Source organism: Argiope bruennichi, chromosome X1 (genome assembly GCF_947563725.1).
Source record: "Argiope bruennichi chromosome X1, qqArgBrue1.1, whole genome shotgun sequence".
NCBI lineage: Eukaryota > Metazoa > Arthropoda > Arachnida > Araneae > Araneidae > Argiope > Argiope bruennichi.
Window position 1 is genome coordinate 72977192 of NC_079162.1, and position 144179 is coordinate 73121370.

A 144179-nucleotide genomic window follows, 5' to 3' on the forward strand; every position below is an offset into this window, starting at 1 on the left:
CATTTTGTCAGTCTTCAAATGTAAAATGGAGATTAAATATATGTCCAAAACATCACAGTCTGGACAAAGAAAAAGCATAGCAAAAGTGGTGAGAAAAACATAAGCTTATTGCATTACTTTTATGATGACTTTATGTAGATATGAATTCATTTGTTGTTTTTCATATTCAAATTCCAAATCCAGCAAAACATTTTATATTTACTGTAGTTTTTCTAAACCCCTATTATTTAACAACTCTTAAACTCCATTTAATTTATGAAATGATTTGTCGTTATTTTGTCATCTTTTATTTAATTTTTAGAAATGAGAGGAAATGTATATAACGTTAGATGTCTTTCAAATATCACTTAGTATATTACTTGGCATATTTAAACACACACACACACACACATAGATAGATAGATGCGTGACCGAGAAGAGGGAACTTCTGAATTTTAACTTCAATTTATTTCACCACGGGAGTCATAAATTGTACAAGAGAGGAGAGATGACAAATTGGCGTCTGTTTGCATCGCGATATAAGAGCAAAGTGTCCGAATTTTTTCCCCTTCACTGATTTTACTGCAAGATTCTGATAGGGCAAGGGAATCTTGGGTATATTTTTAAAAAAAGATGTGCCCCCGTTAAGTATTTTTAACCCTTCTTTCCTGGCGTGGGAACGACGGATACAGCTATTTTGTTAAACGCGTGTTAAAAACATTTATATAAAAAAGGGGGAATTGGATCAGGAAATAAGAGAACATTTTAGAATGATGTTAATATCTCTAAATAAAAATTAAAATTTGGAAATTAAGTAGAATTTAAAATAAATTAAAAGTTATCATTACATACACACACATATGCATATGTAATGATATTTTTAATCTAATTTAAATCTTAATTTTTCCCTAATTTTTATCTTAAATCAGCACATACTAATTTCATTCTAAAATGTTCTCTTATTTGCTGACCTAATTCCACCTTTTTTATAATTATTTTTAACACGAGCTCTAGAAAACTGATATCTATTCATTTTTTCACTCTGCGTGCGAAGAAATAAAAAATCTGTAACATTTGCACATGTCTTTCAAAGATACGTGATTTCCTTGCCCAAATCGACACGTGGCAAAGAAATCCCTATCAAAATCTCATAGTGACATTACTGAAAAGAAAAATATTTGTCACTCACTCTCTTTGTTCTTGTATCAGGATATAAACATACATCAGTTTATCGCTTATACAAAACTTCTAGATTCTCTTCCTTATACAAAAATTATTTCTCCCGAGGTGAAGTAAACACGTAAACGTTATATATATATATATATATATATATATATATATATATATATATATATATATATATATATATATATATATATATATATATATATATGTTCCTGTTAAATGATGTTAGAATGTTACAGAAAATGTAATCTCTTCATTAAGAAAAAATTTCTCATTCATTAAGAAAAAAAAAAAATGCTTGCTGATTCTATTTAATTTACGTTAGATATATTCGCATTGAGCAAAAAAGTTTGGCGTCATTTCTGATGCTGCTGAAGAGAGAGTAATCAAATGAATAAAGCAATTTGCTTAATTGCAATATATTACAATTTTCGAATAAGTGAAGTTTATTTGACTACCTTCGCTTATTTAAATGTAATTTTATTATTGGATAATAGCTAGAAACACAGTTACAGAAATGCAAAACGAATAGAAAATATACTGATAAAATAACCGTAAAAAACAACTGAAAAATATGCAGCGCATATATTTTTAAAAGAAGTTGCTGTACGTAATTGTGTTTAATTTCGCATATCAGTTTTCGAATAAGGAATGTTGCATTTTTTAAAAATATATTTAAATTTCATTTGATGTAAATGATAGTATATTTTTGAAATCGTATTCTCAGTTTTCACTATAATTTTCTGTTTTATTCTATTTAATTTCTGGAAAAAAAATTTCTGAGAAGTTCAGAAAATCTTGTATTTGCAATCAACCGCTTGGATCAAAACTCTTGTCTACATTCACACAAGTTAAACGCACTTAGAGAAAAAAAAAAAAAAAAAAAAAGTCCTTGGCTTCACTCGAGCAAAAATATAACAACAACAGAAAAGGGGGGGGGGGAGAAGAAAACGACCAAGACAATATCATTTCTTTTTTCTTTTCTCCATCTCCCTTCCGTTCTGAACAGATAAACAACTTACTCATAAAAAAGAAAAAATAAACTCCAAATGCTTTAAAAGTTCTGCCACCAGGACGCTTTAGTACGCACGTTTTAACTTTGCAATAATTTACTGTCTACATTAGCTCGAATCTATATCGATGCTCTAATCTATAATAATTCAGTGTAATTTTTTACATTTGAGATGCATTCATATGTTTTCATTTCGTACGGATGTCAGTAACCTTGGTTATTAAGGGTAAGCATGAGCCAATAAATTTCAATAATTCGACCACAAGTGCAACGTACGAGAGGTTAGAGAGGTGACAGATGTCAAGGCACGAGGCAAAATAAAAAAATGAAAAAAAAAAAAAAAAACAGTAATCATCTTACAGCTTTTGGTAATTATTTGCATATATGGCAAAAATCGTTTGGCGTCGAATTTTTCAAGTAAAAAAAATAAAAGTGATAAAATTGCTTAGTCTGTTAAAATTCGGACATGCACATGCATTGACTTCTCTATCAGATGATAAAACCAACCCCTTCAAAAACATTTAACTCAATCATCAACTTTTTTTTCCCACTGGGTGTTCACTTTTTAAAAGTTTTTATTTATTTTAATCTCTCAATACACTTTTTCTTCATAAAATTAATAAAATCGCAATTAGAAGAAGTTCATATATTAAGTGTCCAAATAATATGACGAATATGTCGTGTAACCGAGGGTACTATCCTGAACTGTTTGAAGGACCTTGAGCTTTGCTTGTTTACGCAATTCTCCAAAGGCGCAGAGAGTAGCGGGGAGTGACGTCACAATTATCAGTCATTGGTTGAAAAGTTGTCTTCTAACCGGGCTGATGTATTTTCTTCCAGCTGTTCGATTAGCAGCAGCGTTCAGGTTTGCTCTCCTGCGATACGAAATGGGTCATCTGGGCTTCTGAAGTGTAAGTTGTAAAATTTTTTTTATTTAACATTTTAAAATGCACTTGAAATAGCGATTGCATTTTAAAATCAGAACTACTCTTTTGAGTTAAGTATATATCCTGAAAAGTTTGCACTTAAAAATTTACTGGAGATGTTCCCCGCTTTTATTGTTGTTTATGGTGAAGTTCAATATCTTCGCTATGGGGATTCCCATTTCAAGGTTAGGAACTCCTATTTCCTTAATTGCGCTCGGATCGGTCTTAGAGTTCGGGCATGTTGGGAACTGTCAAATTGTTCCGGTTGTTGCGTTCACTTGGTGTTTTTTGACATCACTTGAATAACGGGATTAATGGTTCGCTTGTCACATCCGATTAGGAGAGCACGTTTCTGATGCTCATTTTGTGCTTCATTAGTCATTGCATGTTGGCATGCACTCATTATGATGCAGAGTAGCCTATTTTGCATGGTTTGTTTAGGAGTAAATGTAGCATGCATGCTCTTACCACAACTGATTACTATCAGCTGGTTACCGGCTTACTTATTTTTTGTTCTTCTAGTAGTTTGGTTTTGTAAATTGTAATATTATATTAAGATGATTAATTGTTTTGTGGAGTAGAGCGTGCATTTTGAAGATGTAGTTTACTAACCGTTACATGCAAAACTAATTAAGCAATTAATGGGAATTTATTTTTGTGATTTACAAAATAAGCGCTATTTATTTTTACTGTAAAAAAGAAAATTTTTCACTTGAAAACGTTTTTTTGTGCTTTCTCTAAATTAAGTAGTGATATTACTATCAAATAAGATTTTTAAAGTGCAAATCGGTTATTTAGCTGCTGAATGCAACTCTAAATCATTTTTTTCTGGTTGATATCAAGGAAGTATAAATTTCGGTTTCTGAAAAAAAAAATATAATCATTATATGTCTAAAACGAAAAACAAATGTTACGTACTGTATACTGTTTTTTACTTTTACGAATAAAAATTTATTATTTTCGCGATTTTTCATTTGCCGAAAAAAGAGTGTAAATTGCGTACATATTTCTGTATAAATTACATGAACTTAAGATTTATATGCTTGCATAATCACATATTTACTCTTTATTAAACACACCCTATGAAATAGATCTGTTGAAAAAATTGCAACTATAAAATATAATAGATATAATAGATTATATAATAGATTAGAAATATAAATGATTCTTAATAATGAAATACAGAGAGGATTTATAAATTTTTAGAACGATTTGTATCAAGAACTGAAATAAAAATTTCCGGCAGCAACATATTATTTGAAATGATAAATATCAACTGGTACTTTTAAGTTTATTCTTCTTTCAAAATGTTGCATGTAAGCAAAATGTGTTTAGAAGAATATGTTTTTCTATTTTCCGAAGAAAAATATTCCTTATTTTATTACTCAAAAATGTTGTAAAGTGCATAGTATTAAAATTTCTAAGTGTAAAAGAAACATTATTAATCGGAAAGGGGAAAATAGTCAGTCATTACTTTGACATGGAAAGAAGACTTCAAACGAATATCCGAAAAAGCTAAGTAGTGTTTCAAATATTTTTAAACTGAAACCGCTGGTAAAAAAAGAAAATCTGCCGGTACAGAAATCAGGTGCAAAGTCTTTAAATGCATCTTTAGCGACAAAAAAATATAATAATAAATCAGTAATTACAACTTTAAAACAACAACAAAAAAAAACAACATAATGTTTACGTCAGCGTTTTTTGAGACATGTTGTCAACGCAGAACAACTTGTAAAAACCCTGTATGAAGAGTATTCTGCAGAAGATAAATTGAAATATATTGTGTCTCTTGATGAAGCATGAGTTTACATAAATGTCTACAACAGAAATAGGTCTGTTTATTACCGAAAACATACAAATATAAGTATACAAACCTCGTCTGCAAAGAAAGTTTTAATAAGGGGTTTATGATTGTCGAAGGGTTTGCATACAATGGGAAATTAAAAATAAGAAGAATGGAGGAAAGTTAACTTCAGTTCAAAATGCTATCAAGAGAAAGTTTTAAGTCTGATGTTTATTGAAGAAATTCCATTTCTTCATCCTAAAGACTTTCAAAGAGTGAAAAGTCATCAAGACAAGGCTCACACATCAGATCTGAAAAGTGCCACTGAATTCTTTGAAAAAATGAGGACTGATGCAAGTTTTGCTTGTATACATATTCAAGATATTCCTGTAAAGTCCCCTGACGTTTCAGCCATTAACTGTTCTGCTTTTGGTCTGTTGAAAAGAACTCTTTCTGAGCTCAAACATACTACGACTGCTGGACTCTGGAAAATACTAGAAGAGGAATGGAAGAGAATAAATACCCTTGGAAATTTTACGAAGATCTCTTCTATCACAGAAATTACGATGCAGATTTAGTCCAGAAAAAGGGCTACACGATTGAACATTTAAAAAAATAGTCTGTATAATAGTCATATTAACAATAGTCAAAAATACTGTACAATAGTCATATTAACAATAGTCAAAAATACTATACAATAGTCATATTAACAATAGTAAAAAAAAAAAAAACTGTACAGTAATCATATTAACAATAGTAAAAAAAAAAAAAAAAACTGTACAGTAATCATATTAACAGTAGTCAAAAAATACTATAAAACTGTCATATTAATTAAATGGCCTCGAAATCATTCTAAAACTGTGTAAAACCCTCTTTTTATAAATATAAATGATCTTAAGTAAGATTTATTCTTGAGTTCGTCTCTCTTTTGTTGTTTTAAACCGATCTTTAACAAATTAATACTGTCGTGGGAGAATTATAATACAAAATTTCTCATTGAAATTATCACACTTTATATATTGAACAAGAATCTTTACAACTTGACAAGTGTCTATCTGCTTGTATTTACTATAGATTAAAACAGATTCTGAAATGTTCAGTGGATACTTTTAGGTATTATCTCTACTTAGATTGGAAAACACTATCTTAATATGTTAGCATTTATTCATGATGTAAAATGAGGGAGATTATATGGGGATATCCAAATATATATCTTAATCTGTTGGTTTAAAAAATTCTTAGATATTCATTAGTGCATGCATTTAGATATTAGACTGTTATAATTGTATTATAAACATACAAAAGCAGCTGCTTCCATGTAAGTTTTATTATAAGATAATTGTATTCTTTTTCTGGAAAATGCTTAACAGTTTCAAAGCTGATTTTTTCATTTTTTGCTTGTTTTCTGAAATATTCCACCTTTCAAGATACAAATTATATTTTCATCAAAGCATTTTTTTATTTCCTGAGGACAAATAAATGAGTTTGCAGTCTATATTATGCTAGGATGCAATTTAGCTTAAAAGGCAGAAAAATTCATAGTCATGTGAAAACGAAGAAACTAGTATGGTAATTTTCATGCAGTGTATGATGAGACGAACTATGTGAACTATAAGTAGTAGTATAGTAATTTTCATGCAGTATATGATGAGATGAGATACGTGAACTAGTAGCATTTATATAGTAATTTTCATACAGTATAATATGAGGCGAGATACGTGTACTAGAAGTACTAGTATAGTAATTTTCATGCGGTATATGATGAGATACGTGCCGTAATGGAATTTTGTTCGTAATTTGGTCAACTTCTTTTAGAAGTCCACAAACAAATTTAACACTGGACTAAAGTGACCAGATTCGATTTTAAATAGTCTGTCCTGGATTTCCCAGTTGTTGCCTTGTACAAAGAAGTTTTTAAAATATGATGCGCTAATTACGAATCAACTTTCAAAGAATTCTGTTTCAGAACTTTTCCAGTAGGTGTAACAATATGGTAATCCCATTTTGTGAAAGTAGAAGTTCAATATCGTAATGTATATGAATATTAATGCTTTTCATTTTCATGTATGTTCAAGAGAAAGTAGCTTTGAACGCTGTAATGTCTCTGTTTTTGATTCTCTGCCCCACCCCCATCTCACCAGAAAATTCCTGAGGTGAAATTCAATAAATCTCAACTTTGTACAGAAAGAAAGCACGTTAGCGCTCTTCGGCAAGTGCAATGAACGAAAGGTCATTACACTGTTTACTTTGCAATTCAATCAAGTACCGCTCAAAATTGTACTTTTGTATTTTGGCATTGATTCATACTATCAAATGTTTGAACACAGACAAATAAATTACGTAGCTAATAACCATGTAAAGACTTGACCTGAAAATAATTGCGACCAAGACTGGATCTCAAATACCGCAAATCCGAAGAAATTGCCTTTTGATCCATCGAACAATTTTTATTTTTGTTTTAAAACAATTTGCTTTTGTCAAAAAATAGTTCATTTAATTTCCGTTCTACTCGATCATCCGATCTGAAATAAAATTCCGAAGAATGCAGTAATGATTTCTTTCAAAGGCAGATGAGCAAGAAATAATAAAAATTTGAAAACAAATGAAGAGATAAAAGGATTATAGAGTTCAGTGTGAAAATTTAAACGTGTTTTCGAGTAAAATGCAATGTTGGTGTCACATAATCTTTCTTTATTAAGAAAGAACTTCACTATTTTTTTTCAAATATTCATTGAGATTGATTCCATTAAATTTATAAAATTAATGTGCACTAACAAGTTTTTTTTAAAAAAACTTCTTCGCCAGAGTGTTGCGTTGAAAATGAAAAGTATATGTTCTTATTTCCTGACCACTGTTGTTGAGAATTTCTTTAGTTATTTTCAGTTTTTATCATTTTGCGATGTAAAAAGTTTTTGAACGTTGTTTATGTGAAAAACAATGAATTCCTACATTACACCATTAAAAAAAAAGGGGCAGGGGAGAGAAAGAAAGAAAAAAAAAATCTTGGTGATATATTCCATTATTTCACAACAAAGTCCCCCCTCCCCTCAAAAAAGTTTCTTCTTTTTATGTATCATGCATTCTTGTCAATGTCAAATATTATTTTATTGTTAATCGAATTGTATATTAATGATTAATTATAAATTAATTACTCTTATAAAATTAAAACTTTATGCGAATGTAGGCAGTGACTAAGTGATTATTTTAATTTATTTTTGATAAATTTAGCTAGTTAGTTGGGAAAACTTCCTTAATGGGAACTGTTAAATAAAATCTCGATTTCATTTGATATTTAATTTTTTTTTAATATTTTAATTTGGGAGCAATTTTGAGTTGAAAAAATTATTATCTCATTTAGAGTAAACATAGAATGTCGATATTGAATGCTGTTCTTATTTGATTGTCGAGTTAATTAGGGAAATGTTTGTTTAAGAAATATCTATGAATTATTTTTAGGTCAATCTGTTTATTTTAACATTATTATTGCTATAAATGTGTTTGAAGAAAAGAAAAATATCAAATTATTTTTTAGTTCATTATCGGTTTTTGTGTGTATGAAAGAAGCATTATTTGTAGATCATTATACACTTATTTATATTTTCATCCTTTATTTTTAAAATCCATTTAACTTTATGAAATTCTTCGAATTCATTAACAAACGGACAGTTTTCAACATTCAAAATTAAAAAGTACTTCTGTTGTTTCGAAATATGTTGAATATGTATATATGAGTATGTAAACATATTCAACAGATTATAGTCGTAGTTCTGACTTCAATGTTTATTGTGTTACGATTTTAAACTGTAACATTTTAAAACATTAACACAATGTGCTTGTGTTTCTATAAATAGATATTTTTATTGTAAACTGAGGTGTAGTTTTACTGTTTGAATAACTCTCAAAAGATTTGTTCACATTTCCATTCCTCTAAGGAATTTATGATTTTCTAATTTGTGAAGGGTTTACATCACACATCTTTCTTTATTAAGAAAGAACTTCACTATTTTTTTTCAAATATTCATTGAGATTGATTCCATTAAATTTATAAAATTAATGTGCACTAACAAGTTTTTTTTAAAAAAACTTCTTCGCCAGAGTGTTGCGTTGAAAATGAAAAGTATATGTTCTTATTTCCTGACCACTGTTGTTGAGAATTTCTTTAGTTATTTTCAGTTTTTATCATTTTGCGATGTAAAAAGTTTTTGAACGTTGTTTATGTGAAAAACAATGAATTCCTACATTACACCATTAAAAAAAAAGGGGCAGGGGAGAGAAAGAAAGAAAAAAAAAATCTTGGTGATATATTCCATTATTTCACAACAAAGTCCCCCCTCCCCTCAAAAAAGTTTCTTCTTTTTATGTATCATGCATTCTTGTCAATGTCAAATATTATTTTATTGTTAATCGAATTGTATATTAATGATTAATTATAAATTAATTACTCTTATAAAATTAAAACTTTATGCGAATGTAGGCAGTGACTAAGTGATTATTTTAATTTATTTTTGATAAATTTAGCTAGTTAGTTGGGAAAACTTCCTTAATGGGAACTGTTAAATAAAATCTCGATTTCATTTGATATTTAATTTTTTTTTAATATTTTAATTTGGGAGCAATTTTGAGTTGAAAAAATTATTATCTCATTTAGAGTAAACATAGAATGTCGATATTGAATGCTGTTCTTATTTGATTGTCGAGTTAATTAGGGAAATGTTTGTTTAAGAAATATCTATGAATTATTTTTAGGTCAATCTGTTTATTTTAACATTATTATTGCTATAAATGTGTTTGAAGAAAAGAAAAATATCAAATTATTTTTTAGTTCATTATCGGTTTTTGTGTGTATGAAAGAAGCATTATTTGTAGATCATTATACACTTATTTATATTTTCATCCTTTATTTTTAAAATCCATTTAACTTTATGAAATTCTTCGAATTCATTAACAAACGGACAGTTTTCAACATTCAAAATTAAAAAGTACTTCTGTTGTTTCGAAATATGTTGAATATGTATATATGAGTATGTAAACATATTCAACAGATTATAGTCGTAGTTCTGACTTCAATGTTTATTGTGTTACGATTTTAAACTGTAACATTTTAAAACATTAACACAATGTGCTTGTGTTTCTATAAATAGATATTTTTATTGTAAACTGAGGTGTAGTTTTACTGTTTGAATAACTCTCAAAAGATTTGTTCACATTTCCATTCCTCTAAGGAATTTATGATTTTCTAATTTGTGAAGGGTTTACATCACACATCTTTCTTTATTAAGAAAGAACTTCACTATTTTTTTTCAAATATTCATTGAGATTGATTCCATTAAATTTATAAAATTAATGTGCACTAACAAGTTTTTTTTAAAAAAACTTCTTCGCCAGAGTGTTGCGTTGAAAATGAAAAGTATATGTTCTTATTTCCTGACCACTGTTGTTGAGAATTTCTTTAGTTATTTTCAGTTTTTATCATTTTGCGATGTAAAAAGTTTTTGAACGTTGTTTATGTGAAAAACAATGAATTCCTACATTACACCATTAAAAAAAAAGGGGCAGGGGAGAGAAAGAAAGAAAAAAAAAATCTTGGTGATATATTCCATTATTTCACAACAAAGTCCCCCCTCCCCTCAAAAAAGTTTCTTCTTTTTATGTATCATGCATTCTTGTCAATGTCAAATATTATTTTATTGTTAATCGAATTGTATATTAATGATTAATTATAAATTAATTACTCTTATAAAATTAAAACTTTATGCGAATGTAGGCAGTGACTAAGTGATTATTTTAATTTATTTTTGATAAATTTAGCTAGTTAGTTGGGAAAACTTCCTTAATGGGAACTGTTAAATAAAATCTCGATTTCATTTGATATTTAATTTTTTTTTAATATTTTAATTTGGGAGCAATTTTGAGTTGAAAAAATTATTATCTCATTTAGAGTAAACATAGAATGTCGATATTGAATGCTGTTCTTATTTGATTGTCGAGTTAATTAGGGAAATGTTTGTTTAAGAAATATCTATGAATTATTTTTAGGTCAATCTGTTTATTTTAACATTATTATTGCTATAAATGTGTTTGAAGAAAAGAAAAATATCAAATTATTTTTTAGTTCATTATCGGTTTTTGTGTGTATGAAAGAAGCATTATTTGTAGATCATTATACACTTATTTATATTTTCATCCTTTATTTTTAAAATCCATTTAACTTTATGAAATTCTTCGAATTCATTAACAAACGGACAGTTTTCAACATTCAAAATTAAAAAGTACTTCTGTTGTTTCGAAATATGTTGAATATGTATATATGAGTATGTAAACATATTCAACAGATTATAGTCGTAGTTCTGACTTCAATGTTTATTGTGTTACGATTTTAAACTGTAACATTTTAAAACATTAACACAATGTGCTTGTGTTTCTATAAATAGATATTTTTATTGTAAACTGAGGTGTAGTTTTACTGTTTGAATAACTCTCAAAAGATTTGTTCACATTTCCATTCCTCTAAGGAATTTATGATTTTCTAATTTGTGAAGGGTTTACATCTGTTGCGAAATAAACATACCATGGAGAAAGGAATTTAAAAGCAAACTGAGTAGTAATTGTTTCTAAATAGAAGAATGACAGTCACATTCTTTAAACAGCAGATGTGTTACTTGGTGTTATTTCCAAGGACTAATTACAAACATTTCCCAATCTAACATCTTCTCGTGGCAGGTGCATTTTTGAATGTCTACTGAATTTTAGTTTTAAACGTGACATTATATGAAGCATAGAATTTTGTATCATAAAAGAAATAATTTTATAGCTATTCATTTTTGATATAATCTAATCATTTCTACGAAGTTGGTGCAGAATTCTATGAAGCTACAGCGAATTGCATTCAAATGAATGCTTCAGAACGAAGTTTTCACTAAGTAGTAGTAGATTTGCAACTTTTATCACTCCGGTCCTAATCGGTCATATCTTCTGGATCTGAAAGATCTTTTTTATCTAAAAGATACTAAAAGTCAGTAATATATATATATATATATATATATATATATATATAAACTTGCTGAAATGTTGGATTTTCGCTGAAAATGCTCGATATATTTTCATAGTTCCAAATAATCCAAATAATTTTATTATAATTTATTTAAAGTAAAAAATTACAACATTTGTCTTGACAGAATTAAAAGTTTGCAGCTAAATTCCTGGCAGCCAATTTTAAAAATAGTTTATGCAAGATTTTACTAATTAGTTATGTTAAATTCTAAGAAAAAATATTTACACAAAACATTTGAATTTTATTAAATGTACAAATACTGAATATGAACCTAAGTAATGTGTTAATACAGACATATTGTATTTTAATGTTAATTAAAAAAAGTGCCCAATTAAAGAAACATATTGACGTATATTTGACCAGTTCCTTGAACACTAAAACATAGCTTGGGATTTCAAGTACTAAACATTCGTGTAGAGCGTTAAGTTGTAAAAATTAACTTTGTTTCAGTGACTTACTTTATGACTAAGTGACTAATTCCGATCTCCAGTTGTTTAATATCATTTTTCAGAAATTCTCGGCCTTTAAATTGCAATTCCATCTGTCACTTATAATATAATTTTATTTGAAAGTTATATTAGTAAAATTTCGTTTTTTTAACAGTTTTTTTATGCAAAAAAACTTCCATTTTTACATTATATTTCATTCAATTTTACCTCTAAAATGATTCTTTTAATCTGGCGTTATTCATATCTTTGTTCCAAAACAAATTCATTTGTATAAGAGCAATATTTTCAATTAGGTAGACTAGGCAGCTACCTAGGTCCGATGGGTTGGCAGGGGGTCCGCAGAAGTCCGGCCGATTAAAAACATTCGATTTGCCTATTTGCTGAATATCTTTGTAAAAGTTATTAATTTCAATTATTATAAAATACTAAGATATTAAATTTTTTTCATGTACAGTTAATCAATTTTCTGTCCGTTTTATTATGTTTGTTATTGCAAATTTTATATACTTTGCTTAAATAATATTGCTTATAAGAGCAAATACCTCGCAACTCTGAGTCCTAATAAATAAAGAAATAATTACATATATTTTCCGCCAGTTAACTAAATTGAAATCATTAATCTAAAATAAATCATTAACATGTTGTTAAATTTAAAATGTGTTGGAAGTGTGAAATTAAATTGACTGAATTATTAAAAGAAGGACCTCATATTTCATACTATCTATGGCTACAAATTTCCAGATCCACCACTATATGGGCGAAGTATTTATATACTTAATTGTCATCAAAATAACAGAATCCTACTATAATTTCAAAAAAGTTTTGTTTCCAAACATAATAAAAAAATCCAGAGCAAATAGTTTTCTTAATTTTTTTTCATTACGGGCGCTTGTATATGAAATATGTGCTCTTGTTTCAAAATAACATTAGATCTGCCTTTTCCTGAGCGTTGAAATAATTCAACGGAATTTCCTCAACAGCAAAAATAGATTACGAAAGTCATTCTCTGCGCGCTTAATAGCCTTCGTCTTCTGCAGCCTGTCTTCTTTTCGTGCTAATGAAAACAGATTGGCGCGTAAATTGGCTCATTTCTGAAACGCTCATTCTTTGGATCGCTATAGCTTTTACGCATTTTCTTTACTTAAATCGATACGATATCATTGATTAAATTCAAGCAGATAATTTTTAATTACGTTTATTTAAACTAATTTTGATTTTTTAAAATAAATTATGTGCCAAATGTAAACATGCACATTGCACTTCACTGATATTTTTTATTTTTTTTATTTCGGATTCAGGAATGTTGCTTTATGAAACTTCTTCTTGAGAACGAAAAATAGCTTTGGCAACTGGAAATAGGTTCTTTCTTTTTCTGTATCACGAATAGATTGGTTGGTGACAAGTTTTGGATACAAATTAAAAGGCAAAGTGTAAAATTACTCACTAGTTCATCACTGAAATCGATAATTTTGTCTAAGTATTCAATTGATTGCTACAATTTTTGCTTGAAACACAAAATTCCTCAAATTAGAGCTGAAGCTTTGTAATAATCTAAAATGCAGCAACATTAAATTTCATGATTCATACGCTATTCTTCAAGAAGTTAAATTTCTTTTAATTGAAATACATTTTGTTAATAGAATAAGAATGTACATTATGTGATCTTTCATAAAGGAAATCAAAATGTTATAAAATGCGAGCCGGATTTTGGCCTTCCTGGAGTTAATTCACGCTATGCAGTCAAGACACTAATGAGTTAACTGTTGCTATAACCACCCACATTTATTTCTGAAACGCAGAACGAAAGAAATGAATTAGCGCGATGTAAAGTTAGCCACTAGTTCATCAGTGAAATCCATAATTTTGTCTAAATAATCAATTGATGTCAGTAATATTTGCTTGAAACGCAAAATTCCTCAAATCAGATCTGAAGCTTTGTAATAATCTAAAATTCAGCAGCACCAAATTTCATGATTCATATGATATTCTTCAAGAAATTAGATTCCTTTTAATTAAGTTACACTTTGTTAATAGAATAAGAATGTACATTTTGTGATCTTTCATAAAGGAAATCAAAATGTTATAAAATGCGAGCCAGATTTTGGCCTTCCTGGAGTTAATTCACGCTATGCAGTCAAAATAATAATGAGTTACTTGTTGCTATGGCCACCTACATTTATTTCTGAAACTCAGAATGGAAGACATGAATCATTCAGCGTGGTGTAAAGATAATTTTTGTTTGTTTCGTATTGTAAATATCGTAAAGATATGCATCTGCACGCTTTTTGTTTCATTAAGCGAATTCTTTTCCCGGATTCAACCATAGCTTGTGTCTTAATGTGGTCATTTCGTGGTATTTTTTTAAAAAATATTTCAGTTCTTTTAAAAATAAATTGTTAAGATTAATCATGAATGTGTTAATTAGGCAGCATTGTTATTCATTTTTAAAAAGATATCGCTGCAAAATCAAATTTAGAAAATATGATTTTGCCGGTTTGAAAAAACATTAAGGATAATTTTGAATTAATTTCTGTATGCATATATTGCACTATATTCGTTTTATTGCATATTTATGAAGCGTTTTCTTGAAATTTTTAACTGCATTCAATTGAACTAAAATAGTCGTTAACGAGTGATATTTTTAAAATGAATTGCTGACGTTTGTTATTTAGATTGCTTTGTATGATGAAAGTATTGAAAAGGCTCTTTGAAAATGAAAAACTTGTTTGGTCTGCAAGCGCGAATACATTTTCTATTTCTAAAGTATCCATTTCATCAAAACACTTAAATTTTTAATAAACAAACGACTGTTTAAGAAAAATAAATCATATGGTAATCAGGAACTTAGAAAAAAAAAATGTTGACTAGGAGTAAGAAAACAAATTTGCACTGAACTGCATCTATTCGTAGAGGATAATTCCAGAAACTTATTTTTATTAACAATGAGAAATTTGTTTTTCTTTTTAAATACCTACTAATCTTACATGTTTTTGTTTTTTTTTACTTCATACCTGGAATCCGATGTTCTCTTTTGTTTTTAACACCTAGAATAGAATATTCTGGTGAAAGGTGTGACTGAGGAATAATGCCAATTTGATTAGCTCATGTAATGTTTGTTTATTTTATGATGCACTCAAAGGAAACTCATTTGATTTTCTGTATCAGTACAGTAACTGGTAGGTGTGACAAAATTTCGTTTTTATACATACGGAAAATTACCTCATTCTACACGACAAAACTATGACTAATCCTTTATTTGAATAGTTTCTTGTAAAAGGTTGGAAGTTAAAATGCACCTCTACTGACTTTTACCTGTGGATTCTTTTTTTTATGAAAAATGTTAAGAAGAAAAATATTGTAATTCTCTTATTTCATCTTTCTGTGTTTTATCACTTTGTAGTTTTTCCTGCCTTTTCATGTTTTCTTCTTTATTTTAAATTTATTGAAATGATATTTCTTATTTACGATGTTTGATGCGTGGTTTTTTAATTAATTATCTTCGAAATGCTGTTATGGTTATCGGTACGAAAACAAGAATGGATGGAATAGAATAGTTGTTTACAGTTATGAATAACTAGGCTAAGGTATATATTCTTTAAATTCTTTGTTACATAAATGTGATTATTTTTAAGGATTGTTACTGGTTTTTAATTTTGAATTATTATTGAAATTTATTTCTTTTAAACTGCTATCATTTGTTTTTATTTTGATCATTATTTTGTGTTTATTCGATGAGAGTTTCTCTTATTTTTGTTTAACTGAAAATTAAATGTTGTCTTTCAAATATTTTGAATATATAATAATGGTTGGTAATAATAATATTATTTCATTTACTTGTTCAATAGTGATAATTAAAACCTCAAATTATTTTAAATCACCCAAAAGCCTAAAAGTGACATTATTTTTTTTAAAAAATTTAGAACATTTATCGTTCCGTAAGTTTTTATATCCCTGTTACAATATCGATGAAAAATCATCTTATTGTTAATTTCATTAGGTTTTAATATAAATAATTATGATTAAAACACGATTATTTAAAATTTGATTCTTGCAGTTTAAAGTGAGATTTTTTTTGTAGTGTTTTTATATACCTATATATGTTGCAGAATCGAAATCTTTACATAATAAATGCTTGCGTATCATGCATTATACATTATATATACTAAGCAAGATTCATATATATTAAACATGCATTTATATTAAAGATTCTGACCTTTTTATTCAAAATTAACTTCGGTATAGTCGATCATATTTACATATAATTCAACAATTTGAACTGTCTCAAAATCCTCAAGCTGTAAATGCCATTTCTCTAGTAAAACAGTTATCTATGTAAAATATTAATTAAAATATGATTAATAATTGCAGAATGTTTGTTATGTGATTGATTAATAAATTTAATGGGCATATCAACACAGAAATTAAGTTTGAGCAGTTACATTTCATTTTATATGTTTCAATATTTAAGAGAATTTTCACGCGTTTACAATTCGTTTGTTGACTTTACAATTTAGGGTTTATTTTTTACAGCTTTGATTTTTTTATTTCATAATTTAATTTACGAAATATGTTCAGTATATTTCCTTTAAACATGTTGTGCATGCGTTTTTCCGATGCAAATCGAACCTCCCCCCACCTGGGCTGAATAATATGTACATAAATAAAATGACTTTATGTTTGGCATTGTTCTTGCTTTTTAACTTTGTACATATTTCTTAATATCCATACTTTAACCATGGTTAGACTATAAATATATTGAGATTGTGAACATATATATATATGTTTTGTTAAAAGTGCTTATGGAAAAAAATTTAAAATCTTCAAAGAATATTATTCCCACAACGGTATACCTACCATCTAAATATTTAATGTAGATATAGATAGTATAGTAAAAAAAAAAACCATTCATAACTTTCTGATGCATTCTAATATTACTGCATACAAATCTCTGTTCAACTAAGTAAATAGCTGTTCTAAACTTAGACTATTTATTAGCTCTCAGACTGAATCACTTCCTCTTATACCTTTCTCTGAAAGTTAACTGACTTCGGAAAGCCATAATTCTTTCGTTTTCCCCTTTATTACCAGATCTCTGCTATGATAACTGTGTTTGTATACAGCTGTCTTCACATGCTCCCATAAACAAGTACGGGTTTGGCACAAAAGTGCTGTCGTTGCTGTGCGTTGTTATCTTTGCAATATAGTACGGTTTTATCTTTGCTCTTTGCAAAGTGTTATCTCCCAGGCTTTCCTTGTGTGGTGGATTTCTATATTTTAGAAAAGTTATTGAGGTTATCTGAAGGACGCAGATGCCAAAAACGAGACTTGATATCCTTATTAAATTACATAACCGTAAAAAGAAGTGTGTTAACTTCCCTGCTGTTATGCAGAAAGTGATGGTAAATAAACGATAGTATTTCACTTAGAATATTTCCAATAATTTAGAATAAGACAGCATAATTTATTGGTTGGGTGAACGCATTTATATCGGGCAACAGGAAAAGCGCATATTAATCACCCTTTATAATTCACGATGTGGTGAATTAAATCCAGATGTAAAAAATTGTTTAACGAAATAGTCTAAAATGTTCGTAGGCATTTGTTTACATTTAACTGTTGCCATTCGACAATAAGTATTAAGAATGATTTCTGTAACTTTAACATTTTATGTATACAGATGTTAGATTGGGTTAGATTTCCTCCTGAATTCCTTTAGAAAGTTGAATTAGCAAATTAAACTGGATATTGCTTTTCATCTAAACAGGTATCATCTTTTTCATGTTCTCGTCTTGCTGCTGGCACCTGTGTGTTTTTGTTGTTCTTTTGCTATCGCCTTTGTTGGGCCTTAAAGTTAAAAGTAATGAATGTAATAATAAAATTGTAATTTCTTAATTAATATGTAATGCAATGGAAATAAAACGAAATTCATATGGATTTCTGAATTATTCTTTTTCAACGGTAAAATCATCATCATTTAAGAATCAAGGCTTATTTTGTCTTTGAACGCAACGGAATGCCTTTACAGCATCATTTTTGCACGGATTTTCAGTTTCAAAAGTAACGTCTTCTCAAAATTTTATGTTTGGAGCAAGTGGCCTTGACTCACCCTATCGCTTGTAACAAAATTGGTGAAATTCTTGCAACTGTTTCTTACATATGTATTTCGCCCACGCTGTTTGTGATTGGCATTCTTGTAACTTTTTTCTTACAAAATAATAAATAAACCTATTGAACGCAACGGAATGCATTTACGGCATCATTTTTGAACTTATTTTCATAGTTTCAAAAAATAACGTCTTCTTTCAAAATTATATGTTTGGATTAAGTGACCTTGACTCATAGCTTGTAACAAAATCGCTGAAATCCTTACAGCCTTTTCTTACATATGTATTTCAACCCGCGCTGTTTGCGATTGGCATTCTTGTAACTTTTTTCTTACAAAATAATAAATAAATGAAAAGGAAAAGGCAGAAAGGAAAAAATAATGAAAGAGAAAACATTCATTTATTTATTTATTGTTTTTTAAACTATTTTTGGCTGCTTTAAAGTTTTATATAACACTTTTTTTTTTGCAGAATTTTTTTTTATAAATTAATAACATTCCTAAAATTTTGTGGTGGAATATTTATTGAAGAAAGGGGTAGGTTTGAAGGGGTGTCCCGGAACAAACTTGTGTGTTTCGCCCCCACTCGTCATCAGTGGCTTTTTAAGGGTAAATGGCGCCCAGGATATAATATTATTTTTTCGCTCCTTTAATATATTTGATAAAAAAAAAGTGGCAGAAAAAAGCAAATGTTTCAACTCCAATGTACCCCCTTAGAGCACTGCCCGACATGTTTATACGCCCTTGCCTCCTGCCGTTACACTTCTAGTTTACTGATTTAATCCAAAATTTGAAATGGTTTAGGTGTAATGATTAATTGATGTATTCAATTCATGTAGACCTTCCCATGTTTGAATTATGGAATATACACTTGCTTACAGACAATCTTCGGTTCAATGAAATTGGCCCAGAATTAAATGCAGATCTATGAATTTGATATTGTGATTACATACCAAATATGTCTATAGAGCTCTTTCTATTTTCGAAATACCGTGTTTTACATGCATGCGGACATATAGGTAGACATTTTTTTTATTTATTTTTTTTACTCAGAGAGGTATCAAATGTGATATGGATATTCTTTAAAATCTTGATGTACTTTTTCTTGGTGTATTTCATATACGCAAAAGAAAAAAAAAATGTTAAAAAGGCTCTGGTTTTGTAATTGTAGAAAGTTTAAAACGCTTTGCCTCAAATTTGCAATTTGTTTGCCCCCCCCCCCAAAAAAAAATATTCATTAGTTTACGGAAATGAAAAAAAGTTCGGTAGCGCTGAGTATTAATTTTTAAGATTGCAAGATCCTTTCATTTCCAGTTAAGAGAGTAGTAATTAATCATCCTTTCGGTGATATCGGTTGATAGATTCATTACTGCCAAGTTTTATTATTTAGCTGTTCCCAAAATTCTTTTTTTTTTTGTAATTTACTCTTTTTTACTGTTCTTTTGTTTATGTCGAAACTTTTATTAAATTATTGCGAAGTTCAAATTTTCAGATTTGTATTGCGTTATGTTAGGTTTTGTTCAGTCGCACTTATTTTAGTGAATCATAAGATATAAAAAAATTACGTCACTAGATTCTATTCAGCCATACTTATTTTAGTGAATTATAATGGCAAAAAAATTATTGTACTAGATTCTATTTGAACACTCTTATTTTAGTGAATCATAGCATTTAATAATTGTGCTACTAGTTTATAATACTAAATACGAGTATTCAGTTATACGAAAAGACGTTTAGTGAATTATATAGCACAAAAATTGCTTTACTAGACTCTATTTAATAACACTTATTTTAGTGAATCATAACATTCAATAATTGCTCTACTAGATTCTATTCAGTTATACGAAAAGACTTTAATAATTAATGTGTTAATTTTGTTCAGTCACGCTTATTTTTGTGAATAATATGATAAATACGAAAAATACTTAGCGATACAATTTAAACAAAATCTACTTGTACAGCTATAACCCTTCCTTGTTTCTTCATAGCATGTATTTTCCTTCCTTATCTCTTTCTGTGTTAATGCCCGGCTAAATTTCGCTAGGAAAAACTCGCTTCTTGCTAATCATTTGTGTTTTTTCTTTCTTATCTCTGCATTAATGCATGGCACTACTCAAGAAGCTCTGGGCTGTTTCTGAGTTGTTGTGTGTATTATAAATAGAGCACAATTTGCAGAAATACGAGTCCTTCCGAAGATAATGTTGCTATCAATATTAATGCATCATCTAATTCAACGCTTTGCTGAGATTGCGTGAGAAATCTGGCCTATTCAAGGACCTTGATGAAGTACAATAGCTGATTTGATACGAAAAATATTTGGAATTTTCCTCCCTTTTAAAACATTATTGTCAACGTTCATTATTTTTAAATGGATATCGTGTACAATTTAATTGTTAATTGTCATGCACGCAACAATAGACTCGATTCAACCGTTTTGAAAATGTTTCTTATAATGCTGTCAGATAAAAGAAATTTTTTAAAGATATCATTATTGATTGAATCTACAGAATATCATGTTTGAAATCCATATATGGAGTTATTTCTGGAGACGTATACGAACCGAATTTTTGAAACCTTGTTTGGTAGATTTGGTTTGACGTCAAATCTCGGATTTTGATTTTATGTTTTTTAAATGTGTTTCTTTGTTAAAACAGAAATTTTTTTTAAAAAAATAATAAAAATAACACTTTTTATAGATATTTTTTGAATAGGGAATGATACAAATTAGTCCAGAAAAAAGTAATTACAAGACATGACATGAGAGTACTCTTATTAAGACATGAGAGTACTCTTATTAAGACATGAGAGTACTCTTATTAAGACATGAGAGTACTCTTATTAAGACATGAGAGTACTCTTAAACTTGCTTTGACCAGTTTTTGATTTCTTTTTCATGAATGTTCGGTGATGCTGCCCTGCGATATTCCATTAATGCCTTATTGGTAAGTCAGCTGTTGCCATAAGTTTGTGAACACGTAAACCAAGTACTACTGCAAGTAAACCAATGCAGTATGAGGTACTTTTCTGGTATTCTCTCTCGAAATTTCGTTGCCCTTGCACAGCAGAATCATTTGTCATGACATCACAAACATTTCATTGCTTCAGCTTTTTTATACGTTTCTCCGTCGTTACGAGAACATACAAAGAAGGGCGAACAACCAAAATATATCTCACACATTATTGAATTCTTAACACCAAGGGCTATCTAACTTAGGATTTACTGCTACTTAATATTCGATGTGTTGCTCTGCACTATTTTGAAAATGCGTTATCGGTAAATCAGTTCTTGTGGCGTGCTTTGTTGGTATTTTTGTTCGAAATTTCGCTTACCTGACACAGCTGAATCATGAAACTTCTTACCCTTCAGAGAAATACGTTTAATTCATTAGTGAATTTTAAACGTTGAAAGTAATCTATTTGCAAATTTAGGGTACAATACTATTAAGTTCCAAATGAACTGATATTTTGTGACTAATATTTCGCGAATTATTCGGTTATAAAAGTGTCCATTTAATTTGTGGCCACACTATATAGAATCATTTTATTCGGTATTATTTCTGTAATAAAATACCTGTTTTTAAATTTCGACACGAACCAGTCCTAAATGATTTGAAGCTGCCATTCATGCTCTGCCGAAATACATATAACCGACTCTTGGTCATATAAGACTTTTGCGGTGTATATACATGGGTTCTCCATGTTTTTAAAATTGTCTTGAAGAAGTCAGATTATGCTTGTATTTTTCTTTTTGCTAAATTTGTCTCGATTTAGGTCTTTCTTTCGTATTCGTAATCGTACTTTTCGTGTTCCTAAAACTGACTTGAGGAAGGCCTCTTTTCGTATTTATATTTGCCTTTTTCATGTTGCTAAAAATGACTAGAGAAAAGTCATTTGTTATTTTTATATTGTACATTTCATATTGCAAGAATTGTCTTGAAGATGCTATAGAAGCGGCATCTGATTTTGCTGAAGCTTACCATGTGAATATAGGGAAATAAAATTGTAGAAATTTTAAAACTATTTTCACGATTAGAGATTGAATTGTATATTCTGAAATGTATTATGAAACATTTAAGCGAGTTCTTGACTATAGATTCTCCAGATACTGCATGATATGATCTCTTAACTTGATCAGTTTGTTCAGTTGGGGGATTACATGAAGCTGTGAATACAAGATTAATAAAAAATAAAGACTTTTAAACTAGATGTTTCATCACATCCAATATAATTTTTTTTTTACGTCTTTCACCGTTCAATTCAATCTTTTCCCTGATTTCTTTAAAAAAAATATCTTATATGAAAATACCTCTAAAATCTTTTGGTATTGGTACGCCTGATAATTTGTGATAAAGGGACTGAAGTGAGCACAAATATTTAAAAGCTTCAAATCAAATCAAATCACTGAACTAGCAAATATACATTATGCGCTTTAATGCTCGAATTTTCAAATTTCTTGCCTGTCCATCCCTTATTACGAATCTTTAGTTATGACTTGAACTAAGTACAGAATATCATCTGATGAAGCCATACTAGCTTGAACATGAAAATGTCTTGTGTCAGATTAATTTTTTGAAATTACTTCTAAAAGAAGTGAAGTAGTCTCTCAATAAATAGCCTGGCATGATTCCAGGATGATCAAATGACCAGCTTAACAAAAGAGGCAAAGGTTTATTAAAACCGCAAGAGATAGTCCTTTTTTCCTACTCCATTCCAGATGTCACTGCTCAGTTCTTGCGTTTCGTAATATAATGAAAAATGCAAGTATGAATTCCTGACGTTTTGGTTTCTACCGATTATCCCCAAATTTAATATAGTTCAACAGTTTTGGTCGCAAAATGGCAATTTCATTTATCTATGTCCTTGCATTTTTGAGTGCATCTCTTTCACATACAAATAAACTGGCAGATAGATGACCACTTTTTTGGCGAATTTGTTCCAAAATTAAATACACATTAAAATTTCTGATGATAAAATTACGTACCAAATTTTGTTTATGTAGCTGTTTGTGTTTTTGAGTTAATCGTATCCACTTGCACATAGACGAACATATTTCTCTTCAATGGATTTCCATCAGAATTCTAAAGAAATCTATAAATTTGGTGTTAAGATTCAATTGTTATCTATTTCATTGCATGTTTGAGGTATTCTGTTCACAGATAGACAGATAGAAATATGGACATAATTCCAAAGATGTGTTTTTCTGACACAGGGAGGTCTAAAAGGTGAAAGTTCATCAAAATCTTGATGCCGAATTTTTTGCCGATTGTAATACTTCCTCTTTGTGTATGTACTTCGTAACCGAGAAAGTAAAAGGGCACATGCACACACACACACACACACACACACACACACACACACACACACACACACACACACACACACACACACACACACACACACACACACACACACACACACACACAAAATGTTTTCGAATAAAAATGAAGCAAGTGAACAAAGCGAAAGAGGAAAAAATATTCCCCAAGAGTTAATTATGAAAAAAGATCTAACCTAGAGGTTATGCTGTTGTTCATATGACCTCAATGGATTTTTTTTTTCCAACTCAAAATGAGACATGATTCATTCGAGCCTTTCTCATACGTTAAAGGTTTAAAAATTTTTTATGAGTTGTTGAGTACTTAAACACACACACGTACATAAGATAGAAATGATTCATCCTAGATAAAAGAGGTGGTTTCATTTGTGGTTCGTATTTGTGAGAACTTCAAAGAATAAGGAGAGAATGGAATAAAGTATAAAAATTACAGCAAATATTTATTGGGTTATTTTTTGCTTTTTCATGATAATTGTATGATCTAATTCATCACTTATTTTGAACAAAGTTTGATTTACTGTCGCCAAAAAGTTTAAGTATTGCAATAATTTATTTAAGTTATTTATAGATTAAAAAATATAATAGGAGCTGCAAGATTTTCTCAACATTAATATATATTAGAGGTCTGCAGCTACTAGCAGTCAAATATACAAATTTTGTTACTCATCCTTTTTTACTTATTATTTGTTACTTATATATCGGGATTTATAGTTCGTTCAAAAAATTAAGCCTTTAAAAACCAATTTTTTTAAATCACAATTTAGATGCAACGTTTGAAAACAAGTTCAAATATTTATAAAACGAAATTAACTGTTATTTGCTAGTTACTATATAACAGCATAATTTATTAAATACTGCGATAGCAAAAGATAAAAACATTAAACTACGAAACTCGTGGGATGCAGCAGAAAATGGATTAACTTCTAACCCGTGGAAATCGCTTGATAATCTCATGGAGAATTCAGATGGAATGTCATTAATTTATGTGAAGTTTCTTTAAAAACTGCGTGCTTCGCATTAATAAACTAACGGTTTAATTGATATTCTATAGTAAACCCTGCAAACCTCCTAACATTTGTTTTCTGATTTAAAATAAAATGCGCATAACTCACTATACTGACACATTGCTCTCACTGCATAAATTTGCAAATGAACATCAAACCGGCATAGAAGCGGGTTCAGACATTTTGGCCTTAGGCAGTGTCCCTTATGATGCCAATTTCTTTTAATGAGTGACAAATTTGGATTCACATTCCAGTATATATTTAATTTCAACAATAATGTAATGATATATTGTAATTTAAATTTTTATTTTAGTAGCTTTCAAAGATATGTATGTTTTTATTTATTTATTTTAAATACATAACGAAAGAAATGACTAAATAAAAATCATGCAAATTTAATCCATAATTATCAGTTACTGATTTTTTTACTTACAGCTAAAACAATCATTGTTTTACAAAACTTGTGCCGGCCTCCTGGCATAGGGGTAGCGCGTCTTCCCCGTGATCTGGGCGTCCCGGGTTCGAGTCCCGGTTTGGGCATGGTTGTTCTTCTGTTGTTCTATCTGAGAGATGTGTGAATGTGCCCTCCTGTAAAAAGGGGTTGTGCAAACGAATGAGTGATGCGTGAGTAGCAAAGTCGTACTCTTGGCCCTAGTTGGCGCTGCTATAAAAAATAAGAGACGTTCCCCTCAGGCTTAAATCGCTGTCTTCGTAACAGCGGGCTTGTCAGTGGCAAGTGCCATAAGAAACAAACAAAACTTGTCAAAAGGAATATAACTTTATTTGGACTTTATTTATTCCAATACATTATAAATAAGTTATTAATTAAACTTTATTTAGTAGAGATTTTAAATAATTCAATTAACACACATTTAATTCTAATATTTTATAATGTACACAATAAGTATTTTTTTTTCAGATTTATTCATTTAATAAGTAGGTTAATAATATTTTTCAATTGGCATGCATACGGCCGAGCATAGTCAAAAATACGCCATTGCACAGGCTCCCCAGTCTCACTTGCTATTAGTAAGTGCCATTTATTATCCTTTTCTCCCTATTCCTCCGTTTATCATTTCACTTCATGCACGCATTTTTCTAACATGCGATCTTTTCATTTTAATTTTATTTCAGAAATCAATTTTAAACTGTTTAGAGAGATCAGAATTTTGTATTCGTGTGCTGTCTAATCTGAATGGAAGATAGTAAAAATATTTACTTTTTCCTCACTTTTATTTTCCTACTGTTTACTACTTTTACAAAAGAAATGTCACAGAAAGCAAAGTGAGCTGGCCTCTAGCTGAATACTCAAAGTGAAAACACAGATACGCAAATATCTTTTATCACGTAATCTGTTTTATCATTGTTAAATCACCGCAAACAATTTTTATTTTAAAGTCAAAATAAATGGCACGTTTCGGGAAACGTTTTTATCAAAATGCGAATTCAGCAGTCGATTCGTAGTTTGATTAAACGTTTCCAGAAGCACAGTTTCTCAAAAACCGAGTTTCATTTCAAAATTTCAACAAAATAAAAAAAATGAGATTTTCTTGAAATTTCTTCAAACAATGATAAAAAGAAGGACATCATGAAGAAAATTAGCATATCTTATATAAACAGAAAAAATTTATTAACTGGTTGTTGGGCTCTCTATTGTGAATTTTCGTTCCTGCTTATTTATTAGATATGTTGAAAATGTACTTAATAAATGCGTTTTTCTTTTAAACTTTTGACTGTTTTGTGAAGTTTTGCGATAGCATTTTGATAAATTGAAATAAATAGCATATGTGTTGTCAAGTTTTGCGATAGCATTTTCATAAATTGAAATAAATAGCATATGTGTTTTAAATAACTTTTTATTACTCGATGCACCCATACTAGCCGAATAAAATGAAGTTTAAAATTTTAAATTGGTATCTGATTGACTTTATAAAACGTGAATTTACGTTATTGCTATCAGTAATAAAAAATATTATTATTACAAGATAAAGAAGAACTTTCTCAAATTGTTAATCATCACTACTAGTGATAAAAACAGGCAAATTAAACAATGCCTCTTTTTTCTCTGAATGAAAAGTACAATATCCAGAATGATCAGAAGCAGATGCTTCTTTTTCTTTGCTAGGGGAAATGTAAAACGTTGCTACTTCCTCGTACGACTCTCTCAAATGTCTGCCATGTTCCGAATTTGTAACATGTAACGTGTGCCGTTGTTTGCATAGCTGACTCACAAGAAACTCGAAACTAGAATAGGACTCATTAGATTCAATTTCAACTGAAGAGAGCAGTTTAACAAATAAAGATAAACCTGATACTTCAAGATACTATTTTCTGTCTGCTTAGAGATATCGTTTGAGAAAATTACACAGATGCATTTGAAGTGTTTTTTTTTGTTTCCAACTATTTTTTTTTTAGTTTTGGTTCGCTATGTTTTATTTGTTTTTGAAATTTCTTGGTAAGTTTAAATAATTTATCAATTAAATTGAATCAAAGTTGTCAAAAAAAGAAAATTCATTGTTTTTTTTTCAAACTTTTTTTTGAAGATTTACAATCTTTCGATTTTGAAGCAGTATTATAGGAGGGATTTCAGTATGATTCCTATTGTTGGAGCACTTTTGCAGTTTCATAGCATAGTTTTAAATGAAAGTTGTATTGTTATAGGATGTCCTGCTGTCGGGATGTTATTGCAAATTTTTCATCGTTTTGTATTACAGGACATTTTAACAATACATTAGAATCCACTGTTGTTGGAATATGATTACAATTTTTTCCCCTTGTTTTATGTGAGAACCATGTTATTAAAATGTCCAATTGTTGGAGGTCGTTGCGATATTTTACGTCGTTTTATATAAAAGCCATGTTGTTTGGGTGTGCTGTTGTTAAAAGGCGATTGTCATATTTATTTCAAGTTAAATGGAAGCTGAATTGTGAAGAATGTTGTCCTGTTTAATTTATATTGAAAGTAAATCGAATTACAAGAAAGCTATGTTGTAAGAAATCTTTTGTTAAAAATTTAATAGATCTCCTTTATTAAGATGAAAAAAATAACAGGATCCTAAAAAATAATAGCTCATCGTTTTTGTCAAAAAATGGTTATACGTTTATTAAATTAGATTAATTATTTAGGGTGAAAAAATTTCCTTAAAATATTTTTATTAAAACTTTTAATCAAGCTTTAAAGATATTGTAATTTGGTATTGTATGAAATGTTGTCTCATTATTAAAAAAAAAAAAAAACTTGCAAATTTAATCACGCTCATATTCTTGAATATTCTTTTTTTTTATTATTATTTAAGTAAGTATGTATTCTGATAACTGCTTGATCTTTATGTGGAATTGCTTCAAAACAATAATTTAATTTACGTCAAATAATACACTTCATAATGTTATCAGTTTCAATGAATTTTAATTAAATGGTGACCAATTATTTTTTAATTAAGTAGTTTTATGATGAGTTAGCGCATTTAAAATTAATAATTTGCAAGATTTAATTATCTTAATTTGTTGGTTCTTCCTATTTCGTGCATTTCAGCAAGTATATTTCCTTTTAACTCTCAAATTCCTGTTATAGATACACTAGCAAATGATACATTGGATATTACTTTAAAAAAAATTGCGATTCGGCATTACTTCAGGAGAAATTGACTCATTCAGGATGAATATTCAGCACAAATCCTACAATTGACTGTTTCAGAGATTGCTGATTGGCGGGATAATGTTTAAAATAACCCGACGTGAAAATCGTATGATTAGCATATTTTACAATGCTGACCTAATGAATGTTGTATTATCGAACGTAAAAATAAACACTGGATGAATACGAAAGTAATTGAATAAATTATTGATATCTGAATACTGAGATTAATTTTTTTTCATTTCTTTTTAGGTCAAACAGAGCTTCGTCAGCCGTTTTGAAAATTCACATCTCGTGAGTGAAATTTTCTGGAAAATCTTTTGAGGTTACGGACTGTCGGAGCTGTAACATCCTTGAAAATATGGCTGGAAGACATCATCAGGTTTGTCTCTTTTGAAATGTATAGACGTGTTGTACATTGTTTTAACATTTTTGTTGAGCTCTTAGATCATTCTTGGAAGTGTAAAATTCATAAGAAAATTTTAAAATTGGAGGTTTAAGGGTTTCTTAATGCATTATAGTATCTTTGTATTACTTTCTGGGGTTTGATGTTATGACTGGCTGTTTGTGTCGTCTTGAAGATACGTTTACCTTATCTTTCTCAGCTTGTGAAAAGATTTTTAAAGATTCAAAGAAGTGAAAATTGTGTAAAAATAAAATTTTACGATTAGTCGAAAATGGGATGCTTTTAACTGTGTGTCAAAGATGTTTGATAGTACCTAGAAAACTACTTGTTTTGTCCTGAAAACAAATTTACTTTCTTCTTTTTTACATTCTTTTCTCCTCATTTTTCTTTTCATTCTTTTCTCGTTATTTTGCTTCATATTGATTCTAAATGATCTCGATTTTTAAAAACCATTTTTTAAAGATGTATTTCGGTATTTTCATTGAAATTTTAAATTGTTCCATCAACTTAAAAACAAAAGAAAAATTAGATTTTAAATATAATTTCGTGTCAAAATGTAATAAATATTTGCCATGCTGAATACTATTTTTTGATTATGTGACTGAAAGTCAGAAGGTTAGTCTGCTCTTCAGAAATAATAAAGGGAACAGAGGGTTTTTGTCGGTAAAAATGGCAACATGATGTAGGTTTGAAATACTTTAATCGTAAAATCATTAACAAATGGAATCTCAAAGAAGCGATATGGCATGGCTGTAGTGTTCATTTAAATTTCTCAATTTACATTCGATCAATTTATCAGTTATGTAGTTAGCTTTGAAATAAATCTTTTTGTAAAAATAAATAGAAAAAAGAAAGGGGATAGCCCCTCTGAATTTCTAAATTCGTCGTCTTAATTCATTTTAAATAATGAAAGATTTTTAAAATCCATTTTAATGGAGGCTTATAAAGAGTGTTTCAGTGTTTTTATTTAGTTTATAATATGCATCCTTGGAATAAAAATCAAGCCTATAGTTAATGAAAATCCTGTTCAATTCTTTTCCCTTTAGATCATCATAGAAACATAATCCCATTTTATTTATTTATTTTCTGAATATATGATGCATGTAATGTATTCATCCTTATTCACTGATGCATAGATCATCGGTGAAAAATTTCACCATAAGCACTGAATAATACACGTTTAGCTTTCCATCTTTTAATTGAAAAATGTGTTCTGTTTTTTTCGTTCTCGATGTTATCTAGAATTCTTATTGATATGTGATGTAAAATTATGATTCGCTGGATATTTTCCCAATGCTATGATATCTATGCACACATCAAGGATAGATTTTTTTTCACACGTGCGACTGAAGATAAGAAAGCTGTCAGAAGTACACACGATGTCTTACAATGTGAATACAGCTATACTGGAGATGTCATATCTAAGCCACGTGCATTAAAGCCGTTCAAGAAAATGTAGAGTTCGGAATTTGACGTTTAAATAGAAATTTCTGTTTCTTTTGCTTTTAATGGTCTCTACTATTTAGAAAGTGGCATTGATATATCTTGTCGTAATTTTGCTTTTTACTAATATACACCAGAAAAGAAGTGCATTATTTTAAATTGTAAGTATAAAATAGATTTTATCAGTTGCTTTTAATGAATTTTTTTATTACCTCTTTCTCTTAACTGTTTTTAAATATTTTTTCCAGAATATGAATTTGAGTTTGAATTTTTAACTCTGTATTAGATAAGCAATTCGCTAAATGCCTATGGCAAATTCTTTTGACGGTAAAAGAAATGGAGCTTTTAAAAAAAGGAACTATTTATTGAAACTTAGTTAATCATATAAATATAACTGGCTAATGAAATGTTAACTCAGTATTCGATAACTGCTCTGTTATGTCAAAATGTTGTATGTCAAAACATAAAATTTTTTATGTAACAGCTGGAAATACCTGCGACATATGTTAACATATGGTATTTTGTGATAATATACAACAATGGCATATTACATATATCAATTTGAAAACAAGTGGGGCTTACTTTTTCAAGTGTTCTGCGTCAATAAAATGCTTTGGATTTTATTATTATTATATTTTTGATATAACAGTTAACGGTATGTAAAATGAAAACTAATGTAATTTTTAAAACTAACTCCAGAATTTAATCATATGTTAAATAAATATATGGTTACTATTATATTAAAATGCTGTTTGTCTAAAACCAAACATAAGAAAATAAACGGAATTTCGATATAACAACTGCAACAACTAATGGTATATATCAATTTTTAAGACCAGACAGCTATTACATATCATATGCAACGGCTTGTGAGCAGGTGTAGCTAATAGGAGCAGGTGTAGGAGTATTTTGTATCAAAAGAATGTTTTGGCAAATATAACGTAAGATATTTTGATATGATAGTTACAATACATAAAACGGAAACTAGTAATTAGATATCTAAGATCCCCAATTTGTGTCCCATTGTTTTAAAAAATAATATCTATGCATACCCATACATCTTCAGGATGAAATCATACAAATTTATGCTTCTCCTTAATATTCTAATATTTTTATTGATAAGAACATCCAAAATCTGACATTTGAAATCCCCTCTAAAATATAAATTTTTTACCATATTCAAAGCGTGTGGTTTGTTTCCTTGATTTTGAAATAATATCTATGCATACCCATACATCTTCAGGATAAAATCATAGAAATTTATGCATCTCTTTAATATTCTAATTTTTTTTTTTTTTTTTTTGACAAGAACATCCAAAATCTGACATTTGAAATCCCCTCTAAAATATAAATTTTTTTACCATATTCAATACGTGTGGTTTGTTTCCTTGATTTTGAAGGATTCAATATTTAGAATGATCATGAAATTATTTCCTATTGGATTGCCATAATCTTTCGTAGAAACGTGTCTTGCCTTTAATGAAAAGAAATTGGGGAATGTATACGTCATATAGTCTGTAAGTGGAACACATTAGTCATGGACGCTTTAACAAATACGAAATGCACGCAAGCGATGCGCTCAGTGGGTTTTAGTTTTATCCTTAAAAGAAAATTTATGACCATAGAAATTGTCTGAATGAATAGCATTCTAGTTCTCAAAAACCCTTGTCTAGGAAAATGTTTACAAAAATTGCTGGAATTAATTTGATTTTAATTTATTAAGAAATAAAAATCTCTAAAAATATGCTTTTATTACAGCACTAAAATATATATATATAAATTTTTTTTTTCTCCGAAATGAACTTTGAAACAATGTCTCAAATGCGCTAGTTGTAGTATGACTACGATTGGTCAACCAGGCGTATGCCCGGGGCCCGCACCGTAAATGTGATTAGATACATAGGCTGTAGATTTTAATATTAACGAGATGTAAATTAAGTGTTACTATTTAGAAAATAAAATGTTGTAAATGAAAAATAATTTTTCATCCTATTCTTTTATTTATTTTAGGCCCTTACTTCAGATTTGTCCGCGGGGCCTCATAGTTTTGAGGGCATTGCGGAGAGTAAAGCAATGAAAGAAATACTCTACAGAAATTTGAATTTCGATCTCATTTATTGTTTACAGTAAACTGTCAGTCATCTAAAGCTATTAATCCCAAAATGTTAGTAAAAGTATTTAATCTCAATTCAAAAAAAGGTGTTTCAATACAAATGCAAAAGCTTTTTTTTTCTTTGCAGAAGTATTTACTGTAAATAAGAATTTTCAGTAGCATTTTAATGTTGGAAAATTTCTATAATTTTGTGGATTATCCGCCGGCAAAGTGTCTAAGTCATCTAATTTAGTTTTAAAATCACATATTTACTGTTTAGAAGACATATTTACAGTCATTTTTTCATAGAAATACGATGAAATTGTTCACATCAGTATCTGTGGATTACAATGGATCTATGTTTTTCTTCAATTCCTGATAAATTTTAGAAACCTTCGCATCTTGAAAATTTGTTCCAGTGCCAACTTTGATGCACTTTTATGAAAAATTCAGTGACTTCATAAAAAAATGAAAAAACACGATTCGATTTTGTGATGCTAACTCACTCAACAGAGATCTCTTAATATAAGCCTGGATAATCGAGGTTAATCTACTGTACATGCTTTGAGTTAAAACACTAAAATCATTATAATAAATCACGAACTTTTAAAAACTTTTTACTTGTTAGATGTTTTAAAAGTTGTTTGATTAAGACTTAAGAATTTTTTCCAAAGTGATGAATATGTTAGAATTATTTAAAAAATTCAAAAATCTAAAGGCACTATTTCTGATGTTACAAATCTTCATCATTTCAATATTCAAATTATATGTTGCGAATCTTGAGATTATTAAAAATATGACCGAATTAGAAAGTGACTTTGACTCCGTAAAAGAGCTTTCTAAACATGTTTGAAATATATCTTGAAGACTTCTTTAGAGTTCATTAGCATATTTGGTGCGCTGTGCAAACGATATACTAAAAAAGAGACGACGACATCTAAATCTTATCAGATGATTGCATAAATAAGCAATTTAATTCATTGCCTTTCAGTCTTGGAAGAAAAGTCTTTTGGACCTTCATCGGATAACATGACATTATCTGCTTCATAGCTGATACTACAAGCTTTCCAATCGAGCGGCGAGCGTATATGCTTGAAATGCCCTGTATTTAAAGAATTTTAATTCGATATGCTATATATGTATACTGTAAAGTTGTTTGGATTAAGAAGACAGCAGTGGTTTTTTTCGTATCATTTTTGAATTGTTCATTAAATAATAAGTTATTGAAGAATTGAAATCTTAAATATTAATTTCAAAATTTTGAAGTTTTAAATCTTAATATGGTTTACTTACTGGATTTAAACTAAAAATTATATATTTTAACTGAAAACAAAGAAGTTGAATTATGATGCCCATGAATTCGTCACTGCTCGTCAAGATTTTAAGCTGCAATAATGAAAAAATGTGGCAATATATTGACCATAGGAAGATAAGAATATATTTTATGTGGGAGCTTCCATAGATAAAGACTGATGGATTTTTAATTTTTATCTATTTGCTTAACTACAATACCATGAAAGTTCATCAACCCGATGACATGAAGTTGAAAATAGCATATCTGCATTAAGAACCTTTTTTTTTTTTCTTCTTTGCACTGAGCTATTTCAATAGGGCATCTACATATTTTCAAATCTTATCTGTGTTGTAGAAAGTAAAAAAAAGAGTTGATGCATCAAATTCTCTGTTGTGATATAGAGTTAATAAATTTGCACATTGTAACAAAATAATGTTCTCTTTAGAAGACGATTACCCATATCTCCCCGATTATTTTAAAAGTCTTGCGTTTAGGAACTGATCTGTTGTCATAAACTACATTAGGAATTGTAAAAAAAAAAATGAATTGGGAAGTCATAAATCACCTTATCAAATTTGGCGCTTGAATCACCATCCATTTGAAAACTGTGGATGTACGAAACAAACTTGCATATATGGCTACTCAGTGAGCAACACAATCAAATTGGGTTTTGAGCTGGAAACTCACACATAGATGTACCAAGTGTCAGTTTCCTTTATCTATGTCTGACGTTAAGTGTACTTCACGTGAGTGAAATAGAGCTGTTCTGTTGTCTAATCTTGGTATTGTTACACAATTGGACTGATTGTATCAAATAGCAATTTTCAGTTTATAATACATACACTTATTTTTTTATATTGTAATGATTTATTTGGATTAATTAGGCTGGCTTGATATAATAATACACAAAAATTAATGAGAAAGATAAAGTGTTACAAAATTATTTTCAATTTCTGCTGATCACTGAGGCTGATTTTTTTTTTTTAGTCTGTCGTCGGATTGGATTCTGAAAATTATTCCCGCGTCATTAATATCTCTGATTGCAAGTTCTTTTCCTGAACTGAAATACAGTATCCCATTTTTTTCGAAATAAATAAATCGAAGAAAGATTCGCCTTGGGCAATCTACTTCATTATCAACTTGATATTTTACTTAGTCACACTTCGATGGCTGGTTTCTGATGAATGGAAATAATGGCTATTGGCCAAAATTCTAGGATGTCACGAGGATCTCGTGTGTGGAGAAAGGGTCTTTTCGACAGTTTTTCAGCTTGTTTATGATGAAATTTCGGATTGCCACTTGACCTTATGAATATGTTACTTTCTTTTTTTTAACCAATTAAGGCAGCTTTTTTTATTTTGATGGAAGGGATCAAAACATAATTGAATATGCGTGGAAAACTGCGCTCCCAAATTTTTTTACTGTGTTTGTTACATAGTAATCAATTTCATTGCTTCTTCTTCTTTTTTTTCAATTTGAAATATATATCGCTGAAAAATCAGAGAAGTTTGGCGGATGGAGGAGGTAGGATTTGCACTGTTTGGAATCGGAAAGTTTTTTTTCTGCGCCTGATTAATTTTCGCAAATTTCAAACATCGAATTTTTGAGATAGCAAGTCCAGTAAATAATAACCCAGAATTCCATCGCTTTATAAAATTTTGCAAGTTTTGATGGAAGTGATCAAAACATAATTGAATATGCGTGGAAAACTGCACTCCCAAATTTTTTACTGTGTTTGTTACATAGTAATCAATTTCATTGCATCTTCTTCTTTTTTTTTAATGTGAAATATATATCGCTGAAAAATCAGAGAAGTTTGGCGGATGGAGGAGGTAGGATTTGCACTGTTTGGAATCGAAAAGTTTTTTTCTGCGTCTGATTATTTTTCGCAAGTTTCAAACATCGAATTTTTGAGATAGCAAGTCCAGTAAATAATAACCCAGAATTCCATCGCTTTATAAAATTTTGCAAACATAATCAATCCAGCAATTTTTCCTCTGAATTGATGTATTTTCATTTAAAATGCCCTTTCCATTCTCTTTCTATGAATATTCTCGGTACACGCGCATTGCGTCAAATCATATTTGTGTTATGTTACGCATATTCTGTGACGCTGCACTTCTTCTATGATAATACGTTTAACAAAAATACGTTTAAGATACGTTTAAAGAAAAGTATCGAAAAGATAGGTTTGTTTTTGTTTAGAATCAGATGTATCATTATTTTTTCTAAAAAAGTTACAGCTGAAAATTAAAATTGATTACTTAGTTTTAATTCTCTCTATCTCTTTATACAACTATGCAGGCGTTCATATTATTTTATTAAGTGTAGTGCTATTTCATTTTAGATCTTTATCTCGTATAAAAAGTGTGAAGGGTGAGCTACAATTATCATTTTTTTATTATTTAAATAAAACTGTAGAATAAGTGTGTTTTTTGGTAGACATCTAGTACTCTTATTTCTTCTATTGGAGGAGTTGACGATATTGATGTTAGGAAGCTCTATTTCAATTTTAAGTTCCTTTTTTTCCTGGGTGAAACAGTAAACTTATAAAGTGTGACGAAACTAGTTAAAGGTACGCGGAACATGTGCCACTGGTTCTTGACCTATGAGGGTATTAATCGAAGCAATTACTAACTGAGTTATGATTTGGAGCAGAGGTTCCCAAACTTTTTTTTCTCGTGGACCACTTTCAAAGTTTTACTATTTTCGGTAGACCCCCTGCTGCTACATTTCTACTGTATTCCCAAAACTCCTAAAAAATATCACCCTAAATTGGGGGTGTTAAGAAGAAAAAAAAGTAGCACATTTTCTTGTGTCCTATTTATTAAAATAATACTTGTGGTTATACAAAATTATAAATATTTATTATTACAAACAATCAACAATTGACAAAAAATCAACAATGAACTCTGAAATGTAAATCAACAATAAAAATAGTCATACTTTTAATGAGACGGATGTACTTGATGAATTGACAGCAAATTATCAATATTGGGCTTCAGTTTTGTAAGAAGTAATCTCAAATCTCCCCATTCTGTGATGTTCAATCTGCTCCTTTTTTTTGTTAACAGGTTGGTAACGGAACTAAAACTTCTTTCGACAAGATATGACGAGGGAAACGCTATGAAAAATTTTCTTGCAATTTCTTTGCAAGTCTCGACATGTGATGTACGCTTGTACTATTTTCTATTGTTCTATTCAATTCTGTGTTTGAACTGAGTCTCGAATATTTTTGAGTACCTACCTAGTGAATGATTCTACCTGTCTACGTTGATAGGTAAATCCAAGCCGAAATTTGTGTTCTTTATTATGAAAACCAGAAAATTTTTCGTGGACCCCCCACTTATAACTTGTGAACCCCTGTTTTCTTTTCACGTCTACGTGGACCCCCGTGTGGTCTCCTATGGACCCCTGGGGGTCCACCTAGACCACTCTGGGAACCTATAATTTGGAGTTACATCGGAGACAAATAAAATCCTTTCCTTTGACATTTTACAATCTTATTTTATTCCTGGCAAGAGATTTTCAAAATTTATTGCACTTCATGATCAAAATTTAATTTTCCGTGCACTTCATTCAGTAATGTGCCGTGGTAATAATCAAGTGTGATGATGCCGAATAACATTTTCAGTTCAATAAAATATTTCAAATCATCCTTATAAATCCAAAACTTAAATTGTCTCCCAGAACAATTGTTCGTTATCAATACTACCGTCATGGTTGATTGATAACCTTCAATCTAGCCTTAGTTGCAGCTCTGCGATAAAATACGTAAATTAATCTCTTTTCGTTATCTCGATTGATACTGATTATTATTAATAATTTTTTTATCTGTTCTCCATTCTTTTTAAGCTAATATCTTGCGAGGACTAGATTTTCCGAGTTTCGGTCCGTATGATTAAAACTTCTGAGCTTATAAAATAAATATTATTATTTTTCAATTTACCGACATCATCTACTTCATTGAAAACAACAGGTATAGTGTTTGATTACTGAGTTTGATTGGAATTTGATTGCTGAGTTTGTTAAAAATTACTGTTTGATTACAATTTGTTGAAAGTGGCTCATTATTAGCAAATAACTCATTTACATTTATACAATCAAACCATTTCGAAATTTTTTTGTATTTGGAATAGTATAAATATGCTTAACAATGGTGCCTTCTCTCTGTGTGTTCATTCTGTCTGCTACTATTCATCACTAAGAATCGACGTTTCTAGAAAATCAAAACTGTTCTAACTTATAAAAATTCATTTGGTTCAATTTTCATAAAATGAAAATCTTTCAACCAAATTTTGCTGCTTATCCAGAGTTGAAGTATTAAAAATTGCTAACTCGGGCCGTTCAGATCTCTAAACTGAGTCATTAATTTTTTTAAAAACTTACATAAAACGGTTATTTTCGTTGAGATTCAAACTTAGATTCTGCCACCAAGATACCGCAGCTGCCGGAAAGTGAAAGAATGCTTTTTAAACGCACTTAATTAATTTATCATGCTACACAATTGTTTTGCAAAATATTATCGTCCTAGAACATGCAGATTGGTAATTTGAATCATATTTGGATTTTCTACACATCAGGCTATCAGGTTTATTCTAAACAGCGAACTTTCGTTAGAACGGGATTCAAACCGCTAATTTGCCACCAATCTACCGCGAGTTAGCTAGAAACAAGAACTAAGCGTTAGTGTGAGTGGAATTTTCAAGTCAATGTTTTCATTGCAGATGTGTGTTTCTAAATATTGAGGTCTTTCTTTCTTTCTTCTTTTTTTATTTTTTAATTCTCTAAAAATGGCACTTGTTGACATTAGAATGTGTAAGAACTAGCGTTGGAATGTTTCCCGGTGAATGAACTTTAAAACTGTTACCATCTCTAAGCGAAAAGTCTGTACTTTGTTTTTTAAATATTTATATCGCCGAAAGTAATAACAAAATAGGTTAATATTTTATAAAAATGTTTGCCTGCAAAAATAAACGTCAGGATATTTTACAATATTTGGGAATAAATCGGTAAAGTACTCCAAATAGGAATAGCTTTAAAGGTTAAAAGCAACGTGAAACAAAAACCATATTGCTGAACTAAAGTATTGGAAATTTCTATTATTTCAGCCGCATAAGTTCGAAATTATGTTAATCAAAAGATAATTTTTAATTTGTTTGGGGAAAATCAGTATCGTGAGCTGTTTTTCTTCGAAACAGAACAAGCTTCTAAACGGAATGTTATTTAACGAACTCAGTTTAGGAAAGTGCACTTAAAACTCAATAAAATTATAGAAAAAGAAGCTAAATTCGGATAATCAAATTTACAGTTTGGTGATGTTGTAGTGTATTTGTAGTGAAATGAAGATCTTGTGATTTATTTTGTGTAAAACATATCATTAACAGATCTAATAATTATATTTTTGGAATTGAAACCACAAAATTTTGTTATGCTTTTGAATATATTGCTCATTTACTTGTTATTTATGTATATATTTGAACAGCATTGCCACCAATTTATTAAGAAAACATAAAATAAATTAGAATTTAAAGAATATGTAAAATAAGTTATCATTTAATTCTGGTCCGTTCTTTTATGATTTGTTCTCAGTTAAAAAAGCGAGGCAAGCTTTAGTTGAAAAATTTAAATATGTTTAGATTAGCTGCTGGAAGAATAAGCTCATATCTGAAGTGAACTATTTAAAATTTTATTTCCGGGTTTTCTTCTTCTTTTATTTATTTTTGAATATGTTGCTTAATTACTTGTTATTTATGTATATAATTGAACTGCAGTTCCACCAATTCATTAAAGATACATAAAATAAATTAGAATTTAAAGAATATGTAAAATAATTTATCATTTAATTCTGCGTCCGTTCTTTTGTGATTTTTTCTCAATTAAAAAAGAGAGACAAGCTTTTATTGAAAAATTTAAATATGTTTTGGTCAGCTTCTGGAAGAATAGGCTCATATCTGAAGTGAACTATTTTAAATTTTATTTCCGGGTTTTCTTCTTCTTTTATTTATTTTTGAAAATGTTGCTTAATTACTTGTTATTTATGTATATAACTGAACTGCAGTTCCACCAATTCGTTAAGGATTTATAAAATCAACTAGAATTTAAAGAATATGCAAAATAATTTATCATTTAATTCTGCGTCCGTTCTTTTGTGATTTGTTCTCAGTTAAAAAAGCGAGACAAGTTTTTATTGAAAAATTTAAATATTTTTACGTTCGTTGCTGGAAGCATAAGCTTATATTTGAAGTGAACTATTTGAAATTTGATATAATGGCCTTCTTCTTTTTATTATCATTTTTTTTAATTTTAATATGTCGACACCATTTCTGAAATTGTTTTTTCAAGGTTTATTTCAATTAAAGCTCAGTTAATTCATTATTGGCGAACCGCATGTAGCATGCCTAAATCTTATATAAAAGAATAAATACTTATTTGTTATATTTACTATCTAAGTGAAAATGGTTTTGGACTACGATATCCACTATCTTAAGCTTTGGTTTATCTCTAGTTTTCTTCAAAAATAGTCAAATCTTTGAGAAGATTTTTGTGTAATCTGTAAATTTAAGTCTCACTTCTTTATTTATTCTGATAAAAGCAAGAAATTTTGCAATAGGCATACATATTTAGCAACCATCTCAAATCGTTGTGAATAAAAACTCTTTATCATCTGAGATCGCTGTGGAGATTTTGTTGTTTGTTTGAATCAAGGTGGAAAATCGTTTGATCACGTTATGCCGACTATGCAGAAGATTGGTAAGTTTCGAGAATTTAATAGTTGATTGCACTGGATTCTCTGTTGCATTCTTGAAATAATTTTAAAAAATGCTAATGCTTCTCCAAATCTTTGCTGTTCTTTCAGCCCTTCTGGTAAAAATAAAAAGTTTAATGGAATAAAATATTTGCTTTAGTTTAGCATTGGTTAATAGTTTCACTATTACATCAAAATATTATAGATCAACTTTGCCAAAACATTTTATTGATACAAATTATCTGTATAGATTAGATACATCTGCTCTCAAATTATTGTAGAATACGTGTGTGATACATGAGTGTTGTATATTTCTGCAAAATGTCATATATCACTAGTAGTTCCAGCTGTTATATTAGTACTTCGTATTTTTGCTGTGTGTGGTTTTCAATTTATGACATTTTGTTTCTGTGGCTGCGATATTGATTTCTTCTGCTGATTCTCATCATATATCCATTTCAACTTTCCAGTATTCTGGATGGTTGATTTGTTGGTGTATTGTGGTTTAATGGGGCAAGAGCCAGATTTGGTTCAGTTGCTCCAAATGGATGTTTAAATTATAAAAACTGTTTCGCACTATTCCGTGGAAAGTAGTATTCCATAGTATGTGGAAAACTGGATAATCACTGATCAAAAGTGGCACTGAGATCAAAACTAGACTTGCGTTAATGGGTTTTATGATATTCTTTTGTCGTGATCCATTAATTCACATTAAAATTTTATTTAGTTTTTTCTGATGGTGAATTGTGCAAGCTTGTATAAATTATGGCATGCCGCTCTTTAACATTCTAAAAGTTTACAAAGGCGATGTAATTTATACCGCAGTCTCATTTTTAGGATAGATAAAAAATGCAATTCAGCAAAATGTGACAATTTTATTAGTCTTTTTCGAAACAAAGAGACAGTTATAAAGACAAAATAAAAAGATAGTTAATAATTTTTTTATTAATGTTTTATTCTTTATTACGTAAGCAATAAAGAATAAAGGCATTGATTTATTACGTGGGTGTTTTGAAATCGTAATATATATATATATATATATATATATATATATATATATATATATATATATATATATATATATATATATATATATATATATATATATATATATATAATTTCCAAAGCTTTATCTCAATTTAGTCTATAGTAATTTCATTCTCTTATTTCCTGATCCAATTCCACTTTCTCTACTTAATTAATTCAAGAGAAGTTTTATAAAATTGCTGAATCGGCAAAACGCCGACACTTTCATACGCTCCGCGTGAAGGGGTAGAAAAATGACCAGTAAGCACATTCTTTTTTAAAATATTCCTGTGTTTCCCTTACTTGTGATTGACATGCCTCCGAAACCCCTATCAGAATCAAAATAATATATTAGCACTGTGAAAATTATTTCCCCTGTCAATATCTCATGTTATATAAGACGAGGGATAGTTAATTTATTGCTCTCCCCCACTTCTTGTCTAATCTGTTGCTGTGAGAGGAAATGTTTGTCCGAGCCTTCTTGTAAATAATTATGCCTTCCCGGGATGGATTAAAGCGAATTTAAAAATGCAAAGTTTCTTCACTGCTTGTCGCACCTGCATTCTGTTTCACAAAAAATGATGCTATATATATATGTATGTATGTATGTGTAAGCATTATTTTATGAGAAGCAGGATGCAGTTTTGAAGACAGTGAAAAGACTTTCGATTTCGTGACGTGGTTTTATTTCATTTTGGAGAAGCAGGCATTATGTACAAGCGATGAGCACACAGAACGACACAGAAAGGAATGAGGAAAAAGCTCTTGAACATTTTATCCCTGGTCTTATATAGGCTGTGATTTTGATAGTGAAAATATTCCTTCATAGTACTAATATATAATGAGATTTCGATAGGGATTTTCGCTACACGCGTTGACGAGGTGAGGGAAACGGAGGGATCTTTTAAAAAAGAATGTACTTATTGGATATTTTTCCAGCCCTTCACGCGGAGTGTGGGAAAGTTAGGCTTTTAGCCGATTCAGCAATTTTACAAAGCTTCTCTTGAATTAATTAAGTAGAGAAAGTGGAATTGGATCACGAAATAAGAGATTATTTTAGAATGAAGTTACTATGGGCTAAATTAAGATAAAATCTTGGAAATTAATTAAATTGGAATTAGAGTTTAAAATATCATATATATATATATATATATATATATATATATATATATATATATATATATATATATATATATATATATATATATATATATATATATATATTGCAATTAAATATACGCTGGCAGCACTTCTTAATACTTCGGATTATCAAGAAAACATTTTGTTTAAAGTATTATTATAACTGGTTTTATATCATATGGAGATCGGCAGAATATTGCTTTTTTTCACTAGATGAATAAAATTTTTATAATTCGTTTACTTTTATTGCACTACATACTTCTCTGATTTATTATGCATTAATTTCCAAAAATAATAACTTATAAGGAAGAAACGCGTTACTGTCTGTTCAGTCTTTCGTTTGCTTTTATTGCATCTGTATTCGTTTGCGTGTGTTGCGTTACATATTAATTTCCCAACATTATTACTTATAAGGAGGAAACGCGTTACCTTCTGTATCAGGCATGATTATCTAAATTAAAGTGAAAATATTTTGAATTTTCTTATGCAGTTTTTTTAATACGTTATGAAATAACAAGCTTTTGAAGCATTTTAAAAGTTTTGAAACGACAAATGTCTGCTACAGATGTCGGACAAAAGTTAATAGATCTTTTCATTTCAAATGGTGTTAATTTCTTTTTCATAGATTCAATGTAAATTTTGGAATCCTCAGTGATAGTTGAATACGAAACGTAAAAAGTGGTGTTATTTTCTGCATATAGTATTTAGAGATTTTTCATTTACTTATATTTTAGGATTTTTTGATGTGTATCTGTGTTGTCCATCCTAATGCATCAGAAGATTCACTTAGTATCCTAAAAACTGGAATTGAGTAGATAAAAGGAATTTTACTGGTTAAGAAAGTTGTTTGTTACACGTTATCTGTTTTATCTGTAAGTCAAAACAAAATTATTACATTTGTACGATAGTACAGCATGCGTTTTTTTTTTTTTTTTTTTTTTTTTTTGTCGGAAGGCCATTGCATTATGTTGTTGACAAACAGTATATTTTATCACATTTTGGAGACAGTCATAGAAAAAAAATTTCATCGCATGATAGTATTATTTTTTTTTAGTTATCAAGTGTTAAAGCATGTTTTTTTCACTTCTCAAGAATGTCAACAAATAATAATAAAAAAAAATTTTAAATCATTTTTCATTATTCTAGTTGAAATTGCATTCTAGTCATTTGCATTCATCATTAAGAAGAAGTTTTCTGATAATGTAGATTCGTGTATCATCTTGAGGTATCTAATAAGCAAAGCAAAATTTGATTGATATCTTATTTTGATAAAATTTGAACTGAATAAGTATCTTTTCTCCTCTATTACAGTTTGTGGTTTTTATTGCAGATTTTGGATTTTTTATTTTTCGTTAGAAAATCAATCGTCTATGAAGCATGTTATGTAATAAACAGTTTATTTAAAAATTAGAAAATAATATTAAAAATGTATTTACTGTAAAGCTCTATTTGTAAATCTTAAAGGGAATAACATAAAAAAAAAACGATGTATAAATAAAAAGCTATATAATCGAAATTTTATTAATCAACTTCGATTATTATAAATTAATGCTCCCATAGCAAATTCATTTAAAGTAATAAGTTTTAAAATATTAATAATGTATTTCTACTCAGTATTGAAAAAAACAATTAAATTTTCAGCATTTATCGTAAAAGAAAGAAAAATCACATTTGTATTGCATATCTTGAGTAGAAATTGCATATTTCTTATTTTATACGATTTTTGTGCATGCGAGTAAGTTTTTAATTAAAAATATTTTTAATCTTTGTCTAACATGGCGATTGTCTCTGAGTATTAAATACATTATTATAAACTAAATTAAGTTTATTGAATGTTTTTCACTTGTATTTTAGTAAACAAAATAAGTAAGCTCCCAATTTTTGGACGAGTCCGTTATTTATTTAAAAGAAGGAAGAATAACTTTTTCACATTCTTCTTCATTATTGTTTAAACTAACATCAGACGATATTTCTTCTATTGATTCGCCGGCTGCAAATTATCCCTAGGAAAAGTCCCCCCCCATAGGAACGGAGAGTGTGTCAAAATATACATTTTTGTTGCTGCTTATTCAAACTAATCAGACATTTGTGCCCTTCAATTATTTTATTACAACAAAAGAAATATTTTACGAACATTCAAGATATAAAAATATAAAACACATTAAAATAGTAAATCTTGATCCATCTTAAGCCATTCACCAATTCCTTTTTCACTATTCCATGTTATTATCTATATTAATTGAGTTCCTCATCGGATAGGGAAGACGCACGCTAGATTTTCCCTTTCTAGGAATTATTGTGGCCCTAAGTCGCCACAGAGAGATAATAACAAATACAGAAAATTTGTTAATTTTGGAAAAAGAGAAAACGACGTATGTCTGAAGTTTAATATCTTTACATGAAGTATTTTATCATTACAGAGGTTAATAAAGGTTAATAAACGGGACTGTGATAAAATGACGCATAAATGAAAAGTATACAATTGGTTCTTATAAGTATTTAACTATCGGAAAATTTGGAATTTGAATTCTAGTCCAGAATATTCAAAATTCATTCTTATTTTGTTTACAAATTAGTTCTTAAAATTGAAAGACGAGATATGATATGCCTATACAATATTTGTTTCTTCAAGAACCTTCTCCTAAAACTAATTCCTGTTTTTTAATTTAAAAATTTATTTCAAATTTTTTACTCTTGCAACTAAAAATATGACAAGTCAAACTTTGAACTTCAGATTTTACGCATGAACGAAAAAAATCTTTACAGTGTCTTTTTTCGCCCTTTTCAATTTATGATTAAGAACAGTTTCAAAAATCACGTTAGCTTAGAATAATTTTATAAATATAAACTTTTATAGAAATATTCACTGAATATTATTGTTCTAAACTGAGGTTCTAATTTAGCCGCATGTTTTAAGCGACAGACTTCATTTTTTAATCGATCTTAATCAATAAAGTTCACTTCTGCATATCGAAATTGCGTATGTCGGAAGCCTAAAAATATCGAATATTTTTATTGATTCATGGACTTTTATTATTAAAAAAAAAACCATTTTTTATATATAGAATAAAATTTCTACGTATCAAACCAAAATTTTCTCAAGAATTTTGCAATTTAATTGCTAAATGATTTCGTTTATAAAAAGGACTGTAAATTAAATAAGAAAGTCACTGGCATTTATTTTAACGGAAATCTTCGATATATTAGGAGTCGATTGCGAAAAAGCTGTAAACACTTGCTGTTGATTCATTATTTTATTCTTAGCTTCTGTTCTAGGAATCCTTTTTCTAGCTTAGATCAAACGTTTTACGTTAAATTTAGTTGATATTTATATTTCTGATTATTAGCTGTTATTCTATAAATCTCTTTCGTAATTTGGAGCGAGTTTTTTTTTTTTTGTTAAATTCATTTAATATTTATATTTCTGATAATTAGCTGCTATTCTTTGAATCTCTTTCCTCATTTGGAGCCATCTTCTTACATTAAATTTAATTAATCTTTAAACTTCTTATAATGAGTAAGCTCCTTCATCGAATTACTTCAAGTGCTAAAAAATTGAAGTGTTCAACTTAATGACAGACGTAGAAAGCTAGATAAAAAAAATAATAAAGTCGCGACAAAAAAAATTAACAAAAACGGATTAACAGTAAAAAAATTATTTGTATATTTTTAGAATAAACTATTTTAGCTACTAAACGAATTTGATTTTCGAACCTTCTTTAGCTCAAAAAAATAAAATACGCATAGTTGCTTTTAGTTAAAAAAAAATGTTGAAAAATATGTAATATCATTTTCTGTTTTTTTTATAATTCCTATATATCGAATTTTTACTTCAGGATCTTCAAGTTCGATATACAGAAATATGTCTGTTTCTGTATATCGAACTTAATTTTTTTTTTTTAAATTTCGGTTTTGAATTTCTTTAACCACAACGTTGTCACAAACAAATTTATTGTGGAAAAAAAATAATCCGAGGGACCTTTATGATACTTAATCCTGAGTAGAATGCGTTTTAGGATGGTGGGTTATTATGAAGGCCGATATCTAACCCTTTAGTACTGTCAAAAATGTTACTGCAAATAATTTCGGATGACTGACTACTTCAACTGTTTTTCATAATCAAGGTTGATAATGAGCGTCGGTATCGTTCTCTAGGGCCTGAATTCATTTTGAAAGGAAGTCATGCCGATCTTTATTTGAAGCCCCACTGTGGCCTCCTGTCGATTTGGAGCATCCGGCCGGAGATACTTTATAAAGCCTCTCATTTCAAAACAACTTGCTGTTTTATGCCAGGAAAAACGTAACTCTTCGTTAATGATAATGTATATAACGAATGTAAGAAAGAAAATAAAAGCCCATTCTTGAACACCTGCTTTGTACACATGACTAAGGTAATATTTCGAGTCTCTTTATATCGTTGTCATTGATCCAAAGTTTATTGACGTTTATATCTGTGCTTTACCATTTGGGAATACGTGTACAGAAGGTGCATTGATCCGAGACATGATTTTCTGAAAGAACGGTTAGTTCGAACTATAAATTGAAATTGATGCCGGGAAATTAGCATCCATTGAGCAGCCAACGAAACCTTACATCATGCTAATGATTTTCTAACACAAAATTACTTTAAGAAAAACCTGCCTGAGCTACAATACTGTACTTGTTTCTTTCCTTTTTCAATTTTTTAATAAATGTTGCGTTCATTAACGAATGCCCGTATATAGAATCCTGCTATCTGTGTATTTAGTATCTTTGATGGGTCTGAAACCCGAACCAATCCTGAAAATTTGCGTCCATTTCAGAAGGCGTCATTTTTTACCCCTATAAAATAATTCTAAAAAATGTTACAAAATAATTACTCAAAATATGAGTGTAAGAAGAATATTTTCCAAAAACGCAAAGTTTGGAGGATTTTCCGTATTGCTTGATATTATTCTATTTAATAATGGAATGTCTTGATTCTTGTACTATCTAAATAAATGTGTGCTTTTCACCTAAAGGGGGCTTCACATAATGTAGGTTGCGCCAGTGATGTACATATGTTTCAGTGTCGTAAAAACATTTATAATGTGTTGTAAGTACAATACCATCTCGATTATCTGAACTATTTCGGATCTTAATCATCTTGGATAAACGAAGACTCGGATAATGGAGGAAATGAATTTAAAATATCGTGGCTTCTTTTACTTCCAATATGGTTTTCAAAAATTTTTTCCTTGAAATACTAAAGATGAGTTCGCCGAATACTATGACATGTTAAAATTTTAGCAAATTATTATATAAATTATTACTACGTCAGTCAAGTAATTTTGATAAAACTTTTCACGAATTTTACTGCATTCCGCTGTGGGTTAAGGGCCGTGGTGGCCTGGTGGTAAGGTCTTGCCATTGGAGCCGGAGGATTTCAGGTTTGAGACCCGATTCCACCGAAGAATCGTCGTGTAAGCGGGTCTAGTGTAAGTTAAATCAGTCGGGGCCAAACGTCCTTCCGTTGCTGGGGTGGTTTGTAGAGGCGAATGCCAGCTCAGGTGTCATCTGACCGCTGTTCGAAATTGCGAAGTCCGTCCCAAAATAACCCTATTGTTGCTTTAAAAAAACGAGACGTTAATATAACTAAAGTAACCAAAATCCGCTGTGCGTTGCAGTTCCTCTATGAATCTTTAAGGATGTCTGTTCTTATAAGAAAGATGTGAAAATTTGTGACTTGTTTATGATGCTGTGTTTTCTTGATAATGCATGGAATTTACTTGTATCACTATTGAAGTATTCAAGAAATGAATAATGTTCATTTTTTCTTTCTTTTAATGAATTTTGAGTTATAAAAGATCACCTTCCTGTAATAACATTTTACAAGCTTTCATTTATAATTTATTTTCATTTATAAGGAACTTAGCTTCATTTATTTTTTGATTTGAGATCGGGTCACAGTTATTTGGATGAAAGTAAAAACATTTTTTTTTTAATTCGAAAAGTTATTGCTTTTGAAAGAACTATAAAAAGCAATGGCATGTATTATATTACTGTATCTGTAGTTATTCTTTCTTATGTAAGGGAATTTTTTTCAGCCCTAAAAGAAGCCGCGAATAAAACAAAAAACCCCGGGCGGAAACAAATATTTTTACGCTTTTCCGAGTAAGTGTCATAGATAACATATTTTTTTCACTTTTTTTTTTTTTTTTTGCATATAAATAAAGTTTAGTTTTTTTTTTTTTTTTTTTTTAAACCTGAAAATAAGTCACGAATAAAATGAAGAAGCTCGGATGAAAACAAATATTTTTACTCCCTTCTAAAATAGTATCTTTCAGGAAATTTTTTTCATAAACAGACCCTAGCATATAAATAAAGACGCGGTTTTTTTTTTTTCTTTCTTTTTTTTTCGTTTCAGCTTTAAAATGATTGCGAATAGAATGAAAAAACCTTGACGGAAGCAAATATTTTTTACACTTTCCCAAAATAATGTCACTACTAAAGTACTGGCGTCCATTAGCATCTCCCTTTTGTATTTGTAATAGAAATTACCAAATGACCATGACCATATCTATATTATCTTCATTGTTTTTATAGAAGTTACTGAAAGTGTCCGAATTCTTAAGATAAGAATGCTGACGAATTCTGTAGATAGAAATGCTGGGCTTAATATCTGAGGATGTTATCTGTTTTGTAATCTCAAGCCTTAGTAATACGGATAAAAAGCCTTATATAAGTTACATATATTTTTGCTCTGTCAGTTTATTTGGCTTACAACATTGAACATAGCAGTGCCTTATTGAGGAAAATGGAAGTGGCCGTAGCCGTATCAGTTAGCCTTCTTGTAAGTGCCATTTTTTTTTTTTTTTTTTTTTTTTTTTTGAAATAGGTAATAATCAGTAACTACCATGACCAGAATCGGTTTCAAATTTTAATGTTAAACTTTACTAATATATTAATGTTGACTAGGACTGAACCAGGAATTTTCATTCTTTAAAAAATTTTTGAGTGACACAAAAAAGAATTTTGACAGCTTCCTATTTCTTTTACGTGTATCATAAACTAGAATGTCTTAGGTATATATTTTAAGGTGTTTTTATTTTGTCATCACTATAATTTGAGTTAATAATTTCATTTTTTAAACTAAAAATATAGCTTAACTTTTCATATTTCAAACTGTTCGAAGTTTTCGATGAAAATTACTAGATCACTTGTGAATCTGAACAGAGTAACAGCTATTTGCATGATTTAATAATTACATAATCAGCGAAAATGGTGTAATTATCAACATTTTTGATATTCATTTTTCATTTTGTATCCAGAAAAATAATGTGCATTTAAGAACATTTGTTAATTAATGATATAAGTACATTCACGGAAACAAAAAATGAGCCACTCAGCTTTATTCTAGCATTGTTCATCGGACAATCATTTAAAAAAATGTCATTAACGTACTCTTAAATATTTCTGAATTAAAAATTTCGTAAAAGGCCGTCTATATATTGAAATAAGAGCAAAGTTTAAAATTTCTAACAGCAACACCCATTTTTCTCATCAAATTTTAAAACTACATCAAAAGTTATTTCCAGTTTCTAAAAATATTGTTAAAGTTACCAAGTTTCATTAGTTTTGGTTTATTTGTTTCGAAATTATAAGCTAACAAAATGTTGGCTTTCTAATGTTAAAATTAAATTTTGAGATTTTTTATATATTAAAAACTTATAAATTTTTTGATTTAAACTCCTTTTCTTATGAAAATATAAGATATGTCATGATTTAAGTTGTTAAGTTACTTGTGAGCAATAAACAAATCATATTTAACAGTTTATTTGAGCATGCAGCATTACTCCAAATTTACTTTCCGTTTTTATCTCTATTATGACTTTTGGGGGGCGGAGGGGGGTGTTCAAGTGATCAGATGCTTGTCACTTAACTGCGAGAAAAAGGGTTTATTTTTACAGGGTCAGTGTTCAACCGTAATTTGAACATTTTTGATTGGTATCCACAGATTAAATGGTAATCGATGCAAATAATTTCCCTTGATTTATAGTCCTGTCTCCCTACAGAGATTACACCACTACCCTTCTGGTCCTTTCAAAAATGTAAAATGCTGCATCATTTAATGACTGAATTTTACTTAAGAACATATTTAACCTATTTAAGGTAACAGACTAGGTTATAACGATGATTTTTCCAGATATATATATGTAATGATATTTTAAACTCTTAATTTCAATTTAATTAATTTCCAAGCTTTTATCTTAATTTAGCCCATAGTAAGTTCATTCTCTTATTTCGTGATCCATTCCACTTTCTCTACTTAATTAATTCAAGAGAAGCTTTATAAAATTGCTGAATCGGCTAAACGCCGACACTTTCACACGCTCGGCGTGAAGGGTAAAAAATGTCCAGTAAGCACATTCTTTCTTAAAAGATCCCTGTGTTTCCCTTACATGTGATTGACATGCGTCAGAAATCCCTATCAGAATCTTATTAATATATTAGCACTATGAAGAAATATTTTCCCTATCAAAATCTCAGATTATACAAGACCAGGGATAAAATGTCCAAGAGCTTTTCCCTCATCCTTTTCTGCGTCGCTCTGTGTGCTCATCGCTTGTACATGTGCCTGCTTCTTCAAAATGAAATAAAACGACGTCACGAAATTAAAAGTATCTTCACTGTCTTCAAACTGCAGTCTGCTTCACATAAAATAATGCTTGCATATATATATATATTTATGATATGAAAATAAAATCCAAATTTCGTAGAATCTAAAACGGGCGTTGCTTTTATTATATGTGACATAGAACTATAGAAACAGTAGTTTCAATAATACACAGCAAATAAAAATCGAAAGCAGTGGTATTTTTAACCGAAAATGAGTGATTTTTTTTCCTTAAAATTCTCCAAAATAATAATTGATATGTTTATATTAAAGTCTCTACCTGCTCAGCCGTATTTTGTTTATTTTTAGCATTTCTGTTTAAAAAAAGCGTGATAACTACATTTATTTCCAGCGCATTTGGAGGAATTAATTTTCAAGTAAAATATCTAAACGCATTTCCTGAAGAATGAATATTTCATTGTTATTGATTCACAAAAAACATGATATCTCAAAATCAATTCAATAAGATTTGGTATGCATGTATCCAGTACCTTTGAGGGTGTGATAGACCGCGAATTTTAAGGTAGCTTCATTTAGGCATGTTTTACAGGCACTTTTAAGTTCAAAACATAGACACATTTTGACAAAAAAATCATTAACGGCAACTTCAAATGCTCATAAAATTTTTATTTATTAAAATAATTTTTATCTTACGGTTTGTTTACATTTTATGTAGTTTGAGCTATATATAGGTGAAATAAAAATTAAACATTTCCATTATTTTTTAAAACTTACTCTGTTTTTACTGACATTGAAAATTTTGCTAAATTTTCATTAAATAAGTAGTTTTTTCAAAAGCTAAAGGCAATGAATGTTTTTTTTTCTTCTAATAGTGATCCTTCAAATCTGTTTTAGCTATTTGGTACTATAAAAAATGCTTATATATCACTTTTAAAAATTCGTCTCCGAACCTAGTCGGATACTTAATAAAGTTTTTATTCTTATTTTATAAAACATACATGTTACGAATAAAACAGTATTAGGAAGTAGGGAGAAAAAAGTGCTGTCGTAGTACAAAGTAGCATTTTTATTTAGATAGTGTGTGAATGCCTAAGACAATTAACCACGGCGAGTCGCCACTGGTTTTTGTTGCACAGCTGTTTTATTCACGTGTTTTATAACTGTTCTCTTGCATGCAACTTCTAAATACTCTCGAAACAGGTCTGTTTTTATCGAAGCTTCTTCTCTCTTAACACGTATCTTCTCAACTCTTGAGATTGATTTACGGCGCTTTTTCTTTGTTCGCGCATTTAAAGTAATTCGGAAGATTCTTAAGTCTGCTGTTTAAAATGACCGATAATACGTTAAGTATGGCACGGGGAGTCGTGATAACGTTTGAAAGGGTTTCCGTTTTTTTCTTCACCCTTGTAGTTTCTCTTGTGTGGACGATTTCTGATAAACTTCTCAATTAGCATCTGGCGTCTCCAAGTTGGTTTGATCCGGATTAGATTTTGACGCTTAGCTGGCTCTGTTACTAAGTAAGGCATTTCCCTTCTCACATATCGCTGCGCTCAATGGATGCTTTATTCTGATAAGAAGTGTTAACGGACTGTGTTATTGACAATTCGCGTACGATGCAGGTATACTAATATAGAACCCATTTCATAGATGGGTCAACTGATTTAAAATGCTATGTAAAGTGTGAGACTCAAGCTTTCAACAGTTGAGTCATATGATCTCTTTTGTTGAGTCATATGCTCTCTCTAGTTGCCATGGTAATATCATATGATCTCTCTTAGTATTCTTGCCATGGTAATATTATATGATCTCTTTTAATATTGTTGCCATGGTAATATCATATGATCTCTTTTAATACTGTTGCCATGGTAATACCGGCTGAGTGACGAAAACAAAGGCATACATTAAAAAAATTTTAATACAGTGAAATTTCTTAAGTACGTTGTTCTTGTCAATTCGCTGTTTTGTCCTAGTACCGATTCAATGAAATGCATTAAAATGATTTTATAACTATAACAAGAAGTTTTTAAAAATAAAAATTCTTCCTTTTACTGTACGGTTAATGTAAAGCTATATTCAAAGGGCTTGGGGTGCGGTAGATATAGTCATAAATGTCCCATAGTTCCCATTGAGGGAACGCAGAGATCCGTTATTGTGTCCAAGGACCTGGAGGAGGAGGGTGTTGTCTTTCTCGCGAAATGACGGTATATCTGTCAAAGATGAACAGGTGGACGGATGATAATATACATGGCATGGGATGACGCCACTGTTTCAGTTCAGTTGTCCAAGATTTGATAGAGCGTCATTCTGGAGAGGTCCTTTGAATGCTTTACTAAAGACGTTTTATTGGAATTTATTAAATAAAGACATGCTGATGGTCACTTTCGCGGAGAAGGGTCACCTCGAGTGCGTCTATGAGAAATGGTCTGATTCTGTTCGCCGTTTTTCGCTTCTCCTTGATGTGTACAAAAGTGATAATGTGTTTATGTTAGCCCCATCTCTAATGAAGATCCATATCTCCCATGAGAGTGGTGTGTGCATGGCCTGGTCGTGCCATTTTGTTAAAGACCATAATACCCATATTCTACGACTACATTGTCATCTAGATGCTATGACAGGGCTCGGGTTTATCTGTACGATTCATATTTATGCTAACGGTGACGTGCTGAAGTTTTTTTGCTCCTAATATTTTTCAGTAAACTGAAATAGGTTGTGAACCTGATTGTTAGAGATATTTTCAGTAAGAATAATAAATTCTTGATATATAGCATTGCATTGACATAGGAGTAAAATAGGAGTATTATTGTAATATAACTCTTGATATTTAGTATTACGTATGAAAGAATTCACGTGAATGAAAATGAACAAAAACGGTAAAACTAGTCCCTTTTTTAGGAAGGAATATCATGAGTAGAAGTATTAACTTAATAAAAAGCAGGACACGAAGATTTACACCAATTTGATACATAAATCACATCACACACACACACACACACACACACACACACACACACACACACACACACACACACACACATATATATATATATATATATATGTAATGATATTTTAAACTTTAATTTCAATTTAATTAATTTCCAAGGTTTTATCTTAATTTAGCCCATAGTAACTTCATTCTAAAAATATTCTCTTATTTCGTGATCCAAATCCACTTTCTCTACTTAATTAATTCAAGAGAAGTTTTATAAAATTGCGGAATCCGCTAAAAGCCTAACTTTCCCACACTCCGCGTGAAGGAACAAAATACCGCTGACGAGACAAATTCTTTTTTAAAACCTCCCTGTTTTTTCCCTTACCTCGTCGACACGTGTAGCGAAAATCCCTATCGAAATCTCATTATATATTAGCACTATGAAGAAATATTTTCCGTATCAATTTTTCATGTTAAATAAGACCAGGAATAAAATGTCCAAGAGCTTTTTTCCTCATTCCTTTCTGTGTCGTTGTGTGTGTGCTCATCGCTTACACATATGCCTGCTTCTCCTATATGAAATAAAACGACGTCACGAAATCGAATACAGATGCAATAAAAGCAGACGAAAGCCTGAACAGACAGTAACGCGTTTCTTCCTTATAAGTTATTATTTTCGGAAATTAATGCATAATGCAATAAAAGCAAACGAATTATAAAAATTTTATTCATCTAGTGAAAAAAAGCAATATTCTGCCGATCTCCATATGATATAAAACCAGTTATAATAATACTTTAAACAAAATGTTTTCTTGATAATCCGAAGTATATATCCAATATATATATATATATATATATATATATATATGTGTGTGTGTGTGTGTGTGTGTGTGTGTGTGTGTGTGTGTGTGTGTGTGTGTGTGTGTGTGTGATATTTTAAACTCTAATTTCAATTTAATTAATTTCCAAGATTTTATCTTAATTTAGCCCATAGTAACTTCATTCTAAAATAATCTCTTATTTCGTGATCCAATTCCACTTTCTCTACTTAATTAATTCAAGAGAAGCTTTGTAAAATTGCTGAATCGGCTAAAAGCCTAACTTTCCCACACTCCGCGTGAAGGGCTAGAAAAATATCCAATAAGTACATTCTTATTTAAAAGATCCCTCCGTTTCCCTCACCTCGTCAACGCGTGTAGCAAAAATCCCTATCGAAATCTCATTATATATTAGTACTATGAAGAAATATTTTCACTATCAAAATCACAGCCTATATAAGACCAGGGATAAAATGTTCAAGAGCTTTTTCCTCATTCCTTTCTGTGTCGTTCTGTGTGCTCATCGCTTGTACATAATGCCTGCTTCTCCAAAATGAAATAAAACCACGTCACGAAATCGAAAGTCTTTTCACTGTCTTCAAAACTGCATCCTGCTTCAGATAAAATAATGCTTACATATATATATAAAGCGTTATCGGTATTTTGATAAAAGCTTAATTATAGACCCCTTTATTTCGTAAGGAACTAACTGATCATTGTGTAATAAAAGCTAATGTTTACATATCACCTAATCATCTAGTTATAACTCTCTTAAATGAAAGATAGATAAATTTCATAAAAAATTTTGTAGGGGTTTTTCCTTTAAAGAAATATCAAGATCGTATATTGATTGAGACCTTCATCCTGGGTTAGAGGATAACTATACTATTCTCAAAGCTTTGTTGGAGCAAAAATTTTTAAATTTTGGATTGGACTGAAAGAAAGGAAATTTTTTATGCAAATTAATTTCATTTTTACTAGAATTTTATTTAGAGAATTTTCTAGAAATTTTAGAATTAGACTAATTAATTTGAGTAGAAATTTTAGATTGATTTTTTAGAAACTTTTCTAGAAAGTGAAAACGAAAACGATTTTCGATGGTTTAATTGCATTCACAAAAAATATTTTAAAAATGTGTGTGCTTTCGGACTGGTATTTTTAAATTTCGATTCGTATTCTAATCATCGTTAATTAAGCTGAAAATATTCTGAATTCAGTTCTTATTAAAAAAAATAAAAATCATTTTGAATTTAGCTAGGTCTGTTTCTGCAGGAGTATTTAGTAATGAAAAAGCAATGTGCATGTTATCTATGTTCAAACTGTGATTCGGTAAAAATTTGTCTTATTTGAGTTTTCTCAATTTCTTAATGTATCAGAAACTTGTTTACGCTTTCTGCATCATCGTATCGGAGCAGCTGAAATAGGTGCAATGTCATAGAACTTTGGAGAAAAAAATAAAAATATAGATAATCTTTATTTATGAAAAGATATTAAACGCATGAACCATTACAAGATGTCCTGACTATTATTTTCAAAACCATTATTATTCTTGACAGTCTTTGAAAATATTTATCTTGATAATTTTTCATTGTTATGTATGCAGATACATATAAAGCTGCACTATATATATATATATATATATATATATATTTGTTGTGGGGAAATGGTGGGAATTTCGTCATGGGAGATGCGGTTTTGGTTTTTACGGTAACCTGAAGCAAGCAAATAATGACAAAAAAAATACTATTAGCAATTCATTAAATAATTGAATTTCTAGTAATAATAAAGGGTAAAATAATGAAAAACAGTTAGTTTATAAAAGTATCATGTGCATACTACAACGAGTTAGGCAATTTTTCAAGCGAACCTAAACGAAAAAAAAAAAAAAAATGCTGAATCATTAAATGACTCTTTGTGAATAATGAAAGTAAAATGGACAGCGATTAATATGGACAGGATTTAATATAAAGGGAGTGTAAAAAAAATTAATGCCAATTAGATATAAAACAAATTAATCATCATCGCTCAAGAAAATGATATAATAAAAACGCGATAAATTTCCTAATAATTATTCGTAGTAAAATTAATTCTTCCTATACTGAACAATTTAATCATTATTATCTTTCTGAATCTATTAATCTAATTTCTATTAATCTAAAAATTTATATCTGCTTGTTCAGCTTTAGGTATTACAGCATAATAGAATTTCATGATAACAATCTATGCAGGTCGAACGAGGATTAACATCCAAATATAATCCAGTTTACAACTAAATAATTTTACTTGGCATTCAACAGCCCTCGGACATTTTTTTAAAATTATTATTTCAGACTCGTCACGCTTATAGGAAAATTGTGCAGACATTATTTAAGGTTTTGGAATTTATCTTGGGAATTAATCGTGACAGTAAATAATTCATTAAAAACTGTCGGAGAAATTCTACAACTTTCTTTGAATATCTGCTTTAAAAAGTGAACGTTTCTTTTCCTTGAATCTATATTTAGATATTCTATCTCGGTGCAGTAAAGAATTGAATTGTATTTATTTTTTTTATCGTATAAAAATGAGAGATATGATCTTTCTTTTCTTTATGCATCTGCTGTCTTCTCTTCAGAAAGAGTTCTTTTAAATTTATTTATCTATTTGTGATGTGACGCTTTTTTTTTTCTTTGCATGTTTAAGCTCAAGCAATGGAATTAAAATGCTGTTCGTTTTTGGAAGCATCAAACCAAGGCCGTTCAAATAAACGACCTTGGCAACCAGCTGGTTTTTCTTTTGTTTTGGTGTAGGAGCGTAACTGTTTTGAAAAATCAGTTTCGCTATGATGATTTTATTAATTCTACAATCTAGGAAATTTTAGTTTTTCTCAATAATAATAACTTTTTCTGCCGTGCAAAACAGATAAAAAATGTTAAAATATAAATGTTAGGCCGATATTGAAAAAAGTATGTGAAAAAGTGCATTTTTGGCATTTATTTTACTGAAATAGTCGATAAATAAATCTATATTGATTGAGTGTCTATTATATTTTTTTATTTGTCTGTACCGAAGGAAAAAGAACGTTTTGTTGCATATTTTTTTTATCAAAAGATATGGCGTATATTATATGATTTCTGTTTTACTTCGATCGATGTTCGTCGTAATGATTACTTAATGGACTGCAACAGTTAATCAGAAATATCTAATGTTGTAATGTAATAGATTTTGTAAGATCCATAGATTATGAATCACTAATTATCAAATTATGTCACAATCGATAGTCACATTTTATAATAACAATGGTCTTTGGTGAGATGATACTTTGTGGACTTTTGGTTCTAATTGCAATACAAAAAAAAAAAAAAGAAACTGAAAATTTTTCTGTGACTGATCCAAGTTTCTTACATTTTCATGTATAATAATTGCGTCCAATTTTTAATATTTTTCAGTTGCGCAAATTTAAAGAAATAAATAAATTTTTCCGCATTTTTTTTTTAAACTCGGTTGTTGTGAAAGTTTATATAATCGATCTTATTTGAATTAATTCTCCCCCGGGGAAGGGGACCATGAATATGTAATCTGTGGTTGCCATAAAAGTAAGATGGTTGTAATTTCCCACGATGGATAAAGTAATATTATGATTTTGTGCAGCCAAGTTACCTTCACTCTAGTGACGAAATTTATCTCCTATGAGAACGTTTGTAATGAGGCTATGATGGCTATTAGGACTAAGTCTAAGTTTCTGAACTTCCTGTGTTGCAGCGATATCCATTCAGATCACCTCGGATCCTAAGACAGAGCGGGAATAACTCAGTGCTGATTATTTTAGTTAATCATGATTGTTTTGACAATCTTTCTTCAAATGAATATTGTGAACTTCCAGTATAAAGAAAATGACTGAATTCCATGATATTCCGAACTAATAATCGATGGCAACTAATTTCATCGTAACTGTAATCCAGGACATTATATTTTATTATATTTTTTATTTAAATCATTGAAAAATTTAAACTTAATATGCTGAGTCTACTATTTAATGAAACTATGCTTATAACATAGCTTCTGGTTTTCATAACTAGAAAAATATTTTATAAACGAAAAGAATCTGCAAGAGTGTGCGTCAGTATAGTTAAGAAGATGTACTCTATTCATTCAGTCTTATTTTAAAATTTCAAATATTTTAAACATCTTAAACTATGATATTAGCTTATTTTCCTTTTTATATCTCTGACGCTATTAAATTAAGTCTGAGATTGCTATTTTAATCCATAGATGGCAGCACCATAAAATGAAGTTTGATGAATACGAATAAAACAGATTGAAGCAGTATTAAAAATTTTTACGTACTATCAATATCTGGATTTAAAATTAATTTCTCTGTGTCCTTTTAAAAGAATGCAGAAAAAGGTGTAATTGTGGCGCTTTTAAATCTTTAAGTAAATAAGTCTCATGAGCGAGTTAATATATAATTTATTTAATATTATATCTGAAGGTAATTTTGTTTAATTATTGGTTTAAATATAGTGAATGTTTAATTTACTTAAGAGTCTTTAAAATCGCTTTATTTAATTCAGACTCCAAGTACTTGGCAGCATTTTAATGCTCAGATAATGCCGAGAATTCAGAAGATCTTGATCCGATCTAAAACTTTTTCATACTCGGTACGAGCTGGAACAGTCATTTCTAAGCAGGGTCATGAAACGTGCTTATATTAAAATTAATGCAAATAATTGATGTAACCTAAGCAGCGCAGTTATTGATAAAGCAAAAATAAATAAATAAATAAATTCACAAAATATGTTTATGAATTGAATATGTTTATGAATGTTTATATATATATATATATATGGTTATGAATATGTTTATGAATGCTTCATTGAACCACGTCTGTCAATTTTGAATGATTTTATTCCTATAGGAGTGATAAGCAGTGAGAAAGAAGAGCACTTCTTTATACCCTTACGGTATAGAAAAATAATTTATAATATTTTTTGAATGTTCCCGATTTACTGCAGATCCATAAATATAAAAATATTTCTATATAGTGCTAAATAAAGAGTAAATATTTCCTTTTCCAATTCGCAACTCACTCCTGTTTTGGTACAATCGAAGTCAGCTGGTGCATGCTCAACAGCACTGAGGGTTTCCGTTCCTAAAATGAAGAAATAAATGTTCCTTCACTGAATGCCATTAGATATTACTCATCTAAATAATTGTCGAATTCTTATATCCACTATTTTCACCAGTATACTTTGTTGTTAAATTATGATTCTTGTTTCATATGGTTAACTGTAAGAATAGTTATTTAAATTAATCGAAATCATTATCATTTTGGTGTAAAAAATCTGTTTGCTTCAATACTTGGGAGATGTAAAATTACTGACATGTTTCAGATAAGAAGAATTGATAAGCATTATCGAAGAATGAGTGTGAGACATGTTCTCCAAGTTCGAATTCTATCTTGCATTTTTTTTATTTAATTTGAAGTTTCTTGTAAATATCTTAAATGATAAGACAGAAAAAAATGGAATTCGTATCTGAACAGGTGTAAGCAACAATAGAAATAGAATACAGATAATGTTTATCTCAAAATAGAAAAAAAAAGTTTTAAAAATATTTGACCTTTACTTCTGGATAAATTGAAACTTCTGGAATTTTATTTCGAACAGCCATTGCGGATCTTAAAGATAATCAATGTAGTTTAAATTATTTAAACTTCAATATATAACGATAGTCCTCTTTCATATAATTTATATGAATCGCAATTAAATTCAATTTTAAACATTTATTTTTAAAAATATTTTTTGTGGCTTTGTATTAATCTTAAACAGGGACAAGTTTTTTTAAATGAAAAATGATTATTCTTTTTCTTTCTAAATGAGGATTTTTTTCTAAAAATGATGATTCTTTTTCTAAAAATGATGATTCTTTTTCTAAAAATGATGATTCTTTTTCTAAAAATGATGATTCTTTTTCTAAATGAAAAATCATGATCATATTCTTATAGTGGCAATAATTAAGCTAGGCCGAATCTCATCGTATGACCAGAGTTCAAAATTATGAAGTTCATTTTAAATTAACCCTTATATAGCTTCCAAATCTGTTACAATCTAACAAACTACTAATTACCTTTAGCAGCTACCTTAACTATATAGTTCTTGAAGATAGAACTGACGCTCATAGATGATTTAGAATATATCAATAGTTAACAAATTAATTAATCTCACCCAAGCTTTCAATTAATTTTATTATTGAAATATGTCAAATATTATATTAGTTATTTTTTGCTGAATCTTGACATTAATGCACCTTGAAAGACGTCTTATTTTCTACGTCACTTCTGGTGTCGCATTTTGACGCCTCTCAAATAAGTTTGAAAGTGTCGTTAATTTTAGTGCTGTACGGCGGTGTTATTAGTGCTTTAAAGTTTGCTTAACAAGTTCTTATAAACATTGACGAGAATGTAGTACTTGCGTCGCAGAGCGATGCGTCCAACATTCGAGAAAAATTTTAATTCGTGACGATAAGTTGTTATGCAGTTATAATAAATTTGGATTTGAAAATGAAAATGGAAAAGAGTTTGGATTAAATATGTTTATGGGAAGTAAATATTTTTGCAAGCTGCAAAAATAGACGGGCGATTTATTTTTACATTGAGTTGAATTGAATGCTACAACATTCATATCATTTTGGATCACAATGAAAATGAATACCGCGATATTCGCGCACATGAAATTGGTAATTGTCACCATTATTATTTTTATAATGTGTTTATGCACATATTTTTTTGTTATGTTAAAACTTTATATTGAATTCATGTAGAAATTACTGTTTCTGAAATAAGTGCCACTGTTAAAAGGAGCGAAATAAGTTTTTTTTATTTAATTTTTTTTTTATGAATTAGGCTTTATACTCTTTGATTGAGTTGTTAATTATGCTTTCTTTTTCAGATGGATGGTTTGAATCATGTCATAAAGCAGATAGGCTATCATCCTGATTACCTCAAGGAGTTCCTAGGCACTCAAAATTATCTCCTAAATGGGGATGGCCCTCTTCGATATGATTACAGACATTACATCGCGATTATGGTAAAATGTTTTACCATTTCCATTATTTAAAAAAAAGTGAATACATTATTGTGTGCAGATATGAAATTACATGCGAGTAAGATATCCTTTTCAAAAATCTTACTTCGGCCAGCTATCCAGTAAAAACAATATTGATCTCCCGTGGAATGTTTTTAAGGTAATTTCCTTATGACGTGGCATATTTCGAAACATATACCTTATTTCCAAATTTAGCCGCTGACTTTTAAAAAAATTGATATTTAGAATGTTAGATCTAAAATTTTAATTTTTTGCCATTATAAAAAAAAGTAATCATGTGACAAAACTGCTTAGTAATTTTATTATGAAATTTATTTAAATAATTTGATGCTATACATCTTGAATTATTTCAAGAAAAATTCGGTCATCAGAGCTATTGTCATTTGAAATATCCGAATATGGTAAAATCCGCATTAAAGTTCCTCTGTTAACATGATGTCCTGAGTTAGAACATATCCAGCCCATCTTTTTAACAACTTCCACTTTGAATACGAGGATTGGAAGTCAAGTTGTTCAGTGTCTATTTTTTCGATCAATTGGTGGTGTAAGCTGAAGAATCTGATCCAGTTGTTTAACTTCTGTATTTCTCTAGAGGAGTTTGAAACGTTAGATTCTTTTCCTTTATTATTTAATCTATTGCCATTTCAATCGTTCAGGGATGCGATTTAAATGACATAGCTTTATTAATGCTTTTGATGGACCTTTATGTAGAAGTTCACTGAATCATAAAATATTGTGCAATTGTTACCTAAATCTATGATAAAAATCTACGAAGATTCTTGTGAGTGAATGAGTGATTAATTTTATTAGTCCTTCGCTCATGTTTCAGCTTAGTTGAAAATGATTTGTAACTGTTAGCTAAAATTGCATTCATATTAATACCTCATTTTATTTCATCTCATGCTTGATGATTCTTTATGGAGAATGTCACTGAAACTTAAATATATTGTGCATTTTGTATCTAAATTTGTGACAAAAAATATACGAAGATATTTGCGAGAACTGGTAATGAATTTGAACTAGTAATTGATTTCATTAGTATCGAAAATTATTAGTAGCAACCAACTGAAATTGCCTTTAATTAATTCCTCATTTTATTTTATCCCTATTGATGCACTAAAGTAAACTATAGTTTATCTGCAATTATCTGCCTTTATTCACTTTGCAGTTCTATTTTGGAAATAATTTTATATGCGTACGTGCAAATTAGATTAATGGTCGTTTCAGAGTCTTAGACCTACGACTTTTGAATGATTTTACTCTTAGAAGGGTGATACGCTGTGAGAATGGAGAATGATTTTTGAGAGTTCTTTGTTAGGCACGTTTTTCCTTTTAGATATTATTTTCCGATCTTGATTTTTAGTTTTTAATAGTTTTATTTTATTTTAATTTGAAATTTGTGTAATGTTTCACTTTTTTGTTTGGAGGAAAAAAAATAATAATCTGCTCCTCCTTCTTTCAACGCAACCCTGTTTTGATGAAATTAAAACCTATTGGCGCATGCGCAATAGCTCGGACGGTTTCAGTATTTGAAACAACACTCCCAAATTAATTCGAAATTTATTAATGTAATTTTTATTTGAATAATAAAATAGTTAAACACGATTTTAGTATAAATGATATTTTTTTTCTGTATGTTAAAAACTGAACATTTCTATGCATGCATGCTGTATGCATTCATTGCTCATGGTCCTTGTTCACTAATTATCAACTCAGAAAGCTATGTCTAGGTACCATTGCAAGCATCAAGTCTCATATCTGCCATTTGTCAAATATATTATATAACTTCACTTTAGTTCCTTTATAGGCTGCTGCTAGGCATCAGTGCACTTGTCTGATCAACCATTATAAGCTGAAGTTTACTTCTGTTGGTGGAAATCCTCAGTGGCTGAAAGGCTTGCAATACATCCCAAAGAAACTCATGAACCTGAATGAAATAAACAAAATACTCGCTCATACACCTTGGCGTCTTACTAAATGCCATATTGAGGTAAGCACTCATAAAAATGATTGCTGACATAAAAATAAGGTATCATATATTACGTATGTTGATTATTGATCTTGGTTAAAAACAAGATATAATATATTGTGAATCTTGATTCTTGATATTAATTAAAAACAAGATACATATTATAATGGATTTTGATTGTTGGTTTTAGTTAAAAACAAGATACATACTTTAATGTACCTTGGTTTTAATTAAAAGTAATTATATTATGATTTAAAATTGGTCTATTTTACCTAAGGAGGATTAATCCTCAAAGGTCAGAGATTGAATATTGGAGATTTTTTAATATAATTGATATTTATTATTATTGTAAGGTTGCATTAACTAAATATTCAAGGAAAACAAAATTTAAAATTAAAATAGTAACGTTATTGGGGATTAACTACGCATTTAGAGCAAAACACCATTATATCCATAAGACAAAGAAAATATAATTGGATGAATAAATTATACAAATAATTATTAATTTTTCTGTGATATATTTTGAGACAAGGATTCATAAAGAAGCCTATAAATCTATGAATCACACTATACTAATGGCTGTACATACAATTACAGCCATTAGTACAGTATTACAATTGTTCTTACATACAATTGATCCTAATGTTCAATAATGCGGATTCTGTGCAAACACATCGGAAGCAAGATATGATAAAGCAAGAAGTTCCTAAGATAATGTGTCTTATATAATAATATTTCTGAACTACAGAATGTCTGGAGTTAAAAAAGCAATAATATGTATAGTGGTGTAGTGCCTTGGAGGCAAAGGGGAAAGAAGTAGAGTTGAGACAAAACATTAATGCGGTTATCTCATTTTTTAAAGCAAAATATCTTGAGGGGGCGAAAAAATAATACTATGCCTTAGGCGCTATTTATGCTTGTTAAACCACAAATGACAGAGTATGAGAAAAATCATGCTTTGACTCAGGCGCCACTTACTTTTGTTACGCCAATGAATATGTATTATATATTGTGAGAATATATCCCCAGATACATAGAAAGAGATACATATTTAGAATTGAGAAAAAAAAATAATATATGTAAAATGAGAACATATTACATATATTATTTTTTCGTGATATTTCAGGAGTTAAAAAAAGCTTCAGATCTTGTGATTATGAGCTGTAGAGCTTACAAAAACTTTGTTATATAAATATATATAACGAAGTAGTGTTGACGTTGTGATAGAAATCTGGTGTTTCATAAGTACAGATATCCGTAAAAACGGTATCTGATAGATCGGAACATTATTGGCATGGCTAATCTTAAAAAGGATAATATATATATATATATATATATATATATATATATATATATATATATATATATATATATATATATATATATATATATATATATATATATATATATATTAGTTTAATGTTGCTTGTTGTTCTGTTTGTATCTTCAAAAAGAATATTCCATAGCTTATTTATTCTGCCCATTTCGACTGAGATAAATATGATACTAAATTAATTTCTATTTTTGCCGAAAACATATTTCTTTCTTGACATAAACATTATAACATGTGATGATGCTTATTGATTCATAATTTGAGCACCTGAATTTTTCTTTCTTAAATTATTCGGTACATTATGCTCTTTAAATCTAAGATTTTCTAGCCTATCATCAAAAATTTAAAATAAATTGATTGCATTCTAAAAATACATTTGACTTACATAAAATTGGCAAAAATCTTACAATCTCTATCGAATTATTTCTATACTTTTTCTATAAATTTTTTATTATTAATATATTACATCTGTTTTTGCAGAAGCTAACAAAAGGCAGGGACAATTGGTCTGTTGGTGAACTTTGCCAGGCTGTAGTGCTTTTGGCTCATTTTCATTGCCTTTGCAGTTTTGTCTTTGCTTCCGAAATATTGGAACAACCAGAAGATTGTCAAGATACTGGAAACAACAATGTGGCTTCTGATGAAGATAGTTTTGAAGAGGTATAATTTAATATACTCTTTTGCGGAATTCTAATTAAAAATCAGTTTTAAGTTGTGTTTTCTCCCTGAGTGAGAAAGAACGAAACATCAGCAGATCTTTGTTTAGCATCTTTTTCATTGGATGTGAAGAAAATGTTATCAAAATTGATGCAGATTGTCTTTATGTTACGATTCGCTTAGAAAACCTACCACATATCTATTGTAAACCTAATAGTCCTGTTGGCGACTATTTTCACTTTCATGTTCATTCGTGTTTCACTGGATTCAAAATGATAAAAAAAAAAAAAAAAATATGAGATTCATAATAATTTGGAGGAACCAGATAAAAAATACCTTTCTGATTGCATAATAATAGCAATAACCTTTAACCTGCCATTTTCTTGTTGGGAATTTCATGGCAGATGCAAAATAAAGGGCAAAGTTATTACTTTTAAATAAAATAAATGGCGACCTTCCATACTTTTTTGCAGTAAATTTTACCATTCTTAAAGAATTTTATTTAACACAACTTGTCTCATGTTTGTAACGGCGGAATTCTATAATCGATTTATCACCCACTTCCTAATGCACTGTTTAAATATTTTAGGAACTTAATTCTCAGTTAATTATTAGTTTAAGAAATTTTTAATTGCAGATCCTTTTCACTATCTGGAAATGGATTTGAGAAACAATACATCTGAAAAATTTAAAACTAGAAAATTAGTAAGATAAAAAATTTCTGCTGTTTAGTGTAAAATATTAATCTAAGTATTTTTTTAACTTTTTAAATTCAATTTATTAATTAACTTTGTTTTATATTATTTTTGTCGTCAATTGCAATTTCGATGTTCAGATATGATTCAGATGTATGATCTCGAATGCTAAAGGCGTTAACGTGCACTCTTGCATTCATTTTAATTTAGGTTGAAATATAGGATCGTGAAACTATTTGAAAAATTTGTTTATATTATATTTATTTTACAAATATTATAAAAAAATATTTTCTGTGAAAAAGTAAAATAAGAACTAAAATGGTAAAATGTAATATAAACATGCTTTGCCACCAACTTCAACAGTAACTTCAGTTTATTTCACCACGGTGGAACAAGGTCTGTACATGGGAACGAAGTTGGGATGTGTTCCTTCGCACCAGAAAACAAGTGTAAGAGTGACAAAATCTTTTCACGTTAGTGATTTTACTAAGAGACTCTGATATGTATTTCTTTAACACGTGTCGATTTAGGAAAGGGAATCTTAGGTAACTTTGAAAAGAATGCGTAGGTGTTAGGGATTTTTATCCCTTCTCTCACAGCGTGAGCTTTCCCGATAATTTTTTAGAGCCCGTGTTAGCAATAATGAAATAAGAAAGTGGTATATATATATATATATATATATATATATATATATATATATATATATATATATATATATATATATATATATATATATATATATATATATATATATATATATATATATATATATATATAGTTTTAGAATCTCTCATAAAAGCGGAGCTTCACAAATAAGGAAATCCCTATTAGCTCGAAGATATTATGCAATATTTTAACTATGTTGTTCGATTTTCTGAATGCTCTTTAATATCCTGAAGATTTCACAGTAACATTGAAAGCATTTTGTGCAGTTAAGCATGTGACCTTTTAATGCAGAACTCTTGTAACTGTGTTATTTTTTCTTTCTTTTTAAAATATTTATAAACCAACTTTGAGACTTTTATCTCCACCGATTTCCAGAAAAGTAAATTAATCCCTCACTCCTTCCTCTTCCCTTCTTTCTGGTTTATAAAATTTCCTAGAATTCAAGAGTTAATGCTTACATAACTTTCTCTGACCAGGTTGCCCAAGATACTGTAGAAGAGCTGATGGAGAAAATGAGTTTGATACAGAAAATGGAGAAAGAATCTTCTTGTGAAGAACAGAAAAATGGAAATGCCGTTGATTTGCCATCTGCTCTCAACACACAATTTGAATGCGATACTGAAAAGTTTGTTGATGATGATCTTACATTTACCAGAAGAGCTTTCTCAACTGCGGATGGTCACATTTCAGACTTCATCATTCAGGTAAATAAAGTTTCAGAGAAATAAAATAAGTTCTAAAATATATTAGTGGAAATGCTATTCAAATACATTAAGTATTTTTTTCAAGTAAGTAATGTTTCTGTTATTAGTTTAGAATCAAATGGCTTAAGAAGAATGCTTTTTGAATTTGGTTTATTGATTATTTTTATTAAAAGCATTAACTTTGTACTTTCAAACATTGCCTTTCATTTTTCTTTAATTTCGAAGGGGAAAAGTAATGTCTGAAGAATCAGCCGTATTAACATTTCTCAGGTAGTATTTACAGATTGATCAAGTAAATTAAAAAGTTGTCATTAGTTACAATCTAATGACGAAGGGACCTATACTAAAGGAGATATAGATGTTGCAGGCACCAAACGGAGTATATTAGGATCTAATTAAATTCATCTAGACAAAGCATTAATGTATGAATATAATATTATTCGCTTTTCTCAATTTCAGTCTAGGATTCATTAAAGAAATGCAGAGACAGTGGTGGTTTAAATGTAGAATAAATAAATAAAGTTAAATTAAGACAATATAATAATTATTTGTAAAAATGCAAGAGGAAAGAAAAGAGTTGAGTTTGAAAAACCATAAATAAAATAGTTTTCTATTACATTTACTGTATTTCCTGCTGGCTAATTAGTCTGTATAGTCATACTAAGGAGACCCCAATATGTGTCTATTAAAAGTGGAAACGAGAACACTTTAGCAGCTAACTTTATAAAAAGTTGAATTTAGTTAGTTTTTTTTCTAGCTTGAAATAGTTAAAAGTAAGTATAAATCCTGATGCAAGATATTTAATTCAAATATAGGACACTTTTTCTAAGTAGGACTAAATAAGTAGTAGTAGGACTTTCTAAGTAGGAAAAAAATAAACAGTAAAATGTTGGGATTGTCCCAGGTAATTCAGGATGTCTGGTCACTTATATGCATAGCAAAATTAGGAAAGAAGAAATCATTTTACTTAGTAAAAATAAACTATATCAAATAACTTCTAAATAAATTTTTTATTAATTTTTTAAAGTATGAGCCATTTACTTATAAGTAAAAAAAAAAAGAAAGGAAGAAAGAAAGAAACATTTTATTCAAATTGTGACTAATTCGGGATGTTTGATCGCTTTAATTCCTTCTAAAACTAAATATGGTATGGTAACTGAAAATTGATAATTTGGCTTTGTTGCCATTTGGCTACGTGGTGTCTCTGCTCTAACCAAATATAAAAACAAAAAGTAGGCATGCATTCGCTCTTATTATAAGAAAACCATATTAATGTGTAATTTTTAGTGACGTCCTTTTATTATTTTTAGTTACAAGAACAAATTTATTGCTAAAATCCTACATCTAGATACTATTCCAGTTACACGTTTCAAAAAATGCTCATCTATGTTTACTTTTGTGTTAATAATTGATTTCTTATGAATTATTTGTTTTGAAAAATATAAAGCTGAAAGCTTCGTAAATCTAAAATTAAAATTCCTATAAAATCACTGGAGAATTATCTTGCAAATTATTCACAATTTGTTTTGATTCCATTACTGAATTTTTAAAAATGATATGTTTATATCTCAATGATAATGCTTTTAAAAATAAATATTTTTATTAAATTATATTTTGACTAATTTTCAAAAATAAATATTTGCTTTATATTTGATTTTTAGTGAAATATTATGTCCATATTTCAAAATTATAATAGCAATAATTAATCTAATTTTTTAATCACGCTCCCATATTTTTGAATATCAAAAATTTTCATCCATAATTTTTGAATAGATAGTGTGTAGTAGTCAAAGAAAGATACTTAACGTGGAACAAAATATTTGATTCTAGATTCATATGGAACTAATGTTTTTTTATCTTTTATTTTTTAAAAAGGATTGTACTTGGGATGATCACGCATATTCGCTGTTAAATCGATATTACAATGATGTTGGAACAATTCTGGATGAAAAGTTCAAGGTTGCTTATGATCTCACTTATTACACGTGAGTGCTTTTCTTTCTTTGTTTATTTCTTTTCTTTTGAATGATCGAAATCATGTAAATAGTGGAAATTACCTTTCCTTTTCTATATTACTTAACAATTCTCGGCATAAAAATCGCTTGCATTTAAAGGTTCATGTTGTTGTACATATTGTTAATGTGCAGACTTTTAAAATCATAGATTTCAGATGGTTGAAAAATTTTCTACTTCGACTACGTTGAAATCTACTTCTTTTTTATATGACCAATTCTTCTTTGGAATTTATTTCGACTATTAAAGAACCGTACAATCGTGACAGCTGGAATACAGTAAAGAGAAAAAAAAATCTGTCGATTTTTTTATGATAGACACTTTTATTTGAAAAACTAAAAAATTAAACTTCTAAACGATATTTATGTTTTCATTTTTCAAGCTAAGAAATTATGCTAACTACTTAGAAATAAAGTTTATTTCTAATTAAATAAAAAATAATACCTACGAATGAATTGATGTCTAATCAGATTAAATCACCATTTATACTTGATGACAACACTATGGAAACCAGCTTCGGGCCGAGATTATTATTAACCAGAAAGTACGACGAAAAGAGGCAGTATTCAGGAAAGTATTTTGGTAGTTGCAAATATAAAAATAAAGCATACTGAATAATTGGCTTATAATCATTCTACCTTAATTATAATGCATATGCTTCAGATTACACCCTGTAAGATGTTAAATAGCTTCAAGTATCATATTCTATTTTGACTTAAAAGGATTATACAGGAAACAATAATAACTTAATAGCACAAACAAATAGGCATTTATTGAAAAACTGCATACAATTACTTTAATTTTAAAATTTTATGTACTTACATATTCTCAATGTCATATGCTACATTTTGAAGTTTATAAAATTTAATTTAATTTAGTACTTATTAAATAGTAGTGGCAATACCCAATAGGGAATTTGAAAAAAATAGATTTCAAAATTCCACAATATTTATAATGGTTAATTATAAATAAAAGATTGAAAAATAAAATATATATATATATTTTAAAAATCTACTTTTTACATTGATAAAAGTATATTTTTTAAAATTATCTTTCTTACATTTATTTCTTTCCTTGGTAGTATGGGCCACAAAGAAAATGTAGATACAACTATATTTCGTCGAGCTGTGTGGAATTACATACACAGAATTTATGGAATAATCCATGATGATTATAACTACGCAGAAATGGAAAATCTGCTGGACTTTGGTTTTAGGTCTTATGTTGAAACTGTTTGTTTTAGTCCTGAAACAATTACAAAGGATGCCCATGATGAAATAATGCGAGCTTTTCGACATTCAGAAAAAGTAAGTATGATATTCCTTATTTCATAATTTCACAATGTTTGGAATAAATTGAGTTCCGTAGTGCATGTGCATGCATGCGTGCGTGCATGTGTGTGTGTAAGGTTAGGCCCAATTTATATTTTTCTTCATAGAAGCGATGCATGTATAAATCCTTAAATAAATTAGTGCTGCCATCTGTTTTCTTCATTAGGTACTAAAAAACTTTTCTATTATAATCTACCCGAAAAATTATGCTTTATTAGTATAAAACTCTTTAAAAGGTTAAAGTCCTCGAAAAAGTTAAATAACATGTTAAAACCAAGAGAAAAATTATGATAGCTCATTTTTATTGCCACCATTATATCATATGTTTTGTTTTTATTTGAAGTTTTCAAAATCTACTGCGTCAATTAATGTAAAACCGGTTTCAAAATGTATTAGATTCTTCATAAATATTTGAAATTAGACTCTTCTTTTTGAAAATGATTTGAATTTATAAACAATTATCTTTATAAATTTTCTTTCCATTTTGTAGGTCCACGTAAATCTTATGGTGTTTGAAGCAAGATTCCAAGCAGAGCTTTTGTACGCTCTTTCAGCTTTGATGCGATATATGACATGACACATCATTATAAAGATGGATGAAATGATGTGTGGTGCCACATAGCATAGGAAAATGACATTTAGATCATTTGTATTTTTTATATTGACTGGATGTCTGACTACATATGCAACTAGGATGTAAATATTTGTTTTCAATTGAATATCTTAATACGTACTAAATGAGTCATTTGTATTGGTTCCGATGTTAGTGTTTCAATTCATTCCTTATTTCCGTTTTTGTTTCCTTTCATCTGGTATGAAACCCAGATAAATGTTTTGAATTATTGCGTATCTACTTCGTTAGTGTAGTTTTCTAATAAAGTGTATTTGTCAAATTTTTTAATCAGTCTTGTGGTTTCTTTCACATTAATATGCAAATTCTTATTTTTAAAAAACTGAAAAGTTATTGTATATTAAACTGGGTATTACAAGATTTTAAAACAGATCTTATGCAGCAGTAATTAATTATCTAAGATTATAAAGATTGAAATCAATTTTTTTTAAAAAGTTTTTGCCATGTTAGATGATAACGAAAACTGGTGATTTTAATTATAATTACCGAGTTTTCTTGCTTTCACTTGTACATCATCAATTGGGTATGCTTTATATAAGTATTTGCCTATTTCACATGCTTAAAACTAGAGAAAAATTATAATATTAAAATTAAAATTAGGTTAGTGAATTAAAAGTAAGTCTTATTATCTCAGACATAAACTCAAACCTCCAATGAATCTTTTAAATGTGACAGATGAAAATGTTTTGCTTGTTTGGTATAAACGAAGGTAACAATATTCCATCACAAAAGTAGGATACAGAAAAAGTGAAAAAAGTTGTTTATTTCCCTTAATACTTATATGATCTAGAAACCTTGAAACTCATTCTATTATGAAAGAATGGGTTCAGGTAGAAGCTATTTATTTGGCGTTTTCCAGTGGTATAGCGGGAGTTTCAGGCGCCTGAGCCGTTAACCAAATTCTCCGTTCCCGTATTTAGATATTTACGGCATAAAAATTTAAATAAAGGCATGCAAATTTATAAAATTTCTTAAGAATATTTCGGCAAGAAAAGAATTTGTATTGTATATTGAACAGGGTACATACACAGAAATCATCCATGTACGTTTTTTAATACAGGATGAGTTTGACCTAATCTATCAAAACGAAAGAGAATTAGAACAACCCATGTGAATCATGAAACACTGGTAGCCCCGCCCAATCTCTGAGTCTTTGCAAATTATGGCGAATGAAATGAATATGCTACAATGCGGGAAAAATCCTAACTTAAAACAATTTTGACATACCTAGACGTATAATAAGCACATGTTTTGAAAGAACAGGAAAAATATAATAAACACGCCAGTATAATAAACAAATTTGTTGCAAAACTCTTACACATATATCACTTATTGATATATTCATAACATTTATGATATGCGTCGACAAGACTAAGTTATTATAAAATTAAGAACACGACACGAATAACTTTGAATTGAATATAAGACACAAAAAGTTTACAATTAGAATTAGAATGATACTTTAACAATATATATATTTTTATTGAAAAATTAATAGATAGAACTTCTGTGCTAAGCTAAAATTGTATTCGTTAACTTTTTATAAGAGCTAAGTTTTTTATTGCTTTATCAATGTCTATAGCATCAGATACTTCTTGCTGAATAGACAAGATAGCCAGATTAGTTAGCCTTACAACACTTACTGTCGATCTTTCATAATTTTTGACCAGTTTCAATTTTGAAAAACTTCTTTCGGAGCTGTCATTGCTTATGGTGCCTGTGAGGGATATTCAGAGATTTATTTTTGAGCAGAGTATCTTCCACCTCAGCTTTAACAATAAATTGTAATAATCCAAGTATGTCCACATTATTAGTTTATTTTCATTACCTGTAATAGCTATGAAATCCTGTAGCCAGACTCATTCGAGCTTGAAATCCTGCTCGTCAATTTCGGCTGATGTGTAGTCTAGATAACATTCAATATCGTCCGAATCCATTTGTATAGCCAGCTTAAATAAGCAAATTTTCCCGCCAAATTCCTTACCTGTTGAAAGATCACATACATTTCTATAATTTTTCTATTTAGATTACCAGAGTTCAGATTTCAAGATATTGTTATTTATTGTGAAATTTTTCTATCCCTAAAAAATGCCACCCTGGTTGGACCCGATACGTCGTTCAAATTTCCTTCAAGTAACTATCCTCTGTAACAAAACATTTTTGCTATTAGTTCATCTAAAGGCACAAATGTTGATTGCAAGCCTCCTTTCGTTACATCCTACAGGGCCTTATCGCTACACTTTTTCGGAAGCGTAAGGATCATTGGATTCTAAGCAAAATTTTTAATTACGATAAAAGTCACTTAGGACAAAATAAGTGCTGGAAAATAATGTTTTTACTAGTAATTTGACACAAGGAGAACCCATTATCAAAGGCACAGCGATCAGGAAGCAATAGAGATATGAACGCTTTGGACGCCACTCTTAGGGAACGTCATGACGTCAAAACATAAGCGCATTTGTCATTTTTTTTTCTGGAGAAACATTATGAGGAGATGAAATAATAATGTTATGCCTTGGGAGCCACTTATCCTTACTACATTCTGCCTATCAGCAGGAGCATTATCGTGAAAGAACACTTGTGACTTGGCCTTCCGAAAATCTGGTTATTTGTGTCTTAGAATCACGCATATTCGATCAGAAGCAACAAGCTCTGTTATCCAAGGATAGTTTTTCAACGACTATTTGTCACAATTACTTTGCCTTTGGTGATTTGTTTATCTGTTCTGGATACTGGTGGCCACCTTGTACTGTCATCGCTATCTATTTTCTACCATCTCTTTCTTTTCTATCAGCTTTCTACCAGCAACCAACACAAAACCGTCCCTCGTTGTTCGAAACTCGATTTCATTTCTCCACGGCGGGAAGTTCTGAATGTCTATTATAAATTGCTACGTGCATTCGCTGTATGTATTTAAACAGAAGGAAACCAACTCTAAATAATCCGTCACATAGTATCCCTCTCTTGATTGACGGGAAATGGCATAATTCCTTTACGTTTGCAAAAAAATTTTTAAAAGCCCTTGAACTTTTAAATTGCAGTAGCTCTGCGTCTATGTTCATACTTTCAATTGAAAAGTTTGATAAAATAAAGAAGGAAATATTATGAAAACATTTTTGCTTCTGTGCAGCTGGATAATAGAGTGATAAAAAAAATTAATATGGCCTCCACAATATAAAAGTACCTATTAGTAAAATGTCTACTAAACTCATTATAAACGCATAAAGTTGCACCTTCTCATCTGCAAAATTCAATGAGATTTGATTATTTTTAAATTTAAAAGAATTATCACAAACTGAAATGACGACATTTATGCAGAAAAACAAATTTGTTTAATGTAGAAAATTTACCATTACTAATTTGCAAATGTTTCTCTAATAATATTTAATCCAAGCGAATTGAAAGCAAATTGTTAATTTCACATTCTGTTGCTCCTCTTGAATGATCGATAATAGGAAAATTTTCGACTTCTGAAAGAGAAATAGTGCAATATCCAGAACAAATGCAAAATTCTTTACTTGTAATTGAATGCGCTATATAAAGCATTAACTATATTTCAGAACCCTGTTCTCCTCATTACTCTATTAACTCCAAATTGTTATTTCTCTGCTTGAGATATATATCAAGCCAATGATAATAAAATCCATCATGGTTTTCTGAATTAATTTTCCATGCCATCTTTGTTGAAGGGAACCTTCAAAGAATATGATTTCCATCTATCTCAAATTTGTGAATTATTTTGCCATTCATGGAATTATTCAGAATGATTTTGGATTTAAGATCTTCAAAATAGATCATGCAAACTCAATCCATGTTTTTTAAAATTATTTTTCCTTATTCATTGTTCATTAACGTTTCATGTCTTTTTTTTTTTTTAATTATAGTACAGTAGATTCCCGATTATCCGCGGGCGGGTTATCCGCGCCTGCCGCACAAAGTTTTTTTTTTTTTTTTACTGATTTTTTCAAAAAGGTGCAGTTTTACAGTTATGCTTTTGTAATTACATAATACATTACAGTATTAAAACAGTACATATGTATTAATTTTTCTGTGTATCCTTGACGCCTCTCGTAAATACAAAGCACTTTTCTGTTTTCATTAACAAAATGCAATTTAGGTTAGTTTTGAGTGATATACTAAAATATTAAGCGTTAGTTAAACATCCTGCTATTTATTTTACGTTTTATTGTACATAAAACGATTTTTTCAAAGTTGGAATGACTGTTTTCTTTTTTGCTATACCCGTTTTTAGCTTTTTTCGGATTATCCGCGATTTTTGTTATGCGCGGCGGCCGCGCCACCCAATTCCGCGGATAATCGGGAGTGTACTGTATTATATAGCATCGATTTATTACTGTACTTGTGCAGCATAAGAGAAAAGGATTAAATTGTTTTTAAAATTTTTAACATAATATGCCGACAATCCTTAATATTTTCTTCAACATGCCTAACTTTTTGTTGGAAATAAAATTTGAGAAAGAAAGTAAACCCCCCCTTTTTTTTTTTTTTTTTTTTGCACAAGATGAATTTGTTAATGAATTCACATTTAAAAAAACATTTAATTTCCTATTTCCTGTTCTTTATAAGATATATTTCATTGTTTAAATACAATTCCCTGAACTTAACTACTTTACACGGTCCTTTCTGAATCTAAATATCATTTGCAATGAAAAAAACAAAACACTCCATTATTTAGTTGGAAAGAATAAAAAAAATTAATTCCTTTTTAAAAAAATACAATACATAAAAAGTTGAATTCCGCGTCTATTAAGCCCTTAGTATTAAATGTTAGTATTCGCATAACTGGAATCGGTTTTAAAAAAGCTTTCCTAGTTAATATTATTTCTTCCTCTGTTGTTTAACAAAGATTATCTGCACTTTTTTTAACCAAATTAATAAAAATCTCATAATTTTTTTTCGTGATATAGTTTTTGATGAAGTCTTATTACGCGAAATTTATTTTTAATTCTCTCATTATATTTGAAATAATTCAAAGAATCCATTCATCCTAGAGGAATTCAAATAATTATATATTCCTTCTTTTTACAGAATTTGTTTTTCAAAAGAATTACTAAAGTTTTTATCATTCATTATAAAATGAATGCGAAAATAAATCGATGGTAAACAACAAATTTAAAATTCGCATTGCATTTTTTCTTAATAACAACTTAATTCTTCTGTTATAAATTGCGTTAAAATTATTTAAAAAAATTTGGGCATATATTGCAAGTGTATAATTGTTGAATTCTCTTTATAACATACAGAAATAAAAATTAATAAAGATTTGTATTAGCTGAGAAAAATATCATTCTTAATTTTTTAAAAATGCATCTATGTATCTCTATACTTCAAAAGACGTTCAGATGCCGACTAGCTTGAAGAAATTCGGCTAATAACGTGGGACAATCAAAAGTTGTAATCTTAATATAAATAAGTCATTGTAGCTATGTATTTATGTTTCTCAGCTTCTCCTATACAATAGTGCCGCAATTAACCACTGTATTATTACTTGTACTGTACTTACACTGCATTATAACCACTGTATTATTACTTAAGAGAGAGAATTATCAATTTTTCAAAGTATAAAAGTTAATTGAATATTCAATATATTAGTAAGAAATTAATCACCCCCCCCCACCCCCGGCAAAGAACTTCTGAGCAAATATTTCACAAGAATTCCTGGCAAAGAACTTCTGAGCAAAAATTTCACAAGAACTCCTTTCTCAATGACACCACTTTCGTTTCCATGCAGTGTTTCCTTCAATTTTTATTCCAAATTTAATAAATAATAAAGCAGATGCAAATGATTTTTAAAAAAAGAATTTTATTGGTTTTCAAAATCGGCTGATTCAGCTAATATTTTCATTTTAATTAAACACATTTCAGACGATATAAGGATTTCGATCATAATATTTTATAAAGAAGTTTTTTAATTCCGAGCATTATATAAGCTTACGGTTTAATAAATGACAGACAGGAAATGGAAATCTCCGTAACAAAATGTCAGCAAAAGGTCAAGAAGGCCACTGTCACTTCCCTTTCTTTCGTTAAGTGGCAAATCCCAGCTACTGCATTGCTTAGTAATTTCTTCCTTCTTTTTTTTTTTTTTTTTGATATCAGGGAAAGTTCTTTTCGCTTTCTTTAGTTTATGATAGAAAAGAAATTGTTGAGTCAGTCAGCCAATTAAAACAAACAAGACTCACACTGATTTGCAGGCAAATTTGAAGTAAATCGTTAAAAATATTCTAAAATTTAGATGAATGTTGATTTTAATTAGAATATATTCGAATACAATGTCCATGTAAATCAGAATAAATAAAAACATCCTTGGACCCCCACACAAAAATCGGGACTTCTAAGCAGTTGCTTCGACGACTAATTGATAATCCGGTCCTGAATTCAATAATGAAAATCTGGATTTTTTTAATTAAAATCTAGCAAAATTGTGTTTATTTCTTTACAAATTACAAAAAACTATTCGATTCTTACATTTAAAATTCAGAAAATTAACTTTCTAATGATACATTAGATGTAGTTAACTGTGTTTCAGTATTTTATGGTATCATTTGAATCGATTTTTCATTCTATTTAGAACTCGAATCCCTTAGCGATATCTTACAAAAAATTAATTGGAATGTCGAAAATATAAATCCGTAAATCACAAAATTTGAGATGTATACAGTTGTTAAAAAAATCTATGGACTTTATCAAATGTTTTCGATTGTAAATCGATTAACTCAAAATTTATAACTTGCTTTGCATTATTTTTTGGGACATAAATGATACTTCCATTTTTAAAACATGAAATAATAAATCATTTTAAATTATTCCTCCAATATAGTCAAAATCTCTAATAAAATACATCTGAACTGACAGCAGATAATTATGCTCAGGCAGAGAAAAACACAACTGTGAAAAAAAAATTCCCAACATGTTCCCAGCACGTATATGCGATGTAAGGGGAAATGCGCGAACATCACTCACGTGCTAGTTATAATGGAACAACAATAATCCATAATTTTAATGAGTAGAAAAAGCAAGGTTCTTCAATAAATGTGGATTTAAACAAGATGCAGTTTTTAAAGCAGCAAAATTTTTGAACATGCGTTCAAATATTTTTATAGTATTCTTCACAAAAATAAAATACTCTTCTAAAAAGCCTCTTTCTTTTCTTTTTCAATTTTAGTAGCACCACTAGGAATCAAGTAACTTGCAGTCATTATTCCAATATCGGTAATATTTCTCAGCCTTACATTTTCAGGATTAAGCTCCATCAAAAATAAGTGTCTAATGGTTTTGCTTCTTTTGACACAGTTCTTCATTAAATGCTTAACAAAAATGGAAAGAAAAGCTTCATTGGTTCAGATGTCTGAATTTTTTAAAGAAATAGTGAAAATATTAGAGAAGAAGCTAATTTTAGCAGAATCAATTTATTGTAACAAGCATTTATAATATTATTGCTCGTGACAGATACAGAAATTTTTTTTGACATCTATGTATTTCTTTATGTTGTAAAAAACTTTAAGAGTACTTTCCAGGGGTGTTTGTGGGGCCCCAAAAAATCCCCTGAAACTTTTACGGACTTACTACCGACATTTTGGAGTTTCGAGAGGGGGGGGGGGAGAAATGAAAAATTACAATTATGAAGTATTGAATGACCTAATTATAAAAGTTCAATGAATTACTTTTTTTGCAAAATTAAGACCTTTGAACCCAGGTCACGTGATCGCACATCTGGTCGAACGAAGTCTCTCCCTTTTTTTTCTGCCGCGCCTACTTGCCGAAAAGAATCCAGAAGAGAATGTCCGAGAACCGGGGGAATGAGTCATAACTCGCAATAAGGAAAGAACAAAAAAGAAGTTTTCCCCCCCTTTTCACGCATTATCACTGCCTTTGGAGAAAGAAAGGAAAAGTTTTCACCACACACACTGCCCTTGCGTTTTCTGCTTTCAAAGCAAACAAAATTACCCAGATCAAAATAAATAATTCATTATTATTCCTACTTCCTTTTGAACGACGATCCCCGGAATTTCCGGGTATCGAAGTTCAAAATCCCAGGAATTCCGGGGTTTCCCCGGAGCACAAACACCCCTGACTTTCCCAAAACACTGATATTTTCCACACAGTGGAAAGAACAAAAGTTGAATAAAAATTCAGAACCAGGAACTTCCACGAAATCGGCACGTCAAAAATTTTTTAATTTACGTTTTGTCCATCCATTCTAATTTGTAAAAGTAACTGCAAGTACAGACTGGATACAACTTCTTTGAAATTCTCAAACAATGGTATTCCTTAAAAATATTGAATTGCAATATCTTGTGGAAGGTATTGGTTGATTCGCATCAATATTTAACAATAAGATTCATTTGGTATTTTTGTGGAAAGCGGCTCAAAGTTTCGTCAAACGCATATTACAATTTTTTATTGTTTAAAGATTGCTTATGAGATTGTTGGAAAAACGAATTTAATCCATAACAAATAATGTACATTTTTGCACAACCTAAGGTACGTTTATTGGCTAATTCACTATCAGTAAACATATATAAAAATATTTCCGATATATCATTGAAAGCATTAAAGGACGAATGTGATGCAATAAGTTTTAATGCCTATAAGCTTTACATTACTGTTTTTGAACTAAAAAAAGTTCGAAAGCGGCTTATTGAGGCTATCAATTTTGACGTTTTTGGACTATCATTTTCTCCTCTATTCCTTTCAGATACAATGTCGAATATCAATTATGACTTTTTTGAACTGGCATGCAATTTTATGTTTTCCTCCTGTTGAGCCTGTTTGCTCATATTACTTAAGCCTATTATCTTCTTACACAACTAGTAGTATGCAGCAAATGGATTTTGCGGAGCTTCTATAATACCTGCAACAAAGTCAGGATTCATATTTTTATCCGTGTACTAAATACGGATTTGGAGCAGCATATTGTTTTTTAAAAAATTCTAATCTACTCTGAATAAGCTCATAATTTCTCAAATAATAAACAAACCATTCAATTAACTAATGTGCGAGTGACTAAACACCACTGAGATGTTTCCGCAAATTTAATATTGCTATTCCCGCAAGAGAAATTTATTCTATTTTCTCATGCAATTATAGCAGTCTCGCGCATCCTTAGTATCTGCAATCCGAGAATCTTATAGAAACAGAACGATCTTTTATTCTTGCAATGTTCAGAGATTGGCAATTTTTAGACAGGGGAAAAAAAAAAAAAAAAAAAAAAGGAACTTAAAATATTTTGTATTTTTCCGCGCCGAGGCAACCCTGTCAGAGCTTTCCTGTCCACATTTAAAATTCGGTTTCTAAAGAAACCGAATTTTAAAATTGACAATTTATTTTCTTAGTTAGTCTCATTACATAAAATCTTGAATTTTATTTATTTGAACTAATATTTTTAATTTGAAATTACTCCATAATCAATATAAAACAGAATAACTGTTTTAAAAACTTTCGAAATTAAAATTACTTTAAATGAATTAAAATTTTGACAAATAAATTACTGGCAGTAATAAAGAAGGCAAACTTCAGTTTGTAGCAGAAAGAAGATAATTAACAACACAAGACAATTTATATGTGTGCCAATTAAGAAATGACAAAATCACAAAAAGGAAGATAATGATTTATTCTGTTATTTCAACTACAACATGAAATATGAACTTATAAAAACTAAATATTTAGAAAATACTTTCTAGGCAGATTTTCTTCTTCTCACTATCTGATTTCAGTAAAAAAATTCACACATTTAATTTTAATACAACGGTTATATTGCTTACTTTTAGAAAGTACACTGTTCTTATTACACAATATTTTAAACACACCTCCATTCATTCAGTTTAATATTAGCAGTAATATTACATTCAAATTCATTTTGTAAGTACAATTAATGATGATCAGATAAGTTAAGATTATAAGAAAAATAAAATACATTCGATTCTTAATGTTACAATGAGCACATTTGTTGCAAAACTATAAAGATAAATAATTTGTTTCATGCTGTTTACGCTTATTTCATTGCCTGTTATAAAAGTTCAGATGCAATGAAATAACCTAAACAATCCTTCACAGACACTTTCAAAGTATATATGTTGTATAAACTGAGAGCTAAAATTTTAATTAATAAAAACTTATCTGTAAAGGTACAGCTGCGGTAATCGGCCCATCTGGGACGGGTCTTACTATACTGGGCGGATAATCTGTTTTCACTAATCTACAAGACAAGTAAATTAACAACAATATATTCAATTATTGCTATCAGAATATTTTAAAAACTTAGAAGTTCTTAATATAATGCCAAATTAATATCGGCAAAGCTATAACATTTACATATTTTTTTAATGTAAAGCCTAACATACACTCATTTACAATACTGACACTCAATCATCAGAACGATTTTTCTCTTTATAATTAATTAAACCATACATTATTTAAAAATATCTTCATAAACCAAAGAAAATGGTCCGAATAAATATTCTTTTAGAAAATACTTCAGATAATTTAAGTAACACTGACTTTGACTTTAAGGCAACTAAATATTTGATCTGAAATCCATGATTTTCTTAGTGGCATGTCAAAAGTATCAAAACTATCAGAAGTGCAATACATTTCAATATAATAGTGACTACAGTTACAAAATCAACTCGCAAATTTGAGCAAACCTAAAAATCTGTGACACGAGGAATGTTTTAAAAAGTTTATACTATAATTACAGCCATGTCGGTATGATACCAAATGCATAGTATTTAACAGACTGTTATTGACTATATAAACTAAATAATGACAATCTTTATATTAACTAAATAGATTTAAATTTCATTAAATGATTCTTAACATATGAAAAAAAATGATTTTCTAACTAAACCATGTCATTTTTTATACAATTTTCAAACATATCTTTAATTGCTATGATTGAAGACGAAAAAAATGGACACATTAAATATAAATCTAAAAGAAAAAGTCACATGCTTTGAGCTAAGAATTATAAAGATAAAAAAAAATGCATTTTATAACAAATATAGAACGAATGAATAAAATATAATTTGTGACAACAGTACTACATTATTCACAGAGAGGAATTAAAACTCAATTTACTGCAGCAAACCAATTCTTATGCTGCACTATAAAATCATAAATTGGCAATTTTCATATAACTTTTTTTTTACATTGGGCTTAAAAATTTCATAATATTTATAAAAATAACTAATATTAATATTAAAAGAGGGTGTTATACTATTTGTCAAATTTAAGTCATTCTGTTGATAATTTTCACTGTTTTTTAAAAAAGGAAATTATAAATTTCTTGTCTGAACTCTATTACTTTCAAAAATAGCAAAATTTAAATATTAAGTCAGAGGGAGGAATTAAATACAAGATGATTATTTATTTATCTGAATTCTGTCGATCATTAATTACAATGAATTCGTACATTTGAAATTGATATTGTTCATCTATTTGATACATAGCGAACACCCTCTCTTTCATTAATGGACATATTCAAACAAATATATGGTATAATTTAAATCAATATACTTATATTACAAAATAATAATAAAAAAAAAGACAGCAACAGTGGAATGACAATGTAGTATTGAGGTAGCTGTCTTCCAATGAAATTTTAAAGAATAGAACATCAAATATGTTTGAAAACAGACTACATAAATACTTGACATGCAGAAAGTTGATATAATATAATTATTAAGGCAATTATTGCTTCTAATCTATGACAGATTAAAATCTTTTGTACCAGTTAGGTATCTTGTAAAAGTTTGCAAACATGTGCTTGACAATTCAATTGTTTCAAAAGAAGCTGAAACAATTATAAAAAAATAACTACAATACACAAAAACATTGTCTAGTTACTTAGAACTTTATACATACTTATAAAACATGCTGTTAAGACATAAGCAACTTTAAAAAATAGCATAAATGTACACATTACTTTTTCACAAACTATTGCTGAAAGGGGTTTCTTTTCGTTTTTTACAGTTAGCACCAAGTAATACACTAATGGACAAACCAAAACTGAAATGATCATTATTAAAATTCTGTTAACTTTCTTGTTCACATTAAAATCCAAAATCAGCTGATAACTTCGAGTTATCTCTAACTTTATCCAACCTGGTAACCTGAAAATAATGGGAGAAAAAGAACAATTAAAAAATTTCAAGCTAACAAGAAGAGAAAAAAAAAATGTCTGAAACAGGAAATAAATCAAAATTTAAATACAATTTCTATGATATATCACACAAATATGAATATATTTTTATAACCGAAAACGGCTAGGCTAAATTATCACTGCTCTAAAATGAAGATAATATGTGTGAATATATTAAGTCTCCATATTTCTTGAGCAAAATAATTTAAAGAGTACTATTATGAAACAAAAAAGTGAACATTTAATATATTTTTGAAATTAAACCAGTTAGTATACAAATAACTTCAAATAATGAACTACAAAAAACAAGCATGCCAAATTAAGTCTTATTTTAAAAATAAAATGACAGCAAAATTCCTGATCCTACATTAAATAATTTAACAACATAAAATCTATATACAGAAATTTTAAGTTTCCCTTGATTCAATGGAATCAACTTTTTCTATTCAGTGAATAAAATAATAATATTACACATAATCAACAAAAACTGCATATTTTATTGACCAGCCTTCAAGTTACTAAGAAATTTTCAAGCAATAATTCGCGCTTTTATTTAGAAGGAAACACGCATTCAAGAAAGTTTTTTTTCCCATGTTGTCGATTAACATTTCTCTAACGGGAAGAGGAAGGGAATTTTGAACAGCTTTGTTAGACAACGAGTTCAGAATAGAAACTGCTCGAAATAAAAGTGCAGTTGTTGAGAAAAAATATTACAATGAAAGTGGGAATAATTTGTTTCAGCATTCCGTTTAAATGATGAAATATCTTAAATAAATGCATCCAATATCAAAACTTCCGAGGATTAATATATATATATATATATATATATATATATATATATATATATATATAAAAACGGATAAATCAGAAAAATAAACTTTTTTGAGGATTAGAAGGACAATTCAATAGAAAAATCTTTTTTAAAATATCATCCAGTCTCCTACTAATTTAAAATTATATAAATGTTTTTAATATTTTTGAAAGCAAAATTTAATGAAAACTTCAAATTCTGCAATTATTCCACACTAAAAATGAAACATTTCATGAAATGCATTTTAAAGCTTGCAACAGAATTATTGGTTAGGAAAACATGTTAAAAAAATAAATATACTGAATATTTCTTGAGATAAGAATAAAAAAAAAAACTTACCATCTAATCATCTATGTATGGTTACATGTTGAGCAGTATCAGTAAAAAGGCAGGTAGCTGATGTTACATCTGGGAGAAGAAACTGCTGTGCCAGTCTCGAAGAATATTATTAACAGAAAACATTTTCAAAGAGGATTAATATATGGTAACAGAAAATGTTAGTTCTTGTGACTGACAATTTATTACATCTATAAGTAATGCCAGTATTTATATGTAATTGAAATTGAAACAAAATAGAAGTTTGGAAAGAGAATTATACAATATCAAAATTTTGAAGATACATACAAGACTGATTACATAGATAACTCTTACATATATTTGATTAAATAATTAGATGTTAAAAACTCCTTGTTTATTATAAATGACTAGAAGAGAAATGTAGCTAAGAAAAATTCATTTAGCACAAAGTGCTGGCATACAAAATTTTAGATAAGTAGTTCACGTTTTATCGTCCAAAGACTACAATATTTAACAATCACAGGACTAGAAAAATAAAACTGTATACAATAATATGATGAGTTTAAGTGTAACACTTTATACACTAAACAAGACTATTCATTACAATAACTTTGAAAAACAAGAAAGCCATATCACATGAAAACAAAATATTTATTTTGTAATCATTCATTGTTAATTTCAATAAATATTCTGATTAGTGTATTAGAAAAAAATAATAATAAAAGCTACTCTTTAAGATTGCAATTATTTACTTCCATAAATGGAATCAAGTCAAGGAAACAAATATTGGAAGCATTCCATTCCAAACAAATAATTTTTCACAGGAATGTGATTAACATAACAAGGTGGGTGTTTCATCAAAAACATAAGAAAAATTAAAATATATTACTTAGAATAAATATGTCATAGTATTTCATAGGGAAAAGACAGAAAAAAAATCCTCATTTTGACAATAATTTTTTTCTTTCTGGATAACATGGATGGATGGAAGACTAGACCCAAAATTATTTCCTTTAAATGCTACACAAGCTCTTAGAATCAGCTACTTACAGCAATTAGTGCAATACCAGCAGATTTCAATTTCGGTTTGTGATCAAAATGCATGGTGATTTCTCTAGACACTGAATTCTGCATGTCAGTGTTGTGAGCGAGGTCCGCCTATAAAATATAATTTAAAAAAAAACGAGTGTTATATTATATATAATCTGTTAACTTAAATTGCATTTAGTTATTTCCAAATAATTTTTAACTGCAATAATAATTATTTATAACACTGATATTGATGTAGACTACATAAAAGTGATGCAGACAAAACTGGAAAACTGAAACAAGTTTTCTCCAATAAATCTGAAGTAATTCCATCTTTGTTTATTTTCAAGAACAAATATAAACTTGAACTCAGAGGTGCATAATAATAAATAAATTTAAAAAAATATATTTACATGAACCCAGGGATGATCTAAAACTTCAGCAGCAGAATAACGTTCATCAGGATTAACTTGTAGCATCATTGTAATCAGTTCCTGTAAAAAAATATTTTCAAAACTTGAATTTTAAAATATATATAAAAACACATAAATACAAAATAAATTTCAATATTTTGTGGAGACAATTCGTTAATTCCTATCAATATTTTATAATAAGAACCATTTGTTATTTTTGTGAAATACGGTTTAAAGTTCCGTCAACGCATTATTTTTTACAAGATTTTTTAAGAGATGTTGAAAAAACGGAGATAATCCGTAACAAATTTCGTACAACCATTTTGTATAACCTAAATAACATTTTTTGGCGAATTCACTATCAGTGAACATATATAAAAATATTTCCGATATAACATTGAATGCATTAAAGGACGAATGTGATGCAATAAGTTTTAATGCCAATAGAAGATCAGCTTTAAATTACTAACTAAAAAGTTCGGAATCAGCTTATTTGCGAACATCAATTTTGACGTTTTCGGACTTTGGATACCATCTCATTTATTCCTTTTAGATACAATGTCCAATAACAATTATGACTTTTTTTGAACTGGCATGCAATTTTACGTTTTCTTTTTTTGGCATGACAAGTAAATGCCTGTTTGCCCATATTACTTAAGCTTATTATCTTCCTACAAACCGAATAGTACGCAACAAATGGATTTTGCTGAACTTCTTTAATCCCTTCAGCAAAGTCAGGATACATATTTTTATCTGTCCTATTTGTATTAAATACGGATTTGGAGCAGCTCATTGTTTTAAAAAAATTTCTAATATACTCTGAATAAGCTCACAATTTCTCAAATAATGAACAAACCATTCAATAAACTCGCATGTGAATGCCTAAGCATCACCCCGATGCATCTGCAAATTGGATTTTGCTATTCCTGCCAGTAACATTTATTCTATTTTCTCATACACTAATAGGAATCTCGCGCATCATCATTAGATGGAATCTGGAAATGTCATGGAAAGACAGACGTCTCCGAAATCGAAATTAAACTCATCTATACAAAAAAAAGGGGGCGAGTTTCCGCGATTGAAGTTGTTTCGCTTTTAGTGTAGTGGCTACGATCTTTTATTTTTGCAAAGTTCAAAAATAAGCATTTTTTAAATGAAAAAAAAAAAAAAAAAAAAAAAAAAGATGAGGGGAATCTAGGAACTTAAAAATATTATTGTATTTTCCCAGTTTTTAAGGAAATTTTCTAATTTTCCAGCATTCCCCCCCCCCCCTTTTAAATGATTTTTAAATTCTCTGCAATTTCCCAGTGCCATGACAACCCTAATGCTACACAACTGAAATTTTGAAACAATTTTTTATAAAATATCTGACATTACTTGTTTGTGTACACACACTAAAAGTGCAATTTTCATAATATGAATTAAATGTTAAATCCATTCATTATAATATTATTACTGAAAGAAGTCCGAGCCTGAGGAAAAAATCTAGCTGTAATACTTAAAGGGGCAGAAATAAGATCAGAGGATAAAATTAAGTCAGAAATAGTCTCTTCTTACTTTTAAGAAAATTATTACAAATTATAAAGCTTTTTAAAATTATAGACAACAAAATGATAACCACAAGAACATTACAAAAGTAGAGTATTTAGAAAAATAGAACTATATACTCTAGGTATAATTAAGGAAAAAGGTTTGTTATTGCTTCTAACCTTCTAATAAAACGAATATTCTAAAAATTAAAAATGTTCCATTCTACATATATCACTCTGAGACATAACAAAACTAAAGAAGTTATTCAATCTATATCCAATTAATTGTTTAAACAGACCGAAATATTGCACATCCAATATACATTAGTTGAAAATGAGATTAAAAAAAAGCCTCCGGAAATTAAACTGGAGTATGAACATTAACTACAATAAATAGCTAAACAAAACTAGTCTAAATCTTACTTTAGCTGAATCAGATATGTCATCCCAAAATGGTTTAGTGAACTCGTACTTTCCAGCCAATATCTGATCGAATAACTCAACCTGATCGTTATTTCGACTGAAAAATAAAAACAATATAGTTCAGAAGAATTTAAAAAGTATAAACAGTATTTAGATAATTGAAGAAATTCTGGCATGAAGCAGGACAAAAGAAAATTGGAATGAAAAAGAAATTCGATTTTGTAGCCTTAATATTCTAAACATCTAAACAGCTTCAAAAGGAAAGGATCCAGAACTGACAATCACCTCCATTAATAAACTTGGAAACTGCAAAATAGAACCAAGAGATTACACTGTAAAAAGCAGGTTCAAAAGAACTAGATAGGCTTTGATGATCACCTGGTTAAGGCACCATGCTAATAGTTATAATTTAAGTTCAGTAATCAAATTTGAAGTACTGAAATTTGTTTAAATATTTATTTGTTACTTAAAATTATAAACTATATTCTGAAAAATTTGGGAATTATAGTACTATTGATGAAGAGAATAAAGTTTTATTTAAAGAATTAATATACTGTCATTTAATGAAGGGGAGGATAAAAATGTCTTAAATCAATGACTACTACATATTAATTAAAAAGTAAAATTTCTAAGCAAGTTTTAGAATTACACTCACTGTAAGTGATATTTGATATTAAATTATCTTGCTCTCTGATGCAAATGGGTATCATGTATCAAAATGTGAAGAATAAATCGGTAGTACTCCCCAAACAATAAACGGAATTCCGGAATCGTTACTGCTGGTAAGTTACCTGCTACCAAGCATCTCCCTAGAAAATGCCATACATGCTCGATGAGATTTAGATCCGGAGATCTTGATGACCAATCCAAGAGTTCAGTATTCTCACTGTCCAACAGCTCTTCGACAGCTACTGTGAGATGAAGTGGCACATTGTCGTCCAAAAAAGGAACTGCGGTCCCATTGCGCCTCTAAAAACATGTAAATACGGAAGGAGAATATCGTTACAATAACGGGCCCCAGGGACTGAATCTCCTTCGAAGTTGTGAAGGTCGGTATGACATAATGCCTCCTTACACGAGAACACTGCGACCTCCACGCCGGTCCCTTTCGATAATGTTGGAGGGGTTATTATGGGTTTCCCGCTCTCTACACATGTATATGCGTACATAATCGCTATTCCGACTAAATATGTTTTCATCCGTAAAGAGTACTCAACCCCACTGATTATCTGTCCAATTCTTGCGTTTATAGCATGTGCTACCATACCTAACCATAGTAAATCTTCTAATTGGTCTTTCAATCTGCTCAGCCTCTTCGATCTGCTAATTTAATTTAACTTCGTCCTTAATTTTTACACATCAGAGTAATTCACTAGATTGCCGATTGAAATTAATCCACAAATGACCAGAAGGGTTCTTTGAACCCATTTCTCAACAGTAAAAGGGCAAGCTTTGAAAATCTGTGTAGCATGATGTAACTATATTAACAGAAGAATATCCATATTATATTATATATATATATATATATATATATATATATATATATATATATATATATAGAGAGAGAGAGAGAGAGAGAGTGATAATGCGAACTCATGGGCCAAAATATATCTGCAAGATGGAGGAATTTATAGATATACTTAAACAAGAATTTCCCACATTAACAGAAGCAGTTGGATTCAACAGAAATGCAAAGCAAGAAAACTTAAGAGTTAATTTTTCATTGACTTTCAAATTTCTTGGTCTTTTGCATCTAATTTTTCTTCAGCTCCATAGCTAAAGACCACTCACCTGCAGTCTGAATGGACAGCCTGTCCCAAAAAACCATATAAGCTCAAATGCAAATTATGAATTTCCAAAATAAGAGATAAAATTATCATAACAAAATTATTTCTACAAAACTTAATCACATTTTTCAACAGTAGACAATGTTAGCTAATATGTTAGTAGCATTAAAATAATAATACACAAAACATGAATCAATCGAATTTTTTAATGTTTCAATAAATATACAATAAGCTTTTTAAAAAACTTTTTTTTAAATTTTGATTCATAGATTTGCTATACCCTTCCAGACACTCATATTTTTGTTTCTGTGGCAACGGTATGGTAAAAATTTGCTACTAAAGTTCTAAAAAAATACAAATTTACCGCAAAATACTTTAGAAACTATGTCAAGCATATGAAATACTAATCTTTAGAAAACAGTTAAATTTTAAATACTTTACCTAACAAAGGGAGGAAATCCACAAAGCAAAATGTAAGTAATGACACCAGCTGCCCAAATATCAACTTTCAAGCCATATCTGTAAAAAACACACACAAAAAAGGTAAATAATAATCCCGAAAATGAAATATACATTGTATAAAAATTTTAAGTGCATATATACATATGAGTTTGAGAAATCATTTTGCTAAATGCTGCTATTCAACATTTAAATTATATTTAATTCTATTTCTCTCCTCATATTACTTTTATGCAAACAAACAGCCTGCAAAGGAATCAATAAATCTTAATGAAGTTTTGATTTTACTGACTCTAATATATGTTCTCAGAGAGCAATATGTAGTCTCACACAAAGAATTTTTTATTAGAACATTTTAAGTAGCAAATCCTCCATTTCTTGATACTTATTCTTTTACTGTTTAGATATATATGAATAAATAACTTCCCCTTTCTTCTACGAAATGCAGAAAATCATTAAATGAGAGAAATACAGACAAAATGCGATCAAAAGTTTGGATTCTTAGAGGTACCCTGGATTGTTAAATATAGTTTAGCACATTTATACAATAGAGTAAAATAAAAATTTTAGCTGACCAAAGTAAAAATTTCGAAGAATTTTTTCAAAAGATTTCTTTTATGGCAATCAAATGAAAACACACACGTTTATTTATAAGAGATATTTAGCTCCATGCATTAACTTTGGGAGAGGCAGAGTAACAAAGATATTAACCATAGTCATACAAAATAATATGATTGCAAATGTTCACTGCAAAGGATACAAGAGACAGAAGAAGCAGTGTAAAAAGCTTTAACAAGTTAATAATAAGCAGTGCGCCACCCTTGTAGACATAGAATACAATTTTAAAACAAGAGTTCGAAGAGTTTTCAATGAGAATATCTATAAATGCAATTAATAGTCATGAAATTCCAGAGACTTTTAAAATGCTCAGCGATCTTAGAGGCATTAGTAGCAGGTATTAATCACAATGATCACAACTTAAAATATTTCCTTTGAAAGTGTATACTTTTTGTCTCCTAGTTATTGCAATATCAAATTTCAACTAATACATATTTTCCTTTATATCCAGTACTATGTTCTGACTGTGTTTATGTGGTATCTTTTAAATGTTATGAATGAATGTTTCCGACTAAGCACTCTTTAGCAAGTATTGACTTGTATTAATGTTCCCAACTTTGCTTCTAAGATTCATGAGGGTTAATAATATAACAATATATATTAATTATTATGCTAAAATACATAGCAACAGATTAAGAGACTGTTTCAAAAAAGGATTACTTTTTGAGCTATAAAGAATTGCATTTGATTATTTTTCTAAAAACAATCAAATCTATATTTATATTCCAAAAAGTTGCTATCTACATGAAATATCAAATTGAACAGAACCAGGACCTATCTTCAGAACACACAAAATTAATATAAAAGAATTTCTTAAAAATAATGCACCATTTTGTTAAAATTATGTTCTTGTCCGTTATCAAGAAAAATGGAGTCTTTCGAATACTACTTATAAAGCCAAAATCAATTCAAAAACATTATACTTCAACTTTTGATATTAAAATAATAAAAATATTCAATATGAAAGAGATAGAAATAGTTGAGAATCGAGCCTTAAATCATTTTTCAAATAGATGAGCACGTCTTTTGGAGGGGCATCTTTCCCTCACATAATGTTATTTATTTGAATAATAAAAATGCAAAATGAAAATTTTTCATTTATCAAGAATTTAATTTACCTTGATACAGTATGTTCCAATTTTGCACATAATTTTATTTCAGTATATTGCACAATTTTGAAAATATCATTGCATATTGTTGACAAGAATTTAAAAAATACAAACCCAGTTTCAGCTAGAATTTCAGGTGCTACATAAGTAGGTGTTCCACACACAATATAGAGAGGTTCTTTAACTTCAACGGCTAATCCAAAATCTCCTAATTTCAGAGACCGAGTTCCATCCTCATGTTCCACAACCTGCAACCAAAAGTATTTCTTAATAGTTATTTTTTATAAACAACTTACAGAACAAAAATTATATCTAAGAAATAAAATATATAATTTCTCATACGCAATTATGCGCTTCACACTAAAATAAAATTTTTATTTGAATATTAATTGTGACTGTTTTAAAACAGAGGTATAACATAATAACAAGCAATTTTTTAAGAAAAATTTGACTGCAGAAAAGGAAATTACACAAGTGTTTTTAATGAAAAAATGTAATTCTTCACAACAATACGCATTACATGCAAAATAATTTCTGAAATATTGCATTGCATAAATTTAATTAAATAAAAGTTAATGAAAACTAGTCGCCTTTAACGACAGCCATTCGCCTACCATCTATATTTTTAAAATAAATGGCTAAATCAGAAAATCACTCCCACGGTCATACACATTGTATCAATATTACCAATTTTTATTTTATTAATTAATGGAACCAATAGTCACAAGAATTTCATATGAAACCAATGCTACTCATCTCTCAACTACCGTCCATTTTCCAGAGAAATTTCAAAATCTCATTCATTGTTTGGAAAGTCCTTGGCTGTTTTGCCAATCACAATCACTAAATAAAACATCTAATGTACAGATTTTGCCACCTTCAATTTCATATGAAATTTCAGATATGCCAAACATTGTTGTCTGTCTTTTCCACATCCATTTTCCAGAGGTATACCAAAATAAAAAGACAGGGTCCTTAAATTTAGCAACAGGACAGATTCTGCCTATTTTCATCGTCATTTGATTTTACCATTTTGAAAGTGTGGTTAACCAATCAGAATGTTCTACTACTAATATCTAATCATAATTCAAAATAGTTCTTTTAATTGACGATCTATTTTTGACGATTTATTTCATCAAACTTCGTCTACATGAATACATTAATGAGTATCATATGGTCTGAAGATGCCTGATTAATATAATTAATTTAGTTATGTCAAAAACTCTTGATTAACTACATCTTATTATAACAAAAGTATAATAAAAGAATAGCTACAGCAATATAAACAAAAGTTGCAAAATAATGATACAGAACTCTGATTGGTTAGCTTCAAATCGTCTTGGCTGTGAAAATTGACGAAATCATTCTAGTTGTAGAGACTGAGGGCGGTGCCAAAGTTTCATTTTGAAAACTCTCCCAAAAGGCATAGGAAGTGAGTGAACGACTATTGATGTATTGAGAGTGTCATCAGCTTTCATATTAAGTAAACTTGTTTGAAGTTGGTTTAATGGTTCAAGAAAGAGAACTAACTGTTGCAGTATTTCCCCTATATGTATCGAGAATGTTTTTATCATTATTTATCCCGAAAATGGTGGTTGGTGGAATGCAGATGACTCTTGATGTTATATCTAAGGGTCATAAACTTTTATATGAAACCAAAATGATTGAAATCGGAGCAATGGTTTTGGCTGATGATCTCTGTTACAAGATTTTCATATGGAAAATGCATTATAAAGTTTAGTTTTTACTTACTTCTCTCGAAAATGGAGGGTGGAGGAAACAGTACACCCTTGATACATATACAGAGGTCATGAGCTTTCATAAATATTTATGAAATCGGACTATTGATTATCGCTTTTATGATTGTCATTACACATTATTTTAAGCATATGGATACATCCATATCAAATAAACATTCAAGCAAAAAAAAGTTTAGCATATTGTATTTCAAAATACATTTCAGTCAATTCTTGTTATACATTTCAGATTATTCCTGCACTGTGATATTATCTTGCACTCTCGCATATATACAGCATTTATATTTTTTCTCTACTTTTGAATAAATAAGCTTGAATTAAACAAAAAATAATAATTAATAAGCAGCTCTACACTCTTACAACTTTCAATTCTGAAAAAACTCAACCCGATTTAATTTAAGCATTGATCATCAATAATAATTTTTTTTCTTTCTATAGATCGTATTAAAAACTGCATGTTCATTACTTAATTAAATTTTCAACTGTTAGAAGAAGATACTTCCATGCATAAATTTTTTTATTGCAAACTTTTTTTTTCAATTTGATTCTAGAACATATTCTTAAGATCAAATTCCATCTATTATCTAAAGAAAAAGAATGAAAAATCCATATAACTTACTAATAAGTTTTCTGGCTTGATATCACGATGAACAATGTTTAAGCAATGTAAATAATATAAAGCACTGCTTAAATCATGAATCATTAAACTAGCATCTTTTTCTGTATACTTAGTAGCAGAAGCAATAGCATCAAACAAATCGCCACCCTAAGGGATAAGTAAAAAAACAATGAAAAGAACATTGTTAGATAAAATAACAAATTTACAAAGATGGAAAAGCTAAAGAAAAAGATCTATGTTCAATCATTGATAAGAAATTTATGTAATGATGATGAAAACTTTAAAATTTAAGAAGAAAAAATAAAGACAAAAATGAAAGTTCAATGTCTTGGGATTTAAATAAGAAATCAAATGCCAAAAAAATACAAATAGTACTTCAATATACAATTTGGCTTGAACATTTAAAATTATTTTGGATATTTACAATTATAAGTTCAGTCACCATTTTTATCCCTGAAATGCAACCGAATTAAACATATTATGGCAGAGAATACAGACAATTCAGCCTACAATCCTCTTTATCTATTTTTTTTTCTTTCATAAATCAGATTTTAAAACACGAAAAATTTCAATCTGCAATGAGCATAACACATTTTTACTCGATGCACTCGCATCTTTTAGCTCATTTGTTTAGTAATGTATTAAAAATATATTAATTTTAAGTGATTAATTTGAGTTATATATTTATGCCAAAACATTTCCAGAAACTCAGATTTTCAGGCCTTTTCAAAGAAAGCAAAACGAAAATTGTATCTCTCATACAATTCAGTCAATCAATCTTTGAGGTAAATCGAGAAATGTTGGAGACGCTACAGATCCCACAAGATAGCTACAAGACTTTTACCTAAAGGGAAAGTTTCATAAATAACTTCTTTTGGCTTTCTAATTTGTTAAAAATGCATACAAATTCCCCTTTATTTTCTGTCAGATATTATTCTACATAGAGATATTTCTTAAAATTTAGAATTGTCTTTAAAAAAAATCAATACCAAGATAAAATTAAACGTGAAATTTATCAAAAATAACTATCTCCTAAATTATAGAATTTCATAAGCAGAGCTTCAATAATTTTTATAAGAGCAGTTTCTTCCTCTCTTTTTTGTTTTTTTCTTATTTGAAATATATTAATCATTCAGCTTACAGGGACAGCATTTAGTGTTACAATTGGGGCCCATTTCCGATGAAATCGAATATTTCTTCCCTCATACATGTAATTTGGAAAGATGAATTGCACTAGAATTGAGACGGAAGCATCAAATGTTAAAACAATCATTTTCAAATGAAAAAAAAAAAAAAAAGTCAATTCTTCTTGCAAAAGGCTCATCATTAATATGAATTTTCTAAAATTTGCAGAAGGGCAGTTTTAGAAACTTTGATTTATCCTATTTTGTACAACAGAATGCTGGTGGTGGCCTATATATTTACTTTGTATCGAATAGCATTATATTTGAATTATTTGGCCCTTGACAATACTTCTACAGATGCAGGCACAAATAGAAGGAACTCTTCTCACCTAATGTCAGCTGTAAAACGATAGTTGGATGCTTACTTCTTGATAGATGATTGGCATGCAAGGCCTGTTGATATTCCGCCATTATCACCGGACTTGAATCCTGTTGCTTTTTATCCAAGGAATTTATTTTGCATATAATACGTCTTCTGTAGAAACAGTAGATCCTTGCCGGTGAATTCAAGAAACATATCTCGATATCATAAGTGATAAACTAGATCGCTTCCCGTAAGAATGCAACGTTGTATACATATCAAAGGTTTTCATTTGACCAAGTTTTTTTCAAAGTATTTCAATTAGTTTTATTCGACCATTTTTCGAAATTAAATCAAAGTCAATAAATGTATCATTAAGTAAATGTATTCTGATTCAGTCCTTTTAATAACCTTTTGTGATATGTTTATTATTTCTCTAAAAGACTGCGAAATACTCGCTCATACACCAAGTTTGAGGTATGGGAAAACGGTCTAAAGATACATTTTAATATCTCAGCAAACTGTTTTTCCTTAGAATATTCATTTTTTCGAAAACTTTCTACAGAAATTTTACAGAAAGAAATATAAAACTTTGTGTGCTTATAAACGAATGCAAAAAAACATTTTACTCACAGCCATTTTTCCATTTTTGTGGGCTCAGTAAAAATTTAATTTTTGTAACTTTTTATTGTCACTCTGCATAGAAGTCCAAGAAAGTATTTTCACACATTTCGATACCTTATTTGATGAAACTCAGCAATTTGCATAAAACGACTGTTGAATGCTCAATTCCTTGATAGGCGATGGACTTATAAGGTTGATATATATATATATAGACTTACATATAACACACACACACACACACACACACGCACGCACATTCCAACACTTTATGTACATTTATAGCAAAAATAGTTATAAAGTTAACTATTTATAAAATTTCTTATAAATATAATTCAACTTACCTTTATTAATTCCATTACTAAATAAAGATCATTTTCAAAGTCAAATTCCTCAATGAGTTGTACAATATTCTCATGCTTTACTCGTCGGAGAATTGCCACTTCGCTTTCAATTAAATGCTCCTTTAATAAGTAATGCGGGAAAAAATTATTATATAAACAAGTCTTCGAAAATAAATGCATGGAGAAAGTGTATATCTACTTACTTTTCCTTTGCATTTATTTTTATCTATCACTTTTAAAGCATATTCTGTCTTATTAATCCTGAAAAATGCAATATTTTTTTTTGATAAGATTTCAAATGTAAAATAATTCTTGGAACATTTGAAAAGTCTACTTACTTATCAATACAAGTGTAAACAACAGCAAAATTTCCATCACCTATCACTTTCCCTACATCATATTTTTCAGAAATAGGAGGAGGAATCTGCGATAATGTGAGATCATGACCATTTTGGCTTTCATGTCTGCTATGGCTCTACAAAAGAATTTTTACAAAAACATTCAAGAATTAAAACCATGTATTTTCTTAACTTAAAATTAAAAAAAAAAGAAGATTTAAATAAAAATGTTTCATTCAGAAAATCAAATGCAGTACTTCATGATATTTTTGCAAGAATAGTTTAGTTAAAAAGAGAGAAATATTATAAAAATATATAAAAATATTATAATAAAATCAAAAGTTTCATTTTGGATAATAAAGCTAATAATAATAAGCAATAAATAAAGCAAAATGAATAACAATATTTATAATTTAAATTACTAATAATACAGGTATTGCATGCTGGAGATGTTTTTTATTTAATGCAATGCAATACGTTTATTTGAATTTTCAATAAAAACAATATTAACACTGCAAATTTGGGAAGAAAAATATTTTAATCAGTCAAAACAGAGAAGAAATATGGCAGCTAATAATTTAAAACTATATTAGGGACACAAATTTATGTTTTCAATGTGAAGTGGAAGAACACAATTTCTGGTGGAAAAAATAACTTACCGGAGTTCTGAGGTATCGAGAAGGGAGAAGAGGTGATGCAGAAAACGATCCTCTACTACTGTTGGAAGGAGAAACTGAAACAGGGAATAAGAAATAAGTTCAGTTTTTATTCATACTAAAAAAATTTCACAAGTTCTTTTGTAGTAAAATAGTTAATTAAAACCATAACTGCTCACAGAGAAAAAACGAGTATTTGAAAAAGAAAGGTTAAAAAATAATTTAATATTTCAACAGGACATGAAAATTAAACTATAATATTAGTTTAATATTTTCAAAAAGGCAGTCAAGTAAACGCAGAGATATTTGTCAAATTCAGGCTTTGAATTTAACTACCGAGTTAAATGAGTACTTAGTTTCCCATAACGAGATTAAAACACACCAAAAAACCAAAATGCTGTACCAGCGAATTCCCTTTTAAAATTATATAAGTTCAAAATACTTTCACACAGTTTCTTTTTCCTGCCGTTTGCCATCCTATTCGAGCAAGGCCGGTACTAGGTCATGTTCTAACAAAGAATTTTTTAAATGCATCATAAAAATTGAAGTCTTTCTATTATAATGAAAGAAATAATAATAAAAATAAGATTTCCAATTGACCATGCCTGTTCTCCTTTCCCAAGAACATCATTCTATATTAATATATGTGTGTGTTTTTGATAGAGATTACAGCACCTTTAGTGTCAAATAATCAATAAATATATTTAAAATAAAACGCAATTATTTGTACAATATTTTAATTCAGCACTTTTAATAAATTGTGGCATAAAGGATACTTAAACAGCATGAACTGACGAAATATTTTAATATTCTTCAGAAATGTCATTGAACAATCAAACACATTTCGCAATTTCATGAATAAGAGCATTACCTTCGTTTAAGGAATATGGGGAAGAAACTCTTCTCCTGGAAACTGGAGATTGAATATTGAACATTCCAGATCTACGAGCATATTTCTGAAAGCTGCCAGCATTTCTAACCCCATGCATCAGGTACTTGTATTCTAAATATTCAGAATCATCAAAAAACCGAACACACAATCAATAATAAAAAATTCAAACCATAAATCAAAAACACAAAAATTACCTTCAGAATCCAAATCAAAATCATCATGGGAATACTTTTCAGGTCCATATGCAATAAATATATCTTCTTCAGAAAAGAAATCAATTAAGCTCATGACCTGTCCAGGAAATATTATGAAGAGTGAATAACATATTTACTATAAATCTTTTAGAGACAATATTCATGTAGAATTAAGTGCAAAAGATTGTAAAAATTTTGATTTAATGAAACACATTTCCATGATACAAAGTTTTAAGTAAACTTTATATATTTAATGCAATTCTAAAGCTGCATTAAGAATTAACAAGTAATTCATCAATGTTATTCCATATTAACTTCAAATGCAATTAAAAATTTTATATTGTTTATTTGCCATGCAAGTTAAAAATTTCTACATTCTGAATACTTACTTATACAGTAGTTTCCTATAAATAGAATGCTTACTAAGAACCTCTGGTTTGCAAACAAACTTATGAAGTTCAAGAAGAGCTTCAATTTACAAAATATTTAACAGAGAATTCAGACACATTTTTCAGAAAAACTTATAACTAATGATATAAAAGAATTAGAAGGCATATTCCATTAAGCTGTTCCCAGTTTTAAAGCTCTACATCTTTATATTTAGACTAAATACTGAAAAGTAATGTTAAATTAATCCTCAGGTAAAAATAAAATATGCTGAAATTTTAAACCAAGTTATTTGGCCAAAATAAATTTATATTTAATGATTTATTTTTCATTTCTATAACTATAAAATATAAAGAAACGCACATTGAGGAAAATAAAATGTTAACTATAAATAAGATATAAATATTTAAAATTGCAGTTAATCCTCTTAAGACTCAAATGAGTTTATTAAAAATTATGCAATTATTTTCACTGAAGTAAAAGGAAAAGGATGACAGTCTTTGCCTCTTTAGAACAAATGGACTATATCAGAATTTGAACATCCTGTAATGCACATTTTCAAAATATCTATTAATGGATTTTAAAAATTCATTTCAATATAACATATTGTATGAATGATATAATTCTTGTTTTTTGTGCTAAATTTTATTTTTAAGATCTTTACTTGATCCAACATAATAATAATAAAAAAAAATGGTAACTTTAATTGAGAATACACTTTTAAAAAAACAATTGAAAATTTGATGTTTAGTTGCTTTTAAAAGAACATAAGTATATAAACGAAACTTTTATTCTTAACAAATGGTAAAAGAATTTCAGAAATTAAATCATTAAAATATACAAATGAATAAAAAAAAATTAAATATAAAACTGGGAAAAAATTGGAATAATAATTAAAACTGAAAAAATTACATTTAGGAAGATAACCACTTTAACAAATGTAAAAAATAAAGCAGATTTTTTCTAAAGATATTTATTAATATCACAGGATAAGGATGAAGGAAAAACAGTCATAAAATGCCAGTGACAAGTTAATTGAATACATTCATAAAACTTGCAACACAAAGGAAAAAAAAAAAAACGAGAGAAAAGTTACTAAATTAAAATTACACAGGCTGCAATAAAGAGAGAATGGAAATAAAAAAGGAATAACTATAAGGAAAAAAAGCATATGTCTGTTCATTCATATCAGTTTTTATAAAAATTATGCACAATACATAAGTAATACTATTTGACACTATTTCCTGTTATTTCTTGTTTGGTCTATAAAAAAAATAAACAGCTATAATAATAAGCAATTCAGCTTTTATGATTCAAATTTTAATTCAACCCATTTCTCCAAAAACAAAAATTTTTAAAAAGTATGCAAAAATTATATTAGCCTTGCCATCTTTAAATCCTGAAATCTAATTAAATGTCGAATCAAACAGACTAAGTATTAGAAACCACTGGGATAAATGCCAATCTTTAGAACTACTTTTGAAAATTTTAGTATAGTTTTCAGTTGAAAAGACTTCTGAAACCTCATTTTCTTATAACTCATTTCCCCAATGACTTATATCTACGAAAGAAAATAAATGGAGGAAAAATAATGGGTAGAAATCATAACATTAACTTGACAAATTTTAATGAAATTAATTTGATCAAGGCAATTTTATTTTCATACATGGAACTAATACCAAAAAAAAAAAAAAAAATAGAAGAAAATGTTTTGAAGGATTTTATGAATAAAATGATGCTGTCTATAATTCTATTGAATCCTGTCTATAATTTTATTGAATCCTGTCTATAATTTTATTGAATCCTGTCTATAATTTTATTGAATCTTATTTTAATTAAAGTTGGTCATTTGACAGAATACCATAAAAGAATTTGCATGACCATGGTACAATCTATTTATATACATTTAAAAAATTATTTCATCCTAAAAACTTTACACACATATTTAATTGGTAATATTGATCTAACCTTCATAAGTTTGATGAAATATTCTACTAAATCAAAATACTCTTGAAGTCATTTAAAATGAAAGACTAAAGTATTAAATTATTTTCAAATATTAAATTAAATATTCACATTTTAAAAGTTACTATAAGGCAATTTCACAGAACACTGGAGCATCCATCCAAAAAAAAAAAAAAAAAAAAAAAAAAAATTAAAAATATAATAAGTTTTTAAAAAAATATATACAAAACATAAATACAAGCAATATTTTCAAGGCAATGTTTTTTTTAACTCAAATATATTTTTTATATGGCTGTTTCCTTTTAACCTTTAAGTTTTGGGAGCCAAACTCAAAAAAACTCTTAAATCCAGGTACTGAATCAGAAAAACAGAACATGCTTTCTTCTTCTTTTACAAGCATTTTATTTGCGGAAAATAAATCCTGCAATTTTGTCAACCTATAGGGTTAGTAGGTCATATGTCCCCTCCATAGTAAGTAGCCTGCTCTTTAGTGACTTTGCCACATCTGAATTCTAAAAGTGACATTGTAACATAGTCTTATTTTATTTTCCCCCTAAAACAGTAGATCCCTAATTCTGAAGAAGAAATCAAATTAAATATTACAATACTCAATAAATTATAAAGAATTTCTGCTATATAGTTAATTGGCACATTAAACAAAATTTCACCAATTTTTTTAATCATTTGTTTAGATAATAGGAATAAAAAGCCACGTTAAGATTTTGGAATATAAAAGTTATTTGAAATTTAATATATTTCTCAAGTATTAATGAAACTATGTAGTATTTTAATGCTTGAATACTGCATTGTGACTTTCATTTATATATATATTTCAAGTTCATTAGCTTTTGATAAACAAGACAGTAATAAGTGTATAAAATTTAGATCCTAGTTGCTTTTAATTTTTCAAAAATGCTTAATTACTTTAAAAAAAAACTTTCTTTGTGAATCACACAGGTAACATTCCTCGACTATTCCATAAATTAAAAACATAGTCAATGATTTAATATTAATATACAGCACACACAGAAACTATTTTTATACTTAACATAATTCAAACCATTTGTAATACAAATTGCTAGCAGAGTATTTCATTATATTGTTAATATTTAGAAGGTATGTTGAAAGCTTTTTTTGTAAAGAAGGTCAAATATTTATTGCTGATATTGAATTTTTAAAAAATATCTAGCATTTGTACACAATTAGTACCTGAATTATAACAAAATATATCTATTTTATTATACAAAAATGTCCTAAAATTTAAATAATCACCAGATTTAAAATGTACCATTCAATTGAAGTAAAACTGGATATAGTTAACATAGAATTTGATTGAATATTCTCCTGAAAAGTAGTTTGCTTTATTTCTAAAAGGTCTTTTCTCTGCATGATATTTTCAAAATAGAGCAGCATTTATAAATGTTAATACTTTTAACAACAGATAATTTAGATTAGCTTAGAGAATTTAAAATTAAATCTAGAATTCCTTTTTTTTTTTAATGCAGCGAGTTTGTTTTATTTCATATCAATGAAAATACTTCTAGAATAATTTGAATGTTCAGGAATTTAAGTAACCTGAAATTAAGGAATAGACATTTTAATATTTATTTTTCTTCTGGTATTTGAACATGCAGACAGATTGAAAATTTTAATCTTTGTTAGACTTTCAAACTTTTTTCAATATCCTGAGAATAAAATACTACATATTATTGGTGTCTATTAATAATTATAAAATTAATCATTTTTATAGCTAATAAAAAATAACAATGAAACCGAGAGCTTACTCAAAAGTCAAAGCCAAAATGTACCTTTGGTAGGAATATATCTAATTCAAGTATGAAACTTTTGAGCTGAAAGAAAAAGTGAAAATCATCAATCCTTTGACACAATGTCAGACCACTGACAGGGAGAATATGTGTCCCAGGAGCCAGTCATATAGCATCCCGAAGTCTAAGCAGCGTGCACTTTTTAGTATAAAATATAATGAGATTGCGATAAAAAATTATACATACCAGCACATTCATATTTGCTGAATCATTGATGATAATTCAGGGCAAAGAAATATTGTAACATTATGCCAACGACACTGATTGCCCTAATTATACCACTACATCAGACTATTCATATGAAATGCTCCAATTAATTCTTAGCTCAAATATTTATTAACCGATTCGCTGTCCCCTAACTAAAAGCAAAAAACTATAGGATGTCCAAAAATAAATTATACTATTTTAAAGTTAACAACAGGCGAAACTCTTTTTTTTCTTATGAAATTTTCTATAGGGCATAACAAAGGAATTATAATTTGTTTGAAAAAGCAAAAAAATTAGTTCAAAAATTCGCCAGCAGAGGGCGTTTTTTTAAAAAATAAATTACAAATTTAGCATATATCTATGATCCGTTATATTTGGTTCCTGTAAGGTTGAACACGGATTTTCTGGTTCTCAAATTTGACAGCTGTGTTTCCCAAACCGCCCAAATGAAAGAGTGCTTCGTCTTTCCAGGGGATATTCCAAAATTATTCTGAACCAATCTCAAAGTGAGCAAGAAACTGAAGTGGGAAAAGGTATCGAATTTCGAAATCATATGGAAGCAACCTCTGCCCAAGTTGAAGCTTCTACGGATAATATATGATCACAGCATGATCTTTTAGACAGATGATGGAACCAGTTCTGCCACACGAAGGACAATAGTACTAACCAGTATGATGGAAGCTTTGTCAACGGAGTAGTGAGGCTTTCAGCTGCCGAGGAAACTGGCTGAATTCGTTGTCACCGTATATAGATATTTAAAACTAAAAAGCACCAAATTTATAAAAACTCTTAAGAACATTTCGGCATATATATATATTTGCATTGAACAAGGTACAAACTAAGAAATAATGCATGTATGTTTTAAAATACAAAGCAAGCTTGACCAAAAACTTCCATTCCATGAGCTTTCGAATGAGTCAGTGTTATTTTATGATCCACACGAGCACTTCTATTACCTTCTTTAGTATGGCAGATTAGGTAAAACTCGCCCTGTATAATAAACTCATTCATTACAAAAGTTCTTACACTAAGCCACTTACCGATATATAACATTTCTGATATGTCAACACGACTAAGTCATAAGAATATAAAATTAAGAACACATGGCGAATAACAGCGCATTGAATATAAAACCGAAATCAATTTCCAATTAGAATGATACTATTACGTATACTCTTTATTGAAAAATTAATAGAATCGGAAATAAAATTTGTTTTTAACTAAAACTTTATTCGTTTGCTTTATTAAGAGCAAAGTCTTTTATTGTACTAACAATGCTTGTGTTGCACAATAGGCAAGATAAGAATATTAGTTAGTCTTAAAGTACTTATTGTTGATCTTAAATAATTTTTATCAACTTCAATTTTGAAAAGCTTCTCTCAAAATTGGTATTACTTATGACAATTGTGAGGAATATTCGGAGCATTATTATGATGTTGGGCAGTTATCTTCTCCATCGTATTTCACAATAAGCTGTTATAATCCAAACGGGTTTACATTAATTATTTTCTTTACCTGGGACAGCTATGAAAGCCCGTACTTGAATTTGATCTTGAAATCCTATTCGTCAATTTCGGCAGATGCCTAGTCTGTATTATATTCAATGTCGTTCGAATTTAGTAGTATAGCCGAAGTTAGATTGACAAACTTTTTCGCCAAATTTCTTAGCTAATAAAACCCCTTGCGAATTTCTATAATTATTCTATCCAGATTTCTAAATATTATTTATTGTGACATTTTGCTGCCCCCACCACGCTACTCCACTGAGCTTTGTCCCTTTCCACCTAAAATGTAATCTTCTCTATTAGTTTTGTGGAAACATGTTTTCTTCCTCTTCCATAACAAACATTAAATGAACGGCTACAATTAATCAAAGATTTTTAACAGCCAAGACTCTTTCAAACCCCACTAAAAGACAGATATTTCTGTAGAATAACTACTATGGAATTATTGCTTTTGTAAAACAATTTAATTAAGAAAACTCTATCTAGACATTCTGATTAACAATAGCGAGCACATTGCAAACAGATTCTCTGCAAAAGTTTCTAGGTTTTATAACAGCTGCTGAGTGAAGAAGACAAAAATTTGCATTCTTGAGCTAATAAAATCTTCTATCCGAAAATTAGATATTGAGTAAGTTATCGATCGACTGCAATCATCGAACTTCACCTCGATAAGACTTCCTGCTTCGTATTTGCTCTCGTCTTCACAGATAAATTTCATAAGAAAACTCTTTTTTCTCGCATTAACTGTAAATTAATTTTTTTTAATTCTTTTAATTAAGTTTTAACCGAGAGCAGTGAGCACACATCGTTCAATGACAGCTGCTGTTGAAGTTTCTTGTTAACCAAGAGGACGTTCAAGTGCTTTAATTAAAATTTACAATTCATTTTAAAGATTGTGCAATTTAATGAGTATGAGTTATTGTGTTGGTGAGACTACCTAAGGATAAAAAGGTGGTGAAATCTAAAAATCTATCAGTAGTAAATTTGTAATTCATTAAAAAAAAATACTCTGATAGCTAGAATTGGAAGTAATTTTTTTTTATTATTATTATTATTTGCCAAAATAAATTCTTTCATTATGTTCTACACAAAATTTCATAACATTCTGAACAATAATTTCGCCTATAGGCTTTAAAATGAAGTTGTTTGATTATAGATACTCTGTATTATATTACAAAATTCTATTAAAACAGTTTTTAATTGTGACTGATTGCTCTTCCATTTATTTAATAAATACGTCTTTCCTTCTAATTTTTATAAGAAAGAAAAATATTTCATTTAATTTTTTATCAATTAAAAGAACTATTATTTATTTCTGAGATAGAGTTTTGATCATAATTGTAGATAAGCATTTACTTCTTTTTCAGCGCTAAAAATAAGTTTTGTTTATAGATAATTTTTTTAATTAGTTTCCTCTCAGAATATATTTGTTTATTTTTAATATTACTTTTCTCTAAGAGTCTCCGTTTCCTTTATCCTTTTTTCTCTAAAGAAAATCGTTCCTTCATTTTACGTCATTGAAAATACCCATTACTTTATTTTGGGGCTCTGAAAAAAAGATTTTATTTTGGAAAAACAAATTATTATTAATTTTATAAAAATATATTTTTTTTCTTTTTTGACTCTGAAAAGAGCCATGTTTATCCCCAGAAGAGTTTTTGATTTCCTTCTTTAGCTCTGCGAAGAGCCGGTTCCTCTCTCTCTCTCAAAATTTTTGGTTTGATTTTTTGGCTCTGAAAAAAGCCGTTTACATGAGAGAAGTTCTTGCTTCCTTTCTTGGCTATAAAAAGAGATTTTTTTGTTAGTTAGTTTCGCTTCGATAATAATTTTTGTTTCAAATGAAATTTAGTTTTTCCCTCTCTAAAGTGTTTTTTTTTTCATGCTGTTTTTGTACAGCTCGTTTCAGTATTCTGAGACGACCATTTTCGACGATTTTATCTAATTAAGGGGAGAGACGCGGAAGGATGAGCGCATTTCCGAAATTCTTCGACCTTGATTTTCGCCCTATTAGATACTTTTTTGTTCATTTTTTTTTCACGTGTACGTGAATATCGTATCGCTTCTGACCGTATTATTTTAATTCAGCCAGCGAGTAATCCGAGTTTATTTTATTGTTAAATGTAAACATCCCCTCCTTTCATCTTTCTTCTCACCCTTATTTTGAAGAATTAAACCCATCCTAACGGATGCGCAAAAGAGCGGAGGGTTTAAAAATCCGTTGTCAAACAATATATTGCTTGTAATTTTTTTTTCTCTTTCCACTTCACTTTAATGCAGATACACAGAATTTTGCCTAGTTGAAATGTTACAGTTCCATTTTAAATTCATTAGAAAAAGTTATTTGCATTAACTTTCAGAATAGTTGAATGAACCTTGTGATCAATCCATTTTAAGTTTTAGATGTTTATTCTCTTAACAATGTAGTATGAACTTCATAAAACTATCTTTGCCAATACACAAAGCTAAACTACAAGTTTTATGTATAACTGTTAAACGACTTAGCAGGCCATTATGTTTCACACAAGCCATCTTCTCTTTCTTCCACAAAATAGTTATTACTTACAACAGGATGAGGAGTTTGAGGATTATTTCCAGTGAACGATGAAATTGAATTCATTCGGAATTCCTTGTATGTAATCTTTGGCTTGGGAGTGCTGTGTTTGAAGAGTACAAACTAACTTTGAATTTAATGATACATTGTCACAGGATAAAAACTCAGTAAAATTACATACATTTTTAAATACATTATTAAGGTATTCAAAAATATTTCGTATTTTCTAAAGGCAATCGTAACCCGGAATATCTTTTTTCACTTCTTTGCTGATGCCTGCAAAATGAAAGAATTTTAGAAGTTGCATAAATCTATCAAGGGACGTAATCTTCAAAAATATCAGAGTTTCAGTCAGTTCAATTTTTGACTAGTAATGCAATAAGTTATCTTTTTTTATATGCCCCATAAAAAGAAGTAATCCAAATTTTGTAACATTTTAGCAGTATTAGTTGGCTTCCATAAAAATACATACTTTTTTGCCACTAAATCAACCGGTTTTAGTTATAATATCTATTGGTTTTCTTAACTATAATTGTCGATAATTCTTCCGTGAAGAAAATTTTAAATAAGTAAACTTCACTAGAAAAATAGTTGAGATTAACATTCAAAACAACTGCAAAATATTCACAGAATTGCTTTCATTTCCTGCTGGAGTCCTAAAAGAAAATATCATTTTATTCTTTTCAATAACTTTACTTCCATAATCATACTCTCTCAATTCTTCATCTCGAAATCAGAATCTCTATCGGAAATATTTTTTTTACTCTCCATGTTTTGCATTAATTTAACAATTTCCATCTGCATAAGTCCTCTGTTGTATCAAGCGATTTCTGATACTATATGTTTTCAGTAGAATACAACTCATGGATAACATCAAACTTATTCATTCCATGCAAAAAGCGTTTTTTTTTGGCGGGGGGATGTGGCTGAAATCTTGCTCTCAAGACTTAGTAGCATCAACAGTAATTATAACAACTGCTGACCAAAATGTCCTGATTCTATGGGCTATGACTTAATAGGGAAGGAATTGTATGACACAAGTAGCATACACCTGGAAAGTTTTTATGAAGCAATGGAATCCAAACATGTTGCTGGTAGTGCAGCAATTGTATCAGCTTGTAAGCAAAGAGAGAGAGAGAGAGAAAATGGTACAATAGTTGCACTACCAGAAAGCAAAAGGTTAATGCATTTATTTTTCTGTTTTGCATCATCATTAACAATGAACGATGATATATCACAGAGGAAGAATTTAACATCAAATATGAATTAATTAATGATTGCATCTTCTATATTGATTGTCCTCTAGCACAGGATAGCATTTGTTCACTTTTCACTATTTAAAAAGAGAGTTAATAATTAATACAAAATTATGCTAATATCAGAAAAAATAATTTTTATTTAAATATAGACAACAAAAAAAAAGTAGTTAAGTACTGCTGTTCATTCAATCAATACATTATACTTGTTCTTCATACTGAATTCACAAAACAAATAATGCTCCTTACCTGCTTTCCAGTAAGTGTAAAAATTTTACGCACAGCTCCTGTATCCAGCTTTATAGCATTAGTAATATCATTCAAAACTTGATCAAAGGAATGTGCAGTTTTTTTATTCAATAAGATTCGAACAGCTTTTCTAGGTTTCAAGCCATTTCTGATAATAGTAACCAATTTTGGTCGAATAAAATCTCGAGATTCTCTGCTAGAAGCATCAGATTCCCACTTTAACATCTGATTTTCATCTAATTTTTTCGTAAGGCTCCACTGAGGTTTCTCATTTTTCAAGTAATCTAGCTTAATAAAATGATCATTTGAAGAACAGACATAACATTCCCTTTCAACTAACTGCTCCAAGGATAAAACTTTCTCTTTTCCATCAATACTAAATATATATCTAACACCTTTTGGCAAATTAACTTTATCAACAAGAACTCTTGTAAGATCTTCAAGCAGGGCATCAAAGGAACGAATACGTTCCACTGAAAGAACATATAACAAACCTTTAAAAAAGCGATCACCATTACGGAAAAATTTAACTTTTTTTGCTTTTTTTTCTTGGCTTAATTTTTTTAAGCTTGTTCTCATAACACCTTGAGCACTGGGAGTAGGGCTAGTTTTACCACTACGAGACGTCCGAAAGCTTGAATCCATTTCATCATTTCCTGTAGAGAAATGCTCACTGTTTGAATTGGATGCCATTATTAGCTGAAAGAAAAAGAGAAAAAAAAAACTTTTTAAAATTGCAACAAATTATTTCAACATAATGTACCAGTTTACCCTGAAAAAAAAATAAAGATTATAGAGATGTTTTTAACTATACAATTTGATACGATATTCTTGTAAACAATTTTTTAGGGCACATGAAAAAAATGACAAACAATCTAAAATTTTCTAACAGTGCCTCTCTTAAAATTTAATTAAATATATATTTCTTTTCTTTTTTGTGATTTCTTACTAAATACTATTTTTCTCTAAAATTGATAGCTTCAAATTCTAAGACTATTATACTATTGGACCTGCAATTGCTAAACTAACACTTTGCTTTGAAGCGTTCTGTTTCAGGGCAATAATGCAAATCAGGACAATTAGCAAAAAAAAAAAAAAAACCCTAACAGAAGATTTTATATTAACTACATACACACACAGAGTCGCTTTTTAGATAAAGTAATTCAAGTTTACAATGGGATAGCACTCAATGCAAGTTGGGAGATCAAATTAACTCATGAAGATCACTTCACAATCAGCCTCATGAATAATGTACAAAAAAAAAAAAAAAAAAACTAATTGGTAGCAATGGAAGTTAAGTAATTTTGAGGTACTACCCCTAAAATAAATTTAGATCAGATACCAATTTGCAAAGTTCTGACCAAGAACATAAAATATACACCAAATTAAATAAATCTCGCTATGCAGCTGGAATACTTGAATTAAAATTAAAAATTTCAAAGTTTGTTATTTGATATGCTTCTTAGATAATGAATTCTGATTAGCCTCATTTAACAGGTATTAAGTGAATAAAATTTAATGTTTTATTTTTTGCAATTACTTTTTATAAAACAAACAGCAGAATTTGACACTCAATATAGTTTCTTTAATTTACTGGCTGATTTATCAAGCAGCATTGCATACAAATGCTCTTCTGCCCTAACCTTCCTACGAAAATATATTGGTGAACAGAAAATTTTCAAAGTTCAGAGCAAGAAAAATATTTAGCAAAATTATAAACCATAATTTCCATAAGCATTTTTATACAAATACAATAAAAGAGTTTTTCTATCACTAATAAAGTAAATGATATAGGAAATACTTTTAAGAAAAGTGCAGGAAGAAAAAAAATTCTTAATTGAAATTATTTTTAGTGCCAAATTATATATAATAAGCACTTCTTTCCAAGATTTCTCCATGGAAGATATTTTGTGTTCCAAATTATATATAAAATAAGCACTGCTTTCCATGTTAAATGAAATGAATTTTGAAATTTAAGGGTAATAACATCCTCTGACTCTAATGCAAATATAATTATTGCCAGGTGTGTTGTCTATGTACTCATGAAAACATGTTAGAATTTTATAACTCTCTTTCTTCATGTTTGTTTTTAAATCCTGCATCATTAACACACACACACACACACACACACACACACACACACACACACACACACACACACACACACACACACACACACACACACACAAAAAAAAAAAAAAAAAAAAAATCCATAATAATACTGTGCACAGGCATTCTCAAGTAAAAGTGAGTAGATAAACCTATTATAATTTCAGAAAACCCTTTGTTAAAATACCACTCAAAGGTTTTAATATAACAATCCGTACTGAAACATTAATTAAAATATATAATTATTCCATTAATATGTTGCATAAGTATTAACATAAAAAAGTTACAGAATTCCTTTAGGATGAATAACAATAAAAACACAAATATGAACTATGACATTAATATTAAAAAATGGTCTATTTTCCAAGCTACATATTTTTATTTTCTCTGAAACAAGTTAATTTTTATGAAGTGGATCAATTCCATTTTTAAATAAGTCTAAGTCTGATTCTATTCTTCTGGAAACACTAAGGTGATAATGAAAACCTAAGTACACAACCATCTTGGCACACAGCCATAATATGTCATTGGACTTAACATTGCTGACAGTTCACTTTTCTTTCCAAAATAGACAATAGATACAAAATTATGAGGGGGAAAAAATAAGGAGATATAAGAACCACATCCAAATATGACTCTCAGCCATATTTGATCAGGATATTTATCATGTTCCTGAAGAGAAGAAAGAGAAGAGGAATTCTGCAAAAAATATCCATGGTCTATTTTTTTAAAGTCATTTTTGACTTTTTAAATTTAATCTTTCTTAAATTTAAAAGTGAGCACTAAAATTTTAAATCTCATCAAAATATTTAATTAATGATCATTAAGAATTTAATAAAAAGAATATTGGTAGAAATATTATAGAACCTAACATCATTTATCTATAAAATCATGATATATTTTAATAAAATATAAATACAAGACATATAACCAAATGAATTTTCAATGACCAGAGGAAAATATATTGAATAATAAGAAAATGAAATTTATGTATACTAATTCAGCTACCTTACTCCATAATAAGCTATAATTTCAAGATCCTACAAAAATGTAAAATGATGACTTTTCTTTTCAATTCCATGTTGGTTAAGAATAACTATTTTAATCCAAAAAGAAAATACTTCTTTTTATCCCTCAGCTCTAATATAAATTGTTACAGATGAAAAGATTGAAAAATATAGGTAACACAAGTCTGCATTCACAATCAAAATTTAAATTCTTGATGATTTTCTGGAGTGATAATTTTACCCAAATATTCACCATATACAGCATCAAAGTTAAGAAATAATGCCTAAACATGTCAGAATGCATCCCATCTATATATAGTACATCTCAACCATCCAATGTCCTTCATCTATACAAGAAATTTTCACATGAATTTAAGAGATTTTTTTAATGGTAATCACCAAGAGGTAATCATTTTTAAGATTTTACATTAACTAAACAAATTTTTATATTTTATAAAAAGTAAATAGTCATTATTTGTAGACTATTGCAGAAATAGCTTTTGACAAAACTGCAAAGATCAGAATGGATTCAATATCACTTTTTAATTTCACTTTTTTTTTCTTTTCCTTTCATATATTTTCAGGCCTTTGCAAATAAGTTCCTACACTAGTTAAAAAATAGCAACAAGCTAAATTATCTTTCAATTTAAAACCGATTTGTTTTACTCCTATTAGAAATATTTAATTGGCAATTTTTAATTTCCATCCCATTTTTTAAAACTCTTTTATTATGATTGGTAAAACTGAAATATTCAAAATTTAAATGAAGAACAATACATTATCTGATTCAACATTTTAATAGTTAATATAAATAAGCACAACTCAAGGAAAATTAAAAGTATTTAAATGTTTATTATAATATTTTCAATTAAGAGTTCAATGATGATTCTCTTTTATTTTTTTATTTCAAACACTGCTCATTTATTATCTAGCATAGCTAAAAGAAAATTCAAAATTATTCATTATATTACATTCAACCTGCATAATATGCAATGCAGCTGTAACTAGACAGTATGACATTCTAGGCAAATGTTTAGGGTATGACCTATTTTTCAGTTCTGGAGTAAAGGACAGCAGCAGTATTAATGCACCTAAATAATTGTGACATCTGAGGTCCATAAGACCATGGATGTCTGACATTTTATCAATCTTGCCACCCTATAGTTAAATCCGAAATTTTATGGTTTTAAAATTAGTTTTTAAACTACATAATACCTTTTAGGCCAATGGCGCAAAGTTATTACAAATATATATAAAAAAAAAATTAATCTTGACTTTAACCATAGTCATTTTGATTCTGTAGAATTGTTTTTTCCTCGTAAGTTTTCTAATATTCATCAGAAGAAAGCAAAATGAAATGCAAATTTTATATCATGTTACTTTATATTTATTATAGGATGAATAGATAAAATATAATAGGAATTTGTGACTGATGAAAACAAAGATAGAAAATATATTTCAAAAATTAAAAATTCATAAAAAAAAGTAAATTAAAAACATAATAATATTGTTAATCTATCACTGAAATAAGATATTTTAATACATAAATATATATTTAAAATTTTTCATTTAAAGAATATAACTTTTGTTTATGAATTCAAAAAGCACTGTATTAAATCAAATATATTGATTTAATAGAAAACTTAGTAAACAGAGTACACCTTACAAAATCGGGAAAACTTTTACTTACTAAGATAATGATCAAATTCATAACTGATATGAAATATTCTTATCCACTGAATACAATAAAATACATTCAAGTTTATGTGCTGCCTTTTTTTTTTATATTGCGGATGGATGCATACACAACATTGGTATAATAAATCAACTAATTTCAATTCTGAAGCAGGAAGGAAAAGAAGAAATATTTCACTTTAACAATAAATAAAAGCTTCTTTTGAAATAGGCTAAGTTGACAAAATGATACAGACATGAAACAGACCTTATTTCATATTATAATTAGATAATTGATTATAATATGCTACAAGATTAACATAAGTATATTTGAATAATCATAATTAAATTAATGTGGTTCAGTCTGATAAGCATTACACTTTTCAAACAATCAACATTATGGCAGTTTTTTAATATATCTCATTAAATTATAGCATTTGATTAAAATGAAAACAAGAGATTTTCATTATTATTTTTACAAAATTCCGTAATGGCTGAAATACACAAAAAAAGTGAAATAGTTCAATTTCATTTTTAAGCAGTTCAATTTCACAATGAGAAAGCTTTAATATTAAATTTTTGAAGTATAATTTAAGCAAATAAGTTTAATTAAATGTAATTTTTGTCCTACCTGCTGAAAATATATAAAAATGCAGCCCTTTCATCATTTTTTTTTAGTACAATTGTTCAAATACATCAATGAAAAGATTTTATAATTTAGCTTTTAATAATAAAATTAGAAATATTTCAGAGCATATAGCCATTTGAAAAAATATGTAGTTTACAACATGAACAATTACCAATTTACTCTAAAAGTACTTAAATTATCCAAAAATTTTCAATTATATCAAAAGCAATGATTTCTACAACATATTACAACACATATAAAGACATTTTGTTTTGTTGTTACATATTTTGTTTCAAATGAAATGCATTGATAGCCACAAATTCAAACATGACAAATAAAATTAATAGAATTTGTAAAATAGTCAAGACACATAAGATTTATAATATTATTTTATATTCTATGATTAAACTTAGCTAAAACAAGCAAGATAGATGAAGTTCAAATAAGTTTTGATCCAAAAAGAGAAAAGAAATAAAAATATCAATATATCATAGAAAGTAAATAGAAGTTATTGTTGACATAACTACAACTTGCAAAAAAAAAAAAAAATATCTTAGATTCTCTCTATTTTATTCTTTTTCTTTAGCTAATTCAGCAAATGAAAAAAAAAATTTTAAAGACAATACTATAAAAACAGTCATGAATAAAATCTACATATATATATTATCAGCAAATTTTATTAGTTGGAATGATAAAATGCATTCAATAAGTCTTTATAATCTTATTTCCGAAATTTAAAATTGTTAGAGTTTCTCTGTATTTCGAATAAAAGAAATCTACTCAATTTGGAACAAGCACTATAAAAGGCAATTACACTGTTTAAATGAACAATGAGTAAGAAAGATATTTATTCCTACATGAAAAGTAATTTCTTCATATAATTATACCAAAGCACCAAATATATATCTATTTCCGACACAGTATATATTCAGAATTTCATCGATCCCACCGAATTTTTTCCGACAAATATGTTAAATTGTAAATAGTGTAGGTGTCAAAGCACCATAAATACCTTTAAAATTTATTAATAATAAATAACTCTTTCAAAGCATTAAATTAACTATTAAAATGTCGAAAAGCTTTCCATAAAATTAAAATTTACATTTCAAGTAATTTATTTTGATCAAAAACTATCACAGTTTGAAAATTGGAACCATTCCAATAATACTGAATCGTGTAATAACTTATTTTTTTTAAACACTGTAATGCTTTGGCAATTAAAAATGTATATAAAAATAAAAAAGAACACAACTAAGAACCAATATTTTATATAAATGACTATTTAATAAGTTATCAGTATAAGAAAACCATAATTAAAAAAGACAATCATAATAAACTCACCGACTTATAAATCAACAGTTACATTTAAATTGTAGCGTTTATAAACATTATAAGCGGCAATATATTGCACACATAAAAAAGAATGAATTAATATCAAGCTTCATTTGAAAACACCAAAAGTGAATAATTGCCCACAGTTCATTTCTCACGTCTACAGCACGCACATGAAAACATTCACGATTGCCTACTTCATATCATAACGCCGTCATGTTATCGCTTTTGTTCTAAATCGCTATTCTCTCGCAGGCGTAATGACGCCAAATTTTGAATTAACGTGCCAAGAGCAGCGGGGTGTAGTAACTAATAAAAAAGTCTTTTTTTATTTTCAGAAATTATAAAAGCAACCAAAAACAACAAATATATGTAAAAAATATTCTAAAAATATTTGCTTTCCACAATATCTTATCGCGACCAAGCTGTGGAATTCGAAAACGAAAGTAAATCTGATTCATCGACTGTTATCGGAAATAAGGTTTACCCTGCAAGTAACGTTGTTTGCCTGAAGAAGGAAAACAGATTGTTACAATATAGCAGCAATAACTATAAATAAAACAAATGCTACACGTATGTGAATGTTTTTAATTCAATTATTACGTATACTATTCTGTTTAAATCCTTGAAACATTGATGTAGTAACATTTCACGTTTCATATAAACTGGAAAAAGCACCATTATCCGGTACATTCCCATCCAGACTAATGAACTTGTAATTGTTTTGAAATAGAGGGAATTGAGAAAAATTTACATTAAGGTCTATTGGCAAATAATATTTGAACGTAAAACTATCATTATGTTATTGCTGCAATGATGAATTTCTATGTAAGTATAAATATCTCCGGCTGATAAAGATACTTTTTTATATTGAATTCTTTGATTTCAAGAGAAAATGTCGTTGAACTGAAAAAAAAAACAACAAAAAAAAAAAAACGAAAGAAGAATAGACTCGCACTCTAAGCGACAGTGGCATTATTTTTTTTGTATACTTTAATATTGATTCATTTGTAATTTTCAATCAAATTGATCAGTTTGAATCGGGAGAAAATAAAGCCAAAGCAGTCTTTCAGGTATCAACTTGTCTGGCTGATATCTGCAAGATTTGATTTGGAAACAGTGTAATCCACAACTACATTTTTTTAAATAATAGCTCGATTTTAATCATACATAATGTAAATTTTTGCATAAAATGTCACATTGCTCGGTGATAATGCCTTTGAATTAAGAAATCAAAGAGGAGGAGAGACAATAGAAATGTTGAATGTAAACAATGTGGGATCTATAGAATCAGATTGATATCTCTAAAAACATGACTTATTTCATCATTCTTAAGAGTTGAAAGATAATCAAAGCCAAAGTGAGAAGCTACTGAATCAAAAGAAACATCTCTCGTCTATATTTCTGCTATTTAACGTCTTACAAATAATTTTTTTAAAAAGATCAAGAAATTAACTGTTTCTTTACTCGCCCTCCCACGCATGTAAACCTAATTAAGTGTCGGCTCATGTAAGTGGGAATACTTTTACAGAGAAAAGGAATTTTTCCTAAAAAAATAAAGTGGGTAAAAAAAGGGAGTCCAGTTTCTCAATATTTAATACATGAAGTAGTTGCGAATGGATTTTGATCTTATGGATATGGTCAGGGTATTTAGAAAACGTAAGACCCGTATTTGATTATTGCAGTCGCAGTACCATTTTGATATCTTTTCATCATAAGCGATACCTATTCTATCTATTGTTTATTTTGCTCAGCTTCAATATGCATTTAATTCTCTACACATGAGACGATTCAAACTTTGGTATCGCTAGCTTCTTAACTGTCCACATAATTTTTTTCCCCCCGCAGTTTCGTCTGGGTGTAAGTGTCATGCGCAAAAGCTTTTTCTGTAAGATTCAACCTTACTGAAGCGGTTTGCGCATCTTGGTCTAACGCCTCGTTGCGGTATATTACATCACCTCGTTCAATTAGTTTGTCCGTGGACTTGGTCATTTACCGATACTGTTGCATGGTACTTGTAATTCTGCTTTTCCTCTCATTTCTGAGTGGGATATTGACATTTCAGGATACTTGCTCAGATAATTTGATCTGCATAATGGCTCAACGGGAAAGAACATTCATAATGATCAAACCTGATGGTGTACAGAGAGGTCTTGTTGGTAAAATCATTTCCAGATTTGAAGAAAAGGGTTTCAAATTAGTTGCCATGAAATTCATGCAAGTAAGTTTTCTTCATTTGTCCTTGTGATTTGTTAATAAGGTCTTTGAGAAGAGGAAGCGTAAATTAGGCTGTATATTATCATGTTTCGTTTTATTTTTTCAAATTTCTTCTTACTGAATTTGTGAAGTTTAATGATAAATATCGTTTTACTGAGAATAAAATACAACTGCTCGAAATCGGTACTTATTGAGATGAATTAATGAAGAAATATTTTTCTGGTATGAATTTATCAGAAATTTTTTAATTAAAAATTTAAAAAAGTACTCATCTTGATATTTATATTAGAGATGGTCTTTTTTTCATTTGATATCATTAGTCTCATGAAAGTAATAAGTTTTTTTCTTTTTGTGTTTAGCCTTGTAGCTTCAATAATATGAAATATAAATATTTATGTAAAAAAAATGAAAATGAAATGATCGTTAATGTGGATATTTATTTTATAAAAATTTTCTGATATAAGTTGATTAAATTTCATTTCTAAGATGGTTGAAAGGATATTAAAATATAAAATTTAAGCTGATTTCTATTCATTATCTTATTTGGAAATAATATAAATTTAGCAATAATACCAAGCATATTAAGCATCACAGCTTGCAATTAATGATCTAAATAAAAAATAATTTTTCCTTCTTACTGAAAACAAATATGTAAATTATTTGTTTTAAATCATGTGTTCATTACATAAAGTGAAGGCAAATCTGTTTCTGCAGTCATTACCACTCAAACAGAATCCATTGAATTAAAAGCAAGAGAGGTAAAAAAAGTATCATGAGTCAATATTAAAAGTATATAAGTGTTATATAGAATGACCTGCCCTTCATCATTTGAATACAGAGAAAAACATACTGCTTATTTTTCATTAAAAAGTGCAATAACTCTGAGCACTCATGGAATCCTGATTCAGTGGATCTTTTTTGGTGCAGGAGGGTTTTTATTTGAATTGAAAAAATAAAGAAAAAACAGTGTTTGAAATCCCTCTATTCAGAAAAAAGAAAAGTCTATTCATATCACTGATTAACCTCTTTTAAATATGTACAAGTATAATTTTTTGTTGAAAAATATATTTTTTCTGGAAGGCAAATTCTTAAATATTTATTATTGTGTAAAGTTTTTATTTCCTTTATTGAGAGTACTAATAAATGTATTTATTATTTACAGGCATCCCAAGAACTCCTTGAGAAGCATTATGCAGAATTATCTGGACGTCCCTTTTTTGCTGGTTTGGTAAACTATATGCAGCTTGGACCTGTTGTACCAATGGTAATATTGCATTTTATGTTACATTTATATAAATAAGAAAATTGTTTTAAAATTCAAATAATTATACTTATTTATAATGCTATTGAGAACTTTACTTTGTCTTTATTTTACGTTATTTCCAAGATGAATTTTTAACTCCTTTGTCATCATGAATATATAACTCATTTAAATGATTTCATACTCTTTAATCATTAAATGGAAGTTAATTAATGTTGATTATTTTATGGCAATATTAATTTAGTCTTCTTAAAAAGAAAAAGGATAAGAAATTATGAATTGGAAAATATTAAATTACTAAATTAAATTTTGGTAAATGGAACTGGATAGAAGTTAAATTGTCATTAGTGTTGTAAGTGAATAAAAGTATTTCCTTTATGAGGAAAGCAGGTTTTCATTAAAAAGGACGTGGAAATTATTTTGATGTTCCAGATCATGCTTCTTAAATTATAAGGTTTAACTCAAAATGAGATATTATAAAATAGGATCCCTTAAAAATGTTCTTGCAACTTCAATTTGTTTGCAAAAATTTACAGCCATTAATATATTTATATAGCACCATCTTAATATTTTTTTTGCTTCTTCAAAAATACACTAATTGATAGTTTAATAGTTTTTATATGCTATTGCTTCAAAGAAGCACAGATTTATAACAATTGAACAAACTCTTTTTTGTAAATGTGTTCTGTGAATTCATGTGCCTGAAGAATGAAAAATGATCAACTTTGTTAATTAGGTGTGGGAAGGATTGAATATTGTGAAAACTGCCAGAGATATCATTGGTGCTACTAACCCCATGGATTCCTTACCTGGTACTATTAGAGGAGATTTGTGTGTGCAGGTTGGAAGGTAAGATATAATTTTCTTATTATATGAGGATGCATGCCTTCAAAAAAAAAGTAAATTTTGCAAAATGGGATGCATATTTCAAGGATTTTTAATGCTTCTTATATTTACAAAAATTGTTACTTTCTCTTTTCCTTTTACTACCTCATTGAAGTAACAAATCTAAAATAATAATAATAAAAGTTACTTGTAACAATATTTGAAGAAATGGTGTAAATACATTTCAAATGCATATTTCTATGCACTCTTGATTTCATTAAAAATATGTTGTATCTTGCCAGTTTTTGTTTTAGCAAGTAGACGATTTATTGATTCTTTTAAATATTAATATATTTTATCATTGAGTGATGAACAATGATATGTATAAAGAGGAAATGAAAAAAAAAAAAAAAAAATCTAAAGAAAAGTGGGAAGAGGCAATCTGTTTAAATTATCTGAATCAAATCATTTGATGTATTTCTCATTTGGAGACATCATAAGATGTCAGTTTAGCAAAATCACTTTAAAGTGATTTTTCTACATTGAATTGAAATGTGTTCTGGAGTGTACCTATAATTCATGGAATGTAGTTGGACAGTTTTGATTTTCTTGTTCTTTATTACTATAATGGAATGTAGTTGGACAGTTTTGATTTTCTTATTCTTTATTACTATAATTATTACCTTGGTACACTGATATCTGTTATTGAAAAGCAATCTTGTGATTTGTTTTGCAGTGAAGTTGATCTGATCAGTTATATGAATTCTTCCTGGATTTACTTCTATATTGCATGCTATCCTGTATTTTATTACACCTTTTATTTTAGAAATATATATTTGTCAAAAAGTTTGAATTTAGAGTGTCATTATATTTAAAATGAAAAAGCTGAAAAATACATGCTTCTGATAAAAAAAAAATCCTTTAAAAATCTTGTGTTATATTAGTCGTTCAATGCTGTTGTATAAGTTCGCATTTTTCTGTTTTATTTATTACTATTTTCCTGATATTTTCTTTTTTCCCATTCAGAATTTTTTGATATTTTCTTGCATAAGTAATTAAAATTACATGGAGCTTTGCATTATTTTTAAAGGCTGATATTATGGGTGGAATATTTAGTTTAAGGAATCCTATTTTGTTGCATGGGTACTTGTCGATTATGAACTCGATTATATTACTTAAAGGGAATCTTGAATAAATTTGCTATCTAAATACAGGGCATATTGATCTATTATATCTATAAAAGCATATTAATAAATACTTGATTTTTTAGCCTTGATTATAAAGAGTTTTATACATTTTTTCAAGCTGTTAATACTTCTTAAACTTTAATAATTTAAAGAAAAAAGATACATGGTGATATATATATATATATTAGTGTTTAAAATATCTTTTTATATATATTTTCAGAAACATCATTCATGGGAGTGATTCACTTCCCAGTGCTGAGAAAGAAATCTCACTGTGGTTTACTGAAGATGAATTGGCAAATTATTCTCTTGCTATGGATAGTTGGATTAATGAAGGAAATTAATTTCATTTCTGAACATTTTTTCACTCTTCACAATTTTAAACAAGGATTATTTTTCCATTTATTTTAAATCTTTTGTTATTTAATTATGTTATAATTCCAAAGGTATATATGCTTATTTATGATAAATGTTTGTTAGAATTGGATTTTTTTTGTTTTGTTTTTGTTTTATATTATCATAACTTGCTTATATTTGTAAATCATATTCTTTGTCTGCACTTTTTCTATACTTACCATGTTTCAGATATTAAAATGGAGCCAAAAATTTGATAGATAAATCTGTACAAAAAAAAAAAAAATGAAATATTTTCTTTATGCCTGAAAATATTTATTGATTTTAGAATTTTTTAGAATTAGATTTTTTTTTGTTGAAAGTTTATTTAGTTTTATTGATATACATTTTGAAATATTTCAGTATTATTTATCATTTCTGATATATAGTTGTTAGAAAAAAAAACACTTCATTTTGTTTTCTTAAAATAATCCAGACATTAATATGGAATATTTTTCTTTTAGTAAGAATGGAATAGTTTTGTTTTTATTGTTATACTGACTACAGGATATTGTGATTTATCTAGAAATTATTTATTTTATTTATTTAATCTGATTGGAAAATATTGATTTTTTCAAAGTATTTTTTTATTGCCTGATATATTTGATTGTGTTATTACATTATTCATTACATTTTTAACTGTTTAAATATTTGTTTGCTTGAGTATTTAAACACTTTAACCCTTTCAGACGCGGGTCATTAACATTTTAAAAATATAATAATAATAAAAAACACACACACACACACAATCAATGTGATTAATAGGTTGTATACTGATGGGTTTTGCAGTCAAAATATTTTTTTTTTTAACTTGCCTCCTTTTGCCGATGGTGGTGTCCTTGTTTGTGGGAGGACACCACTGGTCAAGAGCAATCTCTCTGTAAGAAAATCTTTCAACATAATTGCGTAAATTCCTTAGGATAACAGCAGTAATTATGAATATTTTAGGTTTATAGACATTTTTATTCATGTTCTAGGTAATTTGAAGCATTTAAGATATTAAATATACAAAATGTAATATATTTACTATAAAAACTCTAAACTAAATCTTATAAATAATTAAAAAATAAGAACTATTACAATTTAATACAAATTATAATTTAATTCGACTAAGTATAAAAATGATCTTATTAAAATGCCAGAAATAAATATTTACTATTAGATTTTATTAATTAAGTGTTAAATTTATTAATAAAGTGAAAAAGTGTGAAATAAAAAAACAATTAAAAATAATTTATTATTTGGCATGAAATTTTTCAAAGCATGAGGGGGTATATTTTCGTCTAACACATAATGGGAAACTGTTTTGCACATTGTTCGTGTTTTGTGCACATTTTTTTATGCTGCACAGCGAATATTTTCGAGGGGGACGCTTAATGGGCATATGTTGAACTTTTTTAGCTTTCGTTGTACAATTTTTATATGCTGAATGCAATAATAATAATTATGGAAAAAGTTTAAATAAAAAATTATGGCTGTATAAAATTAAATATTTATAGAAAAACATAGCAAAAAATAAAACAGAACATGAGAGTGAAACCTAAATAACAGTTTAGAAAAACGGCAAATCTTAAAACTCCACCCTGAACACAGAATCAATGTCACATCCTTCTCTACAAAATATCAAATCACACCTTTCATACGAAGAGAGGCGAATGAAGAAACAGACGGGCGGTGTCCACAAATGAGGACAGCTGTGAATCAGCCAATTTGATTCATTCTTAAATTAATTTGAAGATTAAACAAAATTATGATTTTAAACCTCATGGATATTGTAGGAAAATGGGTGACTGATTTTGATAAAATTTCATTTCATAAAAGGTAATAAAATTCTTAAATTAGAGGTAAAAAACGGGGTAATTTTAACATAAAATTAATTGCATAAAAAAAAGGAAAATTGCTCATGCTACCATCTTTTTTTCTAAAAGGAGACTAAATATTATTTTTCTAGCAATTTTTTGGACTTTAAAGCCAATAGTTTTTTTTTTATAGAAAATTTTAAAATTGGTGTCCTTTTTTCCGATCAACGCCCCGAAAAGGGTTAATAAATATTCAAGCAAACAAATATAACCTTTAAAATATTTGTAAAATACTTTTCTTTTCTTTTTTTAAAAAAATTGATATGCTGATCTTTTAAGATTAACATCAAGTAAATATTTTAAGGGTAAATTTTTCATATAATTTGACAATAATGAATTTAATATTGAAACGAAAATAAATTTTTTAATTTATATTTTTAAAAATTAATATTTTCTGATGTGAAGCACTTAATGTTTTGAGTATGAATTTTTGTGCATGAATTTGCTTTTAAAAAGATGTAATCTTGATACATGCAACAATAAAAGGCAATCTGCTCTATTTCGTTTTTTTTTTCCCTTGTATATAATTCTAAAAGAGAGTGTTTTTTAAAAAATAATATGTTTTAACACTATACCGTCCGCACATCTAATTGAAATTCTTTCGTTTGGCCCCTGTAGGACTGACTCATCATTTCGCTTATCGACGGCGGTTTTTTCAAAGTCCTTGAGAGACACTAAATCATCAAGTTTTACATATATCATCGTCAGTTCTCATGAGTTCTCAATCCCGTACCTCTATTTTCTCGAAATTCTGAGGATATACATATGTAAATAAGTACAAGATTTTTTTTTTGTGTCACATATTTATTAATATTTTCTTGAATACTTAGTATTTTTCTTTTAATGATAAGAAGCAAAGCAATGTCCGAGGTGTAACGCGACTCCATCCACAAGATGTTCACATTAAATTTCTCTTAATTTTTTTTTTTTTCGTAACATATATGGCACCTTTTGTTTTCGGTTATCGATTTTGGAAATTCGTATCAGCTGGTGTTCCTTTAGCTGCTTGAAAAGTATGTCAATCAAATCCCGCTTTAAAACACGCGATGTAATAGCGACCTCCAAATTCTCTTCAATAACAGATAAGGGGTTCTTCATCCATGATTTTGCATATTTTCAATAGAATATCATGAAAGCGAAGACTTAGCATTATGCTTTGTAATATTGATGCAGTTTGAACACATTATGTAAAGCGTGATTAAGCAGGTATAACGCCACTTTACTATTTTATGTTTTTTTTTTTTTTTTTTTTTTGTATATAGGATAGCAATTAAGAAATTGATCTGCTCTTACTCCCTTAATGTATTTATTACTAGCCGCCTTTTTCGACCAGCCGGTTCCCCAATCTTAATGTTCGTTTAAATTTTAATAGTTAAATCGGTTGAACCGGAGTTTAACCCCCTTCTTCGCCAAGTTGCGATAACGCGCCAAAGCTGGCAATCTTTATTATACACTATAATTGAACATCTGCTCCTTCGCTTTTGAACATTTCGCAAGGCCGTTGTTGGCGATTTTTAAAAATTGCGCAAGAGGGGGTTAAACTCCGGTCGTACGATTAAATATTTTACGCTTCCAACTTTACAATTCCAACTTTAATAGATTCTTCAGCAAAATATTTTAAAACTTCAAATTTTGATAGTCATATAATTCACTCATAATATTATAAAGGCCTTCAGCCATAGCGTGATATGTATCTCTCTAATTTTCTGTTATCCCTCGTAGAAATTATGCTTTAAATTAAAGTGTAAATGATTAATCTGCAATTAATATAATAATATTTTTTACTGAAACAAAGCATTTTTTTAATAATATGATTACTGATAATAGAGTCACTGAGCGTTTAAACTTTATGGGCACTAAAGAATATCTTTCTTAATTTATGTAATATCTCAAGAATTTGTCAACAAAAATTTCTCAGATTCATCATGAACAGATCGATTAATTAACAATGTTTAATTTTAAATGCATCAAACACTAAGAAAATAAAATGAATCGTTTAAAATAATCGGTCGAAAACAGGTTTAAAAAAACTACTTAAAAAACGATGTACTTAAAACTATAAGCATATACAAAAAATATATAGCTAACATAAATACAATTTACTTACAAAAGCATGCAACTAACCTAAAAATAATTTAAATCATCCGTTGGTTGCCATGTCAACAATCAGAACATAATGCGCATGCGTGAATTTTCTTCGCCAGTTACGTTAACGCAAATGCGTGAATTTTTCTACGCCAGTTGGGGTAACGCTATGCAGATTATACATTTTTAATTTCCTTTATTCTGTGTTATTTTAATTCAAAAGTACTTCAGAATGAATCTGAAACATGGATTAATTAACAATGTTTAATTTTAAATGCATAAAACATTAAGAAAATAAACAGAATCGTTTGAAATAATCCGCCGAAAAATGTTAATCCTAGCCTCATTATTGTTGGGAGAAGAAAAAAATGGAAGCCTTGCTCATTTGGCGGTGGGGAAAATGGAAGATTTTTTTGGCGGGAAAGTTAGTTTTTAATTAATAATTAAAATTTCAAAAAAAGGGACCCCAGGTGCACATTCCCGACCTCTAAGGTATACATGTACCAAATTTGATAGGTGTATGTCAAATGACCTGGCCTGTAGTACGCCAACACACACAGACACATTGAGCTTTATTATAAGTATAGATAATCCAATACATTTTCAGATTTTTGAAGCTTGTGATTGGTCTTTCTACATTTTTGTATTATTGTGCGAATCAATTTGGTCTTCGATGCTTTGCATATTTTTGCGAGTACTTCACATTTTCGTTGATATTTAGTTTCAAATACATTTAGGTTTGTGTTTTTCAATTTTACCAGTAATCTCGCGGCATTCCACAAACCCGAATTTTCTTTGTAAGCACGTTTTCCGCAAGCTCTACACTGTTGTATTAATTATCCATGTATAAATCAAGCTATTTTCCACAAAAATTTGTCAATAGTTCCATCACTGTATCCTTTAAAGGCTGTTTAATACCAGAGTACATTTTGAAACGGTAAATACATCCCGTAATGAAATCGCACAATCCGAACAAGTATACCATATTTTGTAATTTTCGATGGTTTATAAACTTAAAAACTCAATCATCCATGCCATGGTATCATTTCTTCAACGATTGAAATATTCTGACCGAGATTAAAAGGTTTCTTGAAACTTTTTTTGTGAAATAATCAATTATATAAGGGTTGTCCAAATGAAAAGTGGACACTTGCGATTGCGTCAAAGTGACTGCAGCTCTAGCAACGCCATCGAACAGGGATATAAAGTGCAGTAGGAGGTGTGCACTGTCTACGGCGTTCAGCAGTGAAAGCTGTTCATATTGGAGGAAATTGATCGGAAGTAAAGTCGTGCTATTATACATGGATGCGTCCAGATCGAAAGAACGCGCGATAGTACGGTTTCTGATTCTTCGATTGCCACGGAGCACCATTGATTGGTTTCCTGCCCCAAGGGAACACTATCAGTTCAACGCCATACCACAGTACTCTGATGAAACTATGCGAGGCAAACGGCCTGGCCTTCTCACACAAATAGTGATTCTTCTCCATGAAAATGGCCGCCCACACATCTCCCGTGAAACCTAGACGACATTAAAAAAAATTCTGTTGGAAAGTGTTGGAACACTCGCCGTAGAGTTCCGTATTGGTCAACCTGTGATTTCCATATCTTAAAAGAGCATTAGAGGAGACGTTTCCATTCGGACGATGAAGTGAAGGTAGCTGTGCAGGATTTAAAAAAAAAAAAAAAAAAAATGCAAAAATTAAAGCGATGTTTTTTAAGAAATCTGTGAATGTTGAAAAGGCAGAAGATAATAGAGATTTTCAGTGCATAGCATATGAAATATTTCTAGGAATTGAAGCTTTAACAGAGTAATTTAAAATGTAAATTTAAATTATTTTAATAGCTTAATGTTTCCAGTTTATTTGTTTAAATGTAAATAAAGATTTCTTAATTTGTATCTGTCTCTTGCATTTTCATCTTTATTCTGTGAAGTGCTAGTCAAAAGTAGGGTTAAAAGATTTTTATGGAATTAACATTTTTTAATGAATTTTTTAAAAACTAAAATGTGAATTTGCTTGTAAAGCCAAAACCCTTTAGTACTTCTTCTTCTTGCGTACAGCCGACCACCCCGCCACCACTGAACGTAGCAGTATCGACAGGATTTGTTGTGGCCGATTGCTATCTTGAGTATTGTCCATCCTTGCATTGACCGATTTGTCAAACTGACATTCTCCTCGAGGTAATTGGCCACAAAGTGGTCAATTATTGTCCTTCTTCCTTATCTACAAACTCTCAAATAGTTGGTAAAAAACTGACAATTTTTGACATCATGTCCTTCAGAGTTTTAAGATTACCTGGTACCATCAGTACTGTACTTAAGTCATTATTTATAATTTTCAGATTTTTTCTTAAATCCGAGATTTCAATACATTCCTTTAAATAGTGGTAAACAGTACCGATTCCTCCACAAATGCATTTATTGTCCTGCATTCTTCCAAATCTTTGGAAATATGCAGGAAATCTCCCATGTCCTGATATAATTTGAATTATCAGTGGATGGTATCTTCTTATTTTTATTTCTGGATTAGGAATAAAATCGAAAGTTACTCTTCCGTTTTTGGACATATACCATCTGTCAAACCATTGCAGCTTTATTTCTTCTCTTAATTCCCATTTTAAGACACCATTTGATTTGGGGACAACCATATCAACACCCTCTTTCTGTGCCGCCAACTTTGCATATTGATCCGCCTTTTCATTACCATATATCCCAATATGGGCCTTAACCCAATTCAACTCTATCCACTTGTTAGTTTTTACACTTTTTATCTTTTCTTTTATCGTCCATATTTCCTTATTACAATTGTGAGAAGATTGTATGGCTTGTAGGACTGAGAGAGAATCTGAAAAAATTGAGCACTTCTGTCCGTCCTCCACCCTTTCACAATATTCAATGGCCATCTTTAAAGCTTGCACTTCTGCCTGGAAACTTGTGGCATGGTTCGATAATTTCACAAGACTTTTATCGATCTCTTTCCCATTGTAGTATACTACTATTGCAGCTCCTACTTTATTTTCATCTTTTGAACCATCTGTAAAAATTTCTATTCCATCCATATTTGGGATTTAATTTGAAAACCGTGAATAAACCATTCTGCAGGATGTTGTTCGAATTTGTCAAAATACATCTCATAATCTTTTTTGCTGAAGCATTTGTTTCCTATTTTAACTTTATTACTAGAAGTTCTTATTTGAAATTTAGTGAAAATTTCCGTTGCTCTGAGGTCCATTGGCAAAATTCCCGTTATCACTTGAAGGGCTTCTGTAGAAATGGTTCTATAAGCCCCAGACATAAAGATGAGAGGGCGCCGTTGGATTGAATTTAATGTTTCTCTGATTTTCTTTAGATTTAGCCTATGTCCCCATGCTCCGTGCCCGAAAAGAGCAAATGGCTCAATGGCCCCTGTGTAGATTCTTCTTAGATGGTATTTCCTTTTTCCATAAAATTTATCCGCAACTGTCACTAGTTTATATGTTAATACATCCACTTTTTTCTTGACCTTATTAAAATGTGACGTAAATGTTAATTTACTGTCCCATGTAACTCCCAAGTACTTAATTTGATTTGACACATTTATATTGTTATTGCCTATTTTTATGTTAGGCGGATCTGTTAATTTTAAACGTTCTCCAAATGTAATAGGCATTTGAATTGTTTTCCTTTCATTAAACTCAAGTTTATGAATTTTGCCCCATTTTACTAGCCTATGAATTATTTGTTTTCCTTTAATTTCCAGTTCATCTTTTGTTCTTCCCGAGATTATTAGTAGCACATCATCGGCATACGCCTGCATAAAGCAGTTCACTGGAAGATTGATTTTAAATGCAGAATTCATAACCAAGTTCCAGAATAACGGTCCGCTGCACGAGCCCTGTGGCACTCCTCTATCCATTATAAATTCCCAATTATTCTCTCCATCTTGGTAGATACATTTCCTTTCATTTAAGTAATCTTTAATTAATTCAAAAAGATTGCTCGGGCAATTCATTTTTATAAGGGCATATAAAATGCCTTTCCTCCATACGGAATCAAATGCTCCAGCTACATCCAAAGATATAACTGTTGTTTTTAGTTTTTGATTCATCGCACCTTTTATTTTACTCCATAGTGCATTTTGGGCTGTTTCACAAGAGTGGTTATATCTAAAACCATGTTGATCATGATGCAGTCTATTTTGTGCCGTTAATAAGTGCTGTACTCTTTGAGTTATCAGTTTATCCAAGATTTTACTTGCTGTTGTTAGCAAACAAATTGGTCTATAGGATTTAGGATCCTCTAAGTCTCTATTAGTTTTAGGAATTAAAATCAGTTTTGCTACCTTCCACTGATTAGGGAACGCACCTAATTCTAGGCACTTGTTGTATAACTCTAAAAGTATGAATGGATTCTTTCTGTTAATTTCAGCAAGCATCTCCATTGGGATATTGTCTAATCCAGGTGTTTTCTTTTTGGCCATTTCTTTAATCGTTGTTCTTATTTCATTTATTATGAATATTTTATCTTTTTCTTTTGTTTTATATAACTCAATACTTTTCCTCATTTTCTTCTGCTTTTTACTTTCTTGTTGGGATTGTTCCTCTTTGAAAAGGCATCTCACAATAGTTTCTATAGTTTCTTTTGTATTTTTGGTTTTTGTACCATCCTGTTTTTTGACACCGTGCAAAACTGTTTTCCTTTTCATTTTATCTGCCGCTAGTTTTTAAGATAGCTCAAAAGGGTTCATTCTCGTTATTTCGCTACATAACTTTTCAAAGCATTCAATACTTTTCTTTCTTAACATCCCTCTGTATATTGATTCATTCTTTTTATAAATTTGTTTTCTCTTCATTCTCTCTTCAGTGTTTTTACATCGTTGGTATCTATGCCGCAAGGCTCTTGTCAGTTTTCTTTGTTTCTCCAGTTCAGTGTCCCACCAGGGGACCCTGAGATGATTTGTCTCTTTACTGTTCGATCTTTGGCTAATTCCTTGAATGAATTCTGTAAATTCTTCTACCCATACTCCTAAATCATTTTTAGTCTTTATCCTTTGCATTGTTTCTCTTATATCAGCATATTTTTCAGCCACTTGAAAACTAATTTTTCGAATTTTCCACTTGCTTAATTTAAATCTTTCTGCTGAAACAACTTTGCCACCCATATTAATTTGAAAATCCCAAAAGCCATGGTCACTCAAAGTACTTTGGATTACCTTCCAGCCCATTACTTTGTCATGCAGGTCTTTAGTTGATAAGGTGACATCAATCCAGCTTCTTCCACGTGCAGATTGAAACGTTGGAAATGAGTTTGGATCATTCCAAATAACAAGGTTCTTCTTAAAAATGAATTCTATAAACGAGCCGGCTTCATCTTGTGGTCTATGATCGGGAGTTTCATTTCCCCACAGTCGACTATGAAGATTGAAATCTCCTCCAATAAGTATGGATGATGTCCCCAACTGTTCAAACAGATTTCCAAGTTCTCTGCAGATTTCTTCTTTATTGTGAGTCGGTGAGAAGTATGCCGATACCACAGTAATTTCACTATTTCCCACTGATAAATTGGCTGCTACTATGTTTTCGCTAGTAAATCTTGTCAAAACAGAAATATCTTGGTTTCTTACTGCTATAATCGCCTTCCCGTAAGGGTGAGAAATTATTCTCCATCCTAGGGGAAGTCCTATTATTTTTCCTTTCATTGTATATGGTTCTTGTAACAAGTAAATATCTGGAATATTGTCCCCAAACAAATTTGGGAGTTCCTTTGTTGCATATTTACCCCGACCTATATTATGTTGAATAACACGCCAAGAGTAATCATTGAAAGGCTTATTATACATAGTTCGTCTGTTTAATCAACTGATCTCTCTCCCTGATAAATACAGGGCAATGCTCCGATGTTGCAATATGATCCGTTCGAATCATAATCTTTGTTCTTTTGCGATATTCTTTACAGTTTCTGCATTCTGGATTTTGCTTTGTGCAATTTTTATAGTTATGCATTTCCAAGCACTTGGAGCAGCTATCTTCTTTTTGCATACATTTAGATCGAACATGCCCAAATTTGAGACATTTGAAACATCTAAGGGGTTCCACAAATTCTCTAAATCTATACGATCCGAAACCACACTGTAATCTTGCTTTATCTTTAATTATTCGGAACGCTTTGGGGTCCAAACTTATAACCCAGTGAGACGAGCTGCTCTTCCTTTTTTCCTAAATAGAACCCGCATATTCCCTACTATGTCATTGCTTAGCTTGATTTGATTGAGAAAATCCAATTCCTCCTCCTCCCTGGGTCTCTCACTCTTTTCCTCATCATATATAATTATTTGAGGCATTCTTATCTGTGGAGTAGTAGCCTTACATACATTTTGCAAATTTGTATGACTGTTAATAGCATCTTTTAACTTTGTTACCATTTCCGGTGTTTCAGCTTGAATCAGAACTCCATTTCCCATTGCTGGCTTCAAACCCATAATTTTAATTTCCATCCCCTTTGGGCTGATATTCGCTTCTAATGTCTTTCTCATTTTAATCGATGAGTCTATTGACTCTGTAATTGGTCTAACCACCAGTGTAGGCAGGTTTGCTTTAGGTCTTAGCAATGGTGTTGTTTTATTATCGTTTTCATTCGCGTTAATTATTTTTTGTTGAATTTGATTCCTTTCTTCCCCCAACAGCTTTTTAGAGGCTTGGATCCTTCTAATAAACGTTAAACCTGGTTTTAATGGAATTTTTTTTCCCGCTATGCCATCACTGTTAAGATTTTTCACCACATTTGCGAATGTTGGTCCATGATTATCATCTGTTGAATTCATTTTGGTTGCTGAACCCTTTAGTACTTTGTGTGAAATTAGCATATATACTATGTAGTGTCTAACTGTAAGGGCGCTTGCATTATGGTCTCGAAACCGAATTTTAGTTACAAGTTTTAGCTTATTAACTGAAGATGAGAATAAAAAGTGTTCTTAGTGCTCTTCCCTTAAGCATTTAGAAGTAATAAGAAGATAGTAATAATGAGTTTAGACATCAATTTTGAAAATATATCACTTAAATTTATTGTTTGCATTTCTATATATGTTGTAGTTGTTTCTTATGGCATTTGCCATGGACAAGCCCGCTGTTACGAAGACAGCGATTTAAGCCGATGGGGGAGCGTCTCTTGTTTGTTTAGTAGCGCCAACTATGGCCAAGAGTACGACTTTGCTACTCACACTCACAATCAACTCCATTTTACAAGGGGGCACATTCACACATCTCACAGATAGAACAACCATTCCCAAACCGGGACTCGAACCCAGGACGAGGAAGACGCGCTACCCCTATGTCAAGATGCCGGCCATTTCTATATATAAAGTATGTAATTTTATGGTCCTTGAATTTTCTAAAAAAGATCTTTGAAAATTTTTGAAATTTTTTCCTTCAATAAGAATGGGAATCTTATAAATTCAGAAGAAATTGAAAAATTTAAGAAACTAAGTCAAACTTTAAACAAATAAAAGAAAATTGTCTTGAAATATATACAGCATAATGTTGCTATGCTGCTTTTTGCCATATTCATTATGGAAAAAAGTGTTGGAATTTAAGTTCATTGTATCAGATGTAGTGATGTATTAGTGATCCCTTCAAACCTTTTATGCAAGAGGATACTTAGTGATATAAAAACTGGGAATATAATTTCAGAAAAAAAAAAAACAACTCATAAACACTAATCTTTCCTTTCCTTTCTTTTTATGAAAAATTGACATTTCAATTTTTAGTGTTATGAATGACTGGTGAAAAATCGAGGTTTTTTTTTTTGTCCCAGTTTTTTTCAAATACTACTCAATATTGATATCAGAATGTATATTTCAAGCAAACATTTTCCCCCAATTAATAAGCAAAGTCTGAATTGATAGATACTTCACAATAAAAATAATATTTGTATGGGGTTAAATTTTTTTATTTGTTTAAAAGAGGGTAAATAACAGAGAAGGATGATTTTAAAAAATGCATACTTTTAACATCATTACTGTGAACTCAATAATTTATTTCTAGTTGTTAGCATGAACCTTTTCAAATAGATTTCGAACGTTGAGCTTACAAAACGTAGTAACATGTCAACTGAGCTTGGATGATTCCTATTAGTATTTGGGCGTCCCAAAAGTTTCTTTCTCTTTGCGTTATGAATGGCCTTATCTGGCTGTGCTTGTGCAAACATGCAGGCTTATCTATTAGTCATCTATGTCATCGGTTTCACTCGTACCATAGCTCTTTTACAGTGTTTTTTGTTTGTGCCACAGTCTCTTTTAAGACTTTCATCCACAGCGTTAAACATGGATAGCGAAAAGCGACATTTACGGCATTAAAGAGGATTGTCACTCTTTAGGAAAGACGAAACTTGGATTTCATGTGAAAATGTGCATAGAAAACGCACTTGGTATAAGGATAATAGGCCTTCAACTGTCGCAAAGCCGGGACTACACCCCCCAAAAGTTCTTTTGTCCATTTGGTGGGATTGGAAAGGCGTACTTTTCTACGAATTCCTTTCTCAAGGTGAAACAATAAATTCTACGAAATACTGAATACTGTCATCAACTGAGTCAATTGAAATCTGCCATAGCTATATATATATATATATAAAAGGCCAGAATTAATGAATCGATGAGGCGTTGTTTTTCATCATGGCAACGCGAGACCATATATTGCATTAGTCGTAAGAGAAAAGCTCTTAGAGTTTGATTGGGATATTTTACCGCATCCTGCATACTCTCCAGATCTCGCGCTATCTGATTATTACTTCTTTATGTCCTTAAAAAAATTCTCTTTGCGATAACCACTTAAATCCATCAGCGAAATGAAAGCACACCTCGATGATTATTTCTTGTCCAAAACACAACAATTTTGAGGCTTCCTGGGAGATGGAAGAAGGCAATAGAGCAAAAGAGTTCTTATATAATAAATAATATTATAAATAATTATAATATCTTAAAAATATAAATACTATCTTAAATAGTAAATATTGTGTATTTATATCATATTAGAAATAGATAAGAAACTTATGGGACACCCTAATATTTTAAACAAATAATTTGCGAAATCGAAGAATATCATGTGGAGTATTTGCAGCACCACTATCTTAATTCTCCAACTCAGAGATCCTTCAAAAGCTAATGGGCAGCGGAGGGGAGCAGAAATTTTCCAATTTAGGGGCAAAATATCACCAATTGAAATTGGCAAGCAAAATTTATCTTCTTCAAAATATCACTTAATAAATAATATTTAAATCAATGTAATTAAATATTGGGCGCTTAATTTAATTATAATATGTAATTACAAGGTGGGAAAAAAGTCCGTAAAAACTTTAAAAATTCATAAAACCGGAAAAAAAATAACCAAAACAAAAAGCGGTTTGCAAGTTTAGCATTGATTGGTCGTGGGATATTTTTTAAGATAAGAGGGAGGGGGAGGAATACGACAGATGTCGCTGGTGCGAACGACTTTGCTGGAAATATGCAAATGAGAGAAGTGATTATAAATACTTTCACTCTTGATTCAGAACCAGTTGTCTGTTGCATGCCATGTAAATGAACAAGGACGCTGAGTGGAAAAGATAAAGCTTTATTGGTGAAACTGTTTTACATGAATCAGGAATCAGCGACTGTTACACTGCGTAAATTCCGACTTCAGATAAATGCTTAAAATGCAAAAGGGCGTTTAATAGTAGCAGGCCTCATAAAGCTTGTTCAGTGATTTGAGGAAACTGAATCGCTGGAGGATCGTATAAGTTCCACACTACCAACTCTAAGACAGACAGATTTGGGCGCGCGTTGCCTCCCAAGTGGAAACATTAGCGTTATAATCCGCTGTAGGGACTAGCAGTGCACGGGAAGCTGGCAGAAGCCAAGTTTCCATGAACTCCCTGGTCTCCAGATCTGACACCAGCAGACCAATAGGCTATGGTAAATTTAAAATCCCAGGTGTAACGATTCCGTCCACCCAGTCTGTTGGAATTGAAACATGCAATCCGCCGATAGCTGTCATGTATACAGCCGGACATGCCGCATTCTTCCGTTGCTGGATTTGTGACATGCCTGCAATGTGTTATCACCTGTGGTGGTGGACATGTGGAACACATATTGCTATTAAATGGTTTCGTAACATTATTTTTATTATTTGAGCGTTTTTCTTTCACTTATGTACAAAACGCCACCTATCGACTGTTTTTTGAATTATTTTTTTCCTCTTACCTTAAAAAAATTCCGTGACTTATCGATGCTAAATTTGCAAACCGTTTGCTTAATTTTCCGAGTTTTATAAATTTTTAATGGTTTTACGGAATTTTTGCCCACCCTGTATTTACTATTTGTATGATATTGGGAATAAAAATTGTACGACCGAACGACAAAGAATAATAGAAAATGAAGAATCAATAACATGATCTCAAATGTATCCCTTGAGACTGGAAACAAATTTTCACATAATCATTTAAATTTTATAAAAAATAAAATGATTGCCTGAGCAAGAAATGAAATGCTATCAGTGCAATTTATCTTCAAATGACGGACACAAACTTTGTATCGCTACTTATCTGTAATGTTGCTTCCCAACACAGTTAGTTCCATCGTAGGAAAGATAATTTTACGGACAGCTCCAGTTTAGTTATATTAACGTCCCGTTTTAAAGCAATACTAGGGCTATTTTGGAACGGACCTCGTAATTTTGAACCACGGTCAGATGACGAGGACAACACCTGAGCTGGCACCCCCTCTCCATGCCACACCAGCGAGAGAACGTTTGGCCCAAACGGATTTAACGTGCATCAGACCCGCTTACACGACGATTCTTCGGTGGAATTGGGTCTCGAATCTGAATTCCTCCAGTTCGGAAAGCCGAGACCTTACAGCAGGCCACCGCGGCCCACACGGACAGCTCTGTTGGATGCTGATCGGAAAGAAATGAAAATTTTTAACTGGAGAATGTGAATTTATGGAAACATTATTCTGAAATGAATTTACTCAAAAACAAGAAATCTGATCTTGAATTCAACTTCAGACTTACCACTTCTGTTTTTTTTTTTAATTAATTAGTTAATTTTTTTTTATTTGGGAGCTTATTTGCAATTTTTTTAGGACCTATTGTGAGTTTGTAAGTCCTTAAAAGTAAGAACATTTTCCTCCTCAGTTTTATTCATGGATTTTTCTCTCTGTGGCAGATATGAATATTTATCTACTCCAATGAGAAAAATCAATGCTTAAAATCGAGAATTTTTTTTGGACTAAATTAATCATCATTTTAATAAGACACGCTTATTCTTTGCTATTAAAAATTATTTGCTGAAGTAAAAGTAACTGGAATAAAGCATTTTTTGCCCTGAAGTAATTGACAGAAGGAAAATAAATTCATCTTCTGATTTCATATAATATTGAATTTGGTATCTGAATATTTTTGATATGAACTCATTCTACAAATTTAGTGCTTTATTGGATTAATTCTTTCATTGTGGATAGTAGTCTACTTTATCATATAAACAATTTTTGTCATCAAATTGTAGTCTGTAATTTTTATTAATGAAGTAATTGTAACTTAATAAATTAAATTACAAAAAAAAACTTATATTTTACATTGAAATAAATCCAATCCGGTGTCCTGGCTTAGGGGTAGCGCGTCTTCCCCGTGATCTGGGAGTCCCGGCTCGAATCCTGGTTCGGGCATGGTTGTTCTTTACCCTGCGTTCTATATGCGAGGTGTGTGAAAGAGCACCCCTTTAAAAAGCGGTTGTGCAAGCGAGTGTGTGAGTGTTATCTTCATTTGAGATAAAGTCAGACTTCTGCCCTCGGGTGCTCAGGGTCTTTATCCTCAGAAGCTACTGCACCCCTCTTTTCCCGATCTCTTGTTTTGGTTTGAATTGGTGTTCAGTCTAAGGGGGATAAGCAACAATAACATAAATCTAATTGCCATTTATTTATTTTGCCCAATTTGTTTATTCTAAATTCATATCATTTGGCTAAGACACTACAACTCTTTTTAGCAAGCCTATATTGCAAGAAAATGGAGATAGCAGCTACCTACGTTTTTAGTAGATTGGCTTTAACTATTAACAAGACAATAAATTATCATAAAGAAATAAAATATAATAAAATCGAACACATTGAAAATTTATCGCTGCAAAAAAGAAATGATTGGATAAATATAATGTTTCCTTTCTTAATGTTTCTTTGTTGGGTTAAATTTGAATAGGCGAAAAGAATCGAATGTGGCCATGCATTTGCTTTATTTACCTAACGACTTAATCTGGTATAATACTGACACCCACGTCGTCAATACGAATATTTACGAGGCTTCTGAAAATTTAAATAAATTAAATTACTTTCTGAAAGAATACATATATAATAAAGATTTCAATGGTATCTTTTCGTATATTCAAGAATTACCATCTTCTCTGAATATTAACGCAAGTTTTAAAAGCCAAGAAGCAATGAATACTTGAAAAAAAAAAAATTTTTTTTCGAAAGCGAAGACCAGCCTATACGGAAGGAAGAAATGAATTTTAATGTTTTTTTTCGGAATGTTAGATATTGTGATAACGTCTTTAAATGAAAGGTTTGATATCCTATCTTCTCATTCAGAAGTTTACAAATTTTTGTGGAATGTTTCTGATTGTAATAAATACTTTGAGCAGGATTTGGCTCACTTTATGTCATAAACTGGAAGAAGCACCAACTGATCAAAATCAAAGCGATATAAGTAATACAAATTTTGAAGAAAATGTAGCATTGTCAGTTGAAATTCTGAGCCATATCGTTGACAACAATTTAATTCATTACTTTCCTAACATTTATATTGCTTTACATATTTTATTAGCAATTCTAATCTCAGTAACTACAGCAGAGAAATAATTTTTATGCCTGAAAATAATCAAAAATGATCTGGGATCTACTTCGGATCAAGAGAGATTGGCAAATATTACAATTATTTCCATTGAAAGTGATATTTTACAAAAATTAAATATGGATTTATTTATAAATGAATTTGCTAAAAAACAAAGCCTGAAAAGTTCAGTTTCTATAATGCAACTCCTACCAAATCTTAAAATTATTTTGTTTAAAATTTTTCCAATTAATTAATTAATTAATTAATTATATATATATATATATATATATATATATATATATATATATATATATAATTTTCTAATACACGCATTTGAGCGTAGGTTTTAATAAAGCACAAAATATTTATACAGTTAAAAAAATTTAAAGTAGAAGATATTTAAAAAAAATTCCTATTAAATTATGCCAATAAAAATTCATTTCAAGTAATAACTATACGACATTTTCTTCTTGTTTATAAAGGCACTCATTAGACATTTGCACGACAGGGTTGATTAGACTTGGCGTGTCCTTGATAATATGATACTCTCATTTACTCAAACAATTCCATCATCAGGGAATATATGACTATGCCGACATATTATGAATGTAGTAATCTATATACATTTTTCTCCGTCTTGCTAATTTCATAGTCGATCGACTAAACACTGTCGGCTAAACGTGACATCTAACTCACTTGTCCCCATGTTGGGTATTCTGCCAAATGTAGTGTAAACTACAGTTTGAATGGATGGCATCTAGTCAAATGTCCAACATTCTACAGACATAATTATTGTTAACTGGAATAATTGAAACTCTGACGAAATTCACAAATTCCGACTGTTTATTGTATAATAACTTTAAAAAAGGAGTTAAACTACCAGAATATTTGATACACAGTTCTCTGTACAGCCACCAGATACGGAGAAGATTTTTGCCGACAAAAATTGCCGTTAAATTTCTCGTCGATGGGAGAGGGCAAAACATCTTCGGCAGGGGGCAATTGTTCCTCCCCCTGAAATTCTAGAGATTTTCTTATTTCAACTTTTGTTTCTTATTATTTCTATTCTGTGTGGATTTTAAATGAATGGAATCTGAAAATATTTCAGAACTAGATTCTGACACTGAAATAGAAAAAATAATTTCTTCTAATTCTGGCCCATAAGGTCTTCGATTGCCCATAGTGTTACCTATTCTTATCTTTTCTTTTTAACCATGTGCTTAGTAATCATGCATGGTGTATCATAGCAGAACAGAGAAATAAAACTATCTACAGATTGATTAGACGACCAATAGATAAGTACTCTTTTTGGAGAGAAATTGTAATGGATTGGTGATACATCATCTGTGTGGAAAAAGCCAGACTGATAAATTAATAGACATATTTTATATCAAGCTGACGTGAATTTAGTCTTTCCGGTATCTGTTATTATAAGGTAATTGTAAATATTTGCTCTCTCATTTTAAATGATAGGAAATGCGCGTAGTTGGATATTCTTCGTTAAAATGTACTTTATCAAGTACAATAAAAAATGATTACTGGATGTGTTCAGGAGTTGAATATTACTTTCAGTCAGTAAAGAAAGGTGCAGAATATATTAAGTTGTAGATGACTGCCATCACTTTGTATAATCTCGTCGTATTTGTTTGTAGTTTTAGAGTTTTAGAATACTAAAACTGAATAAGCATTGTAATGTCGGTTTCACGTCCTACAATTATACGAAAATGGGAACAACGAATTTTTTTTTTCATTGATAGAAAAACAGTTCTTCGATAAATATCAATTGGACTTGAAAATAACAGCTATATATTAATTACATGAATAATTTCAAAAGGCGGTAAACAATAAATCCAACTATATACTCGAAAATTTTGTTGACTTATTTCTTAAAAATCCATTAAATTGCAAAGCTGATTGAAATTCATGAACATCAGTTCATTGTTTCAACTGTCAGATTAATTAGTTACTTTACAACATTTGCCATTTTCCCCCTAAGACATGAAGAATTCTTCAATTAAATTTCTGCGGTTGGGGCATCAGCCTCGCAAATTTCTTCTTTAAAAAACTTTTAAGTGTTATTACTTAAGAGCAAATTAAAGAATGAACGAGTTTTACAATGTTAATTCTTTTAGTGCATTCACCCTACTTTCTGTTTTGAGGCATTTAATAGAAAACTCCCTCAATTAAATTATCACAAGTGTTGGAGAATTAGCTCTAAGTTCTTTACCCTGTTGTTTCTAACATATTTCAAGGCCATTGTAACGAAGGGTTGTCCTCTATTGTCTCTGTTTAATTGCCCGTAATACTGTGCTAGATAGATTAAACTTTATGTATAACTGCAGAAAGAAATTCTTCAGAATCAGATAATTTTCAGAAATGATAAGTTTAGGAATAATTTCTTTCTAGAATTTGTAATTTTTAGATTTTTTTCCCCATTTTACTTTTGAAGATTCCTTCTTTTGTTTACTGTTTTTTTAAAGGTGGAAATGGTACATTATCAGAATTTCAGCTTCGCGATCTGTGGGTTAGCGGGTTCAATATTCGATTCCACCAAAAACCAGTCATGCACGAAATTCTAATGTCTACTAAATCTATCAATAAGATTACCAAATAAACAAAGCAGACAACTGCTTAGGGTTCCCTCGATTTTAAGGGCCCCGATGATTATAGAATTTTTTTCTTTTGTTTTGCAGTGTATTCAGGATAATCTAATTTTGTGCTTTCATTTGGTTATAAATTTCACGTGATTAAACTTATTAAATTAAAAACAAGAACCTTTTGAATTTCAGAATATTATTCTTAGAATATTTTCATGTTTACGTAGCGTAACAGTGTAGCGTTTTTCTATTATTTTGGGAATTGGTTGATTGACTCACAAATCAATAACCTTGGAAGACTTTATATTATAATATATAGAATGTGTTCAAAATGTCTTGCATTTCTTTTAACGTTTTTTTTTAAATTAGATTTTTTTAATACGCAGGTTACTGAATACAGTTCTTGGGAAGATGATTCTCAATTAAATGTTTTTGTATGCCAATTAGTTATGATAATTGTTATTTAAAATATATTTAAATAGAGATAAAACTAAAATAATAGAGTAAAAGAAATTGCCTGGTTTTAAAAGTAGAGGGTGGCGTCCTGGCATAGGGGTAGCACGTCTTCCCAGTGATCTGGGCGTCCTCGGTTCGAGTCCCGGTTCGGGTATGGTTGTTCTTCATCTGTTCTATCTGTGAAGTGGGTGGATGTTCCTTCCTGTAAAAAGGGTTGTGCAAGCGAATGTGTAGCTAAGACGTACTCTTGGGCCTAGTTGGCGCTGCTAAAACAAGAGACGCTCCCTTGGGTTAAAATCGCTGACTTTGTCAGCGGGCTTGTCCATGGTAAGTACCATTAGAAAGAACAACAACAAAAGTTAGGAGAGGGAAGAATGCTCCGTAACTTACATTTCTGAGAGCCCCTATGGGATTTTATCGACCCTGTTTGCTAGAGTCAAATATAATCACTTTTGTATGTAATGACGGTATAGAGGGGAGGTATGATTACTCAGGCATTATCAATAACGCCTGATCGTTAAAATTACGAATTCTGTACCAAAATAATGTTTGTGCAGTTTCCAAACTAGACGTCAATGTTAGACGTCGCTACCTTACCACCACCCCTTCCGGATAGGATTTTAGACATTTTACCTCTGCTTTCTGTTGTTCATTTTCACGTTCAAATACTTAGTAAGTTCATGCCATCACAGATAATTTCAGATAAAAGAAACTACCGTATCTGTTCTTTTTGTTCTGACTGAAGAATCTTATATTTATTTGATTCAGATGAATACGAAGGTTGTCATCCCTTCGTATGAATTGTAATTAAATCAAAAACTTCCCCAAAACTCAGTCTAAACAAATTTATTTTCAATGTATTCGGGAAAAGTCCCATTTATATAATTATTCAGTCTCTTGCTAAATTCTGTTCACTTCAATTTAAATTGGTTAATGCCAACCGATTTAAAGTGATGTTCTGATTGAAATGTCAGAAATCGTTCTGGTCATTTTTATATGAACATTGTACCACAACACCCGCAGCAAGAAGGCCGACAAATTGAATGGAGTAGCGTTTTTATTTTTATATTTCTGGTGAATTTCAGAGAAACCATTTATTTTTCAACCAATAGCTATTTACATTTATCTCAGATTATTATTTTCCTTATTTATCATCTTATAACAGTTGTCTCAGAACATTATCTCATAACAACCATTCATTAGCATTCATCTATTCATAAGTATCTTGCATTGCATGCTTTTGTATCTAGGAAATGATTGCAGCAGTGGAGGAATAGTGTCACCACTGGAATTATTGGTATTGCATCAGGCACAAAACAAAACCAATAAAAATGCGTAACTAAATTATTAATATAAAACATGCGCAAGAATTTAATCTAAAGTTAAGCAGGTGTCCCCATTAATGATAACTGTACAACCGCCCAGCTATCTCATGTGAGACCACACAAAAATAAAATATACACACATTTAATAATCGATTCATATAATGATAGTGAAAACTACAAAGCAAAATTTTCGGTACATGATTTTTAATAAATGGTGAACGAATTTTGATTAAAACGGATTGTTGGATAAGATGATTCCACTTTATATATTTTGAAATACACTATAATTAAACAATTAACACAGTGTAATTTAACTTTGTTACTAGAACGAAATTTTATAATTGATTTTCATTGACTTTTAATGGGGGTATAAAAAGTAAATGTACTGTTGTTAGCTTTACATGGAACTTTAACTAATTACAGGGCCGTAGTGGCCTGGTGTAACATCCGGGCTTTAGGGCTGAATCCTTAAAATTCGAAAGTTAGTTCTACTGAAGAGTTGCTGTTTGCGCGGGCCTAGCGCGTGTGAAATCTATCGGGGCCAGCCGTTCTCCCGCTGGTAGAAAGCTGGAAGGAAAAGTACAGCTAATATGCTATCCTCGTCATCTGACAGCGGTTCGAAATTCCGAAGTCTGTTCCAAAATAGCCCTCAGGTGGTTTTAAAACGGGGCATTGATATAACTAAATAAATGGAAAAGTGTAATTGAAATATTATTCTACTATCTTAAATATTGTCTATCTCTGGTTGCGGGGTGTAATATAGCAGAATTCCACGCGGTGCATCCTGGTTAATACTAAATCTGCTACGACTTTGCTTCCTTACTTGTGTCTCTAACATTTTATAAGTTCAGAAATATTGGAAG

At 29.4% G+C, this 144179-nt stretch overlaps 3 protein-coding genes across 5 annotated transcripts; 2 read left to right on the forward strand and 1 right to left on the reverse strand.

The window, feature by feature from the left end:
- The first annotated feature begins 2941 nt into the window (after positions 1 to 2941).
- On the forward strand, positions 2942 to 72307 carry LOC129958842 (sestrin-1-like). Of its 3 annotated transcripts, XM_056071563.1 has the most exons (9): positions 2942 to 3087; positions 28714 to 28843; positions 61883 to 62020; positions 63846 to 64028; positions 65821 to 66000; positions 67835 to 68062; positions 69938 to 70047; positions 71157 to 71382; positions 71897 to 72307. In XM_056071563.1, the coding sequence occupies exons 2-9, from the start codon at positions 28823 to 28825 to the stop codon at positions 71981 to 71983; spliced, it is 1173 nt and encodes a 390-aa protein (XP_055927538.1). In that variant the 5' UTR covers positions 2942 to 3087; positions 28714 to 28822; the 3' UTR covers positions 71984 to 72307. The 3 variants fall into 3 exon arrangements, with proteins under 3 accessions (XP_055927538.1, XP_055927539.1, XP_055927537.1); XM_056071564.1 differs by lacking the exons at positions 2942 to 3087; positions 28714 to 28843 and adding an exon at positions 37542 to 37675; XM_056071562.1 differs by lacking the exons at positions 2942 to 3087; positions 28714 to 28843 and adding an exon at positions 49293 to 49421.
- A 9355-nt stretch (positions 72308 to 81662) lies between these two features.
- LOC129958260 (serine/threonine-protein kinase DCLK1-like) lies at positions 81663 to 116542 on the reverse strand. The gene is made up of 15 exons (XM_056070582.1): positions 116287 to 116542; positions 109528 to 110226; positions 99582 to 99678; positions 99367 to 99498; positions 98499 to 98572; positions 97840 to 97976; positions 97705 to 97762; positions 97502 to 97621; positions 95052 to 95198; positions 92790 to 92923; positions 90931 to 91008; positions 88703 to 88799; positions 86751 to 86831; positions 85351 to 86466; positions 81663 to 84171 (listed from the first exon to the last, which is right to left on the reverse strand). The coding sequence occupies exons 2-14, from the start codon at positions 110218 to 110220 to the stop codon at positions 86347 to 86349; spliced, it is 1968 nt and encodes a 655-aa protein (XP_055926557.1). The 5' UTR covers positions 110221 to 110226; positions 116287 to 116542; the 3' UTR covers positions 81663 to 84171; positions 85351 to 86346.
- Positions 116543 to 117963: 1421 nt separating this feature from the next.
- Positions 117964 to 124518, forward strand: LOC129958859 (nucleoside diphosphate kinase-like). The gene is made up of 4 exons (XM_056071580.1): positions 117964 to 118498; positions 119657 to 119758; positions 120492 to 120604; positions 121988 to 124518. The coding sequence occupies exons 1-4, from the start codon at positions 118286 to 118288 to the stop codon at positions 122109 to 122111; spliced, it is 552 nt and encodes a 183-aa protein (XP_055927555.1). The 5' UTR covers positions 117964 to 118285; the 3' UTR covers positions 122112 to 124518.
- Positions 124519 to 144179: the final 19661 nt, after the last annotated feature.

Coding starts and splice junctions, on each gene's coding strand:
- LOC129958859 (XM_056071580.1), top strand. CDS start 118,286: ATGGTACTTGTAATTCTGCTTTTCCTCTCATTTCTGAGTGGGATATTG. Junction 118,499..119,656: donor TTGCCATGAAATTCATGCAA/GTAAGTTTTCTT, acceptor TATTATTTACAG/GCATCCCAAGAACTCCTTGA. Junction 119,759..120,491: donor TTGGACCTGTTGTACCAATG/GTAATATTGCAT, acceptor TTTGTTAATTAG/GTGTGGGAAGGATTGAATAT.
- LOC129958260 (XM_056070582.1), bottom strand. CDS start 110,220: ATGGCATCCAATTCAAACAGTGAGCATTTCTCTACAGGAAATGATGAA. Junction 97,622..97,704: donor AAAATAAATGCAAAGGAAAA/GTAAGTAGATAT, acceptor TACTTATTAAAG/GAGCATTTAATTGAAAGCGA. Junction 95,199..97,501: donor TAGTAATGGAATTAATAAAG/GTAAGTTGAATT, acceptor CTTATCCCTTAG/GGTGGCGATTTGTTTGATGC.
- LOC129958842 (XM_056071562.1), top strand. CDS start 49,386: ATGGAAGTGGCCGTAGCCGTATCAGTTAGCCTTCTT. Junction 49,422..61,882: donor CCGTATCAGTTAGCCTTCTT/GTAAGTGCCATT, acceptor TTTCTTTTTCAG/ATGGATGGTTTGAATCATGT. Junction 64,029..65,820: donor TTACTAAATGCCATATTGAG/GTAAGCACTCAT, acceptor CTGTTTTTGCAG/AAGCTAACAAAAGGCAGGGA.